The following is a 144179-nucleotide window of genomic DNA, read 5'->3' as shown; positions in this document are numbered from 1 at the left end:
TATATATATATATATATATATATATATATATATATATATACATATATATGTACATATTCCCTGGTGGAAGATGACTGGGACAACAGTCAAACAGACAGCAGACTCGAGCACATAGTTGGTGACAGGAGGGAAGGGGCTTCAGAACTAGAACGGGCTCCAGTGTTGACTGATGTGCCAAGTGTCCCCCAATCTGGACATTTAGGCCTCAAGCAGACCAGAACCAGATCCAACATAAACCTCCTGAGAGGTACCGCAAAGACTTTGTTGTTTAAACTTTCTGAAGAAGGAATGTCATCTCTTGTTTATTTCTGTGCCACTTTGTTCATGTGGACTGTTCATTTTTTTCTAATGTTTAGGAGAGTGAACTAGTCATTTCTGTTTAACCTGTAGCCAGCTATTGTTGTTGCTGGCCACGTAACTCTCATCCGGTCACTATTGTCCATTTTCAATTGCTTTCTTTCCATATGTTAAAGGAGATGTTACGAAAGTTAACCACTAGATGGCAGCCAAGTTCCATGCAATATGCAGAGACATCTGGTGCGAGTTGATGACGTTGGCTTCCGGGTGTTTTACCTGATGAGCACTGTTATAACTTGCGGCCATACAATAAAAGTAGCGTATCTACAAAGATTGCCTGACTGTATAAAAGAAAGAACGAAACAAGGACAGGAGTTGGGGAAAGAACACCTCACCCCATCAACAACCACAGAATCAACGAGGCAAACGTCCCTGTCACTGTCCCGCCACAAGGGGCGAAACGTCAATGAATGGTAGTTCATGGTTGATGACCCTGCAGCTGACCCGTGGGCACCGAAAGAAGTGCGACAGGCAGCAATGCCAAGCAGGAAATGTCTCCTACCTGTACATTTACAGTAAGTCATAAAATAGCTATATTGCATTTATTTTTCAGTGTTTTAAGAGTCCTTTCATTAAAAAGCTAAATACCATGAAGACACATATTTTGTGGAAACACACCCACTCCCACATTCAGGTGGAGGTCCTCCACCCCCGCAAGATGTCCCGGTGTTGAAACTTTAGGAGGCGGCGACTCTCACTGGAAGTGTCGGGACTGTTCTTCGCTGTAGGGGAGCGCTCCTCGTGGAGCAACTCTACTTCCGGTGTAGGGAATGCGTTATGCAGCGTTTTCTTGCTTTGCATCGCTCCTCTGATGAAGTGAATGTTGTCCTGCAGCGTGTTGTTTTTTTGTTTTGTTTTTTTGCGTTTGCACCACGATCCTCTTTTTGTACCGTTGTAAACTTGTATTTGTGTTTGTGACTTTGCGTCGATTCCGTGCTCAAATACGCCATTGTCCCGTATTTGGCAACTAAAAAAGCTGTCCCGTAATGAACTGAGACGGGACGCACTTGACTTTGTCTCCACTCCGCCGCTCCGGCAACCCCAGTGTCCACGCTAAGAACTCTGTCCTCCGCAGTTCTTTGCATTTCGGCTCGCATTCCCAGAGGTGGGCAATGGGCATTCATTGCTGAATGTTTTAAAAAGCTTCTGGCGCGTGGTGGTGGGGTTTAAAGCGGGTGCACTGGGCTTGGACATTAGCGCAGCCGGAGGAAGAACCCTGGTTGCGGGTGCCCGTTCATCGGCAGGTGGTGCTGTGTGTGCGTGATGGTTGTGCGTTCACCGCTTGGCTGTGAAAGCCTGGAAACTTTCTCTGCCTTTTGGACTCATACGGTGCAGCTGGAAGAAAAAAAAAAAATCATCATTCTGAAGGCGTAGCGGTGCGCCGCCTAATAAAAGCTCTAAAATGATTAATTAATACGTTTCTGTTGAATTTTATTTTATGTGCTACATAGATTTTCTTGTGCGCTGAGAATGTGCAAGTAGTGCGCGATTGCGCAAGCAAGCAGCTTAGAGGGAACATTGGTTAAGATGCAATAAAGTAAATAGACTATGAGTCAGTAAAGTACCCGTTCTCTACTTGTTCTGTAAAATAGTGGTGTGTGTGTGTGTGTGTGTGTGTGTGTGTGTGTGTGTGTGTGTGCCAGATAAATATCAGCTGTTTCCCACATTGACTGATGTGCTTTTGAAACTTTGATCTTGTCTTCATGGTGTTGACTTTCTAAATGTCTGTGGTGAATACATGGAGATCTTGACAGAAGAGAAATCTACCAACAAGCAGAGACTTTATCTGGATTGTCTTGTTGCTTTATTGCTTCAATTCAACACTTGATCATTGACTTGACATTGTTATGCAGTATAGACTGATGGTATATTTCATGACTTATTGATTGACTGTTGTCACATTGAGCCAACAAGCAGAATCAAAAGACAAAATTCTCTCACAATATTTACATGCATTCATCTGATTGTTGACAAACGGATCAACAGTCAGAAGGTTGATCAGATGGATGAGTTGTTGAAAGGTCAAAGGTCAGGGCGGAAAGGTCCAGAGTGGAAACAGACCTCAGCTGTGTTTCCACAGTAATAAAGTTGTCATGTGGACTAATGACACATTATTAATCTGCGGGATGAATGGGCTGCAGAGGAAGAGAAAGAACGTGGCACAAACATCCAGCAGGTGGACAACAGTCACCAGGAGCACCAACAGGAAGTGGCGTCCAGGCCCCGCCCACCCTGTGATTGACAGCCGGAGACACTGGGTAACAAACGTGAAGACAGAAGAAGAATCAAAGGTGAGAATTCAGCTCAGAGTCTCTCTGACGACTTCAGTCACACTTTCATCAACTCAGCTGAAGAACCTGAAGGAACATAAAGTCCAACATGTAGCGGCTGAGTGAAGGAGGTCTGGACTCTGTGGAGGAGCTCCATGGTTCCAGAGACGCTGTAGAAGGACAGAAGACCTGCTCTGTGGTCCAGGTACACTCGCACTCTGGAGGACCGAGGACCTGAGACACGAGTACTCATGTTGTTGTGACGAAACCAATATTCACCTGGGTAACAATATAAACTCCAGGATTTGTCATTTGCTGTGTTTCAATTCAGGTTCTGCACCCTTGAGGCCGAGTGTCCTCCGTCTGAAGGAAGCGTTCTTAGAGTTCCCAGCCTAGAAGGACGGACCAAACCCCGCCTCCCCGCTAACCACTCGGGACGGTCTAGCCTTCGGCGTATTTCCTCGTTTTCGTCACCGCCGTTCCCTCTGGCTGGCCAACCCCGGAATCGGCTAAAACGAGTGCGTATTTACGAGTGCGCATTTTGAGCGTCCTAAACACCCTCGGGAATTGGGACAAGCCTTCGCGCAGTGCGATGACGCAACTTCCTTTCAAAATGCGCACTTCAAGGATGCAGAACCTGAATAGAGACACAGCAATTGAATCCAAATCTACTTTCCTCTGACCTTCCTGCTCTGCCGATGTTCCTGTAGGCCACTGCTACACCAACCCCCTAAAATAAACCACAGAAGTCCCTCCCCCTTCTCCACTCAACCTCCCAGTAACATCGTCCAGTCAGACCTTCTCTACTCAGGACCTGCTTCTTGTCAGTGAATCTGTCTGGATGATCACAATAAGACTGAACTTCCTCCATGAATGTCACTTTTCTGTTCTCCTCAGATAATAACAGACGTTTGTGCACTGTGCAGAACTTGCTGTATTTCATCTCTCAGCTTGGTCACAGCTGCTGCCACGTCCTCAAAGTATCTCAGAGGACGGATCTCCAGGCTGGAGGAGTCTGGAGACGGACTGAGTGCTGGCAGAGAGGAGAACCTGTGGAGAAACTGGCTGTGGTCCAGTGTGTGTGAGATCCTCTCCAGCTCAGCATCTCTCCTCTTCAGCTCCATCATCTCCTGCTCCAGCTTCTTCTCAAGCTCTTTGACTCCACTCACTGCTGCCCCCTGTGTGGATCTGACCTGCTGCTGCACCTCAGAGCGTCTTTTCTCCAGCAGACGGATCATCTGGGTGAGGATCTTCTCGCTGTCCTTCACTGCTTTATCAGCAGAGCCGTTGATGGACTCCACCCCCTTCAGGTCTTCCTCTGTGTGCTGGATCTTCTGCTGGATCTTCTGCCTGGTCTCCTCCAGCTCTGTCTGCCTCCCAGGCCTCTGTACTGCTGCTGACACTGTCTGATGACCTTTATGTTCATCCATACAGCATAAAGCACAGATGATCTTCTGATCAGTGCGGCAGAACATCTTCATCACCTCATCATGACGAGGGCAGATGTTCTCCTGGAGCTGCTGGCTGGGTTCCACCAGCTTGTGTCTCTGTAGGGGAGCAGCATCACGATGAGGCTGGAGGTGAGAGTCACAGTAGGAGGCCCGACAGACCAGACAGGACTTGAGGGCCTTCAGTTTCCTCCCAGTGCAGACATCACAGCCCACATCTCCAGCATAGCAGTGATAAGCAGGAGCATCTTGGAGTCCAGCCCCCCCCCCCCCCCCCCCTGCAACGAAACTTGGCACGTTAACTTTGCCGACACGTTAGCGTAGCGCGACAGCGATAGCGTGCGTCCCCCCCCCGTCAACGTGAGCGCAATTTCCAACCAGCACTGCAGAGAGAAAGGCAATATCCAGGTGGAGTGAAAATACATCCCAGTGCCCACCATCACAGGCATATAGACGTAGATAAGATAAATTTACATAAAATACCAGAATGTTTGTCAATTTTTCATTAAAACATATTTTATTTATTTAGTTAGATAAAAATGTTTCCTCCCAGCACAATATGTATTTGTTAATTTAACTCACATTCCTGCCATCATCTTAACACAATTCAGTGTCACTTTTAAGTTGGAAAAGCATAATAATTAAATTACTTAAATGGCACATTTCAAGTAAAACAGTTGCTATTTAGTCTATTTGTGGTGGTATGTGAGTTATACTTCCCATAAAAAGACTTCCTTTTACATCAAGAATATTTAAATTTTTCATAGATGACTCCCAAAGAGACAGACATATTCTGTCAAGTTCTAACCTGAAGACCACTCTGTCTGGTCCAAAAAGAATTATATTGAATTGAGAGCAGCTGTTCTTATTTTCTCTTTTTTGAGAGAGATTTGCTCAGATTTTCAGTTGACCTGTTGATTTGATTTCTCTGATTAAAATTAAAACAAAGTCTGATATTTGGCAGCTTGTTTAATTCTTATACATAGGTATAAAATACATTTTTTATAATAACATTCACGAGTTTTCGTTGTAAAAGTCATCATTTTCATATACACAAGTTGGACATCTAAAAGTATCGGTATCTGTATTGGTATCGGGATACTAGCCTTGGTATCACCTGGTATCGTATCGTAAGGAAAAATAGTGGTATCGCACATCCCTACTTTCACACACACACATACACACACTATACTGTAAATGGCTGCAGTTTCCTTTACAAAAGTGCTACAGACGTCATTCAAACATCCATGTGTTTGTCTCATCAAGACCTATATTTTACATTTGACAGCCACTTAAAAAGAAATGCAGGTCAAAAATACACAGGCATATGATGATTAGACCTCTTCTCCCTCTTTGTCAACACACAAATGCCTGCAGTTTCCTTTAGAAAAGTGCTACAGACGTCATTCAAATACCTACGTGTTTGTCTCATCAAGGCCAATATTTTACATTTGACAGCATCCTCCAAAAAAAAAAAATGGAGGTGAGAAATCTGCATCATTTGCATTGACTTCTTTCAGCAGATGTCGCCGGGCGTCGGCAGAGGACGGGGGTCAATTGCGGGCGTCGACAGGGGTCAGGCGTCATCGGGGGTCATCGGGCATCGCGTCGGCCACGGCGGCTCAGTCCCGCAAACGCTGCTTGCAGCTTTAATTTATTGTTTTGATTTAATTTAATTTATTAGTGTTAATGGCTGCTGAAAAAAGGGGATGAATAGTTCAAATTCGAGTTGAAAGTAAAATATACAAATGTTGGTAGTACTAGTAATCATTACTAAGTACAGTTATGCCCATCTGTTATCTTTGTTGGGCTTGAGTTTATGATTATTTTTTTTACCCTGTGCATCTTTTGTTTTGTTAGTAGTACTTGTCATTGCTCCAACACGAGTAAACATGTTGCGTCCCACTAGATGGCGCATTTGCCTTATTTACAAGTACCACGGTCATCGGAGCTGATCGCTGCCACTCTCAGCAGCGTGCGTTTACTAAGGTCTACTAAGATTCCACAATCTATTACACCTCGTGAGCCAAACAGGCTACAGGTAAAATTAAACATCTTCAGTTGAGCAACTCAGGCAAGTTAAACTGATTTAAAAACAAACAAACACTATAATACTAGGGAAAGAATCCTCTATATGTCAAGAAATACAACAGAACAAAAAAAAAATGCTTACTTTAAATAAGAAAATTCAACAAACCAACAAGTGCAACACTAAAAAGCAAACCAACAATTAAAATAATGCTTAATTGCCTTAGTTTTGTCCCACACTTATCAGCTTAGCTACTAAGAATAACACACATTATTCACCTGGACAGAAGGAGGTTCTGAGGAACGTGTTGGTCCTGGAGCTTCCTGGTCAGGATGTTCGGGAGATCCCTCTGGCTCAATGTCTGGAGCGCCAACATATTTTAGAATTGCTCCTGCAGAGACAAAGCTCACTAGATCATCAAGCAAAACAGATCAGAAGCACATTTTCCTATTTTATTATTACAGTGATGTTGCAGTAATATAGGAAAATTAAAAATGTATTTGTTTTTAAATTAAACATTATGATTGCAGTGTCCCTTTAAATCTTTTACCCAATTACAAAACTGTCACTTTTAAGAGTTTTTGGCATTACTTTACACACTGTACTAGTTAAAGTAATAAAACTAAGATAAATGACCCACTGCCACAACAGTCTAAAATAGTCAACACCATGCCAAATAAAGTATTTCCATAAAAAATTTCTTTGAATTATAAAACAGTAGCACATTTCTAATGAAGGGCCTACAAAATACAAACTAAGCTTAGTAAATTCATCCTAAGTTAAGGCTAAAATAACATTAAGAGTCAAATATGTGAGAGACAACTTCCACTGAACAATAACAGGGGACTGACTACAACAACAACTACAACATGCCCTCCCTCCCTCCCTCCCTGTTAGAATTTGAATGAACGGGTGTGGAGTCAATCAGTCATTCCCATGGCAGGATAGGCCAACTTGACAGGATATGGTCAACTTTCATAAAACAAACAAAAACGCTGATTCATGACGAACAAATATTAGCCAGCCAGCTAACATTTATCCGACGCTAGCTAGCTGGCTAGCAGGACAAATAAACAAACAGGACAAATAAACAAATAACTTACCTTTCCCCTTTGCAAGTTTTTCTTGATCAGTTTTCTTTTCCTTCCGTTTTTCCGCACCGCTGGGATAACTCCTTTTTGATGCCATTATGGTGTCTGTTTGTTTTTAATCCTCTCGCTAACGGGAACGAATGGTAGCTATCAATCATTCACATCATACCTGTCGGCGTCGCCGGCCCGCTACGTCACAACCTGCGTGACAGTGCGGCAAGCCCCCAGAGTCCAAGATGGCGTCCCATTCCTTTCTATGAAGTTGCTCACCCAGCGCATGGCTCCCAAAAACCTTTTGACTTCCGCATTGATGGGATAATACAGCATGCGCAGTTGTGTCAGTGTGGAGATCGTCACTGACAGACGTGCGCGCTCACGAACAGTACAAAATTCAACATGGAAATGAATGTATTTTTTACGGAACAACTGACGATTGTTGTTTCAAAATTTTATCAATAATAATGATTATTATTATTATTATTATTATTATTATTATTATTATTATTATTATTATTATATTAATAAAATAGTATTATTATAATAATATACTATTATTTGTGTATTAAACAAGTGAGCAATGTGCCACTGAATAATAAATGATAATTCTTTGAAGCAACTCTCTATGGACCATAACAGCACTGCCACACATATTTTTTTAATTAATAACCTCTTTGGAAAGCAGACAAAGTAATAAAATGATTGGTCTATTTATTTCATCAGAACTGAAAAAATAAAAAATAAAAACTCAACGATCTTGAAAGTTCCTCCCTTTCTCTTGCACCTGTCGATGTGTGTCGCTAACACAAATTTGCAAATATTTTGTCGTCCTCATGGAATTAAACAGTATACCATGTTAATTTATCAGTGAGTGCTCTCTCTTTTCATGCAATTCATCACTCTTAACATGTAATGCTGAATCATGAAAGCTATGGAGCAAAAAATAATAATTACATAAAACGACGAGTGAAATAAAATGTGTCATTCATTCAATAAAGATTTCATTCATTCATCTTCTATACCCGCTTATTCCTATTCAGGGTCACGGGGGTCTGCTGGAACCTATCCCAGCTGTCTTAGGGCGAAGGCAGGGTGACACCCTGGACAAGTCGCCAGTTCATCGCAGGGCCACATAGAGACAAACAACCATTCACACTCACATGCACACCTACGGACAATTTAGAACGTTCAATTGACCTCACATGCATGTTTTTGGAGTGTGGGAGGAAGCCGGAGAACCCGGAGAGAACCCACGCAGACACAGGGAGAACATGCAAACTCCACACAGAAAGGTCCCAGGTCCGGGCCCCGGAATCAAACCCACGACCTTCTTGCTGTGAGGCGGCAGCGCTTTTATTTCATTTAACAAAGCATATCATTATTTCATTATGCATTTAATTGTTTTGTGGTCCTGTGTTTTAGTGCTTGATAATTGTATTCTGTTGTCAAATTTGCCCATCAAAGTCAGATTAGTAATCCTGTACATCAGTTGAAGGAAAACCAATTCTAGGTAATGGATTGCAGATCTGGTAGTGACCTGTTACAATGGAAAGAAATGTATACATAATAAGTACGTCTGTGTGCCCGATATTTTAGCTAACACTAAACTTTCTGCACAACTGTCTGCATTGTGTTTAAGTTTAAATGAGTTAAATATGTTTGCATACCCAATTTTAAGTAAAATTACACAAAAAACAATATTGTACATTTATTTTTGGAATGTTTTGCTTTTTACAGCTTTCCTTTTGGGGACAGAAAAAGGTTGCACAAATGGGTGGAAAATGTGAGAAGAAAAAACTGGACACCCAATGACAACTCCAGGCTGTGTGCTCTTCACTTTGAGGAGAAATCTTTCATTTTGCGTGGTGAGAGAAAGTGCCTAACTTCAACAGCTGTCCCAACCATTTTTAGTTTCTTCAAATCAGGTAAGAGCATGTCTACCAAACAAAAGGTAAGTGAGTCACACACACACACCCACACACACACACACACGTGATTTTGATCAAATCTTTGACCACACATATTCTAAAAAATGTAAAGAGGTGTCAGAGATCTTGGAAGAAGACAGTTTTCTCGTGATTCAGGAACCATGTGACAGCCATACTGTGTCTGATGTAGATGTAGAGGTCACAAATGATGTACAGATCACCAATGATGAAGAGGTCACAAATGATGAAGAGGTCAGAGCAACAATGAAGGGATTTTACATTGACTGTTCAGTTAACATGTTCAATGTTAAAATATTCACATGAAAAAAACTTGAAAATCATTACAGCAGACGTAAAAAAAAATTTATAAGAAAGTGTTGAAAGTTATCTTGAAATCATTTATGAGGATACTCATTATAATATTGATGAAGTGTTATTTCATGTTTTGTTGGCTGTTTCAAGGGTTTATTTAGTTTGTTGTGACACAATCTAAGGTTCAATTTGTAAAGAAATAAAAGTTCTTGTGAAAAAAGATAGTGGTCAAAGTGATATTAGTGTTATTTGTGTTTGTGTTTTTTGTAGTCTTGTCTGGATTTGTCCTGTTCGTTTCTGGTCTGTGTTTGTGTTCCCACTCTTGGCCTGCACCTTGTCGTGGTGAGTGGGCTTTTAACTAAGACAGGCCAATTATATATATTGTGTGAAGCCAGCAAAACAGTCATTATTATGAGAATTATAACTGAAGCACACTAAATAATACACCATCAGTCACCTTTTGCTTTTCTGTTATTAATCTAATGTGTGTTATGTCAAGCCTCCACAGTGGCGTGCTGCAGTCAGGATGAGACGAACAAGGTGAATGGATGGACGGATTGATGAGCCCAGCGAGCCTCCACCATCCACAGACAAGCCAGTCCCATTTTCCACCCAGAAGGATGTCTCTTCCATCTATCTTTGCCTGCCAGGGAAATGCAACCAAACATAGTAATTACAGATGGTGTTGTCTCTGTTAAAGTGACACATGAAAAAAACAATATATATATATGTATATATATATATGTATATATATATATATATATATATATATATATATATATATATATATATATATATATATATATATGTATACATATGTTTTTTGATTCATGTTCATGACAATAACAATCGAACAGATTTTCTTCATTCTTCCAATGAGTTTCGCAAACAAACATGGAATTTTCCCTGGATCATACAAATACGTTTGTAGATTATATAAAGAAAATTATAAAACACATTTTTTGCGGTTTTATATTAAAGCAGATAGTCAAACGTAAATGTAGCGTGGTAATGTTGCGAAGACACATTTATTTTTGTTTTTCTTTGTTTCTTTAGAAGCTTTTATTTTGGTTTTCTGTGGAAGCACAACAGACAACACACATGTTAACGTCCGCTACTACGGTTCGCTCCGTATAGGTCTCACGAGCCACTTGAGAGACTTCCTCTCGAGCGTTATCTACTTTTTACATTTCAAAACACAGATCCATACCCGACTTCGACTTGAACTTATTAATCATGTCGTTTCCCACATTCAATCTTACTCGTATACATTTAAATATTCACATTTCTACTGAATAAACATCCCATAACGTTAAACGAACACTAACGTAACCGAGCGTCAACCCCGCCTCCTGGTAACCTAGCAACGGGCTAGCCGTTGTTTCCTCTTCGCTAGGTAATCACTCGGAGACGATACATTCAAAACGTAAATTTAACTCACATACCCTCGATCTCAGACTTCAATTACGAAACAGCCACACATACATTTGCTCTTATTTTCAACCCTTTCCCCTTCTCACCTGTGGAAGCACAACAGATAACACACACGTTACCGTCCGCTACAACGGTTCGCTCCACATAGGTCTCACGAGCCACTTGAGAGACCTCTCTAGCGTTATTCCCCGGGGCGAACACGACCTCCACTGGTAGAAGTGGGTAACTGCACCCTGCTCACTGATCACTCTCACACACGCCACAAACCACAACAAAAGCAGGAACAGTGCTTTGCCACAATTATGCTACATAAACACGTCCTGGTCCCCTCTGGATCCTCTTTTCCAGTCCTCGCGATCACTCTCTTGGCTGCGGTGGGCATGGTTCTGCCCGCGGTGTCTTCCTTTGTCAGGGCATTCTCTGGCCCAGTGACCCATGCGGCCGCAGATGTGGCACGCCCCCTTTTCGCCTCTGTCTCCGCTAGTCGCCCTTCGTCGGTTGTCGTTGTTCCTGTAGGGCCGTCTCGCCGTGTCACTGAGGTGCTTCATCATGGTGAGGGAGGCACGCTTTATCTTCTTGTCCTCTGCATCGCTGGCCTCCTGCAGAAGCCTCTCAGCGTGCACTGCATGACGTCGGACCTCTGTCAGCCGGGCATCTTCAATCCCCACGCAGCAGCTTGTGTTAACTGCTTTGGCGATCTGGGGGAGCAGCCCTTGTCTGAAAGCAGTGATGAGGCTGGCCGTTTGGTTGACGGCAGTCCTGATGAACGTGGCGACGCTGCGGCGTCGGTGCTGGAGTGCGCAGGGTTGTACGGTGGTAGCGTTGGATGAGGGCAGGCGGGAGGAGGGAAGACAGGCATGTCCAGGAGAGGGTCCCTCAGGCCTGTAAGAGAAGGATACAGACGATTTGGTGCATTTGAATGCTCGTGTGTGAGTGGCTCCTTTTCTCCCTCCTCTGGGGAGTGTGTGTGAGCGTGTGCACCCTCTGCCGTTATCTCTGTCACCCCTGTGCTCCAGCGCCCAGCGCTGTTCACACGTTTCTTTACTTGTTTCCTGTCCCTGACCTCTGCTTCAGGTTTCCAGAATGAAAAACACCTTTCATGATCTTTGATGATTTGAATCTCCCACCTGTTTGGGTTTTTCTTTTTTGTAACCTTTCCCTTGGCTATATTCAGTTTATCCCGGAGGTTTCTCAATTCCTCCATACTCAGTGATCCCCCCTCTGGGAAACCATACTTTTCAACCCAAACATCCAACATATCAAGACAATCTGGACCGTATTTTTTCCGCATGTCGTCCACAATTTGTCCCCCCTGGGGAACTGCAGCAGTCACTTTGCTCTGGTTCTTCCCCATCCCTGTCTAGACTTATTACTTGTAGCTGCACAGGCGTCCCTGTGCCCCCTTTTTTTACTCAGGCGCAAAAAGGTAGAGAAAAAATTCACCCCTTCGGTACTTAGTCACCAAAGGTTTTGCCCGCTCAGCCCTCACCAACCTTCTTGGATATCTGGTGAGCGGGACAGGCCCGCGATATGACCTTGACTGGCGCGATATTATGATTTAGCGTACGTTACGCTCAACGTCATTCCGTGCGGCAGGTAAAAAAAAAGGTGGTGTTGTCCCGGGTGTCCCAATTCCATCGCAAGCCGATCGGAGCCGATTATCACCCGGGTCGTTTGTCGGGTTGGTTGACCCGTTTTGTCGTGCAACAGCTGCAACTGCAAACTGCAGGCTTCAATTTACCGACGCCTTACACATGTGATGGCATGGAGACTGTGCATTGTAGCAACATCAGTCCCCTCAGAGAGAATCTTCTCCAAAACAGGGCAGATATTTACAGAGAGAAGAAACAGGATCAGCCGCACAAAGATGAGGCTCTTGGTTTTTCTCATTGTCAATCTTCACTAAAGGACAAAACTGTTATCTGAATGCTGATTTTTTTTTCTTTTTGTTTTACACATTTTAATTCATATTTTGTTGTGTGAGTTTCTGTAAGCGTATGTTGTTTGACTTTACATTTGTGTAGTAGTAAAAAACTAAACGTTTAAAATTGGTAATAGTTATTTAGATAGAGGCACCGAGACCCATCATAACACCCCCTCTCTTAAGAACTAAACCCTATTAACATACCTACAAACAAAACTAAACAAGAAAAACCTCAGTTCCCCTGAAATAAGAATTCCGCAGCTAGTCCACATGTACACGTGATAACGCATCTGCCAACACATTATCAACCCCCCTTCCTGTGGCAAATCTGGAGATTGAAGTCTTGCAGGAGCAGAGACCACCGCATGTACGGCTGGTTTGATTGCGCATCCTATCCAGGACCACGAGGGCATTATAGTCTGTAAAAACCTGACCCCAAATTAACATCAAGATGGGCATTGTCAGAAGGAGAGCCAAAGCTTCTTTCTTAACTTCCCAGAATGGACTCTGTGTGCGTGCTGCTTACTTGTGGCATGTCCCTCTACTTCTATGTCATGGTGCAAAACTGACGTACGGCGGGGGTGGTCAGAAAACAATAGTGGGTGGCTCTCAATTAATTTAACAATATCATGACGGGCTGATGCAGGCAAATGGGACAAAAACGAGCTTAAGTTATTCATAATTTCAGAGTTTCCCAGGCGCGCCGAAGGAACACCGATTTCTTTTTTTCAATGAGCCCTCCCTCCGCCAATGGGCATGGAGGGGGCGGAGGCTCAGGCGACATATTTTTCCAAGCGACGTAACGCCCGGTTCACACTGGACGCGGAAGCGCCACGAAGCGCCGCGAAGCGCCGAGCTCTTCCATTCGGCGCCCATATTAATCAATGTAGTAGTTCACACCAGACGTGAACAGGCGTGCGGCTCCCCTCGCGGATCGCGCCATGCATTTAACGTCAGTTCACTGGACGTGGAAGCGAAGCGCCGCCGAGCGCTTCCATTCGGCGCCGACGTTAATCAATGTGGTGGTTGCGCGGCTCGCGGCATGCATTTGTTGTTTCGGCGTCTGCTCTATTTCGTGCGCGAGCCGCGAGCGGTCCTCGTCAATAGTACAGGAAGTCGCTCAATAAAAACGAGAAAATCCGGTGAATTTTCAAAATAAACTAATTTCAAAATAAAAACCCAATGACAAATTCGATCATATATCATATTTGTATGTTATATTTGTCAGTACATTGTATCAGAGTGCGAGAGAGATTAAACACACACACACACACACACACACACAGAAAGACTTGATCAAAATACGTCTGTTTGATCCTAGAGATGCCGGTCAATGATCATTATGAAAGAGGTCTTTGTCTTGAGATGGACACCTGAGTGCGTGTTTCTATTTATTTACACACACACGCACAAAAGTGAGCTATGGAGCGGGCTGGCTACGGGGCGAGGGGGGGCGATGACGAAAATGATTTTTTTTATTCTATTTTTTTAAAGAAAAAAAAAAGTGAAAAAGTGGGAGTGAAAAAAAGAGAGCAGAAGCGCTTGTCGACCGTCGCGGAGCTGTTCGCGTCTGGTGTGAACCAGTTGGAGCCTCGCTCGCGAAATTCGTTGGCGCGGCGCTTCCGCTTCCATTGAAATGAATGGCACGAGCCGCGCGCCTGTTCGCGTCTGGTCTGAACCACTACATTCAGTGCGTTTACATGGCACTAGAGAAAATCGAATTATTGCCTTAGTCCGATTATGATCGGAGAACTCACGTGCATGTAAACACCTTACTCCGATTATGATTGGAGTTTGAGAACTCCAATTGGAATCGGAGAACTCCGATTGAGACACCCAGATAATGCGATTGGAATTCAAATTTCTCTGCCATGTATACGCCTTAATCGGACTATTAACTGGACAATGCGAGTGCGCATGCGCCACGCCTCGCTCTCGCGACTCATGACCGCACAACTACGTCGTCTAACAAAACAGACGGCGCGAAACAACCTGGCAAACGCGAATAAGAATGTTGACATTTGGAGAGAGGATGAGACCGGGGCGATGCTTTCTCTTCTAAAAGAGATGGACATATTAAAATAACGCGCAACGGAGACCTTTTTAAAAAGGGTAGCGCAGCAAAGCTCCGGCTTTGCGCACCCCTGAACAAATACGTATTCCTTCGAATTTATATTTCTACCTTTTCGTTCACATTTTTTGTAAATTAGAAGAATTTTAACTTTGTAAATAAAAGCACAGCAAAGAGATGTTTTCCTGATTTGTTTTTATTTGGGTAATTTCGCTGTTATTCTGCTGGAAACGGCGTGCAGCGGCACCAGCTTCCTCCACGGTCGGCACTTTAATGAGCGTGTGTATAACTGAAGACACCGTTCCTTTGCAAAACCTGTACACAAACTCTCCCACCAGTCTGCTCCGAACCTGAATCCAACAAGAACGAGAGTTTGGGGTCCGTAGCGACGGCACAAAGCGTAGCATCGAAGTGTTGTTGTAGCCCTCCAACAGCAAACAACGTTCTTGTCTGCCTTTTAAAATAACCAGGAGCACAAGACATAGGGTACACCTTATCTGCAAAGCAAGTAACACGTACATTATGAACTATCGTTCCATATTATAATAGATTTAATATGTCAACCGAAAGCAGCTGACCGGCTGAAAAGACTCACTCCACCCCCTAGTGTTGGGAGGAGGACCCGTCAATAATTTGAATTTCTCAGCTGCATGTATACGGGGACCAAGGTGAGAACTCCGATTGGACGAGAAAACCGAATGATTGCTTAGTCCGATTAAGCTCTGCATGTAAACGCACTGATTGATTAACATGGGCGCTGAATGGAAGCGCTTGGCAATTTGCAGCACTTCACTTCGCGGCGATTCGCAGCGCTTCACTTCGCTTCGCGGCGCTTCCGCGTCCTGTGTGAACCGGGCGTAACTTTTCAACATTTTGACGTGGCAGACGCGGGATGATCGTTTTCTATCAGGAGTGTGCACTACATAATCTGTATCGGAAAGTTTGCGCTCCACGACATACGGACCAGAAAAACCAGCCTGCAAACCGGAACCGGGTAACGGCAACAATACCAACACACAACGCCTGTCTCAAAAACTCGAGCCACAGCTTTCTTGTCAAACTGCCGCTTCATTTTAGACTGGCTGGCGACAAGAGTTTGGTGAGCAGTTTCACAAGCACGATGCAAGCGTTCACGGAAAAAAAATTACGTAATCTAACACATTATTCTCTACTCGTTTAACATCGGAAAGCCACTTACCCCTTAACAGACGCAAGGGTCCTCTCACCGAACACTAAATCAGCTGGGCTGAACCTGAGGGACTCCCACACATACAATCGACGACTGAAGATACACTTTATGCTGCGGAACCATCACTGTGCTCATTTTAACCCCCCGCCCCCCCCCCCCACACACACACACACACACACACACACACACACTAAAATATACGAATTGCAGTAGGTTGGTTTTGTTGCTCTTGGTTGTCCGTTAGTTTTTTGAGAGTTAGTAGTAGATAGATCCCTAGATAGTAAGTTTGATAGATGGATAGAAATAGATAAGTTAGTTAAAGTTACACACACGCACATATATATATATACATATATATATTAATCTCTTTCAATGAACTCCAAAACATACATGGTCAAAATCCATATAATTATTATGTTGTGTTTTTTTTTAAATGCTCATACAAAACAAGAAAAAAGTGCCACATCCACTTGTAGTGCATTATTTTTGCCAGCAAGCTTCTCTTGTTACTACTGACCACATTGACCCATATTTTCCATATACTCACCTGAATCAGGTACCCTGCAAGGGCAACGACCTTCCCCGAGGTGATTGGTGGAGTGACGTGCAACCAGCATGTGACCTCTAAAATGAGCTTCCACCCACGGAAGTGCCATAGGAGGACACGGATTAAATAGTATGGCTTGTCCACCAGAAGGCTGTATTATGGTGTACATAATATAAAACTTCGGCCCAGTTCTGCTTGTATTGCATTGTATTGGTTGGTGTTCCTGAAGTTTCATTTTTCATCCCTTTTTATTTTTTACATCCATGTTTGTGATGAAATTGTATTGTGAATCGCTAGCTCGCATTGCATGCTGGGAAAAAGCGTCACTCAAGGAAGTTTTCGCTTCGCTGACACGGTCCTGAAGGGAAGTGGGTTTTAGTGCACTGGAACGGGATGAATGTGTTTAAACAAGCAGTACAAACCTGATTAATTGTCTTAATACTTCACTTCGAATGGCCATATTGTTTAGGATTAGAATTAGATGACAACTTCTTCACAATATTTGCAACTATTCAATTTGACCAGCAGGTGTCAGTAGAAGACGAAATTTCATGTTGACTATTTCCTAATGGAAGTGCTCTCTTGACGTTGGATTTTTCTCATAATTATTTGAAGTGTAGGCCTGTATCTGCACACAATTTGCAATTCGTCCCAGCGCCCTGAGCTGTAAATTTGGACGGTGTAAAATGAAAATGGCCAGCTGTAGCAGAAAAGTGGACGTATATATATATGTATATATATATATATATATATATATATATATATATATATATATATATATATATATATATATATATATATATATATATATATATGTATATATATATCTGCAATTCATATTTTAACGGTTTATATAGACCCCTGAGGCTCCATTCAAAATGGGGGTTATTGTAGGAGAGTTGCAGTCAACTGAGATTTGAAGAGAGTTTGGATGACTAGATTTTGGATAGTGTTTATAGTTTGGAGTGTTTGAGACTAGATAGCGTTTAGTTTGGAGATAGTTTTGAGAGCTTAGGGAGAGAGTGAGGAGAGGAGAGGTGATAGGATGGAGCCCCCTGTCCTGTACATCAATGTCCATGTTACACAAGCATCTATGCCAGGGGTGCCCATTACGTCCATCGCGATCTACTGGTCAATTGCGAAGGGAGTTTGGGTGATCGCATGGAGAGAGAGAGGGAGAGAGGGAGAGAGAGAGAGAGAGAGAGAGAGAGATCCGCGTCAATTACAGCAGGTAGAATCGTTCAGGCAGGATTAGAAAACACGGTGGATCTGGTTGATTTTGGTCATAATGTACGATGTGCTGGATTTTGTTCTTAAATGTGCTGTGCTTTACAGTGAAACGTAAATGTGACTATCGGCTTCGGCACTATTCAGATCAAATAAAGACCAGACAGGGACAGGAAAAAGAGTTTCGCTGTTGTTTTACACGCAAAACTACCGGGGTTGTCGCGTGAGCTTGCAATCCTGGCATAAACTGATGGAGACACCTCGCTCGGAAAATGCGCTTCAAAGTGCGCACGCACTGCAGACGCACCGGAGATCCTGGGAGATGCTGCTGGCAAAACGTCTGCGTCACACACACACACACACACACACACACACACACACACACACCAATTATCCCTAACCTATGCGCTGGAAAACAGAAAACTATACAGCAAAACATCTTAACGTAAACACACTTTAATTGATAAAATCAAACATAGGCAGATATAACCTAAACAATTTTAAACCATGAGTTTTCTGTGCAATGATGAGCATAAATGCACATGGGAACATGTTGACCCATTTAATCCTCTTTCTTTCTTTATCATTGGACTACAAATATATTGCTGAATGACTTTTCCTGTTTTATAGGAGGTGGATCTTTTTGACTTGCTCATTTTAAAAGTAGCTTGCATGTTGAAAAGGTGTGAGCACCCCTGATCTATGCCCTTTTCCAAGTCCCACAATCACTTTCACTGTCATCTGCCTGATTACACCCATGCCATTTTCAGAAAAAAATTGCACAAACAGAATACATTCAAAAAATGTATCATACACATAGTTATCAAGTCAAGTTATTTATTTATTGTCATTGTTGAACAAAGTTAACAACAAAATTTGTTTGGAGCATCCCCATAACCACTGGCATCAGTACCCATAAAAATAATCATAAATAAGTGAGAAAAAAAAACAAAAATATATATATAATTTATGTACAGAAATTATTTGGTCATTCATTTTTTGCAATTCATAGTCATTCCCAACAGACATAACAGACACAAAAATTCAATGCATCACACATGGTTCAGACACAGCTTGCCTGTGATTGTACATTTGGCCAGTAGGTGGTTTCGTGTGCACATGAAGCTTCGAGAAATGAACCGTTTCTCGAACCAGTTGGCTCAAGTGGTTCAATGCCTCATGAGGCTTCACCTCACCATCACTAGTCGTGTCACACAGCTTGCTGTTTGGCTCCACTTGTTGTAGTTCTGTCAGCCACCACTAGATGGAGCGCTCCTCTTCAGTCTCCTCCTCATCCTCCCTCACCTCCACCTGTAGAGAGAAGAAGAGACAGCAGGAGTCAGGATTCAGGGTCCTTGAACGCATCATCACAGAGACGCTGACTGTTGATGGAGATGGTGGAGTGACTGGTGAGAAGAAGCAGACTCTCAGTCACATGTCTAGTGTGGAACATGTGAAGGTCATGTGACCAAGGAGTGTTGGACTGATACTGAGGCCTGATGAAGATGAACTGATCAATAATTGGGTGGTGAACTGAGAGAAGAAGCAGTTTGGCAGCAGATGTTGGATGAATGAGGAGCAGCTGGACGTCACCATCCTCCTCTCACACTGTGACTGGGAACACTGGACCTCTGCTGTGGGATCAACTGGCTTTGGTGCTGGAACCATCATCCAATGGTTCTAAACCAGTACTGACCTCACACTCTCCAGTTGATGGTCTCTGCCGTGGACAAGATCCATTAGTGGCTTCACTCCTGAATCCTGCAGCTGGTTCCCATCCAGGTCCAGGTGTCTGAGGTGGGAGGGGTTGGACTTCAGAGCTGAGAGCAGCCAATCACAGCTGAGCTCTGACAAACTGCAGCACCACAACCTGAATAGAGAATAAATGATGAAGAGTTTATAATGATGGAGTTTTTCCAGGGTGTCATCACTCTGAAAATCAAAGTGAAATGTCCACTTCAGAATCTGCAATCTGCAAGCTGACCACTAGATGGGAGGATTTTACACACTGTACCTTTAAACCCAGTTTCATTCATTTCAAACACAAACCAGTGACTGCAAATTGAATTTCCAACAGCAGTAAAGTGAAAATCATGACGACAACAACAAGAGTGATAGAAGTTGTAGAGTGAAGAGGGTGAACTGACCTCAGAGTCTCCAGTTTACAGTCTGGACTCTGCAGAAAACCACTCAGCACCTTCACTGTTGAATCCAGAAGGCAGTTCCAACTCAGCTCCAGGTGTCTGAGTTGGGAGGGGTTGGACTTCAGAGCTGAGAGCAGCCATTCACAGCTGAGCTTTGACAACCTGCACCTCCACAACCTGAATAGAGAAGAAATGATGGAGAGTTTTTCCAGGGTGTCTTCACTCTGAGAATCAAAGTCAAATGTCGACTTTAGAATCTGACACTCATCAAAGGAGAGAGGGTGAGTGAATGAGCGCTGCAATCTGAAATCTGACCACCAGATGGCAGGATTTTACACACTGCACCTTTAAACCAGGGGTGCTCACACTTTTTCAACATGCGAGCTACTTTTAAAATGACCAAGTCAAAAAGATCTACCTACTATACAATCGGTGTGTGTGTGTGTGTGTGTGTGTGTGTGTGTGTGTGTGTGTGTGTGTGTGTGTGTGTGTAACGCAGATGTTTTGCTAGCAGCATCTCCCAGGATGTCCAGTGCTTCTGCTGTGCGTGACTTTGAAGCGTATTTTGCGAGCGAGGCGTCTCCGTCAGTTTACGCCAGGATTGCAAGCTCACGCAACAACCCCGGTAGTTTGGCGTGTAGTTAAAGAAAACAACAGCCAAACTCTTTTTGCTGTCCCTGTCTGCTCTCAAACAGAATGCAGGTATCTGAAGTATACCTTGATTTTGTTCACTATAGTTGCAAATTTAAAATGAAACCTGCTTTATATCTCCTTTATTTGATCTGAGCAGTGCAGAAGCCGATTCATCACATTTACCTTTGACTGTAAAACACAGCACATATAGAAACAAACTCCAGCACATCGTACATTATGACCAAGATCAACCACAACCACCGTGTTTTCTAATGACTGAGAGAGCGGTTCGTCTCTCTACCCACCCCCTCGACCTAATGGGCACCCCTGCTTCAAACCCAGTTTCACTCATTTCAAACACAAACCAGTGTCTGCAAATTGAATTTCCAACAGCAGTCAAGTGCAAATCATGACGACAACAACAAGAGTGATAGAAGTTGTCGAGTGAAGAGGGTGAACTGACTTCAGAGTCTCCAGTTTACAGTCTGGACTCTGCAGAAAACCACTCAGCTCCTTCACTGCTGAATCCTGCAGCAGGTTCTCACTCAGGTCCAGGTGTCTGAGCTGGGAGGGGTTGGACTTCAGAGCTGAGAGCAGCCAATCACAGCTGAGCTTTGACAACCTGCAATACTCCAACCTGAATAGAGCATAAATGATGGAGAGTTTTTCCAGGGTGTCATCACTCTGAAAATCAAAGTGAAATGTCGACTTCAGAATCTGCAACAACATTTATATCAGTAGACTCATCAAGTTGCAAGGCAAATTTCTTACTGATAGGGATCTTGTCCAAAACCACACTTTCGATGTCTGCAGACATCTCATTAATACGTCTGGAGATTGTGTTATCTGAGAGAGGGACTTTGGCTATTTCTTTAGCCGCTTCGGGTCCGAGCGTCTCATTTACAATGGCTTTGCAGGCGGGAAGTATTAATTGCTCTGCCACAGTGTGGGACTTTTTTTGATTTAGCCACAAGTTCAGCGTAGTGTTGCCACCCGTCCCGTTTTTCCCAGAATTGTTCTCTTTTTTCACCACCTGTCCCGGGAAAAATAAAATCTCTCCCGGGACACAATTTGTCCCGTTTTTAAGGGAAAATGACAAAACCTCATTTGATTTCTGCCTGTGGTCTACTCCCGTAAAATACGCGATTGTCCCGTACTTGGCAACTAAAAAACCTGTCCCGTAATGAACTGATACAGGACTGTCCCGTATATTTCGGTGACCCCCCCCCCCCCCCCCCCCCCCAGAGGTCCCGGATTTGTAACTCTGGTAGGTGGCAACCCTAGTTCAGCGACGTGGTAGCTAGCTTTAAGGGCTCTCTCGTTTACTTTTGCGGTTTTTCTCATGAAAGTTGCCTGTTTCTCCGTGTGTTCACGCAGGCGAACAAAATACTCCACATTTTTCTTTTGAACTGAGGGCTGTTTCGTTTGGAGATGACGTTTAAGCTTACTTGGGACCATAGCACTGTTGGAGAGCTTTTCACCACATACCAAGCACAACGGAGTCGGTGCCGTTGCATCTCCGGTAAAAGTAAATCCAAATGAAAGATAGCTTTCATTGTATTGCCTCACGCCAGAAACTTTGCTCGACGTCACCGTCTTTGCCTCCACTCATACTAGGGCCTTCATCTGGGTCCGGATTTTGTCCAGGGTCCAGTTCAGAGTCAGCATTTTTCCTCTTCAAAAACTTATCCATCACTTTCAACCGTCGTCCCGCTATCCACAATCCACACACCTGTCGCTGCAGCCATGCGTCACTAATTCGCTTGTCTCCAAACGCAAGGCAATTAGCTACCTGCTGCTGCCACCTACTGGTATGGAAGAGTACTACATGATTACTCTGCCAGGCGCTAGACTGCACATGCACACAAATGGGATAATTTCCCACGGCACACCTGACAATATCTCGCGGCACACAAACACTGGTTTACAGGAACGGGTGCTCATCAGAAAACGCTGGCAGTGTGTTTCCCGTGTCTTACTTCCGGTATAAAGTTCGCTTCAAAATTACAACAGAAATACTACCGAAAGATGCCAGTAGGTGGCAACGACGCTCTATAAATGCTTCTCTTAATGCAACAAATAAATGAAATGACTTTCATACTTACACCAACTGCTCTTAACCTATTTATTAAACAATTTAGACTTAAAGTTTTCTTTGTTGTTTCACCTTAACAGAACACTGATAATAATAATAATAATAATAATAATAATAATAATAATAATAATAATAATAATAATAATAATATTAAGAAATTGCCATTTACAAAACGTGCACATTTCTTTTAAACTTAAGTGTAGTTGTTTTCCATATCTATTGACGCAAATGACGTTGTTAACCTTGCAATGAACGCAGCAACACTTGTACCTAATAACACTAATGATACAACAAATACACGTCAAAATGGTTGCAGTGAAAATGGACGCTTTTAATCATATATCAGTATATAATATAATATATAATATATCATATATTATACGATTGTATAAAGCGCTTTGAGACGCCTTTGGTTGTGATTTAGCGCTGTACAAATAAAAGTTTATTATTATTATTATTATTATTATTATATATGTTTTGGCTCTTGCCAAGTAAAATTTCAGGAATTATTCTTTGTTTGTTTAGAATGTCGGACATGTATTCAGCGCTTTGTGATGAAGAGCTGGATGCCCTCATTGCAGAAATCCAACTCAGTCACCCAAACACAGGGTACAGAATGATGAGAGCATTCCTTCATGCCAGGGGATTACGAGTGCAAAGTAAGTTTGATATGAAGTTGATCCCCACATGAATGTATTCAGTAATCTGTATTGTGCATCAGTTTAACCGAAACAAACAAATATAATTAGCTTTATTTGTATAACGCTTTCCGTACAAAATGTAGCTAAAAGTGCTTACATGGATGATTAAAAAAAGAATGGCGGTATATTTAAAAAAAAGAAAGGGGGGGTATTTAATAAATGAAATCATACCTTTTGTCAGCATTATCTGTGTTAACACGGATTTGTGCCTTTAATATTTTATGTAGTTTGTCTTTCTTTTTTTTTTGCCGTTGTTGTAGTTCAAAGAGTACGTGATTCCTTAAGAAGAGTGGACCCAATTGGGACTGAAGTGCGAGCCTTGGCCAATCGCACACTAAGACGGAGGCAGTATTCTGTTCCTGCACCAAATGCAATGTGGCACATAGATGGAAACCACAAATTAATACGGTATTTTTCAAAACTGTTTTTAAATACTTGAACAAATGAAACATTGAGATTTTCTACCCACTCCAAATCTTTTCATCTTTGTACCATACCTTTTTTGTGTCAAATAAGCTGTGCATGAACCTTTTTCAATTAGCTATCTGATGCCTTATATATTTTAGATTTCTCTTTCCATCTTCTCTCCCTTTTTTACCAAAAGCTGGAGATTTGTCATTCACGGTGGAATAGATGGCTTTAGCCGTTTAATTGTTTATCTGTCTGCTGCAATAAACAACCGAGCATCCACAGTGTTGGAAACAGGGGCGGTCCTAGAATTTTTTTCTTGGGGGGGCAAGCTCGGGGCACAGACGGGTGGCACACCGGAATGACATTTGTTTTGTTTATTTAAATGCCCTATGCCTTAGGTAATAATAAATGGTAGGCGGAGGTATGAATAATAGAACTATTTTATTTACCCAAATAATGCACAAAACAGTGTATCATCCAGCATTTAGTAATCTTATCTGACTGAGTAAAATGCTTTTTGTTTGTTTGAGTGGGTTGATCTGTGCTCCGGGAGAGTATACTGGTGTATCTAGTACTAGTAACCTAGTATTAGTTTCAGCAAGATAAACAAGTGTTTCATAGGTATCTATGTATCTTTGTTAACTTATAGAGATGGAAACCAACAACTGAGTTTAGTTATGAATGTTTTTTTTTTTTTTATATTCATAACAGATACAAAGTGCATACACATGAAAAATCCCTTTGTGAGAATTATATTCAAGTTACCAAAGTTTGACTTATATTACAAGTACACAGTTTATATGTATTATTTACAAACAGGATTATGACAGCTGAATACGCTTGTTTTGGTGTTGACTACCTGCAGAATGCTGAATTGCAGATGATGGGCCCTCAACCTCATCATTGGGAAAAGTTCCTGGGAAAAGTTGTATAAATTACTCATAATGTCAATACAAGTATAACATCAACTCAACTTTTAATACTTATTCAAATGTTATTGATTTTAAAGACACCCTGCTTCCTTTCTTGACATTGTGGACATATCCTATTCACTTCATTTAAGCGTCTTATGTTATAGGCCACTTGTCTATCCATTAGCTCATAAAACAACAACCACACTTCCATTCAGCACCAATAAAGAGCATTAAAATAGACATAAAGTAATAAAACAGAATGTAATTAGATTAAATTAATATTGCCCATTCCACAGTCCAGAACAAAGCAGAGGTGGTGTGCGACTTTGAGTGTGACTGATTCAGGATGCAGTGACTGTAGTGATGGTGAGGTGAAGCCTCATGAGGCATTGAACCACTTGAGCCAACTGGTTCGAGAAACGGTTCATTTCTCGAAGCTTCATGTGCACACGAAACCACCTACTGGCCAAATGTACAATCACAGGCAAGCTGTGTCTGAACCACGTGTGATGCATTGAATTTTTGTGTCTGTTATGTCTGTTGGGAATGACTATGAATTGCAAAAAATGAATGACCAAATAATTTCTGTACATAAATTATATTTTTTGTTTTGTTTTTTTTTCTCACTTATTTATGATTATTTTATCGGTACTGATGCCAGTGGTTATGGGGATGCTCCAAACAAATTTTGTTGTTAACTTTGTTCAACAATGACAATAAATAAATAACTTGACTTGATAACTATGTGTATGATACATTTTTTGAATGTATTCTGTTTGTGCAATTTTCTTCTGAAAATGGCATGGGTGTAATCAGGCAGATGACAGTGAAAGTGATTGTGGGACTTGGAAAAGGGCATAGATCAGGGGTGCTCACACTTTTTCAACATGCAAGCTACTTTTAAAATGAGCAAGTCAAAAAGATCCACCTCCTATAAAACAGGAAAACATATTCATTCTAAATATATTTGTAGTCCAATGATAAAGAAAGAAAGAGGATTAAATGGGTCAACATGTTCCCATGTGCATTTATGCTCATCATTGCACAGAAAACTCATGGTTTAAAATTGTTTAGGTTATATCTGCTTATGTTTGATTTTATCAATAAAAGTGTGTTTACGTTAAGATGTTTTGCTGTATAGTTTTGTGTTTTCCAGCGCATAGGTTAGGGATAATTGGTGTGTGTGTGTGTGTGTGTGTGTGTGTGTGTGTGTGTGTGTGTGTGTGTGTGTGTGTGTGTGTGATGCCGACGTTTTGCCAGCAGCATCTCCCAGCATCTTCGGCGCGTCTGTAGTGCGTGTGCACTTTGAAGCGCATTTTCCGGGCGAGGCGTCTCCATCAGTTTACGCCAGGATTGCAAGCTCACGTGACAACCCCGGTAGTTTTGCGTGTAAAACAACAGCGAAACTGTTTTTCCTGTCCCTGTCTGGTCTTTATTTGATCTGAATAGTGCCGAAGCCGATACGTCACATTTACGTTTCACTGTAAAGCACAGCACATATAAGAACAAAATCCAGCACATCGTACATTATGACCAAAATCAACCAGATCCACCGTGTTTTCTAATCCTGCCTGAACTATTCTACCTGCTGTAATTGACGCGGATCTCTCTCTCTCTCTCTCTCTCTCTCTCTCTCTCTCTCTCTCTCTCTCTCTCTCACTCTCTCTCTCCCTCTCTCTCTCCATGCGATCACCCAAACTCCCTTCGCAATTGACCAGTAGATCGTGATGGACGTAATGGGCACCCCTGGCATAGATGCTTGTGTAACATGGACATTGATGTACAGGACAGGGGGCTCCATCCTATCACCTCTCCTCTCCTCACTCTCTCCCTAAGCTCTCAAAACTATCTCCAAACTAAACGCTATCTAGTCTCAAACACTCCAAACTATAAACACTATCCAAAATCTAGTAATCCAAACTCTCTCCAAATCACAGTTGACTGCAACTCTCCTACAATAACCCCCATTTTGAATGGAGCCTGAGGGGTCTATATAAACCGTTAAAATATGAATTGCAGATATATATATTATATATATATGTATATGTATGTATATATATATATATATATGTGTATATATATATATATATATATATATATATATACATATACATATATATATATGTATATGTATATGTATATATATGTACATATACATATATATATACACATATATATATATATACATACATATACATATATATATATATAATATATATATCTGCAATTTATATTTTAACGGTTTATATAGACCCCTCAGGCTCCATTCAAAATGGGGGTTATTATATATATGTATGTATATATATGTATGTAAATATATATATACATATATATGTATATATATATGTATATATATATATATATATATATATATATATATATATATATATATATATATATATATATACATATATATATATATACACATATATACACATATGGGTCCACTTTTCTGCTGCAGCTGGCCATTTTCATTTTACACCGTCCAAATTTACAGCTCAGGGCGCTGGGACGAATTCCAAATTGTGTGCAGATACAGGCCTACACTTCAAATAATTATGAGAAAAATCCAACGTCAAGAGAGCACTTCCATTAGGAAATAGTCAACATGAAATTTGCAAATATTGTGAAGAAGTTGTCATCTAATTCTAATCCTAAACAATATGGCCATTCGAAGTGAAGTATTAAGACAATTAATCAGGTTTGTACTGCTTGATTAAACACATTCATCCCGTTCCAGTGCACTAAAACCCACTCCCTTCAGGACCGTGTCAGCGAAGCCAAAACTTCCTTGAGTGACGCTTTTTCCCAGCATGCAATGCGAGCTAGCGATTCACAGTACTATTTCATCACAAACATGGATGTAAAAAATAAAAAGGGACGAAAAATGAAACTTCAGGAACACCAACCAATACAATGCAATACAAGCAGAACCAGGCCAAAGTTTTATATTACGTACACCATAATACAGCCTTCTGGTGGACAAGCCATACTATTTAATCCGTGTCCTCCTATGGCACATCCATAGGAGGAAGCTCATCGTAGAATTCACGTGCTGGGTCACTCCACCAATCGTTGCGGCAGTCGTAACAGAAGCTTGCTGCTGGAAATAATGTTCTTGTTTTGTATGAGCATTTAAAAAAAACAACAACATAATAATAATATGAATTTTGACCATGTATGTTTTGGAGTTCATTGAAAGAGGTTAATAATAAAATAAAAATATAATGTATATATATATATACATATACATATATATATATATATATATATATTTACATATATATATATATATATATATGTATATATATATATATATATATATATATATATATGTATATATATATATATATATATATATATATATATGTATATATATATATATATATATATATATATATATATATATATATATATATATATACATATATATATATATATAGTGTGTGTAACTTTAACTAACTTATCTATTTCTATCCATCTATCAAACTTACTATCTAGGGATCTTGATATTGTGTTGGCAGATGCATTATCACGTGTACATGTGGACTAGCTGAAAAATTCTTATTTCGGGGGAACTGAGGGTTTTCTTGTTTAGTTTTGTTTGTCGGTATGTTAATAGGGTTTGGTTCTTAAGGGAGGGGGTGTTATGACCCACGGGTGGGTCTAGGTGCCTCTATGTTTGTGTCTGTGTGTGTGTGAGAGAGTGGATGATGCCTTGCAGGTGCGGTCCTGGATGTTGGCTGCTGATTGGACGCGCCATGGCTGAGAAGGAGGAGCAGTCGAGCCAGCCTGACGGTCATCCCTCCTCCGCTCCCAAGTCCACAGTTAGTCACTTCTGAAATGGTGTTAGAGCACGCAGCCGTAGGGGTGGGCTGCCATTTTCTTTGTCCCCTCTTTTCTCCTGTTTATTAAGTATGTAGGGAGGTTAGCCTTTCTATATTTGGCTTCTCTTTCTTTCTTTAGTTAGTTCTTAATGCGAGCTAGTTGGAGTTTGGTTTATTATTTTGGCCTGGGCCCACCCTGAAGCCTTTGCTGCCCACCAGTTAAGTTGTTTTATTTCTTTCATTTACTGATTCATAAATGTTTTTGTTGAAAACCGCCAACTGCCGTGAGAAATTAATGAGGCTTGGGAGTGGGGGAAGGTGTCCCACATGTTGCGTCTCGGTCCCCCGAGACGGGACGTAACACGGAGTTTTCACCGTGACAGCAGGTTGAGCTCCTTCCGTTTTACAAGTGACATCGTCACGTTAGCCTGTTCCATCCCTGCTAAATTCTTTAAAGAACTACCGTTAGTAAACTTTTAAATTATAATACACTCTACACTAATTGTAATTTCCTGCCCGTGGTTCTATATTGCAACAGTTGACGGTTCATATCAGCAGATAAGCAGCAACAATCTGGGCATTGCGGGTGATTCATAAATATGTAATTTCTTATTAATTAGCCCATAAGTGTTGTACACCAGTGTGACACCAAATGCTTGTTGCTGACAGCAGTGAAGAAATGAGACTCTAGTGGTTCTGCACATTAGTATAAATAGAGTGATTCTCTATCATTACATCACAGGACGGCGGCACTCTGACAGATTCCATGAACCTGGACACTGATGATCCAGACTCCGGTCCAGATGACACAACAGGCCACAGTGGAAACGGGTCAGAGCATGGACTGGCTGCTGAAAGGATACAGGTAGGTGGCGCTGTCATCCCAAGTTGTGTGGTGTGGAGGATCAGGGCCAAAGTTCCAGATGCTCACAGATCTGACTCTGGATTCAGGAGGAGTGTTTGAAGGCTGGACTCCCAACAGTGATTGGCTGCTGAGGACCTCTCAATCACAATCAGGTTTTTTAGTGGCTGTGAGATTGAAAGTGAGATTGCATTGTCCAGGTAGGAGGACAGCAGTCAGCCATGTTTCACCTCCAGTCAACACGCAGTGGTTCACATGAAGGTCCAAGAGGCCTACAGACCTATACTGAGTCTGGACGTGGCAGTACAGTTGGATCATTGTCTTTGTTGTGTTGTTTGGTCATTGTGATCCAATGTAATGTGAGAGAAGGACGAGTGCAGTTATATTGGAGTGAGTTATTTAGAGTGTAATAGAAGTTATAATGCAGAGTCTGTTTTTATGAAATGTTCTATCACCTGGCATCCATCCATCCATCCATCCATCCATCCATCCATCCATCCATCTTCTACTGCCGTATCTGGAGTCAGGTCTCGGGGGCAGCAGCCTCAGCAGAGACCCCCAGACTTCCCTGGACCCATTCACCTCCTCCAGCTCCTCCAGTGGGACCCCAAGGCTTCCCAGTCCAGCCCAGAGACCTGGTCCCTCCAGCAGGGTCTCCTCCTGGTGGGACATGCCTGGAACACCTCCCCAGGGAGGCGTCCCAAACAAGACCTCGAGATGCTGGAACTCCTCCCTCTGAGGCAGGGCCTCCCCACCGACCCAGAGAGGGCAAACCACCTCATATCCAGCATTGATTTATCTGTTGGTGATTAATTATAATGTATCATTTATTTTATTTAAATTATATTTGAACTGAATTGGATTTGTTTGTAAAAGTGAGATTTATTTTCATTGATTCATGTGGTTTATGTTGAGACCTAGTGGAGAAGTGGGTATGGCCTACAGAAGGTTTGAGTACACAAGTTATTCAGATATGGAGAATCCCCATGGCAGGACTTCAGGAGATATATAATCAAAGTGTTAAAGCAGCAGAAATGAAACGTCAGTTGAGGTCAAGGTCACACAGGTTGTGATGGCTTTTATTGTCAGAATATTGAATCATTGAAATATAATGTTTGAGCTTGTAATAAAGTTAGGATGATATAACATAATCACATAAAATAAATGATCTGGTTTCCTTCTGATTCATTGACGTCCTTCTGAAATCTCCACACAAACATCTGGCAAGCATCAAAACCATGAATTATTTTGAGGGAAACTTCTTTTGTCTTACTTATAATTCAATTATGATTTGAGTTCCCATCACAGGTGTTGTGAATCACTTTATCTTTTCCACATGATTTCCTTATTTAAGATCATGAAGCAGAAATAAAGTCTCTTGAAAAGTATTTTTCACCTCCAAAATGAAGATGTTATAGAAGTCTGAAGTGAGAGCAGAGCAGTGTGTTGCTGATGTGTGGAACCTTCATGCTGAGATGTTCCAGCCGTGGATGATGAGAGCAGAAGCAGTGGTTGTGTTGCTGCTGCCTTCACTGAGCAGCTGCTCCAAGTCCTGCTTCTTCCACTGAGGATTCAGCTCCACCAGTGGCTTCTGGGACGTCTCTCCCAGTAACCACAGCAGCAGAAGCAGTCCGCCAGCCACCAGGCTGCACTGGGGTCAAAGGTCGTGACACGCCCACACAGTGTTGGTGCGTGCAGCTTGCTGTTTGGCTCCACTGGTTGTAGTTCTGTCAGCCACCAGTAGATGGAGCGCTCCTCTTCACTCTCCTCATCCTCACCACCACCTGCAAAGATAAGAAGAGACAGCAGGAGTCAGGACTCACGGTCCTTGAACGCATCATCACAGAGACGTTGACTGTTGATGAAGATGATGGAGTGACTGGTGAGAAGAAGCAGACTCTCAGTCACATGTCAAGTGTGGAACATCAGAAGGTCATGTGACCATGGAGTGTTGGACTGATACTGAGGCCTGATGAAGATGAACTGATCAATAATTGAGTGGTGAACTGAGAGAAGAAGCAGTTTGGCAGCAGATGTTGGATGAATGAGGAGCAGCTGGACGTCACCATCCTCCTCTCACACTGTGACTGGGAACACTGGACCTCTGCTGTGGGATCAACTGGCTTTGGTGCTGGAACCATCATCCAATGGTTCCAAACCAGTACTGACCTCACACTCTCCAGTTGATGGTCACTGCTGTAGACAAGATCCATCAGTGGCTCCTTCACTGATGACTCCTTCAGGGGGTTCATATTCAGGTCCAGCTCTCTGAGGTGGGAGGGGTTGGACTTCAGAGCTGAGAGCAGCCAATCACAGCTGAGCTCTGACAAACTGCAGTCAATCAACCTGAATAGAGAATAAATGATGGAGAGTTTATAATGATGGAGCGTTTTTCCAGGGTGTCATCACTCTGAAAATCAAAATGAAACGTCGACTTCAGAATCTGACACTACAGAAAATGTCACCTTGAAATTAAATCCTCTGTCCAAAACTAATGTGTGTTCAAATGATGTTTGGTCACATGACCACTGATGACCTGTTTTTCCTTTTCCTTTTTCTTTTCTTTTTTTTTTTTTTTACTTCAAACATGAACAGAATGAAGTTTTCATATTCTGGATGTCATTTTGAGATGAATCAACCTTCAGTTCAACGTTTATTCAACATGTGTGATGAACTGTGTTTGGTGCTGAAACCATCATCCACTGGTTCCAAACCAGTACTGACCTCAGAGTTTACAGTTTACAGTCTGGACTCTGCAGAAAAGCACTCAGCTCCTTCACTGATGAATCCTGCAGCTGGTTCCTACTCAGGTCCAGGAGTCTGAGGTGGGAGGGGTTGGACTTCAGAGCTGAGAGCAGCCAATCACAGCCGAGCTTTGACAACCTGCAATACTCCAACCTGAATAGAGAATAAATGATGGAGAGTTTATAATGATGGATGAGTTTTTCCAGGGTGTCATCACTCTGAAAATCAAAGTGAAATCGACTTCAGAATCTGACACTACAGAATAAAATGGGAGAGGGAGGGCGAGCGAATGAGTGCTGCACTGTGGAGTCGTGGAGTCCATTACTGGCTCTTGATGATGTTGCTGTCTGGGCCCCCTTGCACCAAAGTAGGATTGCGTCATCCAAGATGAGTCACTAAGCCTTCAGCGTTCAACCAATCCACAACACGTGTGTCCAGGCTTCATAGGTCGCACTAAAAGCCATCCAGGATGAGAAGACACGGATCCATCAAGCCAGGTGAAAGCTATCCTGGATCAGTGCGCAATGCTCGCGGCTTCCTTCCATAGACCCCCGTTATGGAGCTGGGATTGACGGATTGGCCATCTTTGACCTCCTCAGAAGCCTCCATGAGGATTTGCGCCTGGGACGGGGATTCAGACTCTCTACCGTCCAGTGTCACAACAACAACCTCATGTTACTCTTTGATGTGTCTTCATGTTTCTATAATAATAATAATAACAATAAACTTTATTTATATAGCACTGCTCATACACAACATGTGCAACCCACAGTGCTTAACAAAATAAAACAAAACAAAACAAAGAAAGGTAATAATAATGATAAGAAGAACAACAATCATAATAATAACAATGAGAAAAAATAAAAAGCTCCACTGCCCCTCCCCCCACCCCATACGGACCCACCCCTCCCCACCAACGCACACAGACAAACGCCCACCCCCATATTCACACAGACATTAGATAACACGGCTTGGCACTGAAGAATCTGTTGAGGAAAGGCCACTATGGGGAGCCGTCCACACAAGGGGGCACCATGGCCTGCAGCGCCCCTATGGGCAGACCAGGCGTAGCTCCCACCGTGAAGGGCCCCCCATGAGGAAACACTGGCACTAAAAGTATAAAAGGGAAAATAATCATAATGAGAAATAAACCAAATACATAAGAATAAAGTGTGAAACAGTGGCATAAAAATGGGTAACCATTATAAAAGTATAAAAATCAATTGAAGGTAATAAAAGGCATAAAAATAGTAAAACGGCATAAAATTAGTGGAGTAAGAGAGAGAAGAGTAAAAGAAGTCAGTTAAACGGCAGGTTAAAAAGGTACATCTTGAGCCTCCCCTTAAAAATATCAACAGTCTCTGCGGTCCTGAGGCTCTCTGGCAGGCTGTTCCACCGAGTAGGGCCGTAATGGCTGAAAACAGCCTCACCATGGGTTTTTTTTTGACTCGGGGAACAGTTAACAGGCCAGTGCCAGAAGACCTAGGATATGATGAAAGCAGGTCAGTTAGATAAGATGGGCCAAGACCGTTGAGACATTTAAAAACTAATAAGACAACCTTAAAATCAATCCTGAAGCGGACGGGGAGCCAAAGCAGTGACTTTAAAAGCGGTGTAATGTGTTCCCTTCCTCTCGTCCTAATCAGCACACGTGCGACTGAGTTTTGTAGTATTTGTAGACTGTAAACACTCTTTTTGGGAAGACCAGAGAGCAGGGCATTGCAATAATCTAGTCTACAAGAAATAAAAGCATGCATTAGCACCTCCGTGTTGGCCTGAGAGAGGAACGGGCGGATTCTGGCTATTTTCTTTAGATGATAAAAACCTATCTTTGTAATATTTTTTATATGTGGAACAAAGGTGAGCTCAGAATCAAAAACAACGCCCAGATTCTTTACAAATTGCGAGGGTTTAAAATCCCGACGTTTTGGTAAAAGTTCCTCTCTCCGGCCTTCAGGACCAATAACTAAAACCTCAATTTTGTCCTGGTTAAGCTGTAGGAAATTCTCTGCCATGAGAATGATTGATATCTAAAATACAGTTTAAAAGGGCATCAATTGGCGCTGTGTCATCAGGAGACACGGCAATGTACATTTGTGTATCATCAGCATAGCTGTGGAAGCTGATGCCGTGTTTCCTTACGACGTCCCCCAAGGGAAGCATGTACAGATTAAAAAGAACCGGACCTAAAATTGACCCTTGGGGGACCCCACATCTAATTTCATGCATTCTGGAGGAGCACGTATCCATACTTACAAAGAAACATCGATCTGTGAGATAAGAACGAAACCAGTTAAAAACAGTACCTGACAGGCCCACCAGGTTTCTGAGTCTATTTAATAAAATATGGTGATCTACTGTATCAAAAGCAGCGCTTTGATCCAGTAGCACCAAGACTGTCAGCTTCTGAGAGTCTGCGTTACACCTGAAATCATTGACGATCTTTAAAAGGGCTGTCTCAGGACTGTGGTTCTTTCTAAAACCAGATTGATAATTCTCTAAAATATTGTTTGTATTTAAAAAGTAATTTACTTGGTTAAAAAACAATTTTTCTAAAATCTTACTTAAAAACGGTAAGTTGGATACAGGTCGGTAGTTATTAAAAATGTTTGGATCCAAGTTGCTCCTCTTCAAAAGGGGCCTCACCACCGCCATTCTAGAGGCAGCAGGGAAAACACCCGTCTGAAGAGAGCAATTGACAATATATAAAATCTGCTCCTCAAAGAACCCATAAAGTGACTTTAAGAGTGACGTGGGAATTGGGTCTAAAAGGCAGGCTGTGTTGTGGGCTTTACTTGGGAGAAAACTCGACCAAGTGTCCTTGCATCAACTAGAGCAAAACTCTCCAGTGTTTCCTCAGATAAAAGTGGTTGTCCAGATGTGTAGAAAAATTGATTTTGATTAATTAAAATACTGGACCTAATGACATCAATTTTACTTACAAAGTGGTCTGCAAAATCCTCACAGAGGGCATCTGTTGGTGTCTGTACGTCCTGATTAAAATTTGTATTGGTTAAAAGATTGAAGGTACAGAAAAGAAATCAAGGGTTTTTGCTATTGTTTGTGATGAGGTTGGAGAAATGGGTTATTCTTGCCTGTTTGACAGTTTTATTGTAAGATTTGAGTAGATGACGAAATGTTTCATAATGGACAGTGTTACGAGAGTTAACCACTAGATGGCAGCCAAGTTCCATGCAATATGCAGAGACATCTAGTGCGAGTTGATGACGTTGGCTTCCGGGTGTTTTACCTGATGAGCACTGTTCTAACCATAGATATATACAGAAGGCGAGATGTCTTATCCGCGCTGCTGGCCAATGGAATCGAACGTCCGCACTGGCGGCCATCTTGCCACAGTCACCTCGCTCCGCCCCTCTCACTCATAACTATGTATTCTTATTGTGCATGTTCTTTTAAATAGCCCTAAATTGCTCTATTTTCAACCGAATTTCGAGCGGTTTGGTTTGTTACAAAGGTTATAAGCATAGTTATGATACTGCATACTTATTAATGATTTATAACCATCGGCTTTCATGTGAAAATAGCAAAAACACGCACACACCCATATTTAATAAAAACATATACGCTAAACGCTAAACTAAACAAACCAGCACTAAATCGTAACATTAATCAAACAGCTCCAACAATAGCTTACAGATGAAATGTGATCCTACAAGCTTTTGTTTGTGGACAGCGACGATTGCTGCAACCATAAGCGGCACAGAAGTTTGGCATTTTTTCAGTCACCGATTTCCTGTAGAAACCATAATGCATGATGCTGTAGCAAAGCAATCCAATTGTAAATCATTTGCGAATTAAGTTAAATGATATAGAAAAAAAGCTATTCTGTCTCTCCATATGTCAAATTGCTTGTTTTATTTACACCTACCAATCCTAATCCCTTTTGGCAACAAGAAAAAAGACGGCCTGTAATCTCAGGTTGTCACCGTACGACTCTGAATCAAACAGGTGGGGGATGAGATATCAGCAGCTCTAGTTCATTGATCACCGTGTCTCTGCTGCATGAACTGATGAGACTGCGTTCATGCAGCAGCAACGTTATAGGAAACGCACCTCAGCGAATAACTACAACCGACACCACAAATATTGTATGTGAACAAAATACTAGTTTGTCCTGAAATAGCTGTTGGCTATACTTAACTTAAGAAATGAAAATCTTAGTGGTCTCAGTCGTATTAACTTGTGCAGATAGGCTGCCATAGCACCATTGTGTTTTTTTTCTAATAGAAAGCTGCACTCTCAACATGTTCAACCATCCAGAATTATTGCTACGTTATGAACGTTTGTAAGAAAGCAAACCGTGTGCAAAGCCGTCATGTTTTCAGCGAGATCAGAGTGTTAATGTTTGTTCAGGTCACTCACGTTCCCTCACATTCACTACATCAGACCGTGACTGCCTGACTGTGGAAAGATGGCGGCCAGTGCGGACGTTGGATTCTGCGCCGTGAGACATCTAGCCTTCTGTATATATCTATGGTTATAACTAGCGGCCATACAATAAAAGTAGTGTATCTACAAAGATTGCATGACTGTATAAAAGAAAGAACGAAACATGGTGTCAGAAGCGGAAACTTAACGCCGCGGCTGAAGACAGAACAACAAGGCGCTATAAAGGCTGGACGTTTTTTCAATGGAGCTAAACTGCTAAGCTAATACCTGACGAACCATGGCTTTTTCGATTCCTGTACCAGACGCAATGGACATGAAGGGCGACGTATATAACAACTGGACATTCTTTAGAGCACAATGGGAAAACTATGAGATAACAACGGAACTGGACAAAAAAGAAGCAAAAGTAAGAGTAGCCACCCTGCTTACAGTAATGGGCAAAGAATGTCACATAATACAAAGACATCTTCACATGTCAGCGGAGGACAGAGACAATCCACAGAAGAATCTGGATGCACTACAAAAACACTTTGAACCTTCCAGAAATGTAATCTACGAGTGCTACGTATTTAACACTGCACAGCAGAGTCAACATGAGTCAACAGAGTAATATGTTGCAAACCTGAGAAAGCTAGCAGACAAATGTGAATTTGGTCCCCTGCGAGATGAATTGATCCGTGACAGATTAGTGCTTGTGACTAAAAATGCAAGTACACAAGCACTCATGTTACGTGAATCAGAACTCACACTTGCCAAAGCAATAGACATGTTTAGAGTCAGCGAACTAGCACAAATTCAAAATAAGATAATAACTGGTGTGGAACAGGAGAATGTACACTTTGCACATGACAAACGCTCAGAGATGTGCCCCTCATTTGCACCTCAGCATAATTACAAAGAGCATATGGGACATGCAAACAAAGATAAACGCCCAAATAATAACCTCTGTCGTTACTGTGGAGCAGTGCATGACAGAATGAAATGCCCTGCATTTGGCGTCATCTGCAAAGCCTGTGGAAAGAAAAACCACTTGCCACTGCAAGAGTGTGCAAACAAGCCCAGCGCAAGACACGGGTGAACTTTCTTGGAGAAGACAGAGTAGAGGAGGAAGAAGAAATGGAAGAGGTGTGGTTCCTATCAAACATAAACGCTATGGAACAGGGAAACGAGAAATGGCTTGTCAACCTCAAAGTAACACCGTACATGACTGAACCAGTATCATATGACCCTAGCCATACAATCACATGTCAATTGGACACAGGAGCCACAACCAACGCCATAAGCTTCAGAGATCTCCAGCTCATCACACAAGATGGTAATCCAGACATACCAGCCAGCAAAGCCACCATTAAACTGTATGATGGGTCACAAGTGAAACTAGCTGGGTTGTGTCACCTCAAAGCTGACCATGATGGACAAACACACGACCTGAAGTTTCAAGTTATGCACACGTCACAAATGCCTCTGCTTTCTGCAAAAACATGCAAAAGACTCAACTTGCTATTTCATACACCACACAGATATGTCATCTACAGCGGTCTCACGCAGCACAACAGGGACAGATATGCATTTCACAACCACCACAGAGGACATCATCTCAAAATACAACAACGTGTTTGAAGGCCTTGGCTGTCTTCCTGGTGAACTACACCTCGAGGTGGACCCCGACATTAGGCCTGTGCATCAGGTGCCACAACGAATTCCCATTCCGCTCAAACACAAAGTCACTGAAGCCATACGATCCATGGAGAAGAATGGCATCATCAAAAGAGTCACAGAGCCAACACAATGGATCAGCAACATGGTTGTCATAGAAAAGCCAGGAAAGCTGCGCACCTGCATTGATCCCAGCGCACTCAATAAAGCTCTACGGCGGTCACACTACCAGATGCCAACAATAGAGGAGATACTCCCAGACATTGCAAAAGCAAAAGTATTCTCCGTGCTTGATGCCAAAGATGGCTACTGGCAAGTCAAACTTGAAGAAGAGAGCAGTTATCTGACCACCTTTTGGACCCCGCTTGGCAGATTCGGGTGGCTAAGGATGCCTTTCGGCATAAAACCAGCTGCAGAAGAATATCAACGCAGGCAACATGAGGTGTTGCAAGGCCTGACCGGTGTAAGTGTCATTGCAGACGACATTCTTCTCTACGGCTGTGGAGACACTTCAGAAGAGGCACTAACTGACCATGACAGAAACCTGACTGCCTTGCTGCAGAGGGCCAGGGAGGTCAATCTAAAGCTCAATAAAAAGAAGCTGAAACTAAAACTATCCAGTGTCCAATACATGGGACATCTTCTCACCACAGAGGGCCTTCGCCCTGACCCAGAGAAGGTGGCAGCGTTTCAACACATGCAAACACCCACTGATGTTAAATCGCTACAGAGATTCCTGGGGTTTGTAAATTATCTTGCCAAATTTCTTCCTCATCTCTCAGATGTGTGCGAGCCTCTCCAACGCCTGACAGATAAGGACGTGGAGTGGACATGGCTCTCACAACATGAATCTGCCGTTGACACTGTGAAGCAATTAATCACATGCCACCCAGTACTCAAGTACTACAACCTGCAGGAAGAAGTCACACTACAGTGTGACGCCAGCGAGACAGGCCTAGGTGCAGCTCTTCTCCAGAATGGGCAACCTGTTGCATTCGCCTACTGAACAGAGATATGCGCAAAGGTGGTGTACAAGCAAGGGAAGGATCTTCATGTGGCAGATTTTCTGTCGAGGACTTAACAGCCAAACACACAGCATGCCCACATGCAAACACCTGCCACCATCTATGCCATGGGCCTCACCACCAAAGACCTACAACGAGTCGACCACCTCGCAGACACGAATATTTCAACAGCTACACTGGAGTCCATTAGAACTGCCACAATCAAAGATCCACTATGTTGTGCACTGCAGACTTACATATTGAAAGGGTGGCCCACAGCTACACAAGCAGTAGCTCCAGAACTGCGACCTTTCTACTACTCTGACGACTGGGAACTAGATGAACTTTCAGACACAACTAGTGATGTTCTCTCTGACACGGGGCTTCGAACCACGCCCCACAACTCGGTAGGGTTTTTTTCTGAAGCGCTGCTCCGGAGCTTGCTTCAAATCACGTGACTGATGACGTTTGAACCACTTCACTGCTTCATTCAGACTGAATCAGCTGGCTGGTTTGGTTCAGTGGGTGAGGCTTTGAAAGACTGGCAGGTCTCAGTTGAGTTTAAAATGGATGAAACGGCGCAATGCGTTGCCTATCTGGTCGATACCTTTTGGATTGATTTGATCAGCTTTCGTATTGCTTTCGGTTTGCTTTCTTATTGCTCTGCAACGGAACCAACCAGGAAGAGATCTCAAGTCTGGGAGCATTTTGAAATCGTGCCGCCGAACAAGGTCATTTGTTACAAGCGTATTACTCAACTTATTCATACAATAACAAATAAAAGCCCTGAAAATGCTGAGTCAGCTGTGCGCCGGTTAAAATCTGAGTGTGCAGCATTGTTGCGGAATGTACCGCATGAAGAGGAGCCGCCATCTACTTCGAGAGCACAGCCAGAACCAGCTGCATCTTCCCAAGGTACAAAAATTATAGAATTTGGATCAATAGACTTTATTTGTATTTTTTCATGTACAGACTAAACTTTATCTAATGTTTCATTTTCAGCCATTGATCTGTGGAAGCTGTTGGACCGGGATGCTGAAGAAGCGAGGGCATCCAGCAATGCTACTGCTGATGCCATAGTGGAGGTGCAGTGTTATCACAGGACCCTCTGGTGTACTGGATGACACACAAAGCTGTATACCCAAACCTATACAAGCTAGCAAATGAGTACCTGCCTGGCAACACCAGCATCCTCTTTGCCCTGCGAGAGGGTGTTTTCGGAAGCTGGGGAAATAGTTTCCGAAAAGAGAAACACCCAAGCACCTTAAGCCCATACACCCCATCTGTACATAAAATATATAGAAAAAAGAAAAAGGAAAAAATGTAGGGACAACAGGCAAACAGACAGCAGACTCGAGCACATAGTTGGTGACAGAAGGGAAGGGGCTTCAGAACTAGAACGGGCTCCAGTGTTGACTGATGTGCCAAGTGTCCCCCAATCTGGACATTTAGGCCTCAAGCAGACCAGAACCAGATCCAACATAAAACCTCCTGAGAGGTACCGCAAAGACTTTGTTGTTTAAACTTTCTGAAGAAGGAATGTCATCTCTTGTTTATTTCTGTGCCACTTTGTTCATGTGGACTGTTCATTTTTTTCTAATGTTTAGGAGAATGAACTAGTCATTTCTGTTTAACCTGTAGCCAGCTATTGTTGTTGCTGGCCACGTAACTCTCATCCGGTCACTATTGTCCAACTGCTTTCTTTCCATATGTTAAAGGAGATGTTACGAAAGTTAACCACTAGATGGCAGCCAAGTTCCATGCAATATGCAGAGACATCTGGTGCGAGTTGATGACGTTGGCTTCCGGGTGTTTTACCTGATGAGCACTGTTATAACTTGCGGCCATACAATAAAAGTAGCGTATCTACAAAGATTGCCTGACTGTATAAAAGAAAGAACAAAACAAGGACAGGAGTTGGGGAAAGAACACCTCACCCCATCAACAACCACAGAATCAACGAGGCATACGTCCCTGTCACTGTCCCGCCACAAGGGGCGAAACGTCAATGAATGGTAGTTCATGGTTGATGACCCTGCAGCTGACCCGTGGGCACCGAAAGAAGTGCGACAGGCAGCAATGCCAAGCAGGAAATGTCTCCTACCTGTACATTTACAGTAAGTGATAAAATAGCTATATTGCATTTATTTTTCAGTGTTTTAAGAGTCCTTTCATTAAAAAGCTAAATACCATGAAGACACATATTTTGTGGAAACACACCCACTCCCACATTCAGGTGGAGGTCCTCCACCCCCGGTGGATGTCCCGGTGTTGAAACTGTAGGAGGCGGCGACTCTCACTGGAAGTGTCGGGACTGTTCTTCGCTGTAGGGGAGCGCTCCTCGTGGAGCAACTCTACTTCCGGTGTAGGGAATGCGTTATGCAGCGTTTTTTCTTTTGCATGTGTTTTCTTGCTTTGCATCGCTCCTCTGATGAAGTGAATGTTTTTATGTCCTACAGCGTGTTGTTTTTTTGTTTTGTTTTTTTTGCGTTTGCACCACGATCCTCTTTTTGTACCGTTGTAAACTTGTATTTGTGTTTGTGACTTTGCGTCGTTTCCGTGCTCAAATACGCGATTGTCCCGTATTTGGCAACTAAAAAAGCTGTCCCGTAATGAACTGAGACGGGACGCACTTGACTTTGTCTCCACTCCGTCGCCCCGGCAACCCCAGTGTCCACGCTGAGAACTCTGTCCTCCGCAGTTCTTGGCATTTCGGCTCGCAATCCCAGAGGTGGGCAATGGGCATTCATTGCTGAATGTTTAAACCCCCCCCCCCCCTCCTTTGGTTGTGGTTTATTTGGTGTAGACAACTGAGTTTGTCTGTTTTTGTTGTTGGCGTCACCACTTTCTTTGGTTGCTTTTGTTTTCTTGGTAAAATTTTGGTGAAACTTTGGGTTTTCTATTGAGTAGTTTGATTTCCTTTTTAGTTCATTACTATTTTGTTCCCCAGTGATCGTTACCTACTACTACCTACCTACTTTGTTTTGTGTGTGTGTGAAGACTAAAGAAAATTTTTCTTTTGTTTGAACTGTTTAACGCTTGCCTGAGTGTCTCAATGTATTAGTGTATTCATTGTGTTCTCTTTTCTTTTGGACAGGAGTTGGCGTAGCGTGCGGCAGACTGCGTCGGTGGTTCCCCTTCACTTTGCTTTATTTTGCACAGCACGAGGGAAATTTTGCTTTGTAGTGATTCCCTTCGCTTTGTTTATTCCCTTTTTTCAGTTTTTCTTTGTTTTTTCTTTAGCCTTTCCGCTCGGCTACGTCCAGCCCTGCTCCCCTTATTTTCTTATGATGTTGAACAATCTTTTTGGTATAGTACTTATTTTTTTTGACACTCACTCAGGCAGCTAAACCTGGTCTTATTGTTTTTTAAAAAACGATTTTCCTTGGTGTGTTTAAAAAAGAGTCAACTATTTTAAATTGTGATTGAATAAAGCTGTTTCTTTGCAAGTCCGTCTCATCCTCTCAAATCTCAAAGCGTAACGAACCTGTGTAGCCCGAGGAATTTTTATTATAGTCTATTTCCTGGGGTGCAACTCCCCAGGTGGCGCTGTCAGGCAACATAATATATAACATATTATAGAATTATATAATCCCTATATATGAATTCACATGATCATGGGTGTTATGATCAATGCTCCCTCTAATTTTCCATGTGTCTGGGCATCCAGACAAGCTCCTTGAGCACACTGAGGACCACTGTGGGCAACATCAGATGTGCACGCTGTGGCCACACACCAGTATCACACCTGTTCAAAACCTTGGATCATAGCAAGTTACATGGCTTATTAAAAGAATCAAATTCCAGCAGCAATTTTCATGAGTTTACTTTGAATAGAAGTGATTTGGCCCACTTTAAATGAAAAAGAGCAAAATCTTGTTGTTGATGAGATGTGTAGTGTGTTATATGTGAGAGTCCTGCTTTAACCATAGGAAGAGTCCTGCTTTGGCCTGGCTGAGGGTCATGTTGCGTCAATGTGCAATGGCATGCGCGTGATAGATTGAAAAATAAGCCGAAGTGATAGCTCTTCTCTGAATAGACAAGTTAAGCCAGTGTGCTGCAGTTAGCCAGTGAAAATAGAGCGGAGTGGCACCTCTTCACTTTGTTACGCAATCTATGTCAGCGCGGTGCTGCAGCCTGGAAACTTTCTCTGCCTTTTGGACTCATACGGTGCAGCTGGAAGAAAAAAAAACATCATTCCGAAGGCGTAGCGGTGCGCCGCCTAATAAAAGCTCTAAAATTATTAATTAATACGTTTCTGTTGAATTTTATTTTATGTGCTACATAGATTTCCTTGTGCGCTGAGAATGTGCAAGTAGTGCGCGATTGCGCAAGCAAGCAGCTTAGAGGGAACATCAACATCCAGCAGGTGGACAACAGTCACCAGGAGCACCAACAGGAAGTGGCGTACAGGCCCCGCCCACCCTGTGATTGACAGCTGGAGACACTGGGTAACAAACGTGAAGACAGAAGAAGAATCAAAGGTGAGAATTCAGCTCAGAGTCTCTCTGACGACTTCAGTCACACTTTCATCAACTCAGCTGAAGAACCTGAAGGCACATAAAGTCCAACATGTAGCGGCTGAGTGAAGGAGGTCTGGACTCTGTGGAGGAGCTCCATGGTTCCAGAGACGCTGTAGAAGGACAGAAGACCTGCTCTGTGGTCCAGGTACACTCCCACTCTGGAGGACCGAGGACCTGAGACACGAGTACTCATGTTGTTGTGACGAAACCAATATTCACCTGGGTAACAATATAAACTCCAGGATTTGTCATTTGCTGTGTCTCAATTCAGGTTCTGCACCCTTGAGACCGAGTGTCCTCCGTCTGAAAGAAGCGTTCTTAGAGTTCCCAGCCTAGAAGGACGGACCAAACCCCGCCTCCCCGGTAACCACTCGGGGCGGTCTAGCCTTCGGCGTATTTCCTCGTTTCGTCACCGCCGTTCCCTCCTGCTGGCCAACCCCGGAAGTGACGTTTTTATAGTATCACGCTAACCATTGGTTCGCCATCTAACGATGCCGTTGAATGTTCATATAAATAAAATCCTACGTTAAAAACTGGATACTTTATGTGAAACGTCAATATTTAGATTTATATGTCGTGCCTTAACCAGTACATGCCGCTAATTTCAGCTGACTTCCCAGGATCCCACGATGCTTTGCAGCAGCACGCAAAGCATCATGGGATACCCAAGTACGCGAAGGATAGTAGCGGTGTATCCTTGGAATCGGCTAAAACGAGTGCGTATTTACGAGTGCGCATTTTGAGCGTCCTAAACACCCTCGGGAATTGGGACAAGCCTTCGCGCAGTGCGATGACGCAACTTCCTTTCAAAATGCGCACTTCAAGGATGCAGAACCTGAATTGAGACACAGCAATTGAATCCAAATCTACTTTCCTCTGACCTTCCTGCTCTGCCGATGTTCCTGTAGGCCACTGCTACACCAACCCCCTAAAATAAACCACAGAAGTCCCTCCCCCTTCTCCACTCAACCTCCCAGTAACATCGTCCAGTCACACCTTCTCTACTCAGGACCTGCTTCTTGTCAGTGAATCTGTCTGGATGATCACAATAAGACTGAACTTCCTCCATGAATGTCACTTTTCTGTTCTCCTCAGATAATAACAGACGTTTGTGCACTCTGCAGAACTTGCTGTATTTCATCTCTCAGCTTGGTCACAGCTGCTGCCACGTCCTCAAAGTATCTCAGAGGACGGATCTCCAGGCTGGAGGAGTCTGGAGACGGACTGAGTGCTGGCAGTGAGGAGAACCTGTGGAGAAACTGGCTGTGGTCCAGTGTGTGTGAGATCTTCTCCAGCTCAGCGTCTCTCCTCTTCAGCTCCATCATCTCCTGCTCCAGCTTCTTCTCAAGCTCTTTGACTCCACTCACTGCTGCCCCCTGTGTGGATCTGACCTGCTGCTGCACCTCAGAGCGTCTTTTCTCCAGCAGACGGGTCATCTGGGTGAGGATCTTCTCGCTGTCCTTCACTGCTTTATCAGCAGAGCCGTTGATGGACTCCACCCCCTTCAGGTCTTCCTCTGTGTGCTGGATCTTCTGCTGGATCTTCTGCCTGGTCTCCTCCAGCTCTCTCTGCCTCCCAGGCCTCTGTACTGCTGCTGACACTGTCTGATGACCTTTATGTTCATCCATACAGCATAAAGCACAGATGATCTTCTGATCAGTGCGGCAGAACATCTTCATCACCTCATCATGACGAGGGCAGATGTTCTCCTGGAGCTGCTGGCTGGGTTCCACCAGCTTGTGTCTCTGTAGGGGAGCAGCATCACGATGAGGCTGGAGGTGAGAGTCACAGTAGGAGGCCCGACAGACCAGACAGGACTTGAGGGCCTTCAGTTTCCTCCCAGTGCAGACATCACAGCCCACATCTCCAGCATAGCAGTGATAAGCAGGAGCATCTTGGAGTCCAGCCCCCCCCCCCCCCCCCCCCCTGCAACGAAACTTGGCACGTTAACTTTGCCGACACGTTAGCGTAGCGCGACAGCGATAGCGTGCGTCCCCCCCCGTCAACGTGAGCGCAATTTCCAACCAGCACTGCAGAGAGAAAGGCAATATCCAGGTGGAGTGAAAATACATCCCAGTGCCCACCATCACAGGCATATAGACGTAGATAAGATAAATTTACATAAAATACCAGAATGTTTGTCAATTTTTCATTCAAACATATTTTATTTATTTAGTTAGATAAAAATGTTTCCTCCCAGCACAATATGTATTTGTTAATTTAACTCACATTCCTGCCATCATCTTAACACAATTCAGTGTCACTTTTAAGTTGGAAAAGCATAATAATTAAATTACTTAAATGGCACATTTCAAGTAAAACTGTTGCTATTTAGTCTATTTGTGGTGGTATGTGAGTTATACTTCCCATAAAAAGACTTCCTTTTACATCAAGAATATTTAAATTTTTCATAGATGACTCCCAAAGAGACAGACATATTCTGTCAAGTTCTAACCTGAAGACCACTCTGTCCAAAAAGTCCAAAAAGAATTATATTGAATTGAGAGCAGCTGTTCTTATTTTCTCTTTTTTGAGAGAGATTTGCTCAGATTTTCAGTTGACCTGTTGATTTGATTTCTCTGATTAAAATTAAAACAAAGTCTGATATTTGGCATTTTGTTTAATTCTTATACATAGGTATAAAATACATTTTTTATAATAACATTCACGAGTTTTCGTTGTAAAAGTCATCATTTTCATATACACAAGTTGGACGTCTAAAAGTATCGGTATCTGTATTGGTATCGGGATACTAGCCTTGGTATCACCTGGTATCGTATCGAAAGGAAAAATAGTGGTATCGCACATCCCTGCTTCCACACACACACACACACACTATACTGTAAATGGCTGCAGTTTCCTTTACAAAAGTGCTACAGACATCATTCAAACATCCACGTGTTTGTCTCATCAAGACCTATATTTTACATTTGACAGCATCCTCAAAAAAAAAAAAATGGAGGTGAGAAATCTGCATCATTTGCATAGACTTCTTTCAGCAGATGTCGCCGGGCGTCGGCAGAGGACGGGGGTCAATTGCGGGCGTCGACAGGGGTCAGGCGTCATCGGGGGTCATCGGGCATCCCGTCAGCCACGGCGGCTCAGTCCCGCAAACGCTGCTTGCAGCTTTAATTTATTGTTTTGATTTAATTTAATTTATTAGTGTTAATGGCTGCTGAAAAAAGGGAATGAATAGTTCAAATTCGAGTTGAAAGTAAAATATACAAATGTTGGTAGGACCAGTAATCATTACTAAGTACAGTTATGCCCATCTGTTATCTTTGTTGGGCTTGAGTTTATGATTATTTTTTTTACCCTGTGCATCTTTTTTTTTGTTAGTAGTACTTGTCATTGCTCCAACACGAGTAAACATGTTGCGTCCCACTAGATGGCGCATTTGCCTTATTTACAAGCACCACGGTCATCGGAGCTGATCGCTGCGTGCGTCTACTAAGATTCCACAATCTATTACACCTCGTGAGCAAAACAGGCTACAGGTAAAATTAAACATCTTCAGTTGAGCAACTCAGGCAATTTAAAGTCATTTAAAAACAAACAAACACTATAATACTAGGAAAAGAATCGTCTATATGTCAATAAATACAACAGATTGAGTATTCATAAAAAAAAAAAAAATGCTTACTTTAAATAAGAAAATCCAACAAACCAACAAGTGCAACACTAAAAAGCAAACCAACAATTAAAATAATGCTTAATTGCCTTAGCTTCGTCCCACACTTATCAGCTTAGCTACTAAGAATAACACACATTATTCACCTGGACAGAAGGAGGTTCTGAGGAACGTGTTGGTCCTGGAGCTTCCTGGTCAGGATGTTCGGGAGATCCCTCGGGCTCAATGTCTGCAGCGCCAACATATTTTAGAATTGCTCCTGCAGAGACAAAGCTCATTAGATCATCAAGCAAAACAGATCAGAAGCACATTTTCCTATTTTATTATTACAGTGATGTTGCAGTAATATAGGAAAATTAAAAATTTATTTGTTTTTAAATTAAACATTATGATTGCAGTGTCCCTTTAAAGCTTTTACCCAATTACAAAACTGTCACTTTTAAGAGTTTTTGGCATTACTTTACACACTGTACTAGTTAAAGTAATAAAACTAAGATAAATGACCCACTGCCACAACAGTCTAAAATAGTCAACACCATGCCAAATAAAGTATTTCCATAAAATATTTCTTTGAATTATAAAACAGTAGCACATTTCTAATGAAGGGCCTACAAAATACAAACTAAGCTTAGTAAATTCATCCTAAGTTAAGGCTAAAATAACATTAAGAGTCAAATATGTGAGAGACAACTTCCACTGAACAATAACAGGGGACTGACTACAACAACAACTACAACATGCCCTCCTTCCCTCCCTCCCTGTTAGAATGTGAATGAATGGGTGTGGAGTCAATCAGTCATTCCCATGGCAGGATAGGCCAACTTGACAGGATATGGTCAACTTTCATAAAACAAACAAAAACGCTGATTCATGACGAACAAATATTAGCCAGCCAGCTAACATTTATCCGACGCTAGCTAGCTGGCTAGCAGGACAAAAAAACAAACTTGGGGGGGGGGGACAACAGCGTTTCACCTCCACCTCTCCAGCCCAGATCACAAACAAATAACTTACCTTTCCCCTTTGCAAGTTTTTCTTGATCAGTTTTCTTTTCTTTCCGTTTTTCCGCACCGCTGGGATAAGTCCATTTTGATGCCATTATGGTGTCTGTTTGTTTTTAATCCTCTCGCTAACGGGAACAAATGGTAGCTATCAATCATTCACATCATACCTGTCGGCGTCGCCGGCCCGCTACGTCACAACCTGCGTGACAGTGCGGCAAGCCCCCAGAGTCCAAGATGGCGTCCCATTCCTTTCAATGAAGTTGCTCACCCAGCGCACGGCTCCCAAAAACCTTTTGACTTCCGCATTGATGGGATAATAGAGCATGCGCAGTTGTGTCAGTGTGGAGATCGTCACTGACAGACGTGCGCGCTCACGAACAGTACAAAATTCAACATGGAAATGAATGTATTTTTTACGGAACAACTGACGATTGTTGTTTCAAAATTTTATCAATAATAATGATTATTATTATTATTATTATTATTATTATTATTATTATTATATTAATAAAATAGTATTATTATTATAATAATATACTATTATTTGTGTATTAAACAAGTGAGCAATGTGCCACTGAATAATAAATGATAATTCTTTGAAGCAACTCTCTATGGACCATAACAGCACTGCCACACATATTTTTTTAATTAATAACCTCTTTGGAAAGCAGACAAAGTAATAAAATGATTGGTCTATTTATTTCATCAGAACTAAAAAAATAAAAAATAAAAACTCAACGATCTTGAAAGTTCCTCCCTTTCTCTTGCACCTGTCGATGTGTGTAGCTAACACAAATTTGCAAATATTTTGTCGTCCTCATGGAATTAAACAGTATACCATGTTAATTTATCAGCGAGTGCTCTCTCTTTTCATGCAATTCATCACTCTTAACATGTAATGCTGAATCATGAAAGCTATGGAGCAAAAAATAATAATTACATAAACGACGAGTGAAATAAAATGTGTCATTCATTCAATAAAGATTTCATTCATTCATTCATTCATCTTCTATACCCGCTTATTCCTATTCAGGGTCACGGGGGTCTGCTGGAGCCTATCCCAGCTGTCTTAGGGCGAAGGCAGTGTGACACCCTGGACAAGTCACCAGTTCATCGCAGGGCCACATAGAGACAAACAACCATTCACACTCACATGCACACCTACGGACAATTTAGAACGTTCAATTGACCTCACATGCATGTTTTTGGAGTGTGGGAGGAAGCCGGAGAACCCGGAGAGAACCCACGCAGACACAGGGAGAACATGCAAACTCCACACAGAAAGGTCCCAGGTCCGGGCCCCGGAATCGAACCCACGACCTTCTTGCTGTGAGGCAATTTCATTTAACAAAGCATATCATTATTTCATCATGCATTTAATTGTTTTGTGGTCCTGTGTTTTAGTGCTTCATAATTGTATTCTGTTGTCAAATTTGCCCATCAAAGTCAGATTAGTAATCCTGTACATCAGTTTAAGGAAAACCAATTCTAGGTAATGGATTGCAGATCTTGTAGTGACCTGTTACAATGGAAAGAAATGTATACATAATAAGTACGTCTGTGTGCCCGATATTTTAGCTAGCACTAAACTTTCTGCACAACTGTCTGCATTGTGTTTAAGTTTAAATTAGTTAAATATGTTTGCATACCCAATTTTAAGTAAAATTACACAAAAAAAAATATTGTACATTTATTTTTGGAATGTTTTGCTTTTTACAGCTTTCCTTTTGGGGACAGAAAAAGGTTGCACAAATGGGTGGAAAATGTGAGAAGAAAAAACTGGACACCCAATGACAACTCCAGGCTGTGTGCTCTTCACTTTGAGGAGAAATCTTTCATTTTGCGTGGTGAGAGAAAGTGCCTAACTTCAACAGCTGTCCCAACCATTTTTAGTTTCTTCAAATCAGGTAAGAGCATGTCTACAAAAAAAAGGTAAGTGAGTCACACACACACCCACACACACACTTGATTTTGATCAAATCTTTGACCACACATATTCTAAAAAATGTAAAGAGGTGTCAGAGATCTTGGAAGAAGACCGTTTTCTCGTGATTCAGGAACCATGTGACAGCCATACTGTGTCTGATGTAGATGTAGAGGTCACAAATGATGTACAGATCACCAATGATGAAGAGGTCACAAATGATGAAGAGGTCAGAGAAACAATGAAGGGATTTTACATTGACTGTTCAGTTAACATGTTCAATGTTAAAATATTCACATGAAAAAAACTTGAAAATCATTACGGCAGACGAAAAAAAAAATTTGCAAGAAAGTGTTGAAAGTTATCTTGAAATCATTTATGAGGATACTCATTATAATATTGATGAAGTGTTATTTCATGTTTTGTTGGCTGTTTCAAGGTTTATTTAGTTTGTTGTGACACAATCTAAGGTTCAATTTGTAAAGAAATAAAAGTTCTTGTGAAAAAAGATAGTGGTCAAAGTGATATTAGTGTTATTTGTGTTTGTGTTTTTTGTAGTCGTGTCTGGATTTGTCCTGTTCGTTTCTGGTCTGTGTTTGTGTTCCCACTCTTGGCCTGCACCTTGTCGTGGTGAGTGGGATTTTAACTAAGACAGGCCAATTATATATATTGTGTGAAGCCAGCAAAACAGTCATTATTATGAGAATTATAACTGAAGCACACTAAATAATACACCATCAGTCACATTTTGCTTTTCTGTTATTAATCTAATGTGTGTTATGTCAAGCCTCCACAGTGGCGTGCTGCAGTCAGGATGAGACGAACAAGGTGAATGGATGGACGGATTGATGAGCCCAGCGAGCCTCCACCATCCACAGACAAGCCAGTCCCATTTTCCACCCAGAAGGATGTCTCTTCCATCTATCTTTGCCTGCCAGGGAAATGCAACCAAACATAGTTATTACAGATGGTGTTGTCTCTGTTAAAGTGACACTTGAAAATATGTATATATATATATATATATATATATATATATATATATATATATATATATATATATATATATATATATATACATATATATATATATATATATATATATATATATATATATATACATATATATATATATATATATATATATATATATATATATATACATATATATATATATATATATATATATATGTATATATATATATATATATGTATATATATATATATATATATATATATATACATATTTTTATATGTTTTATAATTTTCTTTATATAATCTACAATTATATATATATATATTAGTATGATCCAGGGAAAATTCCATGTTTGTTTGCGAAACTCATTGGAAGAATGAAGAAAATCTGTTCGATTGTTATTGTCATGAACATGAATCACAAAACACATATATATATATATATATATATATATATATATATATATATATATATATATATATATATATATATATACATATATATATATATATACATATATATATATATATATATATATATATATATATATATATATACATATATATATATATATACATATATATATATATATATATATATATATATATATACATATATATATAAATATATATATATATACATATGTATATATATATATATATATATATATATATATATATATATATATATATATATATATATATACATATGTATATATATATATATATATATATGTATATACATATATATATATATATATATATATATATATATATATGTTTTGTGATTCATGTTCATGACAATAACAATCGAACAGATTTTCTTCATTCTTCCAATGAGTTTCGCAAACAAACATGGAATTTTCCCTGGATCATACTAATATATATATATATAATTGTAGATTATATAAAGAAAATTATAAAACACATTTTTTGCGGTTTTATATTAAAGCAGATAGTCAAACGTAAATGTAGCGTGGTAATGTTGCGAAGACACATTTATTTTTGTTTTTCTTTGTTTCTTTAGAAGCTTTTATTTTGGTTTTCTGTGGAAGCACAACAGATAACACACACGTTAACGTCCGCTACGACGGTTCGCTCCACATAGGTCTCACGAGCCATTTGAGAGACCTCTCTAGCGTTATTCCCCGGGGCGAACACGACCTCCACTGGTAGAAGTGGGTAACTGCACCCTGCTCACTGATCACTCTCACACACGCCACAAACCACAACAAAAGCAGGAACAGTGCTTTGCCACAATTATGCTACATAAACACGTCCTGGTCCCCTCTGGATCCTCTTTTCCGGTCCTCGCGATCACTCTCTTGGCTGCGGTGGGCATGGTTCTGCCCGCGGTGTCTTCCTTTGTCAGGGCATTCTCTGGCCCAGTGACCCATGCGGCCGCAGATGTGGCACGCCCCCTTTTCGCCTCTGTCTCCGCTAGTCGCCCTTCGTCGGTTGTCGTTGTTCCTGTAGGGCCGTCTCGCCGTGTCACTGAGGTGCTTCATCATGGTGAGGGAGGCACGCTTTATCTTCTTGTCCTCTGCATCGCTGGCCTCCTGCAGAAGCCTCTCAGCGTGCACTGCATGACGTCGGACCTCTGTCAGCCGGGCATCTTCAATCCCCACGCAGCAGCTGCTGTTAACTGCTTTGGCGATCTGGGGGAGCAGCCCTTGTCTGAAAGCAGTGATGAGGCTGGCCGTTTGGTTGACGGCAGTCCTGATGAACGTGGCGACGCTGCGGCGTCGGTGCTGGAGTGCGCAGGGTTGTACGGTGGTAGCGTTGGATGAGGGCAGGCGGGAGGAGGGAAGACAGGCATGTCCAGGAGAGGGTCCCTCGGGCCTGTAAGAGAAGGATACAGACGATTTGGTGCATTTGAATGCTCGTGTGTGAGTGGCTCCTTTTCTCCCTCCTCTGGGGAGTGTGTGTGAGCGTGTGCACCCTCTGCCGTTATCTCTGTCACCCCTGTGCTCCAGCGCCCAGCGCTGTTCACACCTTTCTTTACTTGTTTCCTGTCCCTGACCTCTGCTTCAGGTTTCCAGAATGAAAAACACCTTTCATGATCTTTGATGATTTGAATCTCCCACCTGTTTGGGTTTTTCTTTTTTGTAACCTTTCCCTCGGCTATATTCAGTTTATCCCGGAGGTTTCTCAATTCCTCCATACTCAGTGATCCCCCCTCTGGGAAACCATACTTTTCAACCCAAACATCCAACATATCAAGACAATCTGGACCGTATTTTTTCCGCATGTCGTCCACAATTTGTCCCCCCTGGGGAACTGCAGCAGCCACTTTGCTCTGGTTCTTCCCCATCCCTGTCTAGACTTATTACTTGTAGCTGCACAGGCGTCCCTGTGCCCCCTTTTTTTACTCAGGCGCAAAAAGGTAGAGAAAAAATTCACCCCTTCGGTACTTAGTCACCAAAGGTTTTGCCCGCTCAGCCCTCACCAACCTTCTTGGATATCTGGTGAGCGGGACAGGCCCGCGATATGACCTTGACTGGCGCGATATTATGATTTAGCGTACGTTACGCTCAACGTCATTCCGTGCGGCAGGTAAAAAAAAAGGTGGTGTTGTCCTGGGTGTCCCAATTCCATCGCAAGCCGATCGGAGCCGACTATCACCCGGGTCGTTTGTCGGGTTGGTTGACCCGTTTTGTCGTGCAACAGCTGCAACTGCAAACTGCAGGCTTCAATTTACCGACGCCTTACACATGTGATGGCATGGAGACTGTGCATTGTAGCAACATCAGTCCCCTCAGAGAGAATCTTCTCCAAAACAGGGCAGATATTTACAGAGAGAAGAAACAGGATCAGCCGCACAAAGATGAGGCTCTTGGTTTTTCTCATTGTCAATCTTCACTAAAGGACAAAACTGTTATCTGAATGCTGAGGGTTTTTTTTCTTTTTGTTTTACACATTTTAATTTATATTTTGTTGTGTGAGTTTCTGTAAGCGTATGTTGTTTGACTTTACATTTGTGTAGTAGTAAAAAACTAAACGTTTAAAATTGGTAATAGTTATTTAGATAGAGGCACCTAGACCCACCTGTGGGTCATAACACCCCCTCTCTTAAGAACTAAACCCTATTAACATACCTACAAACAAAACTAAACAAGAAAAACCTCAGTTCCCCTGAAATAAGAATTCTGCAGCTAGTCCACATGTACACGTGATAACGCATCTGCCAACACATTATCAACCCCCCTTCCTGTGGCAAATCTGGAGATTGAAGTCTTGCAGGAGCAGAGACCACCGCATGTATGGCTGGTTTGATTGCGCATCCTATCCAGGACCACGAGGGCATTATAGTCTGTAAAAACCTGACCCCAAATTAACATCAAGATGGGCATTGTCAGAAGGAGAGCCAAAGCTTCTTTCTTAACTTCCCAGAATGGACTCTGTGTGCGTGCTGCTTACTTGTGGCATGTCCCTCTACTTCTATGTCATGGTGCAAAACTGACGTATGGCGGGGGTGGTCAGAAAACAATAGTGGGTGGCTCTCAATTAATTTAACAATATCATGACGGGCTGATGCAGGCAAATGGGACAAAAACAAGCTTAAGTTATTCATAATTTCAGAGTTTCCCAGGCGCGCCGAATGAACACCGATTTTTTTTTTTTTTTTTCATGAGCCCTCCCTCCGCCAATGGGCATGGAGGGGGCGGAGGCTCAGGCGACACATTTTTCCTAGCGACGTAACGCCCGGTTCACACTGGACGCGGAAGCGCCACAAAGCGCCGCAAAGTGCCGAGCGCTTCCATTCGGCGCCCATGTTAAGCAATGTAGTAGTTCACACCAGACGTGAACAGGCGTGCGGCTCCCCTCGCGGATCGCGCCATGCATTTAACGTCAGTTCACTGGACGTGGAAGCGAAGCGCCGCCGAGCGCTTCCATTCGGCGCCGACGTTAATCAATGTGGTGGTTGCGCGGCTCGCGGCATGCATTTGTTGTTTCGGCGTCTGCTCTATTTCGTGCGCGAGCCGCGAGTGGTTCTCGTCAATAGTACAGGAAGTCGCTCAATAAAAACGAGAAAATCCGGTGAATTTTCAAAATAAACTAATTTCAAAATAAAAACCCAATGACAAATTCGATCATATATCATATTTGTATGTTATATTTGTCAGTACATTGTATCAGAGTGCGAGAGAGATTAAACACACACACACACACACACACACACACACAGAGAAAGACTTGATCAAAATACGTCTGTTTGATCCTAGAGATGCCAGTCAATGATCATTATGAAAGAGGTCTTGTCTTGAGATGGACACCTGAGTGCGTGTTTCTATTTATTTACACACACACGCACAAAAGTGAGCTATGGAGCGGGCTGGCTACGGGGCGAGGGGGGGCGATGACGAAAATGATTTATTTTATTCTATTTTTTTAAAGAAAAAAAAAGAAGTGAAAAAGTGGGAGTGAAAAAAAGAGTGCAGCTGAGCAGAAGCGCTTGTCGACCGTCGCGGAGCTGTTCGCGTCTGGTGTGAACCAGTTGGAGCCTCGCTCGCGAAATTCGTTGGAGCGGCGCTTCCGCTTCCATTGAAATGAATGGCACGAGCCGTTCGCCTGTTCGCGTCTGGTCTGAACCACTACATTCAGTGCGTTTACATGGCACTAGAGAAAATCGAATTATTGCCTTAGTCCGATTATGATCGGAGACCTCACGTGCATGTAAACACCTTAGTCCGATTATGATTGGAGTTTGAGAACTCCGATTGGAATCGGAGAACTCCGATTGAGACACCCAGATAATGCGATTGGAATTCAAATTTCTCTGCCATGTATACGCCTTAATCGGACTATTAACTGGACAATGCGAGTGCGCATGCGCCACGCCTCGCTCTCGCGACTCATGACCGCACAACTACGTCGTCTAACAAAACAGACGGCGCGAAACAACCTGGCAAACGCGAATAAGAATGTTGACATTTGGAGAGAGGATGAGACCGGGGCGATGCTTTCTCTTCTAAAAGAGATGGACATATTAAAATAACGCGCAACGGAGACCTTTTTAAAAAGGGTAGCGCAGCAAATGCAGGGCTCCGGCTTTGCGCACCCCTGAACAAATACGTATTCCTTCGTATTTATATTTCTACCTTTTCGTTCACATTTTTTGTAAGTTAGAAGAATTTTAACTTTGTAAATAAAAGCACAGCAAAGACATGTTTTCCTGATTTGTTTTTATTTGGGTAATTTCGCCGTTATTCTGCTGGAAACGGCGTGCAGCGGCACCAGCTTCCTCCACGGTCGGCACTTTAATGAGCGTGTGTATAACTGAAGACACCGTTCCTTTGCAAAACCTGTACACAAACTCTCCCACCAGTCTGCTCCGAACCCGAATCCAACAAGAACGAGAGTTTGGGGTCCGTAGCGACGGCACAAAGCGTAGCATCGAAGTGTTGTTGTAGCCCTCCAACAGCAAACAACGTTCTTGTCTGCCTTTTAAAATAACCAGGAGCACAAGAAATAGGGTACACCTTATCTGCAAAGCAAGTAACACGTACATTATGAACTATCGTTCCATATCATAATAGATTTTATATGTCAACCGAAAGCAGCTGACCGGCTGAAAAGACTCACTCCACCCCCTAGTGTTGGGAGGAGGACCCGTCAATAATTTGAATTTCTCAGCTGCATGTATACGGGGACCAAGGTGAGAACTCCGATTGGACGAGAAAACCGAATGATTGCTTAGTCCGATTAAGCTCTGCATGTAAACGCACTGATTGATTAACATGGGCGCTGAATGGAAGCGCTTGGCGATTTGCAGCACTTCACTTCGCGGCGATTCGCAGCGCTTCACTTCGCTTCGCGGCGCTTCCTCGTCCTGTGCGAACCGGGCGTAACTTTTCAACATTTTGACGTGGCAGACGCGGGATGATCGTTTTCTATCAGGAGTGTGCACTACATAATCTGTATCGGAAAGTTTGCGCTCCACGACATACGGACCAGAAAAACCAGCCTGCAAACCGGAACCGGGTAACGGCAACAATACCAACACACAACGCCTGTCTCAAAAACTCGAGCCACAGCTTTCTTGTCAAACTGCCGCTTCATTTTAGACTGGCTGGCGACAAGAGTTTGGTGAGCAGTTTCACAAGCACGATGCAAGCGTTCACGAAAAAAAATTACGTAATCTAACACATTATTCTCTACTCGTTTAACATCGGAAAGCCACTTACCCCTTAACAGACGCAAGGGTCCTCTCACCGAACACTAAATCAGCTGGGCTGAACCTGAGGGACTCCCACACATACAATCGACGACTGAAGATACACTTTATGCTGCGGAACCATCACTGTGCTCATTTTACCCCCCCCCCCCCCACACACACACACACACACACTAAAATATACGAATTGCAGTAGGTTGGTTTTGTTGCTCTTGGTTGTCCGTTAGTTTTTTGAGAGTTAGTAGTAGATAGATCCCTAGATAGTAAGTTTGATAGATGGATAGAAATAGATAAGTTAGTTAAAGTTAAACACACGCACATATATATATATATATATATATATACATATATATATTAATCTCTTTCAATGAACTCCAAAACATACATGGTCAAAATCCATATTATTATTATGTTGTTGTTTTTTTTAAATGCTCATACAAAACAAGAAAAAAGTGTCACATCCACTTGTAGTGCATTATTTTTGCCAGCAAGCTTCTCTTGTTACGACTGACCACATTGACCCATATTTTCCATATACTCACCTGAATCAGGTACCCTGCAAGGGCAACGACCTTCCCCGAGGTGATCGGTGGAGTGACGTGCAACCAGCACGTGACCTCTACGACGAGCTTCCACCCACGGAAGTGCCATAGGAGGACACGGATTAAATAGTATGGCTTGTCCACCAGAAGGCTGTATTATGGTGTACATAATATAAAACTTCTGCCCAGTTCTGCTTGTATTGCAATGGTTGGTGTTCCTGAAGTTTCATTTTTCGTCCCTTTTTATTTTTTACATCCATGTTTGTGATGAAATAGTATTGTGAATCGCTAGCTCGCATTGCATGCTGGGAAACAGCGTCACTCAAGGAAGTTTTGGCTTCGCTGACACGGTCCTGAAGGGAAGTGGGTTTTAGTGCACTAGAACGGGATGAATGTGTTCAATCAAGCAGTACAAACCTGATTAATTGTCTTCATACTTGACTTGGAATGGCCATATTGTTTAGGATTAGAATTAGATGACAACTTCTTCACAATATTTGCAACTATTCAATTTGACCAGCAGGGGTCAGTAGAAGACGAAATTTCATGTTGACTATTTCCTAATGGAAGTGCTCTCTTTACGTTGGATTTTTCTCATAATTATTTGAAGTGTAGGCCTGTAGTTGATGAGGAATCACGGTGTGCTAACGCTACTCAAACAGCTTCGATGAAAAAAGGGAGTGTGATTTGGATTTGTGGTACATTATGACAATCTTGGACTTGCAAGACTGAGGCGACGGTTCAATTCCCATCAACGTGTATTATATATGTGTTATTTAGCTCATCTATTCTACATTTTAAATAGATCACATTTGACATCTGACCCACTGAACACTTACTATTGAACATATTTTTAAACTATGGGCTATTTAGTCTTGTTTTAGGATATAATATAATTCATTGCACAAACTGTCAGGCTAAGTATAGAGCTATAGTCTACTACAATCAGTCGTGCCAAAAAAGAGATATTGTCTTTATTTTTCATTTTTATTTTATTGTGTCAGCATTGAACCATACAAGCATGTAGTGTTGTCCAACAAGAATGCATGGCGAATCAAATCCCAAACAACCTATGAAACAATGAACACGTTTCTATTGCACTTCATTTTATTGAGCACTAGATGACCTCCTCGAGCACTGTGTCATTGAAGCCTCGAGTAATGAACCATTTTTTGAAACAAGTGTCGAAGCTTCAACAAAGCCTCCATCGGCCATCACTACCTACGGCTGCGTGCTCTAACACCATTTCAGAAGTGACTAACTGCAGACTTGGGAGCGGAGGAGGGATGACAGTCAGGCTGGCTCGACTGCACCTCCTCAGCTGTGGCGCGTCCAATCAGCAGCCGACATCCAGGACCGCACCTGCAAGGCGTCATCCACTCTCTCTATCTCACACACACAAAATAAATTGTGTTCAATCATGTTAAACTTGGTTGGGGCACAGCCATGGCTCTTTATATTTTATTTTTATTTTATTTTGTATTTTATTTTGAAGTTAGCGCTTTGCATTCTGGGCGATCCTCAGTACAGAGGAAGCCCATGAAGCAGGTGAGACGGTCTCCTCCCTGCTGAGACAGAAATTAATGCAATAAGTTGAGCTATGCTTCATCTAACTGTGTTTCAGTGTTTAAATGTGTGCTGGTGTCTTTCATTTATTTTTTATTTTATTTTATTTATTTTTTATTTTATTTTATTTTTTTTTAGCAAAGTTCGTTTTTTTTTAATTGCTATTAAAAACGATTAGCATGCTAGCATGTCCATTAGCAGCACACAGCTCTCATACGGAGCACGTTGTCTCTGCAGGAGGTGACCAAGTTTCACGGAGCAAGTTATGGTTGTGTCCCATTCTGTTTCAGGTATGTGTGTGTAACTGGAAGAATGTTACAGTGTATAAAAATGGAGCTTTAGGGAGCGAATTATTGAAATTGCGAATGTCATTTTTTTGTATTTTGTAGAAAAATGTATTTTATTTTTAATATTATTTGTATTGTAGAAACAACAACTATACGATCACTACTTCAGTACAGAGGAAGCCCATGAAGCAGGAGGTGACCAAGTTTCACGGAGCAAGTTATGGTTGTGTCCCATTCTGTTTCAGAGAATAAACTGCTGCTCCACACCTGACTTCTGCAAGTCTTCATTATACAGCAAGCAGGACAGAATAGGAGAGGTCACATTGGTGCCGTGACTCGAGACTCTTTTGTTGTGCTACCGATGCTGCAGAGCGACCCGGGGACTGTTCTGCTGCTGCTGTTCATCTGCGGTCACTGAAGTCGGTCAGATGTGTTGCTTTTGTGCAGTGTTAGACATCAGATAGAGGGTTTATGTACTTTTATTTGATTTTTTTTTTTTTTTTTTTTTTTTTCAGTTTCCAGTCTAGGCCTTTTGTGGTTTCATCCTTTTGTTTTGTGGTATTGTGTTTTGTTAACTTTTTGGAAAGACGAGTAATCCTCAGGGTAATGTTTTTGTAACTCCTTTTGGTGCTGGCAGAGGGAGGGGTTTTATGCATCCTTCAAGTTTACTGTTTGAGAGTCCTGTTCAGGGGGGTGGTGTAGTGTTGGGTAATCAGTGTACACCTGGGCGCCCCTTGCTCAGTACTGGTGTTATCCCTCCCCCCAACTCCGATGCAAACCCTCATGCCCTTGCTAGCCAGGGCACGCATTCCCCTGTCCCGGACAGGCACAGCATGTGTTCCCCTGCACCTACCCCTGATGTTATTGCTGCTAGTATTGTAGGTCAGATGGGTGATGCATTGATTCAACAGGTCAGCCAGCGGGTGGCACAGGACATTATCTCTCACCTCAGTGCATCTGTCACTACCCCTTTACTCAGTGCTGCCCCTTCACCTGCCCATGCTGATATGCTAGCCAGTTCCCCTTTACATAGTGCTACCCCTCGACCTAGCCATGCAAATGTGTCTGCCACAAATGCTTTTGACGTGTCCCATTTGCAATATGTCCCTCATCGAAAGCTGAAGGAGCCCCCCTGCTTCAGAGGAGACAACTCAGACTCTGTTTCCGTCCAGGAGTGGGAGGAGCTCATGAGGAGTTTCATTAAGAGGGGGAATCTGCAACCTGAGGAACAAGCGGAGGAGATCCTTGTTCATCTTGGTGGCAAAGCAAAGGATGTTGTCAGGTTTGGGACCAGGAACAGTGGTATTAACATCACCTGTAACCCCGATGCCATTTATGGTCTCTTGCGGAAGCACTTTGATTCTGTTCCGTGTTCACCACTCCCATTAGCAGACTTTTACACCACTCTTCCTGGGAAGGGTGAGGATGCCTTTGACTACTGGCTTAGACTGAACCGCGCTGTTGACTTGGCCATTGAACGTCTGAAGGAGCAAGGAAAGTCACTGGACAGCCCCAGCACTCAGGTGACTCGAATGTTCATAAAGAACTGCCCTTCTACTGAGCTCGCCATGACCTTCAGGTCGAAGACGATAGACAAGTGGACTGCTCGTGAAGTTCAAGACATTCTGAACGAATATCATTCTGAAATGATGTCAGTGAACAGAACTTCCAGAGAAAGGGTGTCAGTGAATGCTCTTGCTGCTGTCTCGCCACCTGCACCACCTGCTGAAGAACACAGCCCACTGCAGCCACAGGCCACTGACCCTGATGGGAAAGGAAATGTCTTCTTCTCCACCATGGACTTGACGTCTGGCTTCTACAATGTGCCACTCCATGAAGAGCACAAAAAAATACACAGCTTTCTCTTCACCTTTTGGCCTCCACTAGTACAACAGAATGCCACAAGGTCTGTCCAACAGTCCTGCAACATTCATGCGAATGATGATGTCAATCTTCGGGGATGAAAACTTCACTAGTCTGCTCTGCTATCTTGATGACCTGATGGTCTTTGCCCCAACTGAACAGCAGGCGCTTGAGCGTCTAGAGATGGTGTTCTCCCGTCTGAAAAGTCACAAACTCAAACTGGCCCCCAAGAAGTGTCATCTCTTGCGGAGGTCAGTAAGGTTCCTGGGACATGTCATTTGTGGGGACGGGGTGATGAAGGACCCTGACAAGATGAAAGCCATCATGGATGTGGGAGAGGCTGACCTGATGGAGAGTGATGGTGTGACCCCTTCCTGGAGGAAGATTAATTCTTTCCTGGGCCTAATCTTCTACTATCAGCACTTCATAGCTGACTGCTCTGCTAAAGCAAAACCCTTGTTCAGACTCCTCTCTGGAAGGCAGGTGCAGCATAAGGCCATGAGAGGCAGGAAGGTGAAAAAGCGATCATCTGCTCCACCAGCGCTTATGGCAAGCGACTGGACTGCTGCATGCAAAGAATCGTTCCAGACCCTGAAGAATGAATTAGCTTGCAATGTCACCTTATCCCACCCCAACTTCAGTGAGCCCTTCGTTCTCGCTGTTGATGCGTCGTTTGATGGCATTGGCGCAGTCCTGTCTCAAGTGCCACCAGGTGAGACTGTTGCTCGACCTGTCGCTTTCGCCAGCAAGACACTGTCCCGATCACAAATTAACTATCCAGCGCACAGGTTGGAATTCCTGGCGTTAAAATGGGCCATTTGTGACAAGTTTGGTCATTGTCATTGCCCATTGTCCTACATCTTAACAAAGCCATGTTTGGACGCATGTGAACAAAGATGGGTTGCTAAGCTTGCCGCATTCGATTTCGATCTGAAGTATGTCCCTGGCGTTAAGAACGTTGTCGCTGATGCGCTAAGCCGCGAGCCATTCGTTCAGTCATGTATCAGTCAACGTCTGATGAAAGAGCCCTACGTTGCACTGCTGGACGAAGTTAATGGCGTCGTCAGGGGTACAGTGCAAGATGCCTTCCGGCTGACAACTGCCAAGTTCTTCAAGAAAGGGAACCAAGACCATCCGATTCTGATGCTGAAGCCGTTATTTTATTTTGAAAGGTGACCCGCAGCTATTTTAGGTCGAGAAAAAAAAATGGCCGAAATGTTTGTTTGATGGAAAGCGGGTCAAGCCGGAGTGGTTGGTGAGCCAAAAATTCTTTTGACCTCACGTTGTCTGTGTTGCCTCGAACCAAAAACTCAAGAAGGAAAATAAACGAGTTAAATGGAACCCACGTCTCATCAATTTATGAATGATGTAGTGGTGCTGGTATGACGGACGGACATTGAAGACACCTGAGCGTCAAAGGTAAAGAGCGGCTACATGAATGAAAACTGTGGAACTACACAGTCAATCAACACAATCAACACATTGAACACACAAACACATCACATCCTTCCTTCATTTGGCAGCAGACAATAAAACAGCAGTTGGATCAAAGATGCAGTGGAGTCCGAAGAGACGCCAGTGAAGGATCTCTGATCCAGTGGAGCTCCAAGCTGCAGTGACTTTACACACAACTGAGCATCATGTTGAGTTGAAGCAGCAGATCAGAGCAACACTGTCAGTCACAACAGGACGTGTTGACACTCAGTGGCTGGAACACACTGGAGTGTGAAGCTGCACTGAGGACACTGTAGTGGAGACACTGAGGACCTGGGGCTTCATTTACAAAAACGTACATGGATTTCATCCTGAAACAAAAAAATCTGGATGTTCAAAATGTTGCGAACGCACAAACGCACACCCATTTCCTTTGAGAGTCCCAATCCTCGTGGAATTGATCGCACATGAGCACGAGCCCTGCTCCTCCCTCGGAACACCTCCACATACAAAGCGTTGTCCCCCCTTGTTGGAAATCCAACATGCTGGTGGACTTTTGGAAGGACAGTCTTGAGGTCAGCATGACTAAAATCTCCAGTGAGGATGGTAAAGCTTTTGGGTTTGCTGTCTGTTGATCACTGATGGCCTGGTACAGTTCATTGAGTGCAGCGTTCCTCTCACTGCTGTTGTTGGTGGGAGGGATGTAAACTGCAACTAGCAAAATGGCAGTAAACTGCCAGGGCAGATAGAATGGACGGCACTTTATGATCATCAACTGTGCCAGTGGTGAACAGCGTTTGCATACCACTGCAGTGTCCCGGCACCACGCACCACAGATGTAAACACATGCTGCACCACCGCGGGACTTCCCTCCATTTACATGATGATGATGATGATGATGATGATGATGATGATGATGATCAGACATTAATGAGTCTTGATTCACTTTCACTGTCTTTAGAATCTCACATGTCGACCACAACTTCTCTCTCTGCTCTCCTTCATCCAGTGAACTCTCAGAGCTTCAGTGTGCAGTGGTGTCTTCAGCTCTGCAGTCCAGCCCCTCCCACCTCACACTGCTGGACCTGAGTGAGAACTTCCTGAGGGATCCTGGAGTGAAGCTGCTCTGTGCTGGACTGCAGAGTCCAAACTGCAGACTGGAAGTTCTCAGGTCAGTTCCTGCTTTCTACTGGTGGACAGTGTGTGTCAGCAGATGACAACTGGTGTGTAACGCTGCTCAGTGTGAAGACTTTGAAGCAGATATTAAAGACTCATCTAGACAAAGTGGATGTTGTTGATATTTTCATGTCAACAATCTGCAGCCAGAAAAGACTTTGGATGGTGGAAGAAAGTGTGGAAAATGTCTCCAGTCACTTTGGAGCTCAATGGAAGTTGTTGATTGGTGATGAAGGTCACATGACTGAGCAGAAGATCCTGTGAAGAAATATTAGAGGCAGATTAATAGTGCAGCAGTATTTCTTCATCTTGTCCTTTGAATGTGTTTGACTTGTAACGAGTCTCTGATGACTGAAAACAGCCACAAGCACACAAAGGACTCACTGATTATTTTCCATCTTCACTGCTGACTGGCTGCACACTGACTGACACACTGCTGTTGTTATTGTGTTGACAACCCACTGGCACAATGAGTCGTTTGAGGGAATGACTCAGTGATCCCAACAGCTGCACATCTGGATCATCAACAGGGAGAAATGACTCTGAATATGACATTTACACCATGGAAGAAATCAAATATTGATTCTTTATTCAGGCTGGAGAACTGCTGGTTGACAAAGCTCAGCTGTGATTGGCTGCTCTCAGCTCTGAAGTCCAACCCCTCCCACCTCAGAGAGCTGAACCTGAGTTGGAACGACCTTAAGGATTCATCAGTGAAGGAGCTCAGTGGGGTTTTCTGCAGAGTCCAGACTGTAAACTGGAGACTCTGAGGTCAGTTCACCCTCTTCACTCTACAACTTCTATCACTCTTGTTGTTGTTGTCATGATTTTCACTTCACTGCTGTTGGAAATTCAATTTGCAGACACTTTTTTTTTGATAATGAATGAAAGGGCGTGTTTTCATTGCCTCACCTCGCCTCGCCATGGTATGGTGTTAGGGTGTTTGCTCTGGCCGCACAGTTGTAGGGGGCGCTGTTTTGGTACCTCAATCCCCCAGGGTCCGAGCAAGACGAAGCGAGTTTAGTGGTGACGTAGCGACGAGCAGGGCACTGGATTGGCTCCGTGTCCGCGTCGATGTTCCCTGTCAGAGCGGACATCCACGCCAACTACTTTGACACAGAACTTCCGTGTCAGGTACATTTTACCGTGAATACAAGTAGCTACTATTGGTGTTGTACAAATACATTTATGTGTATACAGTTTTTGAAAACAGCTTTTTCAATACATGTTTACTTTCGTCTTTTGGGGAGAGGCAGGCGAACCGGGAATGCCCTCGACGTCGCGAGTGTGTTCAACCATATTCGCGAAAACGACAAACGGCAAATGGCGAAGCGCTCGGTAAAGAAAACAAATCGAGTTGCTCTTGCGTGAGGCGCGGTAAGCTAGGGAACCCCAGGAGTCTTGAGGAGAGAAGAAATACTGATTCGTCGAGAGGACGTGGCTCTTGGCCACGAGGAAGCCTCAAACACCGCGGCATATAACAAAGTCGTCCTTGGCTCGCGAGGGCAGCTATTTCAAATAAGGAGGCATGTTTACTGTCTGTTTTTCTGTTTGTTTGTTTTTAAATAAACGCTATTTCCCGTTGTATCCGTCTCGTGTTTACTTTTGGTGAAAATATGAAGGTTGAACTACACATTTGCTCGCATGGAAAACGAAACAATAAAATGAAATGAAAACGCAATCGTACCGAGGCGAACCGTGGTGAGGCAAGGCAATGAAAACACGCCCTAAACTGGGCTTGAAGGTACAGTGGGTAAAATCCTCCCATCTAGTGGTCAGATTGCAGACTGCTTTTGTTGCAGATTCTGAAGTCGACGTTTCACTTTGATGTTCAGAGTGATGACACCCTGATAAAATTCCATCGTTATAAACTCTCCATCATTTCTTCTCTATTCAGGTTGGAGTACTGCTGGTTGTCAAAGCTCAGCTGTGATTGGCTGCTCTCAGCTCTGAAGTCCAACCCCTCCCACCTCAGACACTTGGACCTGAGTTGGAACCACCTTCAGGATTCAACAGTGAAGGAGCTGAGTGGTTTTCTGCAGGGTCCAGACTGTAAACTGGAGACTCTGAGGTCAGTTCACCCTCTTCACTCTACAACTTCTATCACTCTTGTTGTTGTTGTCATGATTTTCACTTCACTGCTGTTGGAAATTCAATTTGCAGTCACTGCTTTGTGTTTGAAGCATATGAAATTGGGTGGAAAGGTACAGTGTGTAAAATCCTACCATCTAGTGGTCAGATTTCAGATTGCTTTAGTGTCAGATTCTGAAGTCAACATTTCACTTTGATTTTCAGAGTGATGACACCCTGGAAAAACTCTCCATCATTTCTTCTCTATTCAGGTTGTGGAGATGTAGTTTGTTAGAGCTCAGCTGTGATTGGCTGCTCTCAGCTCTGAAGTCCAACCCCTCCCAACTCAGACACCTGGAGCTGAGTTGGAACTGCCTTCTGGATTCAACAGTGAAGGTGCTGAGTGGTTTTGTGCAGAGTCCAGACTGTAAACTGGAGGCTCTGAGGTCAGTTCACCCTCTTCACTCTACAACTGCTGCAGTTATTGTTGTCATGACTTTGAATTGAGTTTGTTGGAATTCACTTTGATTCCATTAGAAATGTGTAAAACTGGTTTTAAATTACACACACACACACACACACACACACACACACACACACACGTTTGCGCACATACGCACTCACGCACGCACACACACACACACACACACGCGCGCGCACGCACACCCAACTGTGAATGACACTCTCCATCATTTATTCCGTATTCAGGTTGGAGAGGTGCAGGTTGTCATAGATCAGCTGTGATTGGCTGCTCTCAGCTCTGAAGTCCAACCCCTCCCACCTCAGAGAGCTGGACCTGGCTGAGAACTATCTTCAGGATTCATCAGTTAAGGACTCTGAGGTCAGTTCACCCTCTTCACTCTACAACTTCTATCACTCTTGTTGTTGTTGTCATGATTTGCACTTTACTGCTGTTGGAAATTCAATTTGCAGACACTGGTTTGTGATAGTAATGAATGAAACTGGGCTTGAAGGTACAGTGGGTAAAATCCTCCCATCTAGTGGTCAGATTGCAGATTGCAGATGCTGAAGTGATGACACCCAGGAAAAACTCTCTATCATTATAAACTCCATCCATTTATTCTCTGTTCAGGTTGTGGGGCTGCAATTTGTCAGAGCTCAGCTGTGATTGGCTGCTCTCAGCTCTGAAGTCCAACGACTCCCACCTCAGACACCTGGACCTGGGTCAGAACCCCCTGAAGGAGTCATCAGTGAAGGAGCCACTGATGGATCTTGTCTACAGCAGTGACCATCAACTGGAGAGTGTGAGGTTAGTACTGGTTTGGAACCATTGGATGATGGTTCCAGCACCAAAGCCAGTTGATCCCACAGCAGAGGTCCAGTGTTCCCAGTCACAGTGTGAGAGGAGGATGGTGACGTCCAGCTGCTCCTCATTCATCCAACATCTGCTGCCAAACTGCTTCTTCTCTCAGTTCACCACCCAATTATTGATCAGTTCATCTTCATCAGGCCTCAGTATCAGTCCAACACTCCATGGTCACATGACCTTCACATGTTCCACACTTGACATGTGACTGAGAGTCTGCTTCTTCTCACCAGTCACTCCATCATCTCCATCAACAGTCAACGTCTGTGTGATGATGCGTTCAAGGACCGTGAGTCCTGACTACTGCTGTCTCTTCTTATCTTTGCAGGTGGTGGTGAGGATGAGGAGAGTGAAGAGGAGCGCTCCATCTACTGGTGGCTGACAGAACTACAACCAGTGGAGCCAAACAGCAAGCTGCACGCACCAACACTGTGTGGGCGTGTCACGACCTTTGACCCCAGTGCAGCCTGGTGGCTGGCGGACTGCTTCTGCTGCTGTGGTTACTGGGAGAGACGTCCCAGAAGCCACTGGTGGAGCTGAATCCTCAGTGGAAGAAGCAGGACTTGGAGCAGCTGCTCAGTGAAGGCAGCAGCAACACAACCACTGCTTCTGCTCTCATCATCCACGGCTGGAACATCTCAGCATGAAGGTTCCACACATCAGCAACACACTGCTCTGCTCTCACTTCAGACTTCTATAACATCTTCATTTTGGAGGTGAAAAATACTTTTCAAGAGACTTTATTTCTGCTTCATGATCTTAAATAAGGAAATCATGTGGAAAAGATAAAGTGATTCACAACACCTGTGATGGGAACTCAAATCATTATTGAATCATAAGTAAGACAAAAGAAGTTTCCCTCAAAATAATTCATGGTTTTGATGCTTGCCAGATGTTTGTGTGGAGATTTCAGAAGGACGTCAATGAATCAGAAGGAAACCAGATCATTTATTTTATGTGATTATGTTATATCATCCTAACTTTATTACAAGCTCAAACATTATATTTCAATGATTCAATATTCTGACAATAAAAGCCATCACAACCTGTGTGACCTTGACCTCAACTGACATTTCATTTCTGCTGCTTTAACACTTTGATTATATATCTCCTGAAGTCCTACCATGGGGATTCTCCATATCTGAATAACTTGTGTACTCAAACCTTCTGTAGGCCATACCCACTTCTCCACTCGGTCTCAACATAAACCACATGAATCAATGAAAATAAATCTCACTTTTACAAACAAATCCAATTCAGTTCAAATATAATTTAAATAAAATAAATGATACATTATAATTATTCACCAACAGATAAATCAATGAAAGATATGAGGTGGTTTGCCCTCTCTGGGTCGGTGGGGAGGCCCTGCCTCAGGGGGAGGAGTTCCAGCATCTCGGGGTCTTGTTTGGGACGCCTCCCTGGGAAGGTGTTGCAGGCATGTCCCACCAGGAGGAGACCCTGCTGGAGGGACCAGGTCTCTGGGCTGGACTGGGAAGCCTTGGGGTCCCACTGGAGGAGCTGGAGGAGGTGACTGGGTCCAGGGAAGTCTGGGGGTCTCTGCTGAGGCTGCTGCCCCCGAGACCTGACTCCAGATACGGCAGTAGAAGATGGATGGATGGATGGATGGATGGATGCCAGGTGATAGAACATTTCATAAAAACAGACTCTGCATTATAACTTCTATTACACTCTAAATAACTCACTCCAATATAACTGCACTCGTCCTTCTCTCACATTACATTGGATCACAATGACCAAACAACACAACAAAGACAATGATCCAACTGTACTGCCACTTCCAGACTCAGTGTAGGTCTGTAGGCCTCTTGGACCTTCATGTGAACCACTGCGTGTTGACTGGAGGTGAAACATGGCTGACTGCTGTCCTCCTACCTGGACAATGCAATCTCACTTTCAATCTCACAGCCACTAAAAAACCTGATTGTGATTGAGAGGTCCTCAGCAGCCAATCACTGTTGGGAGTCCAGCCTTCAAACACTCCTCCTGAATCCACAGTCACATCTGTGAGCATCTGGAACTTTGGCCCTGATCCTCCACACCACACAACTTGGGATGACAGCGCCACCTACCTGGATCCTTTCAGCAGCCAGTCCATGCTCTGACCCGTTTCCACTGTGGCCTCTTGGCTCATCTGGACCGGAGTCTGGATCATCAGTGTCCAGGTTCATGGAATCTGTCAGAGTGCCGCCGTCCTGTGATGTAATGATAGAGAATCACTCTATTTATACTAATGTGCAGAACCACGAGAGTGTCATTTCTTCACTGCTGTCAGCAACAAGCATTTGGTGTCACACTGGTGTACAACACTTATGGGCTAATTAATAAGAAATTACATATTTATGAATCACCCGCAATGCCCAGATTGTTGCTGCTTATCTGCTGATATGAGCCGTCAACTGTTGCAATATAGAACCACGGACAGGAAATTACAATGAGTGTAGAGTGTATTATAATTTAAAAGTTTACTAACGGTAGTTCTTTAAAGAATTTAGCAGGGATGGAACAGTCTAACGTGACGACGTCACTTGTAAAACGGTAGGAGCTCAACCTGCTGTCACGGTGAAAACTCTGTGTTACGTCCCGTCGAGGGGGACCGAGACGCAACGTGTGGGACACCTTCCCCCACTCCCAAGGCTCATTAATTTCTCACGGCAGTTGGCGGTTTTCAACAAAAACATTTATGAATCAGTAAATGAAAGAAACAAAACAACTTAACCGGTGGGCAGCAAAGGCTTCAGGGTGGGCCCAGGCCAAAATAATAAACCAAACTCCAACTAGCTCGCCTTAAGAACTAACTAAAGAAAGAAAGAGAAGCCAAATACAGAAAGGCTAACCTCCCTACATACTTAATAAACAGGAGAAAAGAGGGGACAAAGAAAATGGCAGCCCACCCCTACGGCTGCGTGCTCTAACACCATTTCAGAAGTGACTAACTGCAGACTTGGGAGCGGAGGAGGGATGACCGTCAGGTTGGCTCGACTGCTCCTCCTTCTCAGCCATGGCGCGTCCAATCAGCAGCCAACATCCAGGACCGCACCTGCAAGGCGTCATCCACTCTCTCACACACACACAGACACAAAGATAGAGGCACCTAGACCCACCCGTGGGTCATAACACCCCCTCCCTTAAGAACCAAACCCTATTAACATACCGACAAACAAAACTAAACAAGAAAACCCTCAGTTCCCCCGAAATAAGAATTTTGCAGCTAGTCCACATGTACACGTGATAATGCAACTGCCAACACAATATCAAGATCCCTAGATAGTAAGTTTGATAGATGGATAGAAATAGATAAGTTAGTTAAAGTTACACACACACTATATATATATATATATATATATATATATATATATATATATATATATATATATATATATATATATATATATATTATTTTTCTTTTATTATTAACCTCTTTCAATGAACTCCAAAACAGACATGGTCAAAATCCATATTATTATTATGTTGTTGTTTTTTTTAAATGCTCATACAAAACAAGAAAAGTGGAGGGAGAGTCATCTGAATTGGGTTCAGTGAGCATCACATCCACTTGTAGTGCATTATTTCCAGCAGCAAGCTTCTGTTAAGACTGTTCACTTTTTCGTTCACTCGCCAACTCAAACAATTGGTGGAGTGACGAGCATCCAGCACGTGACATCTACGATGACCTTCCACCCACGTAAGTACCATGGGAGGACACGGATTAAATGGCTTGTCCACCAGAAGGCTGTATTATGGTGTACATAATATAAAACTTCGGCCCAGTTCTGCTTGTATTGCATTGTATTGGGTGGTGTTCCTGAAGTTTCATTTTTCGTCCCTTTTTATTTTTTACATCCATGTTTGTGATGAAATAGTATTGTGAATCGCTAGCTCGAATTGCATGCTGGGAAACAGCGTCACTCAAGGAAGTTTTGGCTTCGCTGACACGGTCCTGAAGGGAAGTGGGTTTTAGTGCACTGGAACGGGATGAATGTGTTCAATCAAGCACTACAAACCTGATTAATTGTCTTAATACTTCACTTGGAATGGCCATATTGTTTAGGATTAGAATTAGATGACAACTTCTTCACAATATTTGCAACTATTCAATTTGACCAGCAGGTGTCAGTAGAAGACGGAATTTCATGTTGACTATTTCCTAATGGAAGTGCTCTCTTGACGTTGGGTTTTTCTCATAATTATTTGAAGTGTAGGCCTGTATCTGCACACAATTTGCAATTCGTCCCAGCGCCCTGAGCTGTAAATTTGGACGGTGTAAAAGGAAAATGGCCAGCTGCAGCAGAAAAGTGGACCATATATATTTATATGTATGTATATATATATATATATATATATATATATATATGCAATTCATATTTTAATGGTTTATATAGACCCCTCAGGCTCCATTCAAAATGGGGGTTATTGTAGGAGAGTTGCAGTCAATTGAGATTTGGAGAGAGTTTGGATTACTAGATTTTGGATAGTGTTTATAGTTTGGAGTGTTTGAGACTAGATAGCGTTTAGTTTGGAGATCGTTTTGAGAGCTTAGGGAGAGAGTGAGGAGAGGAGAGGTGATAGGATGGAGCCCCCTGTCCTGTACATCAATGTCCATGTTACACAAGCATCTATGCCAGGGGTGCCCATTACGTCCATCGCGATCTACTGGTCAATTACGAAGGGAGTTTGGGTGATCGCATGGGAGAGAGAGAGAGAGAGAGAGAGAGAGAGAGAGAGAGGGAGAGAGAGAGAGAGAGAGAGAGAGAGAGAGATCCGCGTCAATTACAGCAGGTAGAATCGTTCAGGCAGGATTAGAAAACACGGTGGATCTGGTTGATTTTGGTCATAATGTACGATGTGCTGGATTTTGTTCTGATATGTGCTGTGCTTTACATTCATTCATGCATTCATTCATTTTCCATACCCGCTTAGTCCCGAACTCAGGGTCACGGGAGTCTGCTGGAGCCTCTCCCAGCTGACTTAGGGCGAAGGCAGGGGACACCCTGGACAAGGGTGTCCAGGGTAAATGTGACGTATCGGCTTCGGCACTATTCAGATCAAATAAAGACCAGACAGGGACAGGAAAAAGAGTTTCACTGTTGTTTTACACGCAAAACTACCGGGGTTGTCGCGTGAGCTTGCAATCCTGGCGTAAACTGATGGAGACGCCTCGCTCGGAAAATGCGCTTCAAAGTGCGCACGCACTGCAGACGCGCCGGAGATCCAGGGAGATGCTGCTGGCAAAACGTCAGCGTCACACACACACACACACACACACACACACACACACACACACACACACACACACACACACACACACACACACACACACACCAATTATCCCTAACCTATGCGCTGGAAAACACAAAACTATACAGCAAAACATCTTAACGTAAACACACTTTTATTGATAAAATCAAACATAGGCAGATATAACCTAAACAATTTTAAACCATGAGTTTTCTGTGCAATGATGAGCATAAATGCACATGGGAACATGTTGACCCATTTAATCCTTTCTTTCTTTATCATTGGACTACAAATATATTTCTGAATGACTTTTCCTGTTTTATAGGAGGTGGATCTTTTTGACTTGCTCATTTTAAAAGTAGCTTGCATGTTGAAAAAGTGTGAGCACCCCTGATCTATGCCCTTTTCCAAGTCCACAATCACTTTCACTGTCATCTGCCTGATTACACCCATGCCATTTTCAGAAAAAAATTGCACAAACAGAATACATTCAAAAAATGTATCATACACATAGTTATCAAGTCAAGTTATTTATTTATTGTCATTGTTGAACAAAGTTAACAACAAAATTTGTTTGGAGCATCCCCATAACCACTGGCATCAGTACCCATAAAAATAATCATAAATAAGTGAGAAAAAAATATATATATATATATATATAATTTATGTACAGAAATTATTTGGTCATTCATTTTTTGCAATTCATAGTCATTCCCAACAGACATAACAGACACAAAAATTCAATGCATCACACATGGTTCAGACACAGCTTGCCTGTGATTGTACATTTGGCCAGTAGGTGGTTTCGTGTGCACATGAAGCTTCGAGAAATGAACCGTTTCTCGAACCAGTTGGCTCAAGCGGTTCAATGCCTCATGAGGCTTCACCTCACCATCACTAGTCATGACACACAGCTTGCTGTTTGGCTCCACTTGTTGTAGTTCTGTCAGCCACCACTAGATGGAGCGCTCCTCTTCAGTCTCCTCCTCATCCTCCCTCACCTCCACCTGTAGAGAGAAGAAGAGACAGCAGGAGTCAGGACTCAGGGTCCTTGAACGCATCATCACAGAGACGCTGACTGTTGATGGAGATGGTGGAGTGACTGGTGAGAAGAAGCAGACTCTCAGTCACATGTCTAGTGTGGCACATGTGAAGGTCATGTGACCATGGAGTGTTGGACTGATACTGAGGCCTGATGAAGATGAACTGATCAATAATTGGGTGGTGAACTGAGAGAAGAAGCAGTTTGGCAGCAGATGTTGGATGAATGAGGAGCAGCTGGACGTCACCATCCTCCTCTCACACTGTGACTGCGAACACTGGACCTCTGCTGTGGGATCAACTGGCTTTGGTGCTGGAACCATCATCCAATGGTTCCAAACCAGTACTGACCTCACACTCTCCAGTTGATAGTCTCTGCTGTGGACAAGATCCATTAGTGGCTTCACTCCTGAATCCTGCAGCTGGTTCCCATCCAGGTCCAGGTGTCTGAGGTGGGAGGGGTTGGACTTCAGAGCTGAGAGCAGCCAATCACAGCTGAGCTCTGACAAACTGCAGCACCACAACCTGAATAGAGAATAAATGATGGAGAGTTTATAATGATGGAGAGTTTTCCCAGGGTGTCATCACTCTGAAAATCAAAGTGAAATGTCCACTTCAGGATCTGCAATCTGAAAGCTGACCACTAGATGGGAGGATTTTACACACTGTACCTTTAAACCCAGTTTCATTCATTTCAAACACAAACCAGTGACTGCAAATTGAATTTCCAACAGCAGTCAAGTGAAAATCATGACAACAATAACAAGAGTGATAGAAGTTGTAGAGTGAAGAGGGTGAACTGACCTCAGAGTCTCCAGTTTACAGTCTGGACTCTGCAGAAAACCACTCAGCACCTTCACTGTTGAATCCAGAAGGCAGTTCCAACTCAGCTCCAGGTGTCTGAGTTGGGAGGGGTTGGACTTCAGAGCTGAGAGCAGCCAATCACAGCTGAGCTTTGACAACCTGCACCTCCACAACCTGAATAGAGAAGAAATGATGGAGTTTTTCCAGGGTTTCTTCACTCTGAGAATCAAAGTCAAAAGTCGACTTTAGAATCTGACACTCATCAAAGGAGAGAGGGTGAGTGAATGAGCGCTGCAATCTGAAATCTGACCACCAGATGGCAGGATTTTACACTCTGGACCTTTAAACCATGGGTGCTCAAACAGAATGCAGGTATCTGAAGTATAGCTTGATTTTGTTCATTATAGTTGCAGATTTAAAATGAAACCTGCTTTATATCTCCTTTATTTGATCTGAGCAGTGCAGAAGCCGATTCATCACATTTAGCTTTGAATGTAAAACACAGCACATATAGACACAAACTCCAGCACATCGTACATTATGACCAAGATCAACCACAACCACCGTGTTTTCTAATGACTGAGAGAGCGGTTCGTCTCTCTACCCCCACCCCCTCGACCTAATGGGCACCCCTGCTTCAAACCCAGTTTCACTCATGTCAAACACAAACCAGTGTCTGCAAATTGAATTTCCAACAGCAGTCAAGTGCAAATCATGACGACAACAACAAGAGTGATAGAAGTTGTCGAGTGAAGAGGGTGAACTGACCTCAGAGTCTCCAGTTTACAGTCTGGACTCTGCAGAAAACCACTCAGCTCCTTCACTGCTGAATCCTGCAGCAGGTTCTCACTCAGGTCCAGGTGTCTGAGGTGGGAGGGGTTGGACTTCAGAGCTGAGAGCAGCCAATCACAGCTGAGCTTTGACAACCTGCAATACTCCAACCTGAATAGAGCATAAATGATGGAGAGTTTATAATGATGGAGAGTTTTTCCAGGGTGTCATCACTCTGAAAATCAAAGTGAAATGTCCACTTCAGAAGCTGCAACAACACTTATATCAGTAGACTCATCAAGTTGCAAGGCAAATTTCTTACTGATAGGGATCTTGTCCAAAACCACACTTTCAATGTCTGCAGACATCTCATTAATACGTCTGGAGATTGTGTTATCTGAGAGAGGGACTTTGGCTATTTCTTTAGCCGCTTCGGGTCCGAGCGTCTCATTTACAATGGCTTTGCAGGCGGGAAGTATTAATTGCTCTGCCACAGTGTGGGACTTTTTTTGATTTAGCCACAAGTTCAGCGTAGTGTTGCCACCCGTCCCGTTTTTCCCAGAATTGTTCTCTTTTTTCACCACCTGTCCCGGGAAAAATAAAATCTCTCCCGGGACACAATTTGTCCCGTTTTTAAGGGAAAATGACAAAACCTCATTTGATTTCTGCCTGTGGTCTACTCCCATAAAATACGCGATTGTCCCGTACTTGGCAACTAAAAAACCTGTCCCGTAATGAACTGATACAGGACTGTCCCGTATATTTCGGTGACCCCCCCCCCCCCCCCCCCCCCCCACCCGTCGACAGACTTGACCCCCCCAGAGAGCTTTTCACCACATACCAAGCACAACGGAGTCGGTGCCGTTGCATCTCCGGTAAAAGTAAATCCAAATGAAAGATAGCTTTCATTGTATTGCCTCACGCCAGAAACTTTGCTCGACGTCACCGTCTTTGCCTCCACTCATACTAGGGCCTTCATCTGGGTCCGGATTTTGTCCAGGGTCCAGTTCAGAGTCAGCATTTTTCCTCTTCAAAAACTTATCCATCACTTTCAACCGTCGTCCCGCTATCCACAATCCACACACCTGTCGCTGCATCCATGCGTCACTAATTCGCTTGTCTCCAAGCGCAAGGCAATTAGCTACCTGCTGCTGCCACCTACTGGTATGGAAGAGTACTACATGATTACTCTGCCAGGCGCTAGACTGCACATGCACACAAATGGGATAATTTCCCACGGCACACCTGACAATATCTCGCGGCACACAAACACTGGTTTACAGGAACGGGTGCTCATCAGAAAACGCTGGCAGTGTGTTTCCCGTGTCTTACTTCCGGTATAAAGTTCGCTTCAAAATTACAACAGAAATACTACCGAAAGATGCCAGTAGGTGGCAACGACGCTCTATAAATGCTTCTCTTAATGCAACAAATAAATGAAATGACTTTCATACTTACACCAACTGCTCTTAACCTATTTATTAAACAATTTAGACTTAAAGGCTTCTTTGTTGTTTCACCTTAACAGAACACTAATAATAATAATGATAATAATAATAATAATAATGATAATAATAATGATAAGAAGAAGAAGAAATTGCCATTTACAAAACGTGCACATTTCTTTTAAACTTAAGTGTAGTTGTTTTCCATATCTATTGACGCAAATGACGTTAACCTTGCAATGAACGCAGCAACACTTGTACCTAATAACACTAATGATACAACAAATACACGTCAAAATGGTTGCAGTGAAAATGGACGCTTTTAATCATATATCAGTATATAATATATAATATAATATATAATATATCATATATTATACGATTGTATAAAGCGCTTTGAGACGCCTTTGGTTGTGATTTAGCGCTGTACAAATAAAAGTTTATTATTATTATTATTATTGTTATTATTATTATTATTATTATTATTATATATGTTTTGGCTCTTGACAAGTAAAATTTCAGGAATTATTCTTTGTTTGTTTAGAATGTCGGACATGTATTCAGCGCTTTGTGATGAAGAGCTGGATGCCGTCATTGCAGAAATCCAACTCAGTCACCCAAACACAGGGTACAGAGAGCATTCCTTCATGCCAGGGGATTACGAGTGCAAAGTAAGTTTGATATGAAGATACGAAGATCCCCACATGAATGTATTCAGTAATCTGTATTGTGCATCAGTTTAACCGAAACAAACAAATATAATTAGCTTTATTTGTATAACGCTTTCCGTACAAAATGTAGCTAAAAGTGCTTATATGGATGATTAAAAAAAGAATGGCGATATATTTAAAAAAAGAAAGGGGGGGTATTTAATAAATGAAATCATACCTTTTGTCAGCATTATCTGTGTTAACACGGATTTGTGCCTTTAATATTTTATGTAGTTTGTCTTTCTTTTTTTTTTGCTGTTGTTGTAGTTCAAAGAGTACGTGATTCCTTAAGAAGAGTGGACCCAATTGGGACTGAAGTGCGAGCCTTGGCCAATCGCACATTAAGACGGAGGCAGTATTCTGTTCCTGCACCAAATGCAATGTGGCACATAGATGGAAACCACAAATTAATACGGTATTTTTCAAAACTGTTTTTAAATACTTGAACAAATGAAACATTGAGATTTTCTACCCACTCCAAATCTTTTCATCTTTGTACCATACCTTTTTTGTGTCAAATAAGCTGTGCATGAACCTTTTTTCAATTAGCTATCTGATGCCTTATATATTTTAGATTTCTCTTTCCATCTTCTCTCCCTTTTTTACCAAAAGCTGGAGATTTGTCATTCACGGTGGAATAGATGGCTTTAGCCGTTTAATTGTTTATCTGTCTGCTGCAATAAACAACCGAGCATCCACAGTGTTGGAAACAGGGGCGGTCCTAGAATTTTTTTCTTGGGGGGGCAAGCTCGGGGCACAGACGGGTGGCACACCGGAATGACATTTGTTTTGTTTTTTTAAATGCCCTATGCCTTAGGTAATAATAAATGGTAGGCGGAGGTATGAATAATAGAACTATTTTATTTACCCAAATAATGCACAAAACAGTGTATCATCCAGCATTTAGTAATCTTATCTGACTGAGTAAAATGCTTTTTGTTTGTTTGAGTGGGTTGATCTGAGCTCCGGGAGAGTATACTGGTGTATCTAGTACTAGTAACCTAGTATTAGTTTCAGCAAGATAAACAAGTGTTTCATAGGTATCTATGTATCTTTGTTAACTTATAGAGATGGAAACCAACAACTGAGTTTAGTTATGAATGTTTTTTTTTTTTTTTATATTCATAACAGATACAAAGTGCATACACATGAAAAATCCCTTTGTGAGAATTATATTCAAGTTACCAAAGTTTAACTTATATTACAAGTACACAGTTTATATGTATTATTTACAAACAGGATTATGACAGCTGAATACGCTTGTTTTGGTGTTGACTACCTGCAGAATGCTGAATTGCAGATGATGGGCCCTCAGCCTCATCATTGGGAAAAGTTCCTGGGAAAAGTTGTATAAATTACTCAAAATGTCAATACAAGTATAACATCAACTCAACTTTTAATACTTATTCAAATGTTATCGATTTTAAAGACACCCTGCTTCCTTTCTTGACATTGTGGACATATCCTATCCTTCATTTAAGCGTCTTATGTTATAGGCCACTTGTCTATCCATTAGCTCATAAAACAACAACCGCACTTCCATTCAGCACCAATAAAGAGCATTAAAATAGACATAAAGTAATAAAACAGAATGTAATTAGATTAAATTAATATTGCCCATTCCACAGTCCAGAACAAAGCAGAGGTGGTGTGCGACTTTGAGTGTGACTGATTCAGGATGCAGTGACTGTAGTGATGGTGAGGTGAAGCCTCATGAGGCATTGAACCACTTGAGCCAACTGGTTCGAGAAACGGTTAATTTCTCGAAGCTTCATGTGCACACGAAACCACCTACTGGCCAAATGTACAATCACAGGCAAGCTGTGTCTGAACCACGTGTGATGCATTGAATTTTTGTGTCTGTTATGTCTGTTGGGAATGACTATGAATTGCAAAAAATGAATGACCAAATAATTTCTGTACATAAATTATATATATATTTTTGTTTTGTTTTTCTCACTTATTTATGATTATTTTTATGGGTACTGATGCCAGTGGTTATGGGGATGCTCCAAACAAATTTTGTTGTTAACTTTGTTCAACAATGACAATAAATAAATAACTTGACTTGATAACTATGTGTATGATACATTTTTTGAATGTATTCTGTTTGTGCAATTTTTTTCTGAAAATGGCATGGGTGTAATCAGGCAGATGATAGTGAAAGTGATTGTGGGACTTGGAAAAGGGCATAGATCAGGGGTGCTCACACTTTTTCAACATGCAAGCTACTTTTAAAATGAGCAAGTCAAAAAGATCCACCTCCTATAAAACAGGAAAACATATTCATTCAGAAATATATTTGTAGTCCAATGATAAAGAAAGAAAGAGGATTAAATGGGTCAACATGTTCCCATGTGCATTTATGCTCATCATTGCACAGAAAACTCATGGTTTAAAATTGTTTAGGTTATATCTGCCTATGTTTGATTTTATCAATAAAAGTGTGTTTACGTTAAGATGTTTTGCTGTATAGTTTTGTGTTTTCCAGCGCATAAGTTAGGGATAATTGGTGTGTGTGTGTGTGTGTGTGTGTGTGTGTGTGTGTGTGTGTGTGATGCAGACGTTTTGCCAGCAGCATCTCCCAGCATCTTCGGCGCGTCTGTAGTGCGTGTGCACTTTGAAGCGCATTTTCCGAGCGAGGCGTCTCCATCAGTTTACGCCAGGATTGCAAGCTCACGCGACAACCCCAGTAGTTTTGCGTGTAAAACAACAGCGAAACTCTTTTTCCTGTCCCTGTCTGGTCTTTATTTGATCTGAATAGTGCCGAAGCCGATACGTCACATTTACCCTGGACACCCTTGTCCAGGGTGTCCCCTGCCTTCGCCCTAAGACAGCTGGGAGAGGCTCCAGCAGACCCCCGTGACCCAGAGTTCGGGACTAAGCGGGTATGGAAAATGAATGAATGAATGAATGAATGTAAAGCACAGCACATATAAGAACAAAATCCAGCACATCGTACATTATGACCAAAATCAACCAGATCCACCGTGTTTTCTAATCCTGCCTGAACGATTCTACCTGCTGTAATTGACGCGGATCTCTCTCTCTCTCTCTCTCTCTCTCTCTCTCTCACACACTCTCTCTCTCTCTCCCTCTCTCTCTCCATGCGATAGACCCAAACTCCCTTCGCAATTGACCAGTAGATCGCGATGGACTTAATGGGCACCCCTGGCATAGATGCTTGTGTAACATGGACATTGATGTACAGGACAGGGGGTTCCATCCTATCACCTCTCCTCTCCTCACTCTCTCCCTAAGCTCTCAAAAATATCTCCAAACTAAACGCTATCTAGTCTCAAACACTCCAAACTATAAACACTATCCAAAATCTAGTAATCCAAACTCTCTCCAAATCTCAGTTGACTGCAACTCTCCTATAATAACCCCCATTTTGAATGGAGCCTGAGGGGTCTATATAAACCGTTAAAATATGAATTGCAGATATATACATATGTATATATATATATATATATATATATATATATATATATATATATATATATATATATATGGGTCCACTTTTCTGCTGCAGATGGCCATTTTCATTTTACACCGTCCAAATTTACAGCTCAGGGCGCTGGGACGAATTCCAAATTGTGTGCAGATACAGGCCTACACTTCAAATAATTATGAGAAAAATCCAACGTAAAGAGAGCACTTCCATTAGGAAATAGTCAACATGAAATTTCGTCTTCTACTGACACCTGCTGGTCAAATTGAATAGTTGCAAATATTGTGAAGAAGTTGTGATCTAATTCTAATCCTAAACAATATGGCCATTCGAAGTGAAGTATTAAGACAATTAATCAGGTTTGTACTGCTTGATTGAACACATTCATCCCGTTCCAGTGCACTAAAACCCACTTCCCTTCAGGACCGTGTCAGCAAAGCCAAAACTTCCTTGAGTGACGCTTTTTCCCAGCATGCAATGCGAGCTAGCGATTCACAATACTATTTCATCACAAACATGGATGTAAAAAAATAAAAAGGGACGAAAAATGAAACTTCAGGAACACCAACCAATACAATGCAATACAAGCAGAACTGGGCCGAAGTTTTATATTACGTACACCATAATCCAGCCTTCTGGTGGACAAGCCATACTATTTAATCCGTGTCCTCCTATGGTACTTCCGTGGGTGGAAGCTCATCGTTGAGGTCACGTGCTGGATGCTCGTCACTCCACCAATCGTTGCGGTTGAGTTCGCAAGTGAACTAGTCGTAACAGAAGCTTGCTGCTGGAAATAATGCCCTGCAAGTGGATGTGATGCTCACTGAACCCAATTCAGACAATTCACCCTCCACTTTTCTTGTTTTGTATGAGCATTTAAAAAAAACAACAACATAATAATAATATGAATTTTGACCATGTATGTTTTGGAGTTCATTGAAAGAGGTTAATAATAAAATAAAAAATATAATATATATGTATATATATATATATATATATGTATATATATATATATATGTGTACATATATATATATATATATATATATATATATAGTGTGTGTAACTTTAACTAACTTATCTATTTCTATCCATCTATCAAACTTACTATCTAGGGATCTTGATATTGTGTTGGCAGATGCATTATCACGTGTACATGTGGACTAGCTGCGAAATTCTTATTTCGGGGGAACTGAGGGTTTTCTTGTTTAGTTTTGTTTGTCGGTATGTTAATAGGGTTTGGTTCTTAAGGGAGGGGGTGTTATGACCCACGGGTGGGTCTAGGTGCCTCTATGTTTGTGTCTGTGTGTGTGTGTGTGAGAGTGGATGATGCCTTGCAGGTGCGGTCCTGGATGTTGGCTGCTGATTGGACGCGCCATGGCTGAGAAGGAGGAGCAGTCGAGCCAGCCTGTCATCCCTCCTCCGCTCCCAAGTCTGCAGTTAGTCACTTCTGAAATGTTGTTAGAGCACGCAGCCGTAGGGGTGGGCTGCCATTTTCTTTGTCCCCTCTTTTCTCCTGTTTATTAAGTATGTAGGGAGGTTAGCCTTTCTGTATTTGGCTTCTCTTTCTTTCTTTAGTTAGTTCTTAAGGCGAGCTAGTTGGAGTTTGGTTTATTATTTTGGCCTGGGCCCACCCTGAAGCCTTTGCTGCCCACCGGTTAAGTTGTTTTGTTTCTTTCATTTACTGATTCATAAATGTTTTTGTTGAAAACCGCCAACTGCCGTGAGAAATTAATGAGCCTTGGGAGTCGGGGAAGGTGTCCCACACGTTGCGTCTCGGTCCCCCTCGACGGGACGTAACACAGAGTTTTCACCGTGACAGCAGGTTGAGCTCCTACCGTTTTACAAGTGACGTCGTCACGTTAGACTGTTCCATCCCTGCTAAATTCTTTAAAGAACTACCGTTAGTAAACTTTTAAATTATAATACACTCTACACTCATTGTAATTTCCTGTCCGTGGTTCTATATTGCAACAGTTGACGGCTCATATCAGCAGATAAGCAGCAACAATCTGGGCATTGCGGGTGATTCATAAATATGTAATTTCTTATTAATTAGCCCATAAGTGTTGTACACCAGTGTGACACCAAATGCTTGTTGCTGACAGCAGTGAAGAAATGACACTCTCGTGGTTCTGCACATTAGTATAAATAGAGTGATTCTCTATCATTACATCACAGGACGGCGGCACTCTGACAGATTCCATGAACCTGGACACTGATGATCCAGACTCCGGTCCAGATGAGCCAAGAGGCCACAGTGGAAACGGGTCAGAGCATGGACTGGCTGCTGAAAGGATCCAGGTAGGTGGCGCTGTCATCCCAAGTTGTGTGGTGTGGAGGATCAGGGCCAAAGTTCCAGATGCTCACAGATGTGACTGTGGATTCAGGAGGAGTGTTTGAAGGCTGGACTCCCAACAGTGATTGGCTGCTGAGGACCTCTCAATCACAATCAGGTTTTTTAGTGGCTGTGAGATTGAAAGTGAGATTGCATTGTCCAGGTAGGAGGACAGCAGTCAGCCATGTTTCACCTCCAGTCAACACGCAGTGGTTCACATGAAGGTCCAAGAGGCCTACAGACCTACACTGAGTCTGGAAGTGGCAGTACAGTTGGATCATTGTCTTTGTTGTGTTGTTTGGTCATTGTGATCCAATGTGTGTGAGAGATGCAGTTATAATGGAGTGAGTTATTTAGAGTGTAATAGAAGTTATAATGCAGAGTCTGTTTTTATGAAATGTTCTATCACCTGGCATCCATCCATCCATCCATCCATCCATCCATCCATCCATCTTCTACTGCTGTATCCGGAGTCAGGTCTCGGGGGCAGCAGCCTCAGCAGAGACCCCAGACTTCCCTGGACCCAGTCACCTCCTCCAGCTCCTCCAGTGGGACCCCAAGGCTTCCCAGTCCAGCCCAGAGACCTGGTCCCTCCAGCAGGGTCTCCTCCTGGTGGGACATGCCTGGAACACCTCCCCAGGGAGGCGTCCCAAACAAGACCCCGAGATGCTGGAACTCCTCCCCCTGAGGCAGGGCCTCCCCACCGACCCAGAGAGGGCAAACCACCTCATATCTTGCATTGATTTATCTGTTGGTGATTAATTATAATGTATCATTTATTTTATTTAAATTATATTTGAACTGAATTGGATTTGTTTGTAAAAGTGAGATTTATTTTCATTGATTCATGTGGTTTATGTTGAGACCTAGTGGAGAAGTGGGTATGGCCTACAGAAGGTTTGAGTACACAAGTTATTCAGATATGGAGAATCCCCATGGTAGGACCTCAGGAGATATATAATCAAAGTGTTAAAGCAGCAGAAATGAAACGTCAATTGAGGTCAAGGTCACACAGGTTGTGATGGCTTCTATTGTCAGAATATTGAATCATTGAAATATAATGTTTGAGCTTGTAACAAAGTTAGGATGATATAACATAATCACATAAAATAAATGATCTGGTTTCCTTCTGATTCATTGACGTCCTTCTGAAATCTCCACACAAACATCTGGCAAGCATCAAAACCATGAATTATTTTGAGGGAAACTTCTTTTGTCTTACTTCTGATTCAATAATGATTTGAGTTCCCATCACAGGTGTTGTGAATCACTTTATCTTTTCCACATGATTTCATGAGAGCAGAGCAGTGTGTTGTTGATGTGTGGAACCTTCATGCTGAGATGTTCCAGCCGTGGATGATGAGAGCAGAAGCAGTGGTTGTGTTGCTGCTGCCTTCACTGAGCAGCTGCTCCAAGTCCTGCTTCTTCCACTGAGGATTCAGCTCCACCAGTGGCTTCTGGGACGTCTCTCCCCGTAACCACAGCAGCTTGTAGGGAGAAGCAGTCCGCCAGCCACCAGGCTGCACTGGGGTCAAAGGTCGTGACACGCCCACACAGCGTTGGTGCGTGCAGCTTGCTGTTTGGCTCCACTGGTTGTAGTTCTGTCAGCCACCAGTAGATGGAGCGCTCCTCTTCACTCTCCTCCTCATCCTCCCTCACCTCCACCTGTAGAGAGAAGAAGAGACAGCAGGAGTCAGGACTCAGGGTCCTTGAACGCATCATCACAGAGACGCTGACTGTTGATGGAGATGGTGGAGTGACTGGTGAGAAGAAGCAGACTCTCAGTCACATGTCTAGTGTGGAACATGTGAAGGTCATGTGACCATGGAGTGTTGGACTGATACTGAGGCCTGATGAAGATGAACTGATCAATAATTGGGTGGTGAACTGAGAGAAGAAGCAGTTTGGCAGCAGATGTTGGATGAATGAGGAGCAGCTGGACGTCACCATCCTCCTCTCACACTGTGACTGGGAACACTGGACCTCTGCTGTGGGATCAACTGGCTTTGGTGCTGGAACCATCATCCACTGGTTCCAAACCAGTACTGACCTCACACTCTTCAGCTGATGGTCACTGCTGTAGACAAGATCCATTAGTGGCTCCTTCACTGATGACTCCTTCAGGGGGTTCATATTCAGGTCCAGCTCTCTGAGGTGGGAGGGGTTGGACTTCAGAGCTGAGAGCAGCCAATCACAGCTGAGCTCTGACAAATTGCAGCCCCACAACCTGAACAGAGAATAAATGATGGAGTTTATAATGATAGAGAGTTTTTCCTGGGTGTCATGACTCTGAAAATCAAAGTGAAATGTCCACTTCAGCATCTGCAATCTGCAAGCTGACCACTAGATGGGAGGATTTTACCCACTGTACCTTCAAGCACAGTTTCATTCATTACTATCACAAACCAGTGTCTGCAAATTGAATTTCCAACAGCAGTGAAGTGAAAATCATGACGACAACAACAAGAGTGATATAAGTTGTAGAGTGAAGAGGGTGAACTGACCTCAGAGTCTCCAGTTTACAGTCTGGACTCTGCAGAAAACCACTCAGCTCCTTAACTGATGAATCCTGAAGATAGTTCTCAGCCAGGTCCAGCTCTCTGAGGTGGGAGGGGTTGGACTTCAGAGCTGAGAGCAGCCAATCACAGCTGATCTATGACAACCTGCACCTCTCCAACCTGGATACGGAATAAATGATGGAGAGTGTCATTCACAGTTGGGTGTGCGCGCGCACGCGCGCGTGTGTGCGTATGTGCGCATACGTGTGTGTGTGTGTGTGTGTGTGTGTGTGTGTGTGTGTGTGTGTGTGTGTGTGTGTGTGTGTAATTTAAAACCAGTTTTACACATTTCTAATGGAATCAAAGTGAATTCCAACAAACTCAATCCAAAGTCATGACAACAATAACTGCAGCAGTTGTAGAGTGAAGAGGGTGAACTGACCTCAGAGCCTCCAGTTTACAGTCTGGACTCTGCAGAAAACCACTCAGCACCTTCACTGTTGAATCCAGAAGGCAGTTCCAACTCAGCTCCAGGTGTCTGAGTTGGGAGGGGTTGGACTTCAGAGCTGAGAGCAGCCAATCACAGCTGAGCTCTAACAAACTACATCTCCACAACCTGAATAGAGAAGAAATGATGGAGAGTTTTTCCAGGGTGTCATCACTCTGAAAATCAAAGTGAAATGTTGACTTCAGAATCTGACACTAAAGCAATCTGAAATTTGACCACTAGATGGTAGGATTTTACACACTGTACCTTTCCACCCAATTTCATACGCTTCAAACACAAAGCAGTGACTGCAAATTGAATTTCCAACAGCAGTGAAGTGAAAATCATGACAACAACAACAAGAGTGATAGAAGTTGTAGAGTGAAGAGGGTGAACTGACCTCAGAGTCTCCAGTTTACAGTCTGGACTCTGCAGAAAACCACTCAGCACATTTACTGTGGAATCCTGAAGCAGGTTCCAACTCAGGTCCAAGTGTCTGAGGTGGGAGGGGTTGGACTTCAGAGCTGAGAGCAGCCAATCACAGCTGAGCTTTGACAAACTGCTCCTCCACAACCTGAATAAAGAAGAAATGAAGGAGAGTTTATAATGATGGAGAGTTTTTCCAGGGTGTCATCACTCTGAGAAGCAAAGTCAAAAGTCGACTTTAGAATCTGACACTCAACAAAGGAGAGAGGGTGAGTGAATGAGCGCTGAAATCTGACCACCAGATGGCAGGATTTTACACTCTGTACCTTTAAACCAGGGGTGCTCACACTTTTTCAACATGCGAGCTACTTTTAAAATGACCAAGTCAAAAAGATCTACCTACTATACAATCGGTGTGTGTGTGTGTGTGTGTGTGTGTGTGTGTGTGTGTGTGTGTGTGTGTGTGTTTGTGTGTGGAACGCACATGTTTTGCTCGCAGCATCTCCCAGGATCTCCGGTGCTTCTGCTGTGCGTGACTTTGAAGCGTATTTTCCGAGCGAGGCGTCAAAACAAAATTCAGCACATCGGACATTATGACCAAGGGCCAATTCCAATTCCTCCCTTAACTCCTCAATCTCAACCCTCGCCCTTAACCCTCAATCTTTGGCCCTCAATCTTGGCCCTCAAAAATAAGTGTAAGGGCTTAGAAATGGGACACCCCTTAAGTGCAGTTACGTCTTCAGACTGTGGGGGGCTGCCTTACGCCAAAGCTAAGTCCAGTCTGTCAAGAAGACAACGATGACGAAGAAGAAGGAGAAGAAGAAAAAGACGATGAAAAAGAAGAAGTCCTCCGTCGCTACACAACGAGGTACACAAGTAACGTGAAGCCGGGACCGCCGGTCCGGCTGACAAACATCGTAAAGTAAAAAAAAATAAAAATGTTACGCAACAACGATGTCAATAATCCATAAAAAACTCTTAAACTAAGACAATAAAATGGTTTTGTAATATTTATATCTTTATTAACTAAGAAAATACTTCCATTTGTAGCTCGCTTTTTCGTCGCCATCTTTTTCGAAGATGTCTTGGCGAAAATACACAATGCCTTCTGGGTAGCCCTCACTGCCAAGGGTGGTCCCGGAGAATCTCAATATTGAGGGCGATACAGCCCTTAATCTCCTCCCTCAACTGGACGTTCTTAGAATTGGGACAGCATTTGCACCTAGCAGGGAGCGCGCATTTTTGAGATTGAGGGTTGAGATTGAGGGTTAAGCGAGGAATTGGAATTCACCCCAAGATCAACCACAACCACCGTGTTTTCTAATCATTGACTTCCTGCCTGAACCATTCTACCTGCTGTAAGTGACGAGGACTCCACTCTTAAAGCTCTCTCTCTCTCTCTCTCTCTCTCTCTCTCTCTCTCTCCCTCTCTCTCCGACCTAATGGACACCCCTGCTTCAAACCCAGTTCCACTCATTTCAAACACAAACCAGTGTCTGCAAATTGAATTTCCAACAGCAGTGAAGTGAAAATCATGACGACAACAACAAGAGTGATAGAAGTTGTAGAGTGAAGAGGGTGAACTGACCTCAGAGTCTCCAGTTTACAGTCTGGACTCTGCAGAAAACCACTCAGCTCCTTCACTGATGAATCCTTAAGGTGGTTCCAACTCAGGTTCAGCTCTCTGAGGTGGGAGGGGTTGGACTTCAGAGCTGAGAGCAGCCAATCACAGCTGAGCTTTGTCAACCAGCAGTTCTCCAGCCTGAATAAAGAATCAATATTTGATTTCTTCCATGGTGTAAATGTCATATTCAGAGTCATTTCTCCCTGTTGATGATCCAGATGTGCAGCTGTTGGGATCACTGAGTCATTCCCTCAAAGGAGTCATTGTGCCAGTGGGTTGTCAACACAATAACAACAGCAGTGTGTCAGTCAGTGTGCAGCCAATCAGCAGTGAAGATGGAAAATAATCAGTGAGTCCTTTGTGTGCTTGTGGCTGTTTTCAGTCATCAGAGACTCGTTACAAGTCAAACACATTCAAAGGACAAGATGAAGAAATACTGCTGCACTATTAATCTGCCTCTAATATTTCTTCACAGGATCTTCTGCTCAGTCATGTGACCTTCATCACCAATCAACAACTTCCATTGAGCTCCAAAGTGACTGGAGACATTTTCCACACTTTCTTCCACCATCCAAAGTCTTTTCTGGCTGCAGATTGTTGACATGAAAATATCAATAACATCCACTTTGTCTAGATGAGTCTTTAATATCTGCTTCAAAGTCTTCACACTGAGCAGCGTTACACACCAGTTGTCATCTGCTGACAAACACTGTCCACCAGTAGAAGGCAGGAACTGACCTGAGAACTTCCAGTCTGCAGTTTGGACTCTGCAGTCCAGCACAGAGCACAGCTTCAGCTTCACTCCAGGATCCCTCAGGAAGTTCTCACTCAGGTCCAGCAGTGTGAGGTGGGAGGGGCTGGACTGCAGAGCTGAAGACACCACTGCACACTGAAGCTCTGAGAGTTCACTGGATGAAGGAGAGCAGAGAGAGAAGTTGTGGTCGACATGTGAGATTCTAAAGACAGTGAAAGTGAATCAAGACTCATTAATGTCTGATCATCATCATCATCATCACCATCACCATCACCATCATCATGTAAATGGAGGGAAGTCCCGCGGTGGTGCAGCATGTGTTTACATCTGTGGTGCGTGGTGCCGGGACACTGCAGTGGTATGCAAACACTGTTCACCACTGGCACAGTTGATGATCATAAATTGCCGTCCATTCTATCTGCCCTGGCAGTTTACTGCCATTTTGCTAGTTGCAGTTTACATCCCTCCCACCAACAACAGCAGTGAGAGGAACGCTGCACTCAATGAACTGTACCAGGCCATCAGTGATCAACAGACAGCAAACCCAAAAGCTTTACCATCCTCACTGGAGATTTTAGTCATGCTGACCTCAAGACTGTCCTTCCAAAAGTCCAACGCTTTGTATGTGGAGGTGTTCCGAGGGAGGAGCAGGGCTCGTGCTCATGTGCGATCAATTCCACAAGGATTGGGACGCTCAAAGGAAATGGGTGTGCGTTTGTGCGTTCGCAACATTTTGAACATCCAGATTTTTTTGTTTCAGGATGAAATCCATGTACGTTTTTGTAAATGAAGCCCCAGGTCCTCAGTGTCTCCACTACAGTGTCCTCAGTGCAGCTTCACACTCCAGTGTGTTCCAGCCACTGAGTGTCAACACGTCCTGTTGTGACTGACAGTGTTGCTCTGATCTGCTGCTTCAACTCAACATGATGCTCAGTTGTGTGTAAAGTCACTGCAGCTTGGAGCTCCACTGGATCAGAGATCCTTCACTGGCGTCTCTTCGGACTCCACTGCATCTTTGATCCAACTGCTGTTTTATTGTCTGCTGCCAAATGAAGGAAGGATGTGATGTGTTTGTGTGTTCAATGTGTTGATTGTGTTGATTGACTGTGTAGTTCCACAGTTTTCATTCATGTAGCCGCTCTTTACCTTTGACGCTCAGGTGTCTTCAATGTCCGTCCGTCATACCAGCACCACTACATCATTCATAAATTGATGAGACGTGGGTTCCATTTAACTCGTTTATTTTCCTTCTTGAGTTTTTGGTTCGAGGCAACACAGACAACGTGAGGTCAAAAGAATTTTTGGCTCACCAACCACTCCGGCTTGACCCGCTTTCCATCAAACAAACATTTCGGCCATTTTTTTTTCTCGACCTAAAATAGCTGCGGGTCACCTTTCAAAATAAAATAACGGCTTCAGCATCAGAATCGGATGGTCTTGGTTCCCTTTCTTGAAGAACTTGGCAGTTGTCAGCCGGAAGGCATCTTGCACTGTACCCCTGACGACGCCATTAACTTCGTCCAGCAGTGCAACGTAGGGCTCTTTCATCAGACGTTGACTGATACATGACTGAACGAATGGCTCGCGGCTTAGCGCATCAGCGACAACGTTCTTAACGCCAGGGACATACTTCAGATCGAAATCGAATGTGGCAAGCTTAGCAACCCATCTTTGTTCACATGCGTCCAAACACGGCTTTGTTAAGATGTAGGACAATGGGCAATGACAATGACCAAACTTGTCACAAATGGCCCATTTTAACGCCAGGAATTCCAACCTGTGCGCTGGATAGTTAATTTGTGATCGGGACAGTGTCTTGCTGGCGAAAGCGACAGGTCGAGCAACAGTCTCACCTGGTGGCACTTGAGACAGGACTGCGCCAATGCCATCAAACGACGCATCAACAGCGAGAACGAAGGGCTCACTGAAGTTGGGGTGGGATAAGGTGACATTGCAAGCTAATTCATTCTTCAGGGTCTGGAACGAATCTTTGCATGCAGCAGTCCAGTCGCTCGCCATAAGCGCTGGTGGAGCAGATGATCGCTTTTTCACCTTCCTGCCTCTCATGGCCTTATGCTGCACCTGCCTTCCAGAGAGGAGTCTGAACAAGGGTTTTGCTTTAGCAGAGCAGTCAGCTATGAAGTGCTGATAGTAGAAGATTAGGCCCAGGAAAGAATTAATCTTCCTCCAGGAAGGGGTCACACCATCACTCTCCATCAGGTCAGCCTCTCCCACATCCATGATGGCTTTCATCTTGTCAGGGTCCTTCATCACCCCGTCCCCACAAATGACATGTCCCAGGAACCTTACTGACCTCCGCAAGAGATGACACTTCTTGGGGGCCAGTTTGATTTGTGACTTTTCAGACGGGAGAACACCATCTCTAGACGCTCAAGCGCCTGCTGTTCAGTTGGGGCAAAGACCATCAGGTCATCAAGATAGCAGAGCAGACTAGTGAAGTTTTCATCCCCGATGATTGACATCATCATTCGCATGAATGTTGCAGGACTGTTGGACAGACCTTGTGGCATTCTGTTGTACTAGTGGAGGCCAAAAGGTGAAGAGAAAGCTGTGTATTTTTTGTGCTCTTCATGGAGTGGCACATTGTAGAAGCCAGACGTCAAGTCCATGGTGGAGAAGAAGACATTTCCTTTCCCATCAGGGTCAGTGGCCTGTGGCTGCAGTGGGCTCTGTTCTTCAGCAGGTGGTGCAGGTGGCGAGACAGCAGCAAGAGCATTCACTGACACCCTTTCTCTGGAAGTTCTGTTCACTGACATCATTTCAGAATGATATTCGTTCAGAATGTCTTGAACTTCACGAGCAGTCCACTTGTCTATCGTCTTCGACCTGAAGGTCATGGCGAGCTCAGTAGAAGGGCAGTTCTTTATGAACATTCGAGTCACCTGAGTGCTGGGGCTGTCCAGTGACTTTCCTTGCTCCTTCAGACGTTCAATGGCCAAGTCAACAGCGCGGTTCAGTCTAAGCCAGTAGTCAAAGGCATCCTCACCCTTCCCAGGAAGAGTGGTGTAAAAGTCTGCTAATGGGAGTGGTGAACACGGAACAGAATCAAAGTGCTTCCGCAAGAGACCATAAATGGCATCGGGGTTACAGGTGATGTTAATACCACTGTTCCTGGTCCCAAACCTGACAACATCCTTTGCTTTGCCACCAAGATGAACAAGGATCTCCTCCGCTTGTTCCTCAGGTTGCAGATTCCCCCTCTTAATGAAACTCCTCATGAGCTCCTCCCACTCCTGGACGGAAACAGAGTCTGAGTTGTCTCTTCTGAAGCAGGGGGGCTCCTTCAGCTTTCGATGAGGGACATATTGCAAATGGGACACGTCAAAAGCATTTGTGGCAGACACATTTGCATGGCTAGGTCGAGGGGTAGCACTATGTAAAGGGGAACTGGCTAGCATATCAGCATGGGCAGGTGAAGGGGCAGCACTGAGTAAAGGGGTAGTGACAGATGCACTGAGGTGAGAGATAATGTCCTGTGCCACCCGCTGGCTGACCTGTTGAATCAATGCATCACCCATCTGACCTACAATACTAGCAGCAATAACATCAGGGGTAGGTGCAGGGGAACACATGCTGTGCCTGTCCGGGACAGGGGAATGCGTGCCCTGGCTAGCAAGGGCATGAGGGTTTGCATCTGAGTTGGGGGGAGGGATAACACCAGTACTGAGCAAGGGGCGCCCAGGTGTACACTGATTACCCAACACTACACCACCCCCCTGAACAGGACTCTCAAACAGTAAACTTGAAGGATGCATAAAACCCCTCCCTCTGCCAGCACCAAAAGGAGTTACAAAAACATTACCCTGAGGATTACTCATCTTTCCAAAAAGTTAACAAAACACAATACCACAAAACAAAAGGATGAAACCACAAAAGGCCTAGACTGGAAACTGAAAATAAATAAATAAATAAAATAAATAAAATAAAATAAAATAAAAGTACATAAACCCTCTATCTGATGTCTAACACCGCACAAAAGCAACACATCTGACCGACTTCAGTGACCGCAGATGAACAGCAGCAGCAGAACAGTCCCCGGGTCGCTCTGCAGCATCGGTAGCACAACAAAAGAGTCTCGAGTCACGGCACCAATGTGACCTGTCCTATTCTGTCCTGCTTGCTGTATAATGAAGACTTGCAGAAGTCAGGTGTGGAGCAGCAGTTTATTCTCTGAAACAGAATGGGACACAACCATAACTTGCTCCGTGAAACTTGGTCACCTCCTGCTTCATGGGCTTCCTCTGTACTGAAGTAGTGATCGTATAGTTGTTGTTTCTACAATACAAAAAAATGACATTCGCAATTTCAATAATTCGCTCCCTAAAGCTCCATTTTTATACACTGTAACATTCTTCCAGTTACACACACATACCTGAAACAGAATGGGACACAACCATAGACTCCCGCAGAGACAAAGTGCTCCGTATGAGAGCTGTGTGCTGCTAATGGTTTTTAATAGCAATAAAAAAAAAAACGAACTTTGCTAAAAAAATAAATAAATAAATAAATAAATAAATAAATAAATACAAATAAATGAAAGACACCAGCACACATTTAAACACTGAAACACAGTTAGATGAAGCATAGCTCAACTTATTGCATTAATTTCTGTCTCAGCAGGGAGGAGACCGTCTCACCTGCTTCATGGGCTTCCTCTGTACTGAGGATCGCCCAGAATGCAAAGCGCTAACTTAAAAATAAAATACAAAATAAAATAAAAATAAAATATAAAGAGCCATGGCTGTGCCCCAACCAAGTTTAACATGATTGAACACAATTTATTTTTTGTGTGTGTGAGAGAGAGAGTGGATGACGCCTTGCAGGTGCGGTCCTGGATGTCGGCTGCTGATTGGACGCGCCACGGCTGACAAGGAGGAGCAGTCGAGCCAGCCTGACTGTCATCCCTCCTCGGCTCCCAAGTCTGCAGTTAGTCACTTCTGAAATGGCGTTAGAGCACGCAGCCATAGGTAGTGATGGCCGATGGAGGCTTTGTTGAAGCTTCGACACTTGTTTCAAAAAATGGTTCATTACTCGAGGCTTCAATGACACAGTGCTCGAGGAGGTCATCTAGTGCTCAATAAAATGAAGTGCAATAGAAACGTGTTCATTGTTTCATAGGTTGTTTGGGATTTGATTCGCCATGCATTCTTGTTGGACAACACTACATGCTTGTATGGTTCAATGCTGACACAATAAAATAAAAATGAAAAATAAAGACAATGTCTCTTTTTTGGCACGACTGATTGTAGTAGACTATAGCTCTATACTTAGCCTGACAGTTTGTGCAATGAATTATATTATATCCTAAAACAAGACTAAATAGCCCATAGTTTAAAAATATGTTCAATAGTAAGTGTTCAGTGGGTGAGATGTCAAATGTGATCTATTTAAAATGTAGAATAGATGAGCTAAATAACACATATATAATACACGTTGATGGGAATTGAACCGTCGCCTCAGTCTTGCAAGTCCAAGATTGTCATAATGTACCACAAACCCAAATCACACTCCCTTTTTTCATCGAAGCTGTTTGAGTAGCGTTAGCACACCGTGATTCCTCATCAACTACAGGCCTACACTTCAAATAATTATGAGAAAAACCCAACGTAAAGAGAGCACTTCCATTAGGAAATAGTCAACATGAAATTTCGTCTTCTACTGACACCTGCTGGTCAAATTGAATAGTTGCAAATATTGTGAAGAAGTTGTCATCTAATTCTAATCCTAAACAATATGGCCATTCCAAGTGAAGTATTAAGACAATTAATCAGGTTTGTACTGCTTGATTGAACACATTCATCCCGTTCCAGTGCACTAAAACCCACTTCCCTTCAGGACCGTGTCAGCGAAGCCCAAACTTCCTTGAGTGACGCTGTTTCCCAGCATGCAATGCGAGCTAGCGATTCACAATACTATTTCATCACAAACATGGATGTAAAAAATAAAAAGGGACGAAAAATGAAACTTCAGGAACACCAACCATTGCAATACAAGCAGAACTGGGCAGAAGTTTTATATTATGTACACCATAATACAGCCTTCTGGTGGACAAGCCATACTATTTAATCCGTGTCCTCCTATGGCACTTCCGTGGGTGGAAGCTCATCGTAGAGGTCACGTGCTGGTTGCGCGTCACTCCACCGATCACCTCGGGGAAGGTCGTTGCCCTTGCAGGGTACCTGATTCAGGTGAGTATATGGACAATATGGGTCAATGTGGTCAGTCGTAACAAGAGAAGCTTGCTGGCAAAAATAATGCACTACAAGTGGATGTGACACTTTTTTCTTGTTTTGTATGAGCATTTAAAAAAAACAACAACATAATAATAATATGGATTTTGACCATGTATGTTTTGGAGTTCATTGAAAGAGATTAATATATATATGTATATATATATATATATATATATATATATATATATATATATATATATATATATGTGCGTGTGTGTAACTTTAACTAACTTATCTATTTCTATCCATCTATCAAACTTACTATCTAGGGATCTATCTACTACTAACTCTCAAAAAACTAACGGACAACCAAGAGCAACAAAACCAACCTACTGCAATTCGTATATTTTAGTGTGTGTGTGTGTGTGTGTGTGTGTGTGGGGTCGGGGGGGTTAAAATGAGCACAGTGATGGTTCCGCAGCATAAAGTGTATCTTCAGTCGTCGATTGTATGTGTGGGAGTCCCTCAGGTTCAGCCCAGCTGATTTAGTGTTCGGTGAGAGGACCCTTGCGTCTGTTAAGGGGTGAGTGGCTTTCCGATGTTAAGCGAGTAGAGAATAATGTGTTAGATTACGTAATTTTTTCGTGAATGCTTGCATCGTGCTTGTGAAACTGCTCACCAAACTCTTGTCGCCAGCCAGTCTAAAATGAAGCGGCAGCTTGACAAGAAAGCTGTGGCTCGAGTTTTTGAGACAGGCGACCGAGTGTTGGTATTGTTGCCGTTACCCGGTTCTGGTTTGCAGGCTGGTTTTTCTGGTCCGTATGTCGTGGAGCGCAAACTTTCCGATACAGATTATGTAGTGCACACTCCTGATAGAAAACGATCATTTTGACGTCTGCCACGTCAAAATGTTGAAAAGTTACGCCCGGTTCACACAGGACGCGGAAGCGCCGCGAAGCGAAGTGAAGCGCTGCGAATCGCCGCGAAGTGAAGCGCTGCGAATCGCCAAGCGCTTCCATTCAGCGCCCATGTTAATCAATCAGTGCGTTTACATGCAGAGCTTAATCGGACTAAGCAATCATTCGGTTTTCTCGTCCAATCGGAGTTCTCACCTTGGTCCCCGTATACATGCAGCTGAGAAATTCAAATTATTGACGGGTCCTCCTCCCAACACTAGGGGGTGGAGTGAGTCTTTTCAGCCGGTCAGCTGCTTTCGGTTGACATATTAAATCTATTATGATATGGAACGATAGTTCATAATGTACGTGTTACTTGCTTTGCAGATAAGGTGTACCCTATTTCTTGTGCTCCTGGTTATTTTAAAAGGCAGACAAGAACGTTGTTTGCTGTTGGAGGGCTACAACAACACTTCGATGCTACGCTTTGTGCCGTCGCTACGGACCTCAAACTCTCGTTCTTGTTGGATTCGGGTTCGGAGCAGACTGGTGGGAGAGTTTGTGTACAGGTTTTGCAAAGGAACGGTGTCTTCAGTTATACACACGCTCATTAAAGTGCCGACCGTGGAGGAAGCTGGTGCCGCTGCACGCCGTTTCCAGCAGAATAACAGCGAAATTACCCAAATAAAAACAAATCAGGAAAACATGTCTTTGCTGTGCTTTTATTTACAAAGTTAAAATTCTTCTAACTTACAAAAAATGTGAACGAAAAGGTAGAAATATAAATACGAAGGAATACGTATTTGTTCAGGGGTGCGCAAAGCCGGAGCCCTGCATTTGCTGCGCTACCCTTTTTAAAAAGGTCTCCGTTGCGCGTTATTTTATATTTTTTCCATCTCTTTTAGAAGAGAAAGCATCGCCCCGGTCTCATCCTCTCTCCAAATGTCAACATTCTTATTCGCGTTTGCCAGGTTGTTTCGCGCCGTCTGTTTTGTTAGACGACGTAGTTGTGCGGTCATGAGTCACGAGAGCGAGGCGTGGCGCATGCGCACTCGCATTGTCCAGTTAATAGTCCGATTAAGGCGTATACATGGCAGAGAAATTTGAATTCCAATCGCATTATCTGGGTGTCTCAATCGGAGTTCTCCGATTCCAATTGGAGTTCTCAAACTCCAATCATAATCGGAGTAAGGTGTTTACATGCACGTGAGTTCTCCGATCATAATCGGACTAAGGCAATAATTCGATTTTCTCTAGTGCCATGTAAACGCACTGAATGTAGTGGTTCAGACCAGACGCGAACAGGCGCGCGGCTCGTGCCATTCATTTCAATGGAAGCGGAAGCGCCGCGCCAACGAATTTCGCGAGCGAGGCTCCAACTGGTTCACACCAGACGCGAACAGCTCCGCGACGGTCGACAAGCGCTTCTGCTCAGCTGCACTCTTTTTTTCACTCCCACTTTTTCACTTCTTTTTTTTTCTTTAAAAAAAAATAAATAAAATAAATCATTTTCGTCATCGCCCCCCCTCGCCCCGTAGCCAGCCCGCTCCATAGCTCACTTTTGTGCGTGTGTGTGTAAATAAATAGAAACACGCACTCAGGTGTCCATCTCAAGACAAGACCTCTTTCATAATGATCATTGACCGGCATCTCTAGGATCAAACAGACGTATTTTGATCAAGTCTTTCTCTGTGTGTGTGTGTGTGTGTGTGTGTTTAATCTCTCTCGCACTCTGATACAATGTACTGACAAATATAACATACAAATATGATATATGATCGAATTTGTCATTGGGTTTTTATTTTGAAATTAGTTTATTTTGAAAATTCACCGGATTTTCTCGTTTTTATTGAGCGACTTCCTGTACTATTGACGAGGACCGCTCGCGGCTCGCACACGAAATAGAGCAGACGCCGAAACAACAAATGCATGCCGCGAGCCGCGCAACCACCACATTGATTAACGTCGGCGCCGAATGGCTCGGCGGCGCTTCGCTTCCACGTCCAGTGGACTGACGTTAAATGCATGGCGCGATCCGCGAGGGGAGCCGCGCGCCTGTTCGCGTCTGGTGTGAACTACTACATTGATTAATATGGGCGCCGAATGGAAGAGCTCGGCGCTTTGTGGCGCTTCCGCGTCCAGTGTGAACCGGGCGTTACGTCGCTTGGAAAAATGTGTCGCCTGAGCCTCCGCCCCCTCCATGCCCATTGGCGGAGGGAGGGCTCATTGAAAAAAAGAAATCGGTGTTCCTTCGGCGCGCCTGGGAAACTCTGAAATTATGAATAACTTAAGCTCGTTTTTGTCCCATTTGCCTGCATCAGCCCGTCATGATATTGTTAAATTAATTGAGAGCCACCCACTATTGTTTTCTGACCACCCCCGCCGTACGTCAGTTTTGCACCATGACATAGAAGTAGAGGGACATGCCACAAGTAAGCAGCACGCACACAGAGTCAATTCTGGGAAGTTAAGAAAGAAGCTTTGGCTCTCCTTCTGACAATGCCCATCTTGATGTTAATTTGGGGTCAGGTTTTTACAGACTATAATGCCCTCGTGGTCCTGGATAGGATGCGCAATCAAACCAGCCGTACATGCGGTGGTCTCTGCTCCTGCAAGACTTCAATCTCCAGATTTGCCACAGGAAGGGGGGTTGATAATGTGTTGGCAGATGCGTTATCACGTGTACATGTGGACTAGCTGCGGAATTCTTATTTCAGGGGAACTGAGGTTTTTCTTGTTTAGTTTTGTTTGTAGGTATGTTAATAGGGTTTAGTTCTTAAGAGAGGGGGTGTTATGACCCACAGGTGGGTCTAGGTGCCTCTATCTAAATAACTATTACCAATTTTAAACGTTTAGTTTTTTACTACTACACAAATGTAAAGTCAAACAACATACGCTTACAGAAACTCACACAACAAAATATAAATTAAAATGTGTAAAACAAAAAGAAAAAAAAAATCTGCATTCAGATAACAGTTTTGTCCTTTAGTGAAGATTTTTTTTTTTTTTTTTTTTTTTTTTTTTTCCCTTGTCCGGTCCGGCCATAATGACAAGCAGAAGTGTCTCTGAATGTCTATGATGGCTGACAGATTTTATTCTCAGAGGTAGATCTTGAGAGTGTGAGCCACGTGGGTGGTTTCAGGAGCTACCTCTTCAGTGGTTTTATTATAATGTTCTTGGTGACATTCTGGCCATGACCGGACTGAGGGGGATAGATAGGGAGGTGAGTAGAGAGGGGAAATGAGTGTGTGTGTGTGTGGGGGGGGGGGGGGGGGGGGGATGATGAGATGATGAGAGGGATAGAGAGAGAGGAGTAGAGGAGGCAACTGGCAACAATATACAATTGTGTTAAAAGAGAACAAAACAGATTGTAAATATGCATAGCTAATTGTCAGATAGTGCATATATACCCATACAAACATACATGCGAGTTCATTCAGTGATGTTAATAATAATAGCGATGATAATAATAGCAACGTTAATAGTAATAATAATAATAATAATAGTAATAATAATAATAATAATAATAATAATAATAATAATGTTGATAGTAATAATAACGATGATAATAATCTACTCATGGATCAATAAGACAATAAGCTATGCAATAGTGTACAACAGTGTACCCGCGCTTGTGAATATTTGTGTGTGTGTGTGTGCGTGTGTGCGGGTGTGTGTGTATATTTGCATGTGTGTATACTTGTGTGTATGTGCATGTTTGCATCTGTGTATACGTGTGTGTGTGTGTGTGTGTGTGTATGGATGTGGTGGTGTGTGTGTGTGTGTGGTGGTGTGTGTACCTGAATGTGGGAGTGGGTGTGTTTAAGTACGTCACTGGAAGTAGGCTGCCAATTAGTGCGGTCTCCGAGGCCGCAACCGCCCCACGCCAGCGACGAGCCGGGGGGGGGGGGCCCGGACACGGCATACCCGCCGCAAAGCCGGCCAGGAAGAGGCCCGGAGCAGCAGGCCCCCGGGCCGGAGGGCACCCGCCCCACGAGGAGTCAGGGCAGGATGACAGGGAGGCAGATACCCCAAGGAGAAGGGACACCACCCAGGGCGGACAGGCAGCAGAGCCCGGCCCCCGGACGGGGGCCCACCAGGGCAAGCGAAACCAGACTCATCCCCATGACAGGACCCAGCCCCTTCACCCACCGGGAGGATCGGTACCCAGGGCAGGCCCGGGCACCCAGAGGCCCCCCCCCTACGGACCCAGTATGGCGCATCAACCGGCCCCCTCCACCCCCCACACCCCCCAGCCACCCCCACCGCCCCGGGACCCCCCGGCACCAGGGGACAGCCCCCCCCCGGCCCCCGGGGCCACAGCCGTACCCCCGCCCCCAACGCCGGCAAAGCGGGCCCCCGAGCGAGAGTCCCCCCTGGTTCCCCCTGTGTCCTGTAAAAGAAGAAGATAAATAATTAAAAAAAAAGATAAAATTAAATACTCAATCCGTGGGCCCCCGCCCACCATTGTCAGACCCCCGTGTCTCAGGTCGTCGCCGCCCACCCGCCCCCGAGCGGCGCAAGGGGACCACCCGGGCAGCGGCCCGGTCCCGGGATTGGGGGAAGGGGGACCCCGCCACAAGTGGCAAGGTCCCCATAAGCCCAGCCGGTCTCGCACCTCGGGGGCACCGGACTGCACAGGGCCCATCCAGGGTGGGAAAGATGTCGGGTCCAGCCCCCACTAGCAGGCCGACCCCACTGTGTGTAGGAGTGTCAGTGTGTGTATATGTGCACTTGCTGGTGTGTTGGACTATAGTGCGTTTAAAATGGAGGGGTGGTAAGGCCCTGGGGCAACCACACTGCTGCTGAGCAGGGCGGCGGCCGCAGTGCACGAACCCCCCCCCCAGGCCCTAAGTGTCTATAATGTTATTAAAATTGGAGAGGGTCTCGGATGGAGCGGTGGCCGGCCGATGGAGACCCTCATCCAAAGCCCTAGTGATAATGTCAGTGGGTCGTTGGCTGCGTGGGGGCCAGGTCCTCGCCAACGAGGGTGCAGTCGGTGCCCCATGCAAGGGCGAGGAGACCGCACCGGGGGGAGGCCCACCAGGGACCCGGTCGCTGCCCAAATCGAGTCCCCCGCGGTGCCCGGCCAGAAGGCAAATCCCCAAAACAGAAGGAAAAATAAATATATAAATAAATAAATAAAAATAAAAATAAAAATAAAATAAAATAAAATAAAATAAATAAATAAATACACCCATTATGTGACCAGGGGGGACTCCCGGTTAGGACGCCCCCTCAGCGACATCGGGGCCGGGGACACCACAGGGATCCAGGAGCCAAAGGGGGGCCACCCCCCACCGCCCGAGGGCCCCGGGGCAGCGGCAGCGACCAGGGAGACGGAGGGCGAAGGTGGGGCAGAAGGCGCCACCCGGGCACACAGGAGCGGTAGCCGCCGGCCGCGCAGCCCCACCCCAGGCATGTGACCCCACCGTGTACGATCCAGCGCCAGTTCCCAGACACAGGGACGGACCAGTCCCCCCACCAACAGGAGGGCCCCCGGCCCAGAGCCAGGGACCGCCGCCCACCCACCCCAGCCGCCGCCCCCCACCCCGTGGCACCCCCCCCCAACCACCAGGCCCAGCCCCCCGCGTGGAAGACATCCCCCGCCGGGGCACCCAACCCCCGACCCCCCACCAACCCGCAAGGCAGCCGAGCACCCCACGCCCAGCACCCCCCCCCCAGACCGCACCCAGCCCGCGGCAGCACGACCACGGCCGCCTACATCAACCAGCAGCCTCAGCTATTGATTGTTTATTGCTTAGTTATAGGATGAAGCAGACATTCCTACCAAGGAGGTGTGGTCTAACAGTAAGTTCCTATATTGTGCAATGTGCAGGTGTTGCTTTGTTTTCCAGTTTATGAGGATTGTTTTCTTAGCGATAGATAAGGAGGTGATCAGCATGCGAGATTCTGCCTTATCTGAGGTGATATCACTAAGGTCTCCTAAGAGACAAAAAGAAGGAGTGGCTGTGATGGTGTAACCGACCTGTGCTGATAGATCATTGCATACTATGTGCCAGAATTTATTTACTGGTGGGCAATGCCATACAGCGTGTAAGTAATTATCTGGAACATTAACTGTGCAGTGTGAGCAGGTTTGAGTGGCGGTCATGCCCATCTGAAACATCCGCTGTCCAGTGTAGTGGATCCTGTGGAGTACTTTAAAATGTATTAATTGTAGATTAGGTTGTTTTATCAGTGAAAAGGTGTTCAGGCAGATTGTTCTCCAGAAATTAGAGTGGGGCTGGAGAGACAGGTCTCTTTCCCACTTAGCAATGGGGATAGAAATAGTGCGATCTGTGTTTGTAAGGATTTTATATATCTTGGAAAGTAGTTTGGGAGGTGAGAAATTAAGGACCGACTGTACAGCCGGAGAGACCTCCATGTGTGTGTGTTCAAGTTTGAGTTTATTCTTAATTATGGACTTAATTTGCATGTATTCTAAGTAACAACTACTGTTAATTCCAAACTGTGTCACAAGCTCTTGAAATGGTCTAAAATTATTATTCTCTCTTATGTGTTTTACGTGAGTTATACCTTTATCTGCCCAATGTGTGAAGTTAAGTGCTTTTTTATTTTGTAGTAAATCAGGATTGTTCCAGATGGGCATACGACCGCACGGGAGAAGGGAAGAACCTGTGATTTTCAGAAATTCCATCCAAGCCGTCAGAGAGTGACTTATATTAACGCTTTTCATGCAGCTGTGGTGTTTTGGTGTGCTGATAAATGGCAAGTCTGCTAACTGAATATCACCACAATAGGCTTGTTCTATGACATGCCAGGATACATCATGTGGGCTAGGGTTGAACCACTTATGAATATACTTTATTCTGTTGGCAATATAGTAAGTTATACCTTTATCTGCCCAATGTGTGAAGACGACACATTCAAAACGTAAATTTAACTCACATACCCTCGATCTCAGACTTCAATTACGAAACAGCCACACATACATTTGCTCTTATTTTCAACCCTTTCCCCTTCTCACCTGTGGAAGCACAACAGATAACACACACGTTAACGTCCGCTACGACGGTTCGCTCCACATAGGTCTCACGAGCCACTTGAGAGACCTCTCTAGCGTTATTCCCCGGGGCGAACACGACCTCCACTGGTAGAAGTGGGTAACTGCACCCTGCTCACTTATCACTCTCACACACGCCACAAACCACAACAAAAGCAGGAACAGTGCTTTGCCACAATTATGCTACATAAACACGTCCTGGTCCCCTCTGGATCCTCTTTTCCGGTCCTCGCGATCACTCTCTTGGCTGCGGTGGGCATGGTTCTGCCCGCGGTGTCTTCCTTTGTCAGGGCATTCTCTGGCCCAGTGACCCATGCGGCCGCAGATGTGGCACGCCCCCTTTTCGCCTCTGTCTCCGCTAGTCGCCCTTCGTCGGTTGTCGTTGTTCCTGTAGGGCCGTCTTGCCGTGTCACTGAGGTGCTTCATCATGGTGAGGGAGGCACGCTTTATCTTCTTGTCCTCTGCATCGCTGGCCTCCTGCAGAAGCCTCTCAGCGTGCACTGCATGACGTCGGACCTCTGTCAGCCGGGCATCTTCAATCCCCACGCAGCAGCTTGTGTTAACTGCTTTGGCGATCTGGGGGAGCAGCCCTTGTCTGAAAGCAGTGATGAGGCTGGCCGTTTGGTTGACGGCAGTCCTGATGAACGTGGCGACGCTGCGGCGTCGGTGCTGGAGTGCGCAGGGTTGTACGGTGGTAGCGTTGGATGAGGGCAGGCGGGAGGAGGGAAGACAGGCAGGTCCGGGAGAGGGTCCCTCGGGCCTGTAAGAGAAGGATACAGACAATTTGGTGCATTTGAATGCTCGTGTGTGAGTGGCTCCTTTTCTCCCTCCTCTGGGGAGTGTGTGTGAGTGTGTGCACCCTCTGCCGTTATCTCTGTCACCCCTGTGCTCCAGCGCCCAGCGCTGTTCACACCTTTCTTTACTTGTTTCCTGTCCCTGACCTCTGCTTCAGGTTTCCAGAATGAAAAACACCTTTCATGATCTTTGATGATTTGAATCTCCCACCTGTTTGGGTTTTTCTTTTTTGTAACCTTTCCCTCGGCTATATTCAGTTTATCCCGGAGGTTTCTCAATTCCTCCATACTCAGTGATCCCCCCTCTGGGAAACCATACTTTTCAACCCAAACATCCAACATATCAAGACAATCTGGACCGTATTTTTTCCGAATGTCGTCCACAATTTGTCCCCCCTGAGGAACTGCAGCAGCCACTTTGCTCTGGTTCTTCCCCATCCCTGTCTTGACTTATTACTTGTAGCTGCACAGGCGTCCCTGTGCCCCCTTTTTTTAATCAGGCGCAAAAAGGTAGAGAAAAAATTCACCCCTTCGGTACTTAGTCACCAAAGGTTTTGCCCGCTCAGCCCTCACCAACCTTCTTGGATATCTGGTGAGCGGGACAGGCCCGCGATATGACCTTGACTGGCGCGATATTATGATTTAGCGTACGTTGCGCTCAACGCCATTCCGTGCGGCAGGTAAAAAAAAGGTGGTGTTGTCCTGGGTGTCCCAATTCCATCGCAAGCCGATCGGAGCCGATTATCACCCGGGTCGTTTGTCGGGTTGGTTGACCCGTTTTGTCGTGCAACAGCTGCAACTGCAAACTGCAGGCTTCAATTTACCGACGCCTTACACATGTGATGGCATGGAGACTGTGCATTGTAGCAACATCAGTCCCCTCAGAGAGAATCTTCTCCAAAACAGGGCAGATATTTACAGAGAGAAGAAACAGGATCAGCCGCACAAAGATGAGGCTCTTGGTTTTTCTCATTGTCAATCTTCACTAAAGGACAAAACTGTTATCTGAATGCTGATTTTTTTTCTTTTTGTTTTACACATTTTAATTTATATTTTGTTGTGTGAGTTTCTGTAAGCGTATGTTGTTTGACTTTACATTTGTGTAGTAGTAAAAAACTAAACGTTTAAAATTGGTAATAGTTATTTAGATAGAGGCACCTAGACCCACCTGTGGGTCATAACACCCCCTGTCTTAAGAACTAAACCCTATTAACATACCTACAAACAAAACTAAACAAGAAAAACCTCAGTTCCCCTGAAATAAGAATTCCGCAGCTAGTCCACATGTACACGTGATAACGCATCTGCCAACACATTATCAACCCCCCTTCCTGTGGCAAATCTGGAGATTGAAGTCTTGCAGGAGCAGAGACCACCGCATGTACGGCTGGTTTGATTGCGCATCCTATTCAGGACCACGAGGGCATTATAGTCTGTAAAAACCTGACCCCAAATTAACATCAAGATGGGCATTGTCAGAAGGAGAGCCAAAGCTTCTTTCTTAACTTCCCAGACTGGACTCTGTGTGCGTGCTGCTTACTTGTGGCATGTCCCTCTACTTCTATGTCATGGTGCAAAACTGACGTATGGCGGGGGTGGTCAGAAAACAATAGTGGGTGGCTCTCAATTAATTTAACAATATCATGACGGGCTGATGCAGGCAAATGGGACAAAAACAAGCTTAAGTTATTCATAATTTCAGAGTTTCCCAGGCGCGCCGAATGAACACCGATTTTTTTTTTTTTTTTTTTCATGAGCCCTCCCTCCGCCAATGGGCACGGAGGGGGCGGAGGCTCAGGTGACACATTTTTCCTAGCGACGTAACGCTCGGTTCACACTGGACGCGGAAGCGCCACAAAGCGCCGCAAAGTGCCGAGCGCTTCCATTCGGCGCCCATGTTAAGCAATGTAGTAGTTCACACCAGACGCGAACAGGCGCGCGGCTCCCCTCGCGGATCGCGCCATGCATTTAACGTCAGTTCACTGGACGTGGAAGCGAAGCGCCGCCGAGCGCTTCCATTCGGCGCCCACGTTAATCAATGTGGTGGTTGCGCGGCTCGCGGCATGCATTTGTTGTTTCGGCGTCTGCTCTATTTCGTGCGCGAGCCGCGAGCGATCCTCGTCAATAGTACAGGAAGTCGCTCAATAAAAACGAGAAAATCCGGTGAATTTTCAAAATAAACTAATTTCAAAATAAAAACCCAATGACAAATTCAATCATATATCATATTTGTATGTTATATTTGTCAGTACATTGTATCAGAGTGCGAGAGAGATTAAACACACACACACACACACACACACACAGAGGAAGACTTGATCAAAATACGTCTGTTTGATCCTAGAGATGCCGGTCAATGATCATTATGAAAGAGGTCTTGTCTTGAGATGGACACCTGAGTGCGTGTTTCTATTTATTTACACACACACGCAAAAAAATGAGCTATGGAGCGGGCTGGCTACGGGGCGAGGGGGGGCGATGACGAAAATGATTTTTTTTATTTTATTTTTTTTTAAAGAAAAAAAAAAGAAGTGAAAAAGTGGGAGTGAAAAAAAGAGTGCAGCTGAGCAGAAGCGCTTGTCGACCGTCGCGGAGCTGTTCGCGTCTGGTGTGAACCAGTTGGAGCCTCGCTCGCGAAATTCGTTGGCGCGGCGCTTCCGCTTCCATTGAAATGAATGGCACAAGCCGCGCGCCTGTTCGCGTCTGGTCTGAACCACTACATTCAGTGTGTTTACATGGCACTAGAGAAAATCGAATTATTGCCTTAGTCCGATTATGATCGGAGAACTCACGTGCGTGTAAACATGTTCCTCCGATTATGATTGGAGTTTGAGAACTCCGATTGGAATCGGAGAACTCCGATTGAGACACCCAGATAATGCAATTGGAATTAGAATTTCTCTGCCATGTATACGCCTTAATCGGACTATTAACTGGACAATGCGAGTGCGCATGCGCCACACCTCGCTCTCGCGACTCATGACCGCACAACTACGTCGTCTAACAAAACAGACGGCGCAAAACAACCTGGCAAACGCGAATAAGAATGTTGACATTTGGAGAGAGGATGAGACCGGGGTGATGCTTTCTCTTCTAAAAGAGATGGACATATTAAAATAACGCGCAGCGGAGACCTTTTTAAAAAGGGTAGCGCAGCAAATGCAGGGCTCCGGCTTTGCGCACCCCTGAACAAATACGTATTCCTTCGTATTTATATTTCTACCTTTTTGTTCACATTTTTTGTAAGTTAGAAGAATTTTAACTTTGTAAATAAAAGCACAGCAAAGAGATGTTTTCCTGATTTGTTTTTATTTGGGTAATTTCGCTGTTATTCTGCTGGAAACGGCGTGCAGCGGCACCAGCTTCCTCCACGGTCGGCACTTTAATGAGCGTGTGTATAACTAAAGACACCGTTCCTTTGCAAAACCTGTACACAAACTCTCCCACCAGTCTGCTCCGAACCCGAATCCAACAAGAACGAGAGTTTGGGGTCCGTAGCGACGGCACAAAGCGTAGCATCGAAGTGTTGTTGTAGCCCTCCAACAGCAAACAACGTTCTTGTCTGCCTTTTAAAATAACCAGGAGCACAAGAAATAGGGTACACCTTATCTGCAAAGCAAGTAACACATACATTATGAACTATCGTTCCATATCATAATAGATTTAATATGTCAACCGAAAGCAGCTGACCGGCTGAAAAGACTCACTCCACCCCCTAGTGTTGGGAGGAGGACCCGTCAATAATTTGAATTTCTCAACTGCATGTATACGGGGACCAAGGTGAGAACTCCGATTGGACAAGAAAACCGAATGATTGCTTAGTCCGATTAAGCTCTGCATGTAAACGCACTGATTGATTAACATGGGCGCTGAATGGAAGCGCTCGGCGCTTCGCTTCGCGGCGCTTCCGCGTCCTGTGTGAACCGGGCGGAACTTTTCAACATTTTGACGTGGCAGACGCGGGATGATCGTTTTCTATCAGGAGTGTGCACTACATAATCTGTATCGGAAAGTTTGCGCTCCACGACATACGGACCAGAAAAACCAGCCTGCAAACCAGAACCGGGTAACGGCAACAATACCAACACACAACGCCTGTCTCAAAAACTCGAGCCACAGCTTTCTTGTCAAACTGCCACTTCATTTTAGACTGGCTGGTGACAAGAGTTTGGTGAGCAGTTTCACAAGCACGATGCAAGCGTTCACGAAAAAAAATTACGTAATCTAACACATTATTCTCTACTCGTTTAACATCGGAAAGCCACTTACCCCTTAACAGACGCAAGGGTCCTCTCACCGAACACTAAATCAGCTGGGCTGAACCTGAGGGACTCCCACACATACAATCGACGACTGAAGATACACTTTATGCTGCGGAACCATCACTGTGCTCATTTTAACCCCCCCCCCCCACACACACACACACACACACGCACACACACACACACACACTAAAATATACGAATTGCAGTAGGTTGGTTTTGTTGCTCTTGGTTGTCCGTTAGTTTTTTGAGAGTTAGTAGTAGATAGATCCCTAGATAGTAAGTTTGATAGATGGATAGAAATAGATAAGTTAGTTAAAGTTACACACACGCACATATATATATGTATATATATATATATATGTATATATATATGTATATATATATATATATATATATATATATATATATATATATATATATATATGTATATATATATATATGTATGTATACATATATATATTAACCTCTTTCAATGAACTCCAAAACATACATGGTCAAAATCCATATTATTATTATGTTGTTGTTTTTTATAGAGACAGAAATTAATGCAATAAGTTGAGCTATGCTTCATCTAACTGTGTTTCAGTGTTTAAATGTGTGCTGGTGTCTTTCATTTAATTTTTTTTTTTTTTTTTTTTAGCAAAGTTCGTTTTTTTTTTTATTGCTATTAAAAACGATTAGCATGCTAGCATGTCCATTAGCAGCACACAGCTCTCATACGGAGCACGTTGTCTCTGCAGGAGGTGACCAAGTTTCACGGAGCAAGTTATGGTTGTGTCCCATTCTGTTTCAGGTATGTGTGTGTAACTGGAAGAATGTTACAGTGTATAAAAATGGAGCTTTAGGGAGCGAATTATTGAAATTGCGAATGTCATTTTTTTGTATTTTGTAGAAAAATGTATTTTATTTTCAATATTATTTGTATTGTAGAAACAACAACTATACGATCGCTACTTCAGTACAGAGGAAGCTGTCATTAAGAGGGGGAATCTGCAACCTGAGGAACAAGCGGAGGAGATCCTTGTTCATCTTGGTGGCAAAGCAAAGGATGTTGTCAGGTTTGGGACCAGGAACAGTGGTATTAACATCACCTGTAACCCCGATGCCATTTATGGTCTCTTGCGGAAGCACTTTGATTCTGTTCCGTGTTCACCACTCCCATTAGCAGACTTTTACACCACTCTTCCTGGGAAGGGTGAGGATGCCTTTGACTACTGGCTTAGACTGAACCGCGCTGTTGACTTGGCCATTGAACGTCTGAAGGAGCAAGGAAAGTCACTGGACAGCCCCAGCACTCAGGTGACTCGAATGTTCATAAAGAACTGCCCTCCTACTGAGCTCGCCATGACCTTCAGGTCGAAGACGATAGACAAGTGGACTGCTCGTGAAGTCCAAGACATTCTGAACGAATATCATTCTGAAATGATGTCAGTGAACAGAACTTCCAGAGAAAGGGTGTCAGTGAATGCTCTTGCTGCTGTCTCGCCACCTGCACCACCTGCTGAAGAACAGAGCCCACTGCAGCCACAGGCCACTGACCCTGATGCCCTGAACCGCCTTATTAACATGCTGGAGAAGGTGCTCCTGCAAAGATCTTCCCCAGCTTCAAACAGTCCTGTTCATGGTCCGACTCGACGGCCTGGCCCAAGGCACCCCAGGATCGGTGGGTTGCACTTGGAGGAAATGTCTTCTTCTCCACCATGGACTTGACGTCTGGCTTCTACAATGTGCCACTCCATGAAGAGCACAAAAAATACACAGCTTTCTCTTCACCTTTTGGCCTCCACTAGTACAACAGAATGCCACAAGGTCTGTCCAACAGTCCTGCAACATTCATGCGAATGATGATGTCAATCTTCGGGGATGAAAACTTCACTAGTCTGCTCTGCTATCTTGATGACCTGATGGTCTTTGCCCCAACTGAACAGCAGGCGCTTGAGCGTCTAGAGATGGTGTTCTCCCGTCTGAAAAGTCACAAACTCAAACTGGCCCCCAAGAAGTGTCATCTCTTGCGGAGGTCAGTAAGGTTCCTGGGACATGTCATTTGTGGGGACGGGGTGATGAAGGACCCTGACAAGATGAAAGCCATCATGGATGTGGGAGAGGCTGACCTGATGGAGAGTGATGGTGTGACCCCTTCCTGGAGAAAGATTAATTCTTTCCTGGGCCTAATTTTCTACTATCAGCACTTCATAGCTGACTGCTCTGCTAAAGCAAAACCCTTGTTCAGACTCCTCTCTGGAAGGCAGGTGCAGCATAAGGCCATGAGAGGCAAGAAGGTGAAAAAGCGATCATCTGCTCCACCAGCGCTTATGGCGAGCGACTGGACTGCTGCATGCAAAGAATCGTTCCAGACCCTGAAGAATGAATTAGCTTGCAATGTCACCTTATCCCACCCCAACTTCAGTGAGCCCTTCGTTCTCGCTGTTGATGCGTCGTTTGATGGCATTGGCGCAGTCCTGTCTCAAGTGCCACCAGGTGAGACTGTTGCTCGACCTGTCGCTTTCGCCAGCAAGACACTGTCCCGATCACAAATTAACTATCCAGCGCACAGGTTGGAATTCCTGGCGTTAAAATGGGCCATTTGTGACAAGTTTGGTCATTGTCATTGCCCATTGTCCTACATCTTAACAAAGCCATGTTTGGACGCATGTGAACAAAGATGGGTTGCTAAGCTTGCCGCATTCGATTTCGATCTGAAGTATGTCCCTGGCGTTAAGAACGTTGTCGCTGATGCGCTAAGCCGCGAGCCATTCGTTCAGTCATGTATCAGTCAACGTCTGATGAAAGAGCCCTACGTTGCACTGCTGGACGAAGTTAATGGCGTCGTCAGGGGTACAGTGCAAGATGCCTTCCGGCTGACAACTGCCAAGTTCTTCAAGAAAGGGAACCAAGACCATCCGATTCTGATGCTGAAGCCGTTATTTTATTTTGAAAGGTGACCCGCAGCTATTTTAGGTCGAGAAAAAAAAATGGCCGAAATGTTTGTTTGATGGAAAGCGGGTCAAGCCGGAGTGGTTGGTGAGCCAAAAATTCTTTTGACCTCACGTTGTCTGTGTTGCCTCGACCCAAAAACTCAAGAAGGAAAATAAACGAGTTAAATGGAACCCACGTCTCATCAATTTATGAATGATGTAGTGGTGCTGGTATGACGGACGGACATTGAAGACACCTGAGCGTCAAAGGTAAAGAGCGGCTACATGAATGAAAACTGTGGAACTACACAGTCAATCAACACAATCAACACATTGAACACACAAACACATCACATCCTTCCTTCATTTGGCAGCAGACAATAAAACAGCAGTTGGATCAAAGATACAGTGGAGTCCGAAGAGACGCCAGTGAAGGATCTCTGATCCAGTGGAGCTCCAAGCTGCAGTGACTTTACACACAACTGAGCATCATGTTGAGTTGAAGCAGCAGATCAGAGCAACACTGTCAGTCACAACAGGACGTGTTGACACTCAGTGGCTGGAACACACTGGAGTGTGAAGCTGCACTGAGGACACTGTAGTGGAGACACTGAGGACCTGGGGCTTCATTTACAAAAACGTACATGGATTTCATCCTGAAACAAAAAAATCTGGATGTTCAAAATGTTGCAAACGCACAAACGCACACCCATTTCCTTTGAGAGTCCCAATCCTCGTGGAATTGATCGCACATGAGCACGAGCCCTGCTCCTCCCTCGGAACACCTCCACATACAAAGCGTTGTCCCCCCTTGTTGGAAATCCAACATGCTGGTGGACTTTTGGAAGGACAGTCTTGAGGTCAGCATGACTAAAATCTCCAGTGAGGATGGTAAAGCTTTTGGGTTTGCTGTCTGTTGATCACTGATGGCCTGGTACAGTTCATTGAGTGCAGCGTTCCTCTCACTGCTGTTGTTGGTGGGAGGGATGTAAACTGCAACTAGCAAAATGGCAGTAAACTGCCAGGGCAGATAGAATGGACGGCACTTTATGATCATCAACTGTGCCAGTGGTGAACAGCGTTTGCATACCACTGCAGTGTCCCGGCACCACGCACCACAGATGTAAACACATGCTGCACCACCGCGGGACTTCCCTCCATTTACATGATGATGGTGATGATGATGATGATGATGATGATGATGATGATGATCAGACATTAATGAGTCTTGATTCACTTTCACTGTCTTTAGAATCTCACATGTCGACCACAACTTCTCTCTCTGCTCTCCTTCATCCAGTGAACTCTCAGAGCTTCAGTGTGCAGTGGTGTCTTCAGCTCTGCAGTCCAGCCCCTCCCACCTCACACTGCTGGACCTGAGTGAGAACTTCCTGAGGGATCCTGGAGTGAAGCTGCTCTGTGCTGGACTGCAGAGTCCAAACTGCAGACTGGAAGTTCTCAGGTCAGTTCCTGCTTTCTACTGGTGGACAGTGTGTGTCAGCAGATGACAACTGGTGTGTAACGCTGCTCAGTGTGAAGACTTTGAAGCAGATATTAAAGACTCATCTAGACAAAGTGGATGTTGTTGATATTTTCATGTCAACAATCTGCAGCCAGAAAAGACTTTGGATGGTGGAAGAAAGTGTGGAAAATGTCTCCAGTCACTTTGGAGCTCAATGGAAGTTGTTGATTGGTGATGAAGGTCACATGACTGAGCAGAAGATCCTGTGAAGAAATATTAGAGGCAGATTAATAGTGCAGCAGTATTTCTTCATCTTGTCCTTTGAATGTATTTGACTTGTAACGAGTCTCTGATGACTGAAAACAGCCACAAGCACACAAAGGACTCACTGATTATTTTCCATCTTCACTGCTGACTGGCTGCACACTGACTGACACACTGCTGTTGTTATTGTGTTGACAACCCACTGGCACAATGAGTCGTTTGAGGGAATGACTCAGTGATCCCAACAGCTGCACATCTGGATCATCAACAGGGAGAAATGACTCTGAATATGACATTTACACCATGGAAGAAATCAAATATTGATTCTTTATTCAGGCTGGAGAACTGCTGGTTGACAAAGCTCAGCTGTGATTGGCTGCTCTCAGCTCTGAAGTCCAACCCCTCCCACCTCAGAGAGCTGAACCTGAGTTGGAACGACCTTAAGGATTCATCAGTGAAGGAGCTCAGTGGGGTTTTCTGCAGAGTCCAGACTGTAAACTGGAGACTCTGAGGTCAGTTCACTCTCTTCACTCTACAACTTCTATCACTCTTGTTGTTGTTGTCATGATTTTCACTTCACTGCTGTTGGAAATTCAATTTGCAGACACTTTTTTTTTGATAATGAATGAAAGGGCGTGTTTTCATTGCCTCACCTCGCCTCGCCATGGTATGGTGTTAGGGTGTTTGCACTGGCCGCTACACAGTTGTAGGGGGCGCTGTTTTGGTACCTCAATCCCCCAGGGTCCGAGCAAGACGAAGCGAGTTTAGTGGTGACGTAGCGACGAGCAGGGCACTGGATTGGCTCCGTGTCCGCGTCGATGTTCCCTGTCAGAGCGGACATCCACGCCAACTCCTTTGACACAGAACTTCCGTGTCAGGTACATTTTACCGTGAATACAAGTAGCTACTATTGGTGTTGTACAAATACATTTATGTGTATACAGTGTGTTCAACCATATTCGCGAAAATGACAAACGGCAAATGGCGAAGCGCTCGGTAAAGAAAACAAATCGAGTTGCTCTTGCGTGAGGCGCGGTAAGCTAGGGAACCCCAGGAGTCTTGAGGAGAGAAGAAATACTGATTCGTCGAGAGGACGTGGCTCTTGGCCGCGAGGAAGCCTCAAACACCGCGGCATATAACAAAGTCGTCCTTGGCTCGCGAGGGCAGCTATTTCAAATAAGGAGGCGTGTTTACTGTCTGTTTTTCTGTTTGTTTGTTTTTAAATAAACGCTATTTCCCGTTGTATCCGTCTCGTGTTTACTTTTGGTGAAAATATGAAGGTTGAACTACACATTTGCTCGCATGGAAAACGAAACAATAAATTATAAATGTTGCTGCATAAATGATCAACTGTGACTTCAGTGAGGGAAAGTGTTCTTTCTTGAACAGAAAAGCAACCACAGACCGAGCAGCAGGTATGAAACAACTTCTACTTTGTCCATCGCTGCGCTGTTGTGTATTGCACAGAAGTGATGCTGGGGAAAACATTGTCCCGCTTTACCGTGTCGACTCCGCCCACAGTCTCGTAATCACAGAGCCAATGAAAACGCAATCGTACCGAGGCGAACCGTGGTGAGGCAAGGCAATGAAAACACGCCCTAAACTGGGCTTGAAGGTACAGTGGGTAAAATCCTCCCATCTAGTGGTCAGATTGCAGACTGCTTTTGTTGCAGATTCTGAAGTCGACGTTTCACTTTGATGTTCAGAGTGATGACACCCTGATAAAATTCCATCGTTATAAACTCTCCATCATTTCTTCTCTATTCAGGTTGGAGTACTGCTGGTTGTCAAAGCTCAGCTGTGATTGGCTGCTCTCAGCTCTGAAGTCCAACCCCTCCCACCTCAGACACTTGGACCTGAGTTGGAACCACCTTCAGGATTCAACAGTGAAGGAGCTGAGTGGTTTTCTGCAGAGTCCAGACTGTAAACTGGAGACTCTGAGGTCAGTTCACCCTCTTCACTCTACAACTTCTATCACTCTTGTTGTTGTTGTCATGATTTTCACTTCACTGCTGTTGGAAATTCAATTTGCAGTCACTGCTTTGTGTTTGAAGCATATGAAATTGGGTGGAAAGGTACAGTGTGTAAAATCCTACCATCTAGTGGTCAGATTTCAGATTGCTTTAGTGTCAGATTCTGAAGTCAACATTTCACTTTGATTTTCAGAGTGATGACACCCTGGAAAAACTCTCCATCATTTCTTCTCTATTCAGGTTGTGGAGATGTAGTTTGTTAGAGCTCAGCTGTGATTGGCTGCTCTCAGCTCTGAAGTCCAACCCCTCCCACCTCAGAGAGCTGGACCTGGCTGAGAACTATCTTCAGGATTCATCAGTTAAGGAGCTGAGTGGTTTTCTGCAGAGTCCAGACTGTAAACTGGAGACTCTGAGGTCAGTTCACCCTCTTCACTCTACAACTTCTATCACTCTTGTTGTTGTCGTCATGATTTGCACTTTACTGCTGTTGGAAATTCAATTTGCAGACACTGGTTTGTGATAGTAATGAATGAAACTGGGCTTGAAGGTACAGTGGGTAAAATCCTCCCATCTAGTGGTCAGATTGCAGATTGCAGATGCTGAAGTGATGACACCCAGGAAAAACTCTCTATCATTATAAACTCCATCCATTTATTCTCTGTTCAGGTTGTGGGGCTGCAATTTGTCAGAGCTCAGCTGTGATTGGCTGCTCTCAGCTCTGAAGTCCAACGACTCCCACCTCAGACACCTGGACCTGGGTCAGAACCCCCTGAAGGAGTCATCAGTGAAGGAGCCACTGATGGATCTTGTCTACAGCAGTGACCATCAACTGGAGAGTGTGAGGTTAGTACTGGTTTGGAACCATTGGATGATGGTTCCAGCACCAAAGCCAGTTGATCCCACAGCAGAGGTCCAGTGTTCCCAGTCACAGTGTGAGAGGAGGATGGTGACGTCCAGCTGCTCCTCATTCATCCAACATCTGCTGCCAAACTGCTTCTTCTCTCAGTTCACCACTCAATTATTGATCAGTTCATCTTCATCAGGCCTCAGTATCAGTCCAACACTCCATGGTCACATGACCTTCACATGTTCCACACTTGACATGTGACTGAGAGTCTGCTTCTTCTCACCAGTCACTCCATCATCTCCATCAACAGTCAACGTCTGTGTGATGATGCGTTCAAGGACCGTGAGTCCTGACTCCTGCTGTCTCTTCTTATCTTTGCAGGTGGTGGTGAGGATGAGGAGAGTGAAGAGGAGCGCTCCATCTACTGGTGGCTGACAGAACTACAACCAGTGGAGCCAAACAGCAAGCTGCACGCACCAACACTGTGTGGGCGTGTCACGACCTTTGACCCCAGTGCAGCCTGGTGGCTGGCGGACTGCTTCTGCTGCTGTGGTTACTGGGAGAGACGTCCCAGAAGCCACTGGTGGAGCTGAATCCTCAGTGGAAGAAGCAGGACTTGGAGCAGCTGCTCAGTGAAGGCAGCAGCAACACAACCACTGCTTCTGCTCTCATCATCCACGGCTGGAACATCTCAGCATGAAGGTTCCACACATCAGCAACACACTGCTCTGCTCTCACTTCAGACTTCTATAACATCTTCATTTTGGAGGTGAAAAATACTTTTCAAGAGACTTTATTTCTGCTTCATGATCTTAAATAAGGAAATCATGTGGAAAAGATAAAGTGATTCACAACACCTGTGATGGGAACTCAAATCATTATTGAATCATAAGTAAGACAAAAGAAGTTTCTCTCAAAATAATTCATGGTTTTGATGCTTGCCAGATGTTTGTGTGGAGATTTCAGAAGGACGTCAATGAATCAGAAGGAAACCAGATCATTTATTTTATGTGATTATGTTATATCATCCAAACTTTATTACAAGCTCAAACATTATATTTCAATGATTCAATATTCTGACAATAAAAGCCATCACAACCTCTGACCTGTGTGACCTTGACCTCAACTGACATTTCATTTCTGCTGCTTTAACACTTTGATTATATATCTCCTGAAGTCCTACCATGGGGATTCTCCATATCTGAATAACTTGTGTACTCAAACCTTCTGTAGGCCATACCCACTTCTCCACTCGGTCTCAACATAAACCACATGAATCAATGAAAATAAATCTCACTTTTACAAACAAATCCAATTCAGTTCAAATATAATTTAAATAAAATAAATGATACATTATAATTATTCACCAACAGATAAATCAATGAAAGATATGAGGTGGTTTGCCCTCTCTGGGTCGGTGGGGAGGCCCTGCCTCAGGGGGAGGAGTTCCAGCATCTCGGGGTCTTGTTTGGGACGCCTCCCTGGGAAGGTGTTGCAGGCATGTCCCACCAGGAGGAGACCCTGCTGGAGGGACCAGGTCTCTGGGCTGGACTGGGAAGCCTTGGGGTCCCACTGGAGGAGCTGGAGGAGGTGACTGGGTCCAGGGAAGTCTGGGGGTCTCTGCTGAGGCTGCTGCCCCCGAGACCTGACTCCAGATACGGCAGTAGAAGATGGATGGATGGATGGATGGATGGATGCCAGGTGATAGAACATTTCATAAAAACAGACTCTGCATTATAACTTCTATTACACTCTAAATAACTCACTCCAATATAACTGCACTCGTCCTTCTCTCACATTACATTGGATCACAATGACCAAACAACACAACAAAGACAATGATCCAACTGTACTGCCACTTCCAGACTCAGTGTAGGTCTGTAGGCCTCTTGGACCTTCATGTGAACCACTGCGTGTTGACTGGAGGTGAAACATGGCTGACTGCTGTCCTCCTACCTGGACAATGCAATCTCACTTTCAATCTCACAGCCACTAAAAAACCTGATTGTGATTGAGAGGTCCTCAGCAGCCAATCACTGTTGGGAGTCCAGCCTTCAAACACTCCTCCTGAATCCACAGTCACATCTGTGAGCATCTGGAACTTTGGCCCTGATCCTCCACACCACACAACTTGGGATGACAGCGCCACCTACCTGGATCCTTTCAGCAGCCAGTCCATGCTCTGACCCGTTTCCACTATGGCCTGTTGGCTCATCTGGACCGGAGTCTGGATCATCAGTCTTCAGGTTCATGGAATCTGTCAGAGTGCCGCCGTCCTGTGATGTAATGATAGAGAATCACTCTATTTATACTAATGTGCAGAACCACTAGAGTCTCATTTCTTCACTGCTGTCAGCAACAAGCATTTGGTGTCACACTGGTGTACAACACTTATGGGCTAATTAATAAGAAATGACATATTTATGAATCACCCGCAATGCCCAGATTGTTGCTGCTTATCTGCTGATATGAGCCGTCAACTGTTGCAATATAGAACCACGGGCAGGAAATTACAATTAGTGTAGAGTGTATTATAATTTAAAAGTTTACTAACGGTAGTTCTTTAAAGAATTTAGCAGGGATGGAACAGGCTAACGTGACGACGTCACTTGTAAAACGGTAGGAGCTCAACCTGCTGTCACGGTGAAAACTCTGTGTTACGTTCCGTCCCCCACTCCCAAGGCTCATTAATTTCTCACGGCAGTTGGCGGTTTTCAACAAAAACATTTATGAATCAGTAAATGAAATGAACAAAACAACTTAACCGGTGGGCAGCAAAGGCTTCAGGGTGGGCCCAGGCCAAAATAATAAACCAAACTCCAACTAGCTTGCCTTAAGAACTAACTAAAGAAAGAAAGAGAAGCCAAATACAGAAAGGCTAACCTCCCTACATACTTAATAAACAGGAGAAAAGAGGGGACAAAGAAAATGGCAGCCCACCCCTACGGCTGCGTGCTCTAACACCATTTCAGAAGTGACTAACTGCAGACTTGGGAGCGGAGGAGGGATGACCGTCAGGCTGGCTCGACTGCTCCTCCTTCTCAGCCATGGCGCGTCCAATCAGCAGCCAACATCCAGGACCGCACCTGCAAGGCGTCATCCACTCTCTCACACACACACAGACACAAAGATAGAGGCACCTAGACCCACCCGTGGGTCATAACACCCCCTCCCTTAAGAACCAAACCCTATTAACATACCGACAAACAAAACTAAACAAGAAAACCCTCAGTTCCCCCGAAATAAGAATTTTGCAGCTAGTCCACATGTACACGTGATAATGCATCTGCCAACACAATATCAAGATCCCTAGATAGTAAGTTTGATAGATGGATAGAAATAGATAAGTTAGTTAAAGTTACACACACACTATATATATATATATATATATATATATATATATATATATATATATATATTATTTTTCTTTTATTATTAACCTCTTTCAATGAACTCCAAAACATACATGGTCAAAATCCATATTATTATTATGTTGTTGTTTTTTTTTAAATGCTCATACAAAACAAGAAAAGTGGAGGGAGAGTCGTCTGAATCGGGTTCAGTGAGCATCACATCCACTTGTAGTGCATTATTTCCAGCTGCAAGCTTCTGTTAAGACTGTTCACGTTTTCGTTCACTCGCCAACTCAAACGATTGGTGGAGTGACGAGCATCCAGCACGTGACATCTACGATGACCTTCCACCCACGTAAGTACCATGGGAGGACACGGATTAAATGGCTTGTCCACTAGAAGGCTGTATTATGGTGTACATAATATAAAACTTCGGCCCAGTTCTGCTTGTATTGCATTGTATTGGTTGGTGTTCCTGAAGTTTCATTTTTCGTCCCTTTTTATTTTTTACATCCATGTTTGTGATGAAATAGTATTGTGAATCGCTAGCTCGAATTGCATGCTGGGAAACAGCGTCACTCAAGGAAGTTTTGGCTTCGCTGACACGGTCCTGAAGGGAAGTGGGTTTTAGTGCACTGGAACGGGATGAATGTGTTCAATCAAGCAGTACAAACCTGATTAATTGTCTTAATACTTCACTTCGAATGGCCATATTGTTTAGGATTAGAATTAGATGACAACTTCTTCACAATATTTGCAACTATTCAATTTGACCAGCAGGTGTCAGTAGAAGACGGAATTTCATGTTGACTATTTCCTAATGGAAGTGCTCTCTTTACGTTGGGTTTTTCTCATAATTATTTGAAGTGTAGGCCTGTATCTGCACACAATTTGCAATTCGTCCCAGCGCCCTGAGCTGTAAATTTGGACGGTGTAAAAGGAAAATGGCCAGCTGCAGCAGAAAAGTGGACCATATATATATATATATATATATATATATATATATATATATATATATATATATATATATATATATATATATATATATATATATATATATATATGTATATATATATATATAATATATATATATATATATATATATATATATATATATATATATATATATATATATATGCAATTCATATTTTAACGGTTTATATAGACCCCTCAGGCTCCATTCAAAATGGGGGTTATTGTAGGAGAGTTGCAGTCAATTGAGATTTGGAGAGAGTTTGGATTACTAGATTTTGGATAGTGTTTATAGTTTGGAGTGTTTGAGACTAGATAGCGTTTAGTTTGGAGATCGTTTTGAGAGCTTAGGGAGAGAGTGAGGAGAGGAGAGGTGATAGGATGGAGCCCCCTGTCCTGTACATCAATGTCCATGTTACACAAGCATCTATGCCAGGGGTGCCCATTACGTCCATCGCGATCTACTGGTCAATTACGAAGGGAGTTTGGGTGATCGCATGGGAGAGAGAGAGTGAGAGAGAGAGAGAGAGAGAGAGAGAGAGAGAGATCCGCGTCAATTACAGCAGGTAGAATCGTTCAGGCAGGATTAGAAAACACGGTGGATCTGGTTGATTTTGGTCATAATGTACGATGTGCTGGATTTTGTTCTTATATGTGCTGTGCTTTACATTCATTCATTCATTCATTTTCCATACCCGCTTAGTCCCGAACTCAGGGTCACGGGAGTCTGCTGGAGCCTCTCCCAGCTGACTTAGGGCGAAGGCAGGGGACACCCTGGACAAGGGTGTCCAGGGTAAATGTGACGTATCGGCTTCGGCACTATTCAGATCAAATAAAGACCAGACAGGGACAGGAAAAACAGTTTCGCTGTTGTTTTACACGCAAAACTACCGGGGTTGTCGCGTGAGCTTGCAATCCTGGCATAAACTGATGGAGACGCCTTGCTCGGAAAATGCGCTTCAAAGTGCGCACGCACTGCAGACGCGCCGAAGATGCTGAGAGATGCTGCTGGCAAAACGTTTGCATCACACACACACACACACACACACACACACACACACACACACACCAATTATCCCTAACCTATGCGCTGGAAAACACAAAATTATACAGCAAAACATCTTAACGTAAACACACTTTTATTGATAAAATCAAACATAGGCAGATATAACCTAAACAATTTTAAACCATGAGTTTTCTGTACAATGATGAGCATAAATGCACATGGGAACATGTTGACCCATTTAATCCTTTCTTTCTTTATCATTGGACTACAAATATATTTCTGAATGACTTTTCCTGTTTTATAGGAGGTGGATCTTTTTGACTTGCTCATTTTAAAAGTAGCTTGCATGTTGAAAAAGTGTGAACACCCCTGATCTATGCCCTTTTCCAAGTCCCACAATCACTTTCACTGTCATCTGCCTGATTACACCCATGCCATTTTCAGAAAAAAATTGCACAAACAGAATACATTCAAAAAAATGTATCATACACATAGTTATCAAGTCAAGTTATTTATTTATTGTCATTGTTGAACAAAGTTAACAACAAAATTTGTTTGGAGCATCCCCATAACCACTGGCATCAGTACCCATAAAAATAATCATAAATAAGTGAGAAAAAAAATATATATATATATACATATATATATATAATTTATGTACAGAAATTATTTGGTCATTCATTTCTTGCAATTCATAGTCATTCCCAACAGACATAATAGACACAAAAATTCAATGCATCACACGTGGTTCAGACACAGCTTGCCTGTGATTGTACATTTGGCCAGTAGGTGGTTTCGTGTGCACATGAAGCTTCGAGAAATTAACCGTTTCTCGAACCAGTTGGCTCAAGCGGTTCAATGCCTCATGAGGCTTCACCTCACCATCACTAGTCATGACACACAGCTTGCTGTTTGGCTCCACTTGTTGTAGTTCTTTCAGCCACCACTAGATGGAGCGCTCCTCTTCACTCTCCTCCTCATCCTCCCTCACCTCCACCTGTAGAGAGAAGAAGAGACTGCAGGAGTCAGGACTCAGGGTCCTTGAACGCATCATCACAGAGACGCTGACTGTTGATGGAGATGGTGGAGTGACTGGTGAGAAGAAGCAGACTCTCAGTCACATGTCTAGTGTGGAACATGTGAAGGTCATGTGACCATGGAGTGTTGGACTGATACTGAGGCCTGATGAAGATGAACTGATCAATAATTGGGTGGTGAACTGAGAGAAGAAGCAGTTTGGCAGCAGATGTTGGATGAATGAGGAGCAGCTGGACGTCACCATCCTCCTCTCACACTGTGACTGGGAACACTGGACCTCTGCTGTGGGATCAACTGGCTTTGGTGCTGGAACCATCATCCAATGGTTCTAAACCAGTACTGACCTCACACTCTCCAGTTGATAGTCTCTGCTGTGGACAAGATCCATTAGTGGCTTCACTCCTGAATCCTGCAGCTGGTTCCCATCCAGGTCCAGGTGTCTGAGGTGGGAGGGGTTGGACTTCAGAGCTGAGAGCAGCCAATCACAGCTGAGCTCTGACAAACTGCAGCACCACAACCTGAATACAGAATAAATGATGGAGAGTTTATAATGATGGAGAGTTTTTCCAGGGTGTCATCACTCTGAAAATCAAAGTGAAATGTCCACTTCAGAATCTGCAATCTGCAAGCTGACCACTAGATGGGAGGATTTTACACACTGTACCTTTAAACCCAGTTTCATTCATTTCAAACACAAACCAGTGACTGCAAATTGAATTTCCAACAGCAGTCAAGTGAAAATCATGACAACAATAACAAGAGTGATAGAAGTTGTAGAGTGAAGAGGGTGAACTGACCTCAGAGTCTCCAGTTTACAGTCTGGACTCTGCAGAAAACCACTCAGCACCTTCACTGTTGAATCCAGAAGGCAGTTCCAACTCAGCTCCAGGTGTCTGAGGTGGGAGGGGTTGGACTTCAGAGCTGAGAGCAGCCAATCACAGCTGAGCTTTGACAACCTGCAATACTCCAACCTGAATAGAGCATAAATGATGGAGAGTTTATAATGATGGAGAGTTTTTCCAGGGTGTCATCACTCTGAAAATCAAAGTGAAATGTCCACTTCAGAATCTGCAACAACACTTATATCAGTAGACTCATCAAGTTGCAAGGCAAATTTCTTACTGACAGGGATCTTCTCCAAAACCACACTTTCGATGTCTGCAGACATCTCATTAATACGTCTGGAGATTGTGTTATCTGAGAGAGGGACTTTGGCTATTTCTTTAGCCGCTTCGGGTCCGAGCGTCTCATTTACAATGGCTTTGCAGGCGGGAAGTATTAATTGCTCTGCCACAGTGTGGGACTTATTTGATTTAGCCACAAGTTCAGCGTAGTGTTGCCACCCGTCCCGTTTTTCCCAGAATTGTTCTCTTTTTTCACCACCTGTCCCGGGAAAAATAAAATCTCTCCCGGGACACAATTTGTCCCGTTTTTAAGGGAAAATGACAAAACCTCATTTGATTTCTGCCTGTGGTCTACTCCCGTAAAATACGCGATTGTCCCGTACTTGGCAACTAAAAAACCTGTCCCGTAATGAACTGATACAGGACGCACTTCACTTTGTGTCCCGTATATTTCGGTGACCCCCCCCCCCCCCTCCCCCCAGAGGTCCCGGATTTGTAACTCTGGTAGGTGGCAACCCTAGTTCAGCGACGTGGTAGCTAGCTTTAAGGGCTCTCTCGTTTACTTTTGCGGTTTTTCTCATGAAAGTTGCCTGTTTCTCCGTGTGTTCACGCAGGCGAACAAAATACTCCACATTTTTCTTTTGAACTGAGGGCTGTTTCGTTTGGAGATGGCGTTTAAGCTTACTTGGGACCATAGCACTGTTGGAGAGCTTTTCACCACATACCAATCACAACGGAGTCGGTGCCGTTGCATCTCCGGTAAAAGTAAATCCAAATGAAAGATAGCTTTCATTGTATTGCCTCACGCCAGAAACTTTGCTCGACGTCACCGTCTTTGCCTCCACTCATACTAGGGCCTTCATCTGGGTCCGAATTTTGTCCAGGGTCCAGTTCAGAGTCAGCATTTTTCCTCTTCAAAAACTTATCCATCACTTTCAACCGTCGTCCCGCTATCCACAATCCACACACCTGTCGCTGCATCCATGCGTCACGAATTCGCTTGTCTCCAAGCGCAAGGCAATTAGCTACCTGCTGCTGCCACCTACTGGTATGGAAGAGTACTACATGATTACTCTGCCAGGCGCTAGACTGCACAGGCACACATATGGGATCATTTCCCACGGCACACCTGACAATATCTCGCGGCACACAAACACTGGTTTACAGGAACGGGTGCTCATCAGAAAACGCTGGCAGTGTGTTTCCCGTGTCTTACTTCCGGTATAAAGTTCGCTTCATAATTACAACAGAAATACTACCGAAAGATGCCAGTAGGTGGCAACGACGCTCTATAAATGCTTCTCTTAATGCAACAAATAAATGAAATGACTTTCATACTTAGACCAACTGCTCTTAACCTATTTATTAAACAATTTAGACTTAAAGGCTTCTTTGTTGTTTCACCTTAACAGAACACTAATGATAATAATAATAATAATAATAATAATAATAATAATAATAATAATAATAATAATAATAATAATGATGATAATAATAATAATAATAATAATAATAATAATAATAATAATAATAATAATAATAATAATATTAAGAAATTGCCATTTCCAAAACGTGCACATTTCTTTTAAACTTAAGTGTAGTTGTTTTCCATATCTATTGACGCAAATGACGTTAACCTTGCAATGAATGCAGCAACACTTGTACCTAATAACACTAATGATACAACAAATACACGTCAAAATGGTTGCAGTGAAAATGGACGCTTTTAATCATATATCAGTATATAATATATAATATAATATATAATATATCATATATTATACGATTGTATAAAGCGCTTTGAGACGCCTTTGGTTGTGATTTAGCGCTGTACAAATAAAAGTTTATTATTATTATTATTATTATTATTATATATGTTTTGGCTCTTGCCAAGTAAAATTTCAGGAATTATTCTTTGTTTGTTTAGAATGTCGGACATGTATTCAGCGCTTTGTGATGAAGAGCTGGATGCCCTCATTGCAGAAATCCAACTCAGTCACCCAAACACAGGGTACAGAATGATGAGAGCATTCCTTCATGCCAGGGGATTACGAGTGCAAAGTAAGTTTGATATGAAGTTGATCCCCACATGAATGTATTCAGTAATCTGTATTGTGCATCAGTTTAACCGAAACAAACAAATATAATTAGCTTTATTTGTATAACGCTTTCCGTACAAAATGTAGCTAAAAGTGCTTACATGGATGATTAAAAAAAGAATGGCGGTATATTTAAAAAAAGAAAGGGGGGGTATTTAATAAATGAAATCATACCTTTTGTCAGCATTATCTGTGTTAACACGGATTTGTGCCTTTAATATTTTATGTAGTTTGTCTTTCTTTTTTTTTTTTTGCCGTTGTTGTAGTTCAAAGAGTACGTGATTCCTTAAGAAGAGTGGACCCAATTGGGACTGAAGTGCGAGCCTTGGCCAATCGCACACTAAGACGGAGGCAGTATTCTGTTCCTGCACCAAATGCAATGTGGCACATAGATGGAAACCACAAATTAATACAGTATTTTTCAAAACTGTTTTTAAATACTTGAACAAATGAAACATTGAGATTTTCTACCCACTCCAAATCTTTTCATCTTTGTACCATACCTTTTTTGTGTCAAATAAGCTGTGCATGAACCTTTTTCAATTAGCCTTATATATTTTAGATTTCTCTTTCCATCTTCTCTCCCTTTTTTACCAAAAGCTGGAGATTTGTCATTCACGGTGGAATAGATGGCTTTAGCCGTTTAATTGTTTATCTGTCTGCTGCAATAAACAACCGAGCATCCACAGTGTTGGAAACAGGGGCGGTCCTAGAATTTTTTTCTTGGGGGGGCAAGCTCGGGGCACAGATGGGTGGCACACCGGAATGACATTTGTTTTGTTTTTTTAAATGCTCTATGCCTTAGGTAATAATAAATGGTAGGCGGAGGTATGAATAATAGAACTATTTTATTTACCCAAATAATGCACAAAACAGTGTATCATCCAGCATTTAGTAATCTTATCTGACTGAGTAAAATGCTTTTTGTTTGTTTGAGTGGGTTGATCTGTGCTCCGGGAGAGTATACTGGTGTATCTAGTACTAGTAACCTAGTATTAGTTTCAGCAAGATAAACAAGTGTTTCATAGGTATCTATGTATCTTTGTTAACTTATAGAGATGGAAACCAACAACTGAGTTTAGTTATGAATGTTTTTTTTTTAAATTCATAACAGGTACAAAGTGCATACACATGAAAAATCCCTTTGTGAGAATTATATTCAAGTTACCAAAGTTTGACTTATATTACAAGTACACAGTTTATGTGTATTATTTACAAACAGGATTATGACAGAATACGCTTGTTTTGGTGTTGACTACCTGCAGAATGCTGAATTGCAGATGATGGGCCCTCAACCTCATCATTGGGAAAAGTTCCTGGGAAAAGTTGTATAAATTACTCATAATGTCAATACAAGTATAACATCAACTCAACTTTTAATACTTATTCAAATGTTATCGATTTTAAAGACACCCTGCTTCCTTTCTTGACATTGTGGACATATCCTATTCACTTCATTTAAGCGTCTTATATTATAGGCCACTTGTCTATCCATTAGCTCATAAAACAACAACCACACTTCCATTCAGCACCAATAAAGAGCATTAAAATAGACATGAAGTAATAAAACAGAATTTAATTAGATTAAATTAATATTGCCCATTCCACAGTCCAGAACAAAGCAGAGGTGGTGTGCGACTTTGAGTGTGACTGATTCAGGATGCAGTGACTGTAGTGATGGTGAGGTGAAACCTCATGAGGCATTGAACCACTTGAGCCAACTGGTTCGAGAAACGGTTCATTTCTCGAAGCTTCATGTGCACACGAAACCACCTACTGGCCAAATGTACAATCACAGGCAAGCTGTGTCTGAACCACGTGTGATGCATTGAATTTTTGTGTCTGTTATGTCTGTTGGGAATGACTATGAATTGCAAAAAATGAATGACCAAATAATTTCTGTACATAAATTATATATTTTTTTTTGTTTTTTTTTCTCACTTATTTATGATTATTTTATGGGTACTGATGCCAGTGGTTATGGGGATGCTCCAAACAAATTTTTTTGTTAACTTTGTTCAACAATGACAATAAATAAATAACTTGACTTGATAACTATGTGTATGATACATTTTTTGAATGTATTCTGTTTGTGCAATTTTTTTCTGAAAATGGCATGGGTGTAATCAGGCAGATGACAGTGAAAGTGATTGTGGGACTTGGAAAAGGGCATAGATCAGGGGTGCTCACACTTTTTCAACATGCAAGCTACTTTTAAAATGAGCAAGTCAAAAAGATCCACCTCCTATAAAACAGGAAAAGTCATTCAGAAATATATTTGTAGTCCAATGATAAAGAAAGAAAGAGGATTAAATGAGTCAACATGTTCCCATGTGCATTTATGCTCATCATTGCACAGAAAACTCATGGTTTAAAATTGTTTAGGTTATATCTGCCTATGTTTGATTTTATCAATAAAAGTGTGTTTACGTTAAGATGTTTTGCTGTATAGTTTTGTGTTTTCCAGCGCATAGGTTAGGGATAAAGGTGTGTGTGTGTGTGTGTGTGTGTGTGTGTGTGTGTGTGTGTGTGTGTGTGTGTGTGTGTGTGTGTGATGCAGACGTTTTGCCAGCAGCATCTCTCAGGATCTTCGGCGCGTCTGCAGTGCGTGCGCACTTTGAAGCACATTTTCTGAGCGAGGCGTCTCCATCAGTTTACGCCAGGATTGCAAGCTCACGCGACAACCCCAGTAGTTTTGCGTGTAAAACAACAGTGAAACTGTTTTTCCTGTCCCTGTCTGGTCTTTATTTGATCTGAATAGTGCCGAAGCCGATACGTCACATTTACCCTGGACACCCTTGTCCAGGGTGTCCCCTGCCTTCGCCCTAAGACAGCTGGGAGAGGCTCCAGCAGACTCCCGTGACCCTGAGTTCGGGACTAAGCGGGTATGGAAAATGAATGAATGAATGAATGTAAAGCACAGCACATATAAGAACAAAATCCAGCACATCGTACATTATGACCAAAATCAACCAGATCCACCGTGTTTTCTAATCCTGCCTGAACGATTCTACCTGCTGTAATTGACGCGGATCTCTCTCTCTCTCTCTCTCTCTCTCTCTCTCTCACTCCCTCTCTCACTCTCTCTCTCCATGCGATCGACCCAAACTCCCTTCGCAATTGACCAGTAGATCGCGATGGACGTAATGGGCACCCCTGGCATAGATGCTTGTGTAACATGGACATTGATGTACAGGACAGGGGGCTCCATCCTATCACCTCTCCTCTCCTCACTCTCTCCCTAAGCTCTCAAAAATATCTCCAAACTAAACGCTATCTAGTCTCAAACACTCCAAACTATAAACACTATCCAAAATCTAGTAATCCAAACTCTCTCCAAATCTCAGTTGACTGCAACTCTCCTACAATAACCCCCATTTTGAATGGAGCCTGAGGGGTCTATATAAACCGTTAAAATATGAATTGCAGATATATATATATATATATATATATATATATATATATATATATATATATATATATATATATATATATATATATATATATATATATATAGGTCCACTTTTCTGCTGCAGCTGGCCATTTTCCTTTTACACCGTCCAAATTTACAGCTCAGGGCGCTGGGACGAATTCCAAATTGTGTGCAGATACAGGCCTACACTTCAAATAATTATGAGAAAAATCCAACGTCAAGAGAGCACTTCCATTAGGAAATAGTCAACATGAAATTTCGTCTTCTACTGACACCTGCTGGTCAAATTGAATAGTTGCAAATATTGTGAAGAAGTTGTCATCTAATTCTAATCCTAAACAATATGGCCATTCGAAGTGAAGTATTAAGACAATTAATCAGGTTTGTACTGCTTGATTGAACACATTCATCCCGTTCCAGTGCACTAAAACCCACTTCCCTTCAGGACCGTGTCAGCGAAGCCAAAACTTCCTTGAGTGACGCTGTTTCCCAGCATGCAATGCGAGCTAGCGATTCACAATACTATTTCATCACAAACATGGATGTAAAAAATAAAAATGGACGAAAAATGAAACTTCAGGAACACCAACTAATACATTGCAATACAAGCAGAACTGGGCCAAAGTTTTATATTATGTACACCATAATACAGCCTTCTGGTGGACAAGCCATACTATTTAATCCGTGTCCTCCTATGGTACTTCCGTGGGTGGAAGCTCATCGTTGAGGTCACGTGCTGTGTGCTCGTCACTCCACCAACCACCTCGGGGAAGGTCTAAGCCAATCGGGTGAGTGAGTGAGTGAGTGAGTGAGTGAACGAACGAACGAACGAACGGAAAAGGAGAAGCTTGCTGCTGGAAATAACGCGCTACAAGTGGATGTGACGTTCACTGAACCCAATTCAGACTACTCACTTCACTTTTTTTGTTTTGTATGAGCATTTAAAAAAAACAACATAATAATAATATGGATTTTGACCATGTATGTTTTGGAGTTCATTGAAAGAGGTTAATAAAAAATATATAATGCATATATATATATATGTGCGTGTGTGTGTGTAACTTTAACTAACTTATCTATTTCTATCCATCTATCAAACTTACTATCTAGGGATCTTGATATTGTGTTGGAAGATGCATGATCACGTGTACATGTGGACTAGCTGCAAAATTCTTATTTCGGGGTTTTCTTGTTCTTTGTCGGTATGTTAATAGGGTTTGGTTCTTAAGGGAGGGGGTGTTATGACCCACGGGTGGGTCTAGGTGCCTCTATGTTTCTGTCTGTGTGTGTGTGTGTGTGAGAGTGGATGACGCCTTGCAGGTGCGGTCCTGGATGTCGGCTGCTGATTGGACGCGCCACGGCTGAGAAGGAGGAGCAGTCGAGCCAGCCTGACGGTCATCCCTCCTCCGCTCCCAAGTCTGCAGTTAGTCACTTCTGAAATGGTGTTAGAGCACGCAGCCGTAGGGGTGGGCTGCCATTTTCTTTGTCCCCTCTTTTCTCCTGTTTATTAAGTATGTAGGGAGGTTAGCCTTTCTGTATTTGGCTTCTCTTTCTTTCTTTAGTTAGTTCTTAAGGCAAGCTAGTTGGAGTTTGGTTTATTATTTTGGCCTGGGCCCACCCTGAAGCCTTTGCTGCCCACCGGTTAAGTTGTTTTGTTTATTTCATTTACTGATCAATAAATGTTTTTGTTGAAAACCACCAACTGCCGTGAGAAATTAATGAGGCTTGGGAGTGGGGGAAGGTGTCCCACATGTTGCGTCTCGGTCCCCCGAGACGGGACGTAACACAGAGTTTTCACCGTGACAGCAGGTTGAGCTCCTACCGTTTTACAAGTGACGTCGTCACGTTAGCCTGTTCCATCCCTGCTAAATTCTTTAAAGAACTACCGTTAGTAAACTTTTAAATTATAATACACTCTACACTAATTGTAATTTCCTGCCCGTAGTTCTATATTGCAACAGTTGACGGCTCATATCAGCAGATAAGCAGCAACAATCTGGGCATTGCGGGTGATTCATAAATATGTCATTTCTTATTAATTAGCCCATAAGTGTTGTACACCAGTGTGACACCAAATGCTTGTTGCTGACAGCAGTGAAGAAATGAGACTCTAGTGGTTCTGCACATTAGTATAAATAGAGTGATTCTCTATCATTACATCACAGGACGGCGGCACTCTGACAGATTCCATGAACCTGAAGACTGATGATCCAGACTCCGGTCCAGATGACACAACAGGCCACAGTGGAAACGGATCAGAGCATGGACTGGCTGCTGAAAGGATCCAGGTAGGTGGCGCTGTCATCCCAAGGTGTGTGGTGTGGAGGATCAGGGCCAAAGTTCCAGATGCTCACAGATGTGACTGTGGATTCAGGAGGAGTGTTTGAAGGCTGGACTCCCAACAGTGATTGGCTGCTGAGGACCTCTCAATCACAATCAGGTTTTTTAGTGGCTGTGAGATTGAAAGTGAGATTGCATTGTCCAGGTAGGAGGACAGCAGTCAGTCATGTTTCACCTCCAGTCAACACGCAGTGGTTCACATGAAGGTCCAAGAGGCCTACAGACCTACACTGAGTCTGGACGTGGCAGTACAGTTGGATCATTGTCTTTGTTGTGTTGTTTGGTCATTGTGATCCAATGTAATGTGAGAGAAGGACGAGTGCAGTTATATTGGAGTTAGTTATTTAGAGTGGAATAGAAGTTATAATGCAGAGTCTGTTTTTATAAAATGTTCTATCACCTGGCATCCATCCATCCATCCATCTTCTACTGCTGTATCTGGAGTCAGGTCTCGGGGGCAGCAGCCTCAGCAGAGACCCCCAGACTTCCCTGGACCCATTCACCTCCTCCAGCTCCTCCAGTGGGACCCCAAGGCTTCCCAGTCCAGCCCAGAGACCTGGTCCCTCCAGCAGGGTCTCCTCCTGGTGGGACATGCCTGGAACACCTCCCCAGGGAGGCGTCCCAAACAAGACCCCGAGATGCTGGAACTCCTCCCCCTGAGGCAGGGCCTCCCCACCGACCCAGAGAGGGCAAACCACCTCATATCCAGCATTGATTTATCTGTTGGTGATTAATTATAATGTATCATTTATTTTATTTAAATTATATTTGAACTGAATTGGATTTGTTTGTAAAAGTGAGATTTATTTTCATTGATTCATGTGGTTTATGTTGAGACCTAGTGGAGAAGTGGGTATGGCCTACAGAAGGTTTGAGTACACAAGTTATTCAGATATGGAGAATCCCCATGGCAGGACTTCAGGAGATATATAATCAAAGTGTTAAAGCAGCAGAAATGAAACGTCAGTTGAGGTCAAGGTCACACAGGTTGTGATGGCTTTTATTGTCAGAATATTGAATCATTGAAATATAATGTTTGAGCTCGTAACAAAGTTAGGATGATATAACATAATCACATAAAATAAATGATCTGGTTTCCTTCTGATTCATTGACGTCCTTCTGAAATCTCCACACAAACATCTGGCAAGCATCAAAACCATGAATTATTTTGAGGGAAACTTCTTTTGTCTTACTTATGATTCAATAATGATTTGAGTTCCCATCACAGGTGTTGTGAATCACTTTATCTTTTCCACATGATTTCCTTATTTAAGATCATGAAGCAGAAATAAAGTCTCTTGAAAAGTATTTTTCACCTCCAAAATGAAGATGTTATAGAAGTCTGAAGTGAGAGCAGAGCAGTGTGTTGTTGATGTGTGGAACCTTCATGCTGAGATGTTCCAGCCGTGGATGATGAGAGCAGAAGCAGTGGTTGTGTTGCTGCTGCCTTCACTGAGCAGCTGCTCCAAGTCCTGCTTCTTCCACTGAGGATTCAGCTCCACCAGTGGCTTCTGGGACGTCTCTCCCAGTAACCACAGCAGCTTGTAGGGAGAAGCAGTCCGCCAGCCACCAGGCTGCACTGGGGTCAAAGGTCGTGACACACCCACACAGTGTTGGTGAGTGCAGCTTGCTGTTTGGCTCCACTGGTTGTAGTTCTGTCAGCCACCAGTAGATGGAGCTCTCCTCTTCACTCTCCTCATCCTCACCACCACCTGCAAAGATAAGAAGAGACAGCAGGAGTCAGGACTCACGGTCCTTGAACGCATCATCACACAGACGTTGACTGTTGATGAAGATGATGGAGTGACTGGTGAGAAGAAGCAGACTCTCAGTCACATGTCAAGTGTGGAACATCAGAAGGTCATGTGACCATGGAGTGTTGGACTGATACTGAGGCCTGATGAAGATGAACTGATCAATAATTGAGTGGTGAACTGAGAGAAGAAGCAGTTTGGCAGCAGATGTTGGATGAATGAGGAGCAGCTGGACGTCACCATCCTCCTCTCACACTGTGACTGGGAACACTGGACCTCTGCTGTGGGATCAACTGGCTTTGGTGCTGAAACCATCATCCACTGGTTCCAAACCAGTACTAACCTCACACTCTCCAGTTGATGGTCACTGCTGTAGACAAGATCCATCAGTGGCTTCACTGATGACTCCTTCAGGGGGTTCATATTCAGGTCCAGCTCTCTGAGGTGGGAGGGGTTGGACTTCAGAGCTGAGAGCAGCCAATCACAGCTGAGCTCTGACAAACTGCAGTCAATCAACCTGAATAGAGAATAAATGATGGAGAGTTTATAATGATGGAGCGTTTTTCCAGGGTGTCATCACTCTGAAAATCAAAGTGAAACGTCGACTTCAGGATCTGACACTACAGAAAATGTCACCTTGAAATTAAATCCTCAGTCCAAAACTAATGTGTGTTGAAATGATGTTTTGTCACATGACCACTGATGACCTGTTTTTCCTTTTCCTTTTCCTTTTTTTTTTTTTTTTTTTTACTTCAAACATGAACAGAATGAAGTTTTCATATTCTGGATGTCATTTTGAGATGAATCAACCTTCAGTTCAATGTTTATTCAACATGTGTGATGAACTGTGTTTGATGCTGAAACCATCATCCACTGGTTCCAAACCAGTACTGACCTCAGAGTTTACAGTTTACAGTCTGGACTCTGCAGAAAACCACTCAGCTCCTTCACTGATGAATCCTGCAGCTGGTTCCAACTCAGGTGCAGCTCTCTGAGGTGGGAGGGGTTGGACTTCAGAGCTGAGAGCAGCCAATCACAGCTGAGCTTTGACAACCTGCAATACTCCAACCTGAATAGAGAATAAATGATGGAGAGTTTATAATGATGGAGAGTTTTTCCAGGGTGTCATCACTCTGAAAATCAAAGTGAAATCGACTTCAGAATCTGACACTACAGAATACAATGGGAGAGGGAGGGCGAGCGAACGAGTGCTGCACTGTGGAGTCCATTACTGGCTCTTGATGATGTTGGTGTCTGGGCCCCCTTGCACCAAAGTAGGATTGCGTCATCCAAGATGAGTCACTAAGCCTTCAGCGTTCAACCAATCCACAACACGTGTGTCCAGGCTTCATGGGTCGCACTAAAAGCCATCCAGGATGAGAAGACACGGATCCATCAAGCCAGGTGAAAGCTATCCTGGATCAGTGCGCAATGCTCGCGGCTTCCTTCCATAGACCCCCGTTATGGAGCTGGGATTGACGGATTGGCCATCTTTGACCTCCTCAGAAGCCTCCATGAGGATTTGCGCCTGGGACGGGGATTCAGACTCTCTACCGTCCAGTGTCACAACAACAACCTCATGTTACTCTTTGATGTGTCTTCATGTTTCTATAATAATAATAATAACAATAAACTTTATTTATATAGCACTGCTCATACACAACATGTGCAACCCACAGTGCTTAACAAAACAAAACAAAACAAAACAAAGAAAGGTAATAATAATAAGAAGAAGAACAACAATCATAATAATAACAATGAGAAAAAATAAAAAGCTCCACTGCCCCTCCCCCCACCCCATACGGACCCACCCCTCCCCACCAACGCACACAGACAAACGCCCACCCCCATATTCACACAGACATTAGATAACACGGCTTGGCACTGAAGAATCTGATGAGGAAAGGCCACTATGGGGAGCCGTCCACACAAGGGGGCACCATGGCCTGCAGCGCCCCTATGGGCAGACCAGGCGTAGCTCCCACCGTGAAGGGCCCCCCATGAGGAAACACTGGCACTAAAAGTATAAAAGGGAGAATAATCATAATGAGAAATAAACCAAATACATAAAAATAAAGTGTGAAACAGTGGCATAAAAATGGGTAACCATTATAAAAGTATAAAAATCAATTGAAGGTAATAAAAGGCATAAAAATAGTAAAACGGCATAAAATTAGTGGAGTAAGAGAGAGAAGAGTAAAAGAAGTCAGTTAAACGGCAGGTTAAAAAGGTACGTCTTGAGCCTCCCCTTAAAAATATCAACAGTCGCTGCGGCCCTGAGGCTCTCTGGCAGGCTGTTCCACCGAGTAGGGCCGTAATGGCTGAAAGCAGCCTCACCATGGGTTTTTTTTTGACTCGGGGAACAGTTAACAGGCCAGTGCCAGAAGACCTAGGATATGATGAAAGCAGGTCAGTTAGATAAGATGGGCCATGACCGTTGAGACATTTAAAAACTAATAAGACAACCTTAAAATCAATCCTGAAGCGGACGGGGAGCCAGTGCAGTGACTTTAAAAGCGGTGTAATGTGTTCCCTTCCTCTGGTCCTAATCAGCACACGTGCGACTGAGTTTTGTAGTATTTGTAGACTGTAAACACTCTTTTTGGGAAGACCAGAGAGCAGGGCATTGCAATAATCTAGTCTACAAGAAATAAAAGCATGCATTAGCACCTCCGTGTTGGCCTGAGAGAGGAACGGGCGGATTCTGGCTATTTTCTTTAGATGATAAAAACCTATCTTTGTAATATTTTTTATATGTGGAACAAAGGTGAGCTCAGAATCAAAAACAACGCCCAGATTCTTTACAAATTGCGAGGGTTTAAAATCCCGACGTTTTGGTAAAAGTTCCTCTCTCCGGCCTTCAGGACCAATAACTAAAACCTCAATTTTGTCCTGGTTAAGCTGTAGGAAATTCTCTGCCATGAGAATGATTGATATCTAAAATACAGTTTAAAAGGGCATCAATTGGCGCTGTGTCATCAGGAGACACGGCAATGTACATTTGTGTATCATCAGCATAGCTGTGGAAGCTGATGCCGTGTTTCCTTACGACGTCCCCCAAGGGAAGCATGTACAGATTAAAAAGAACCGGACCTAAAATTGACCCTTGGGGGACCCCACATCTAATTTCATGCATTCTGGAGGAGCACGTATCCATACTTACAAAGAAACATCGATCTGTGAGATAAGAACGAAACCAGTTAAAAACAGTACCTGACAGGCCCACCAGGTTTCTGAGTCTATTTAATAAAATATGGTGATCTACTGTATCAAAAGCAGCGCTTTGATCCAGTAGCACCAAGACTGTCAGCTTCTGAGAGTCTGCGTTACACCTGAAATCATTGACGATCTTTAAAAGGGCTGTCTCAGGACTGTGGTTCTTTCTAAAACCAGATTGATAATTCTCTAAAATATTGTTTGTATTTAAAAAGTAATTTACTTGGTTAAAAAACAATTTTTCTAAAATCTTACTTAAAAACGGTAAGTTGGATACAGGTCGGTAGTTATTAAAAATGTTTGGATCCAAGTTGCTCCTCTTCAAAAGGGGCCTCACCACCGCCGTTCTAGAGGCAGCAGGGAAAACACCCGTCTGAAGAGAGCAATTGACAATATATAAAATCTGCTCCTCAAAGAACCCATAAAGTGACTTTAAGAGTGACGTGGGAATTGGGTCTAAAAGGCAGGCTGTGTTGTGGGCTTTACTTGGGAGAAAACTCGACCAAGTGTCCTTGCATCAACTAGAGCAAAACTCTCCAGTGTTTCCTCAGATAAAAGTGGTTGTCCAGATGTGTAGAAAAATTGATTTTGATTAATTAAAATACTGGACCTAATGACATCAATTTTACTTACAAAGTGGTCTGCAAAATCCTCACAGAGGGCATCTGTTGGTGTCTGTACGTCCTGATTAAAATTTGTATTGGTTAAAAGATTGAAGGTAGAGAAAAGAAATCAAGGGTTTTTGCTATTGTTTGTGATGAGGTTGGAGAAATGGGTTATTCTTGCCTGTTTGACAGTTTTATTGTAAGATTTGAGTAGATGACGAAATGTTTCATAATGGACAGTGTTACGAGAGTTAACCACTAGATGGCAGCCAAGTTCCATGCAATATGCAGAGACATCTAGTGCGAGTTGATGACGTTGGCTTCCGGGTGTTTTACCTGATGAGCACTGTTCTAACCATAGATATATACAGAAGGCGAGATGTCTTATCCGCGCTGCTGGCCAATGGAATCGAACGTCCGCACTGGCGGCCATCTTGCCACAGTCACCTCGCTCCGCCCCTCTCACTCATAACTATGTATTCTTATTGTGCATGTTCTTTTAAATAGCCCTAAATTGCTCTATTTTCAACCGAATTTCAAGCGGTTTGGTTTGTTACAAAGGTTATAAGCATAGTTATGATACTGCATACTTATTAATGATTTATAACCATCGGCTTTCATGTGAAAATAGCAAAAACACGCACACACCCATATTTAATAAAAACATATACGCTAAACGCTAAACTAAACAAACCAGCACTAAATCGTAACATTAATCAAACAGCTCCAACAATATCTTACAGATGAAATGTGATCCTACAAGCTTTTGTTTGTGGACAGCGACGATTGCTGCAACCATAAGCGGCACAGAAGTTTGGCATTTTTTCAGTCACCGATTTCCTGTAGAAACCATAATGCATGATGCTGTAGCAAAGCAATCCAATTGTAAATCATTTGCGAATTAAGTTAAATGATATAGAAAAAAAGCTATTCTGTCTCTCCATATGTCAAATTGCTTGTTTTATTTACACCTACCAATCCTAATCCCTTTTATCACAACAAGAAAAAAGACGGCCTGTAATCTCAGGTTGTCACCGTTCGACTCTGAATCAAACAGGTGGGGGATGAGATATCAGCAGCTCTAGTTCATTGATCACCGTGTCTCTGCTGCATGAACTGATGAGACTGCGTTCATGCAGCAGCAACGTTATAGGAAACGCACCTCAGCGAATAACTACAACCGACACCACAAATATTGTATGTGAACAAAATACTAGTTTGTCCTGAAATAGCTGTTGGCTATACTTAACTTAAGAAATGAAAATCTTAGTGGTCTCAGTCGTATTAACTTGTGCAGATAGGCTGCCATAGCACCATTGTGTTTTTTTTCTAATAGAAAGCTGCACTCTCAACATGTTCAACCATCCAGAATTATTGCTACGTTATGAACGTTTGTAAGAAAGCAAACCGTGTGCAAAGCCGTCATGTTTTCAGCGAGATCAGAGTGTTAATGTTTGTTCAGGTCACTCACGTTCCCTCACATTCACTACATCAGACCGTGACTGCCTGACTGTGGAAAGATGGCGGCCAGTGCGGACGTTGGATTCTGCGCCGTGAGACATCTAGCCTTCTGTATATATCTATGGTTATAACTAGCGGCCATACAATAAAAGTAGCGTATCTACAAAGATTGCATGACTGTATAAAAGAAAGAACGAAACATGGTGTCAGAAGCGGAAACTTAACGCCGCGGCTGAAGACAGAACAACAAGGCGCTATAAAGGCTGGACGTTTTTTCAATGGAGCTAAACTGCTAAGCTAATACCTGACGAACCATGGCTTTTTCGATTCCTGTACCAGACGCAATGGACATGAAGGGCGACGTATATAACAACTGGACATTCTTTAGAGCACGATGGGAAAACTATGAGATAACAACGGAACTGGACAAAAAAGAAGCAAAAGTAAGAGTAGCCACCCTGCTTACAGTAATGGGCAAAGAATGTCACATAATACAAAGACATCTTCACATGTCAGCGGAGGACAGAGACAATCCACAGAAGAATCTGGATGCACTACAAAAACACTTTGAACCTTCCAGAAATGTAATCTACGAGTGCTACGTATTTAACACTGCACAGCAGAGTCAACATGAGTCAACAGAGTAATATGTTGCAAACCTGAGAAAGCTAGCAGACAAATGTGAATTTGGTCCCCTGCGAGATGAATTGATCCGTGACAGATTAGTGCTTGTGACTAAAAATGCAAGTACACAAGCACTCATGTTACGTGAATCAGAACTCACACTTGCCAAAGCAATAGACATGTTTAGAGTCAGCGAACTAGCACAAATTCAAAATAAGATAATAACTGGTGTGGAACAGGAGAATGTACACTTTGCACATGACAAACGCTCAGAGATGTGCCCCTCATTTGCACCTCAGCATAATTACAAAGAGCATATGGGACATGCAAACAAAGATAAACGCCCAAATAATAACCTCTGTCGTTACTGTGGAGCAGTGCATGACAGAATGAAATGCCCTGCATTTGGCGTCATCTGCAAAGCCTGTGGAAAGAAAAACCACTTGCCACTGCAAGAGTGTGCAAACAAGCCCAGCGCAAGACACGGGTGAACTTTCTTGGAGAAGACAGAGTAGAGGAGGAAGAAGAAATGGAAGAGGTGTGGTTCCTATCAAACATAAACGCTATGGAACAGGGAAACGAGAAATGGCTTGTCAACCTCAAAGTAACACCGTACATGACTGAACCAGTATCATATGACCCTAGCCATACAATCATGTCAATTGGACACAGGAGCCACAACCAACGCCATAAGCTTCAGAGATCTCCAGCTCATCACACAAGATGGTAATCCAGACATACCAGCCAGCAAAGCCACCATTAAACTGTATGATGGGTCACAAGTGAAACTAGCTGGGTTGTGTCACCTCAAAGCTGACCATGATGGACAAACACACGACCTGAAGTTTCAAGTTATGCACACGTCACAAATGCCTCTGCTTTCTGCAAAAACATGCAAAAGACTCAACTTGCTATTCATACACCACACAGATATGTCATCTACAGCGGTCTCACGCAGCACAACAGGGACAGATATGCATTTCACAACCACCACAGAGGACATCATCTCAAAATACAACAACGTGTTTGAAGGCCTTGGCTGTCTTCCTGGTGAACTACACCTCGAGGTGGACCCCGACATTAGGCCTGTGCATCAGGTGCCACAACGAATTCCCATTCCGCTCAAACACAAAGTCACTGAAGCCATACGATCCATGGAGAAGAATGGCATCATCAAAAGAGTCACAGAGCCAACACAATGGATCAGCAACATGGTTGTCATAGAAAAGCCAGGAAAGCTGCGCACCTGCATTGATCCCAGCGCACTCAATAAAGCTCTACGGCGGTCACACTACCAGATGCCAACAATAGAGGAGATACTCCCAGACATTGCAAAAGCAAAAGTATTCTCCGTGCTTGATGCCAAAGATGGCTACTGGCAAGTCAAACTTGAAGAAGAGAGCAGTTATCTGACCACCTTTTGGACCCCGCTTGGCAGATTCGGGTGGCTAAGGATGCCTTTCGGCATAAAACCAGCTGCAGAAGAATATCAACGCAGGCAACATGAGGTGTTGCAAGGCCTGACCGGTGTAAGTGTCATTGCAGACGACATTCTTCTCTACGGCTGTGGAGACACTTCAGAAGAGGCACTAACTGACCATGACAGAAACCTGACTGCCTTGCTGCAGAGGGCCAGGGAGGTCAATCTAAAGCTCAATAAAAAGAAGCTGAAACTAAAACTATCCAGTGTCCAATACATGGGACATCTTCTCACCACAGAGGGCCTTCGCCCTGACCCAGAGAAGGTGGCAGCATTTCAACACATGCAAACACCCACTGATGTTAAATTGCTACAGAGATTCCTGGGGTTTGTAAATTATCTTGCCAAATTTCTTCCTCATCTCTCAGATGTGTGCGAGCCTCTCCAACGACTGACAGATAAGGACGTGGAGTGGACATGGCTCTCACAACATGAATCTGCCGTTGACACTGTAAAGCAATTAATCACATGCCACCCAGTACTCAAGTACTACAACCTGCAGGAAGAAGTCACACTACAGTGTGACGCCAGCGAGACAGGCCTAGGTGCAGCTCTTCTTCAGAATGGGCAACCTGTTGCATTCGCCGACTGAACAGAGATATGCGCAAAGGTGGTGTACAAGCAAGGGAAGGATCTTCATGTGGCAGATTTTCTGTCGAGGACTTAACAGCCAAACACACAGCATGCCCACATGCAAACACCTGCCACCATCTATGCCATGGGCCTCACCACCGAAGACCTACAACGAGTCGACCACCTCGCAGACACGAATATTTCAACAGCTACACTGGAGTCCATTAGAACTGCCACAATCAAAGATCCACTATGTTGTGCACTGCAGACTTACATATTGAAAGGGTGGCCCACAGCTACACAAGCAGTAGCTCCAGAACTGCGACCTTTCTACTACTCTGACTACTGGGAACTAGATGAACTTTCAGACACAACTAGTGATGTTCTCTCTGACACGGGGCTTCGAACCACGCCCCACAACTCGGTAGGGTTTTTTTCTGAAGCACTGCTCCGGAGCTTGCTTCAAATCACGTGACTGATGACGTTTGAACCACTTCACTGCTTCATTCAGACTGAATCAGCTGGCTGGTTTGGTTCAGTGGGCGAGGCTTTGAAAGACTGGCAGGTCTCAGTTGAGTTTAAAATGGATGAAACGGCGCAATGCGTTGCCTATCTGGTCGATACCTTTTGGATTGATTTGATCAGCGTTCGTATTGCTTTCGGTTTGCTTTCTTATTGCTCTGCAACGGAACCCACCAGGAAGAGATCTCAAGTCTGGGAGCATTTTGAAATCGTGCCGCCGAACAAGGTCATTTGTTACAAGCGTATTACTCAACTTATTCATACAATAACAAATAAAAGCCCTGAAAATGCTGAGTCAGCTGTGCGCCGGTTAAAATCTGAGTGTGCAGCATTGTTGCGGAATGTACCGCATGAAGAGGAGCCGCCATCTACTTCGAGAGCACAGCCAGAACCAGCTGCATCTTCCCAAGGTACAAAAATTATAGAATTTGGATCAATAGACTTTATTTGTATTTTTTCATGTACAGACTAAACTTTATCTAATGTTTCATTTTCAGCCATTGACCTGTGGAAGCTGTTGGACCGGGACGCTGAAGAAGCGAGGGCATCCAGCAATGCTACTGCTGATGCCATAGTGGAGGTGCAGTGTTATCACAGGACCCTCTGGTGTACTGGATGACACACAAAGCTGTATACCCAAACCTATACAAGCTAGCAAATGAGTACCTGCCTGGCAATACCAGCATCCTCTGTGCCCTGCGAGAGGGTGTTTTCGAAAGCTGGGGAAATAGTTTCCGAAAAGAGAAACACCCAAGCACCTTAAGCCCATACACCCCATCTGTACATAAAATATATAGAAAAAAGAAAAAGGAAAAAATGTAGGGACAATAGTCAAACAGACAGCAGACTCGAGCACATAGTTGGTGACAGGAGGGAAGGGGCTTCAGAACTAGAACGGGCTCCAGTGTTGACTGATGTGCCAAGTGTCCCCCAATCTGGACATTTAGGCCTCAAGCAGACCAGAACCAGATCCAACATAAAACCTCCTGAGAGGTACCGCAAAGACTTTGTTGTTTAAACTTTCTGAAGAAGGAATGTCATCTCTTGTTTATTTCTGTGCCACTTTGTTCATGTGGACTGTTCATTTTTTTCTAATGTTTAGGAGAGTGAACTAGTCATTTCTGTTTAACCTGTAGCCAGCTATTGTTGTTGCTGGCCACGTAACTCTCATCCGGTCACTATTGTCCATTTTCAATTGCTTTCTTTCCATATGTTAAAGGAGATGTTACGAAAGTTAACCACTAGATGGCAGCCAAGTTCCATGCAATATGCAGAGACATCTGGTGCGAGTTGATGACGTTGGCTTCCGGGTGTTTTACCTGATGAGCACTGTTATAACTTGCGGCCATACAATAAAAGTAGCGTATCTACAAAGATTGCCTGACTGTATAAAAGAAAGAACGAAACAAGGACAGGAGTTGGGGAAAGAACACCTCACCCCATCAACAACCACAGAATCAACGAGGCAAACGTCCCTGTCACTGTCCCGCCACAAGGGGCGAAACGTCAATGAATGGTAGTTCATGGTTGATGACCCTGCAGCTGACCCGTGGGCACCGAAAGAAGTGCGACAGGCAGCAATGCCAAGCAGGAAATGTCTCCTACCTGTACATTTACAGTAAGTCATAAAATAGCTATATTGCATTTATTTTTCAGTGTTTTAAGAGTCCTTTCATTAAAAAGCTAAATACCATGAAGACACATATTTTGTGGAAACACACCCACTCCCACATTCAGGTGGAGGTCCTCCACCCCCGCGAGATGTCCCGGTGTTGAAACTGTAGGAGGCGGCGACTCTCACTGGAAGTGTCGGGACTGTTCTTCGCTGTAGGGGAGCGCTCCTCGTGGAGCAACTCTACTTCCGGTGTAGGGAATGCGTTATGCAGCGTTTTTTCTTTTGCATGTGTTTTCTTGCTTTGCATCGCTCCTCTGATGAAGTGAATGTTTTTATGTCCTGCAGCGTGTTGTTTTTTTGTTTTGTTTTTTTTGCGTTTGCACCACGATCCTCTTTTTGTACCGTTGTAAACTTGTATTTGTGTTTGTGACTTTGCGTCGTTTCCGTGCTCAAATACGCGATTGTCCCGTATTTGGCAACTAAAAAAGCTGTCCCGTAATGAACTGAGACGGGACGCACTTGACTTTGTCTCCACTCCGTCGCCCCGGCAACCCCAGTGTCCACGCTGAGAACTCTGTCCTCCGCAGTTCTTGGCATTTCAGCTCGCAATCCCAGAGGTGGGCAATGGGCATTCATTGCTGAATGTTTAAACCCCCCCCACCGGTTGTGGTTTATTTGGTGTAGACAACTGAGTTTGTCTGTTTTTGTTGTTGGCGTCACCACTTTCTTTGGTTGCTTTTGTTTTCTTGGTAAAATTTTGGTGAAACTTTGGGTTTTCTATTGAGTAGTTTGATTTCCTTTTTAGTTCATTACTATTTTGTTCCCCAGTGATCGTTACCTTTTGTTTTGTGTGTGTGTGAAGACTAAAGAAAATTTTTCTTTTGTTTGAACTGTTTAACGCTTGCCTGAGTGTCTCAATGTATTAGTGTATTCATTGTGTTCTCTTTTCTTTTGGACAGGAGTTGGCGTAGCGTGCGGCAAACTGCGTCGGTGG

This window comes from Nelusetta ayraudi, unplaced genomic scaffold (genome assembly GCF_046127955.1).
Source record: "Nelusetta ayraudi isolate G7.1 ecotype Tasmania unplaced genomic scaffold, CSIRO-AGI_Nayr_v1 ptg000053l, whole genome shotgun sequence".
NCBI classification, from domain to species: Eukaryota; Metazoa; Chordata; class Actinopteri; order Tetraodontiformes; family Monacanthidae; genus Nelusetta; species Nelusetta ayraudi.
This window is presented reverse-complemented; position numbering follows the sequence as displayed.